This window comes from Pagrus major, chromosome 14 (genome assembly GCF_040436345.1).
Source record: "Pagrus major chromosome 14, Pma_NU_1.0".
In the NCBI taxonomy this organism is placed as follows: domain Eukaryota; kingdom Metazoa; phylum Chordata; class Actinopteri; order Spariformes; family Sparidae; genus Pagrus; species Pagrus major.
Genome location: NC_133228.1, coordinates 6,254,857 through 6,399,035, shown reverse-complemented (window position 1 = coordinate 6,399,035; position 144,179 = coordinate 6,254,857). Strand labels below are relative to the sequence as shown.

The window sequence follows — 144,179 nt, the reverse complement described above, 5'->3', positions numbered from 1 at the left end:
CACCAAAAAAGCACAAAAGAAATTAAAGAGCAAAGAGCTGGGCTGTTGTGAAAGTCAAAGATAAGAATTATGACTGAGAATTCAAAAATACTCAGAAACCAGTGCGAGCTGGATATCCGCCACACTTCTCTAGACTGCAGCCTGCCCTGCCCACACGCTGCATTTCATACACCTCTGAGCCTTTTAATTAACTGCAACACCGCCTCATCCAGAAATGCAAAGCAGCAGTGAGACGGTGTGTTTGACAGCGACTGCGCTGCAGACGCCGGACTCCATCCGTCTCCCCCGAGGGGCCTCGCTGCTGCGTTATCGTGCATCATCGATTGGGCACAGGGATGAAGCCGTCGGGGGACCACCCATTTGTTTCCCTGCTGCTGCTGTTTACGATCAGTGCAATCACACACACACACACACACACACACACACACACACACACACACACACACACACAAACACACACACACACACACACACACACACACACACACACACACACACACACACACACACACACACAGAGCTTCCAGTCCCCTTGAGGAGCCGAGAGAGAGAGCCTTGCTTCAGCACTAAGCTGTGGTTTGTGAGTGTGCATATGTGTGTGTGTTCTACTTACGTGTGAGCAGTAGGTGTGATTCTGTTGAAGCTGAGCTGAAATTAGAATTATTTTTTGCAGTAAAAAGTTTTAGTTCTGATTGACAATGTCAGTAGTGTAATTTGATTGGTTCATTATCTGTGTGGATGGTAGGGTGACCAGGAGGTCAAGTACATTATACAGTATTCATTGTAGTCTTGCATAGCCCAACCGACCAATTCTTATTATGGTATTATATTATGCTTAACATGCTCCGGCTTGTTTGTATTTCCTTAAACCAGTCACAATCGTCTTGCGTGGCGCTAAAACCCAGGATGCAGCGATGGTGCCCCTGCAAAAATAGTGTCGGGGGGGGGACTTGTTTTGCGCGTTGGGAGGCCAGCTCTGGGATTAAAATGGCTTAATCACTTCATAAGTAAAGGTAAGAACAGTTAGTTTGTTTAGGTCCATGCCATTAGCAACCAGGTTAGTGTTATAGAGTAACCAACCTTTTTTTTTTAAGCATGTAGGTCACTAGCTCGGGGGTTGTTGTTGTTGTTTCATGTAGCAACAGAGATCTGGAAAACAGTAACGTGCAGATAGGGGAGGAGTATTCAGCCTGAAATTGGCGGACAATGACAGGCTTGTACGAACAGGGTACATCCGGTGAGTCACATACATTCAGTGTCAACGAACAGTAAAACACATGAAAGTCAAAAATCAGTGCTACAATTAATTATTTTTGTTGATGAATTCAAGTGTTGTATGATAACATGTGTAAATGATTACATGCAATTAATTTGATTTTATTCTTTTCATCAGTCCAGTGCCGATCACATCCGTTTGCACGTATCAGATCGTTCCTCCTCCGTGGCTGCCTGCAGCTACACTAACCTTCTCCTTGCGACTGCAACTTCCACTATCTTCATCTACACCAGGACACAAAAAGAGGAAAAGAGCATGCACGCATGTTACTTTGTGGCTGTAGCCAATGGAAAGTCGGAATAGAACAGAACAAGAATGCTTCACAGCGATCAGTATTTCATGTCTCATTAGGCTATAATTCATCAAGACTCAGGTATAATCTGATTTTTGTTCAAACAGGGCAGGATTCAGGGCAACTGCTTATAATTTAGGACATCTGGCCGCCCTATGGGATGAGAACTGAAAATAGTTCATGATATTACTTCAATTTCAACAGACACACCAGCGGTTTAACCAGCTAGAGGTCCAACATTTTTACCCACTGCTTATCCCCATTTCTAAATTTTGAGTTTGCCTTTTGTCTATGAGCTTGTGTGTATGAGGCAATGTAGAGTATATGTGTGTATGTATAATTTATTCAACAGTATATAGATTTTGCTCATCTTTACATGAATACATGTGCATCAGTGTACATGTTTGAAAGTCTTGGGGCTGTTTCCACGTTTGTGTATGCATGCATGTTTTTTTTTTTTTTTCATATGGAGATGTTAAGGGTCTGGTACTGTATGCCTGTGTGTACATCCGTGACTGTTCATATAGATTCCGTGTACGCAGTGTGTGCGTGAGTTTGGAGAGTGTGTGTCTCAGCGGACTGACAGGAGAGCTAGGACTGAATTTAAATGCAGGTCATTGTGCAGCTTGTAGATTCAGGTTCTGTCTCTCTGCGCTGTTCTGTGCTCAGGATGGAAATCCCTCCAACATGGCATGCATACCGATAAAATCTAATAGCCCCCTCCCTCCCACTACGATCGAAGCCCGTCGGCTTCGGGGGGACCGATGGTGCATCCGGAGGACCTGGCAGGTGATCCTGCAAAGTGCCAGTTCCCATACTTTTGATGTGTTTCAGAGGGTTTGGACTGAGATTGTTTTGTCCATTCGCACAGGGACAAAACTGACAAGGGCACCGGGATAATTGGATTGATGTTGGAATGTGTGTGGCCATCAGCTTCTTATTTAATTCCTCTGACTCACTCATTAGACTTGGAAGCAGGTCTTTAATTATTTTCAGTGCCGGCTAATTAAGGATGGAAGTAGGGTGTGAATGAAAATAAATGAAAGGTGGGCATCAGCTTGTTGATGGCACCATCAATTTTCCATTTCAAAAGAAGAGCTGGGATGTGACTTCTTTAATTGCAAAGTAAAATGAAATATGGTAATATTTTTGCCGCGGCACATAATGCAGGTTGAGAACGACTTAAAGGGGCAGCACTGCAGCGATTTAGTACTGCTCTTCTGTAAAGTTGGCAGACACAGGAACAGATGTACCAAAAATGATCTAAATGGATGCAGCAGAGGGAGATCCAGCTCCATAAACAATGAATCCTACATTTCCCATAATGCAACCAGTAGCATCTTTTTGTTAAACCCTCCGTCCCACATACATCTTCATCATAAAAATTACCATAGGCTATAGGTCGACTGTGAAAGTAGCTTTTTGTGACCCGTGTTTATGCTTCTTGTTAGATGTGACCTCTAGTGGCTGTAGTAATTATTACAGTAGCAAAGGAGGAAGTCAGGTGACAGGGAATGAAGAGCAACAAAGGCTGCATATTGAGGAGGGTCAAACAAGCAGGTCACAGGAATTTAATTTCTCTGCCCTTAGTTCATTCATGCTGCTGTTTTGCATGTGCCCTCCACCTCCACCCAGTCTTTGTAGATTCATCAGTTTCATTGTTTCAGCCTATCTATCTCAGAAGACTCATCTGCCACCACCACCACCACCAGCAGTGTCTGGCCTCCATAGGGGGATTCTTTTTTGCTGCTGCTCAGAGAAGACGCCCTTAGAGTCTAGCACCAGACTGTCTGACAAGATTCATTATCACATAACATCTGCTGTAATAAACATTTTCTTTACTTCATTCACTAGTCTCTGACTGAAATGACATCGTCAGGGTTATTTCCTCAGACAGAAAGCAGCAATATTAGGACTGCAAATGTACCAACTCTACGGAAATGATCCGTAGTTAGCCAGCAATGTATGCACCAACATACACTTTGAGTGTGAGAGGGTGTCTGTGGTGTGTTTGTGTAACAGCTCAGACTGATCAACCAGGAATTTCAGCTCTTTTTATTTCCCCCCGGTCTCTCCTTTTCCTCTCATGTCTCTACGTTTATGAAGTCTCGTCATATAAACCCCTGGATGAGCTGGAACATTTCACTCAAGTTGAAATATTATCAGCTCGCTGTTGCACATCTTCAATTCAGTTCATGCCTAATGTCCACTCACTACTTTCACTGACTTTGCATGCAGTCGCGTCTAAAATTAATTTGGCATCTGTTGGTCTGAACTCACATCAAAGATTGTTGAAGCTTCTTCAGAGCCATAAAAGGCAAACGAGCCAAAGTGAAAACAGATCTAGGCTTCTGTTCCAGACGTACAAAAGTACCAATCAAAAACACATCAACATTTGAATGCAAATTACTAACAAGAGCTTAACTACAAAACCTCATTTGGTTTAGCCACGTTTAATTTGTTTTCCTCAACCATCGATGAGCAGAGTTTCAAATAAGCCGATGTGGGCTGAATGTCACCAGCTTGAGAGGATGAGGCAGTTTCTATTTCTGACATGTAATTTATAATAACAGCAGGACAGCTGTTGAAAAAATAGAAGACAGTGTTAGTAGATATCAAGAACATGGAGATAATTTTTTGAACTTTTTTTTTTTTTTAAATTCGAGAAGGTTTCATCTTTTAATAGCAATTGCTTTAGGAGATATGATAGAGTTAATATGGAGGGAACATTGATCAAACAAGCCGCGAATCAGAGATCACACTGAGCTTCAGAATCTGTAACAGCAGCTAGACAGGAAGTGGCTTTTGGCCTTTAGCTCTGTACAGATTTCACAGTGAATCTTTATATGTCAAATGTGGAATGATTGCCGATAATCAAATTGAAATAGCATTTTTTTTCAGTCATATAGAAGGGATGTTACTTTCTTTTGCTTACCCTAACCATTCAGTAGTGAGTGATGTATCCATTAGTAACTGTGCTGACATACCGTAGAATCTGTGACAGCGGTTACTAGTAGTGTTTTTGTTTTTCACGTTGATCAAATAAAGGACTTATTTTATAATTATTTTATATAATAATTTATAAGTCAACTTAGAACAATTTGTACAGCTGCAACAACCTCCTTCAAGCCTATCAACAATTTTTCTGTCGAAATTTTTTATGACTGAGAAGAGCCTTGTCACTTCCCGATGTGAGTAGCTGCCCAGGTAACAGCGCACTGCCACCCGAAATAATCCTAATCGTGTACCATAACTTAACAGGTTTCCTGTTTTATTGCAGTTCTGCATGGGGTTTGTCCAATGTGTGTAGCCATGCCTAGCTGTCCAAGATGGCACACGAGCCTGCACATGTGCTACTCATGGATCTAAAAATCTGAATATAGCGGCGTTCATATGAAAGCTGCTCAGTGGCACATGAAGCCTGGTGTAGAACAACGCAGATCTTCCGTGTCGTGGGGCCCGTGGACCGTGCACACTAGAGACTTCTGCTGGCCGAGCCGGCTAAGTTCCGGTTTAGCGACCAGCTAACTTGAATAGAGATTAAATGTTGTAATCATGCAGCTCTTCTAAACTTTCCAAATGTTAATGGATCAAATTATGATAGTGAAACTATTTATATAATTAATTACACGGTTTGGCCACCATATAAACTTCAAAATCCAGTGCTGTTCCTTGGGGCTTGCTAAGAATAGGCAGCTGCTCAGCTTGTGTAGTGACAGGCCTCTGCCTCAGTCCCCCCCCCTCCGGGATAAGGCTGTCAGTAGTAACAACAGTCTGAGTAGCTGAACACTTCTAAGGTGTGGGCGTTGTATTTGAGGTCTGTAACCCAGCTACATGTTCGGCTTTATTAAAAAAAGACCAGATAATTTATGACTAATTTTGCCTCTGCCATTATGTCATTGGTTACTTCCTCACTACAGCTAAATAAACAGCTATTACTTGATTGTATTTTCTGATGAAAAGAGTATCAGTATCAGAAATCAGGTTAGTATTCTATCTATCTGCATCCTTGCTCATGTTTCAGTGTGACATTGTGATCTCAGATTTGAAAAAGCTCCGCTGCTCCTTCTCTTACAAACACAAAGAAACACAGCGTCAGATGCCCTCCCTCTTCTCCTCCCACGGCGCATACATCCAGCCGCAAACTGACACTTCTCAAATCCCTTTTGATGTGGTATTCACATCTGCTAAGAGTAATCCTCTGAACAGTATCTGGGGAATCTCTTCTCCACAGCCATGCCTTTATCCAATCTGCTGTTTATAATAAAAACCCCTTCGCTTTGGGTCCCCAATTAGGCAGCTGAGCTGGCTCGTGGCGAACAAATTACTGTCCATGGTCTGAATGGATTTTAATTTCTGACTGTGCCGCGTGGAGGGGTTTCACTGGTGCCTCACAGATTGGGTTTTGCTTCATTACACTGATAAATAATTGAAGCTGTTTACCAACCAGTTTGTTTACTTTAACCCCCCAATCACCTCATTCACTCATTGTGCGTTTTGACCCAGCAGTCAACTTAGCCGCCTGATTGTACACTTTCTACAAACGACTCGCAAAGTGTAATTTATCTGAGGTCAGCGTGGCAACACGAGGGCGATCGCTGAGAAGTGCAAGGTCAAACCCGATGTGGCTCACCACAGGTGTGAATACACAGCCTATTATTTCTGAGGCTGGAACAGCAGTGACGGCATCCCATTTTTCTCTGAGGTGAGTGAATTACTACCTCTGTACAGACCTGTAATCATTTGAGCAGATGGCGGTTGTGCTTCTCGAACTGTATTCAGCAGCATGCTCTCATTTGAAGTGCAGCGCCCGAGTGCAGCTCACCATTTGCCCCATCTGTCAGTGCTGTTGATCAAGTAAGTTGCAAAGAAGAGTCTCATTGTCCTCTCAGCTCAGTGTTGTATCTCACAGGCTGGTCAGCACTGGGCTTTTATTGCCCTTATGTGAGGTATAATGCTTTTATCACACTTGGCAGGGCTAGGTTTTGTTAACGAATACTTGTTGGAGGTACACATAATCTCTTGGTTAAGGTCAACCTTGGAGTTTGGAGCCAGTGAGACAGGAGGGAAGGTGAAGCTATGAACTATATAACAGTCTGGCAAACAGAAAAAATGTGCAGTGTTTGTTGGGATTCCAAGACCAATTCCACCATAGTGCAAAATAGCCCCATACAACATGTATGTTATTTATCTGCATAATGCACTGATTTGACAGCAATTAATTAATTGAATTAATGTGTCATTCACAACAGGATCCTTGAGGCTGTTCAGACCTGGTATTGACATCCATCCTGCGTGATGTGATCACAGCTGGACAGCTCTAAGACCGTCACTTCAAACCTGGTATTAACATGTGAGTGCCCACTTGTGACTGGATCTGATTTCCTCGCTCTATATGCAGATAAACACTTACATCTTAGGACAGACACAATGTTCCTAAACCAAGAGAAAAAGAACTTGTATAGCATTTGCTGAATTTACAAGAAGGCCTGCATAGGTAAGAATTTGTTTGTAGACAGCATTACACAAACTTTATAAAGACTTACTAACTCAACAACTCACAGAATTGAGTGATTTTTAAAGGGAGTCTGGGGACTTTGTCCAAAGGGGACAAAGAAGTGGCCTCTATTCATATATTCTTTACTGTTTACTGTAAATTTGACATGTTTACCATTAATAAAATGTTGTCTTCTTTCATTAATTAAATGTAAATGTTGAAATCAGTCAAAGCAGTTTGTTCAAACAGCTGCTAAATGTTGGCAGGTGTGACACATTTCAGACACAGAAGCAGACGGGCTGGCACAGCGATGCTGTGACAAAAGGAAAGAAACAACTTAATGTTTTGCATTTAATGCTGAATTTAGAAGAAGGCACCAGTGAGAAGTTGTCACAGATAGCATTTCATAACGTTTTTTAACTTTCTCCTCCCTCATTAACTCTCAAAAATTGCACAATTTGTAAGGAAGTCTGGGGATATTGTGGTTACTAGTTCAATATTAAATCAGTTGAAACAGACAATCACACACAAACATCCTCTGCTCACATTGGCAGGTTAAGAGGGCCAAAACAGGTCATTTACATTACAGCGAACCACATGGAAATCAGACAGCGTTTAATCCATTATGATTGTTGTTGTGGCTTCTTCCTGTTGTTTCATGGAGGACGTTAGTTCAGTAGGCGGTCCCTCAATGTGACCCAGGACACATGTGCGTACACACCGCTAAGAACGTGGTTACACGCGATCCAAACCACCTCTGAATGTGGTCTGACTGATCGGATCTGAAATGCTTCTTCAGTGCATCTTGGGGTGTTTGCAGCTGTACTGAGAGCCCTCCACTTGAGATCGGATCACTCAGGTTGATACCAGATCCTTGTTGTGTCCTTGTGAGCTGACAGTCATTAGTGGAGCTGCAACTTCAGAGAACCATCAGTCATTTAAGATACAAACACAAGTAGTACAATAAGTGTGTGTGTGTGTGTGTGTGTGTGTGTGTGTGTGTGTGTGTGTGTGTGTGTGTTTTCACCCTGCTGCCATCAGCCCTTTCTCAGTTTATTTCTAGCTTTAGATTTCTCCTTGAGTCTGTTCTTGTTTTGGGACAACAATGCTACACTTAAATATCCACCACTCTACTTTAGCTCCTGCTGGCATTTTAACATCGCTTTATCCTGTCATTTTCCTGCATAAACAGTAAGTGTACATAATCAACAGTTGGATTTAAAAGGTGTGAAGGTGCCCCGTGGAGTTCTTGTTTTTATTTTATTTGTAGTGTTTTCTCACAATGACACATTATGTGTATCCTTGAGGTCTAACAAATGTACTAAATGCATTTCTCTACTGCATAAAACATTTGTAAAGCTAGTTTCTGGAGCAAACATTGATCAAATATGTGTTTTTCTACCCTGCAGCCTTCTTTTCTCCTGCCTTTTGTTGGAACATTGCAACATTTCTGCCATCATTTACTGCCATCAGTTGTCTAGAGCATTAAAAGGTCAGCAAGAATGTGTATCACTAATTACTTGAGGGCGCACTATGTAGTTTTGGAGAAGAAATTCAAACTCAGAATTTTAATATTAAAATATTAATGAGTCAAAGTAAAACAGTATGAAACTGTGTTGTCATTTAAGGTCAGTTAGTTTATTCAGTCATGAAAATGAAGAGAGCTTGTTTATTTGGTTTGTTTAGTTTGTTCAGTCAATGAAGATCTTTCTCTTCTGATTAAAATGTCTTTCTCAAAATTACTTAGTGCACCTTTAATAACATATTAACTCCATTATCAACTCTAAGTGCTGTATTGCAGGCAACTAGATGTGTTTCAGTTTCTTGAAGATGTTTCACCTCTCATCCAAGAGGCTTCTTCAGATCTAACTAACTGGAGGGGAGTTGCAGGCTTTTAAACTCTGTGTGGGAGTGTCCTTACAGAGTCGTTAATGGTTCGTTAGTCGTTAGGGCCACTTGTGGGTCGTTGACCCAACCGGCCTTCATGTGGGTTTCTAGGACTAGGTGAGCCCATGTGTGAATGGTTGTTAAGCTGTCTGGGGAGGGAACTCAGTACTGCATTGTAGGTGGGTAATAAGTAATGTCTTAGGCCACCTCTTCTGTTCAAAGACAGTTGTTCTAGTTTGGATTCTTTTACTCCTCTTTCAAACCATCTGTCTTCTCTGGCCAAGATGTTAACATTGTTGTCCTCAGAGGAATGATTTTTCTCCTTCAAATGTAGGTGGACAGCAGAATCTTGACCTGAGGAGTTGGCCCTACTGTGTCATTCCTCAGGTCAAGACTCTGCTGTCCACTTACATCTGGAGGAGGCGGCCTACGACATTAATTATCACCAAGACCCAGAGACTGTGCAACACTAGTTTTAGAATTACCAGCTGCGAGCGTGTGTGTGTTCTGACCAACAACACACCTGGTCACACAGTTTAGTGACGAATCAACGAGACCTAAAGACCAAACACAGCCTCTAAAGGCAAGTGACTGACTGAAACTCCTCCAGCCTGTATCACTGAAAAACACTCATCCAGATGTGTTACATAACAGGACCAGTAACACTGCTCTATATTTAACATGTGCATGAGTGATACTGTGATTTGTGTTTTATTTGTGTAGATAAGAGATCTGTACAAGGAGCTCAGATGATACAGAGTGAGCCCAATTCCTGTATATATATATATATATATATATATATATATATATGTACATATACATATGTACACAGTATATTGGGGTTGCAACATGAGCCCAGCTCCTTTAGATTGTATTGTTGTTGTGAAGGCTGTGCGAGGTGTATGCTTCAGTTTTACCTTCACCTTGAAGACAGATAACTGGAACATTTTATTTTGTTGAAATTTCCCAGGAAAGAGCCCCAGGTTATGCATGCCTGCCAGCATTTAGATTTCTAAATATGGGAGTTTTTTTGGGGCTGGGGAGAAGGTTGGGGTTAGAGCCACCATCAAACATGCACATTAGGTTAATTATAACGTTAGTATATTAGTAGTAGTATTTAGTTTACTGTAGTATAAGTAGAGAACCAGGATCACTACGTTGTACATTGTATGATTGAATGTGATTATTAAAAATTCTTCTTCTTTTTTAAATAAAACATGTAAAAAAAATCATTACAGGCTAGTTCAAATTAGTCAAATATCCGCCCAGACAACGATTTTAGTCTTACCAAAAATGTCAAGGTTTGAGTTATTTTTTGGTTTAGTTATTTTCCTGTTTTATTTTGTAGTTATATCCTCTTGTGTTTTTATGTAAATGTCTACTTCCTGCTCATCTGTGTTCCTATTGTTCTGTTTCCCTCCTCTGCTCCTCCCCAGTCAGATTGTACCTACACACCTGTCTCACATCATCTTTGTTAGCACTGCCCTGTTCCCAGTGTCTCTCCAGCTGCACCTCATCCCCTCGTAAGTTTAGTTTGTATTGAAGCCTGTGTTGTTCCCGTGTTCCTGGTGTTCCTTCCTGCGTTCCCAGAGTGTCTGGTTTGTTATTCTTTTGGTTTTTGTATTTCTCCTTGATTTTTTGTTAGTTTTGTTGTGTTTTGGATTTTTGGCCTATGAACTTTCATTGAAGCTCAACTGAAGTATTTATTGAAGAAACAATATTATAGTAGTGCCTATAATCATGTAAATGTCATGCCTGATTACACATGATTTATGTATGTTTGCACATTAATCCAGATAAATGTAGCTGTAGAGGAATAAACTGTTTGATACAATCAGTTTATATAATCAATTTATTGTTGTTGTCAATTGGTTGTGGGTTGCCAGGTTGTGTTGACAGATGGGTTCAAATTGCATGTAGTGTGTGAATTGTGTGTGTAGTTTATGTTTCATAGACTATCTGGCAACTCAGGCGATGTTAGACAAACTTTTACCAATCCGTATACGATGATAATTCATAGTAAAGTTTGAGGACTGTGCAAATTACGGGAGTTTCCCAGGAGAAACAACACAACAGGAGGGTGCTTGGAGATGGCCTTGAAATACAGGTGAAACCTGTGAAAACGGGAGGGTTGGCAGGTCTGAGGTTGTGTGAAGTCTTGGTTGACCAATTTCCCATCCCAGCATCCTGTGTCAGCAGCTTGACATGAGGGTATCACCGGTCATCAGGTGTAAAAGAGTCAAACAAGGCCAAGTTGGGAAGAAGTCACTTCCATTTGCATAAATTATACAATATAAATGAGTTTCTTCTTTGCCATTCAAATTTAATTAAGCAATCAGTTGGCAAATATTCACTCAGAAGAACTGCAGCAAGATTATTTCTCCATAGCAGCAGAATTTAGAGGAATACTTGTATCCACTCAGTGAGAGGTGAGACAAAGGCATGTTAACATTTGCCTGTAAAGCACTTCATCGGGTCATGCAGCACACACAGAGGTCACTCTGTCACCCCTGGGTGTTACAGCGACTCTGCCCCGTCCTTCAGTGATGTTTTCCAAGCCAGCAGAGGTTTTTTCTGCTGATGCCCCCTCCTGCACCGTGCAGTAGCTGTGGGCTTTGACGTCACACCGATCGTGTGCGACCCCCTGGGACAAACGCTTATGGAAACACTCTCCCTCAATGCGCTCTTGTTGTAAAATAGCCTGAAGGTAGACATGATACAGTAGCTTTATCGGGGGGCCTTTTTTTTCCATGCCGTGACACAAACACAAGCGCGCTTTCAAGTAAATTTGATTTAGTAGAGCTGTTAACGCCGATGTGAAATGGCATTGTGCCAAAGTGGGGAATAAATTTGATATAATTACAGTAATATGAGCATCAATCAATTACTGACTTGAGAACCAACAGCTTGCTCATCATCTTTATCTCTACTTCTTCTCTCTGTCTTCAAGATGTGTGAGAGTGTGTGTGTATTTTTCAGATAGGCAGCAGAAATTATCTTTGATACATTATGGATTATTTATTAGATTGTTCTGCCCCCGCTGGCTTGGCACAGTTTACCAGCCAATGAGGATTTGGCATTTGGACAGAAGAGTGGAAACAGAATGCTAAAAATAGATATTGTTAATAAAAATGCAGCGAGGAAGTGCTGTGTGATGGCTGTGTTTAATGTGTTAAAAGAGCCTCTTATCTGTGGAAATTATGAGGATGAAACCAGAAAGAGTTTCACTCCTGCTAAGAGCAAAATATTAAGCCATTCAGTCAGCCAAAGGGTTTGTATGCTTAAAACAAACTAGTTGGGGCAATGGATATATAGAAAAACATGTTTGGAACTGTTCCAAATGGCCGAAAAACAGTCATCCTGGGATTACTACATCAAACTTGCTCCTTGACCTCAGACAACTGAGTGTGTTTTGCAGGTTTTTTGTTGTCTTGACCTGATCAATCGCACAAAAGCAGATAACGATGCACGCCTCCAAATGTTATCTCTGTCAATTCAAGGGAGGCGTTTTCAGACGGAAGACTCTTGAAGGACCACAACGATCTGAAAGGCGAGGATCACATGTGAGCGACACAGAACTAGCATGTGTCAGATGACCATTATTGGCTGTTTGAGTTGTTATGATGTTAGAGACTACACTGGCTTTGCTATAAGGACCTTTTATTAAAGGCATATTATGCAGGATTTGTTGGTTGTTGTATGTAAACAAACCATTTAAAGGTGCAGTAAGCAATTCTGGAGGAAGATAGTTGATTGGTGAGTCTCTTTGGGCTGGCGATCCACCGACACAAAGTATCTGATGACCTCGGAATCAGACTGAACAATCAACTATCCTTCTTCAGAATTGTGAACTTCCATAAAAGTCCCTAACCCATCAAAGATACATGAAACTAAGAAAATACAGACAGATGGCAGGATCTCTGCCGATACACGGCCACACACTTCTACTGCGTCATAAGTGATGATTTAGAGGGATTTTTGAACCTATAAATTGTTGTAAATTTGTTTGTTTGTTTGTTTTTAGGAAAATCCATACATATGACTCAAGTCATTTGGTCCAAGTCTCAAGAAAGTCTTGTCAAATCACAGGTTGTTGCAAGCCAAGTTAAATGGAGTTAAGGTAAGTCACCACCCCCCCAACAAGATACTGGAGTTACCTGCAGGATCCGGTCTTTATAAAGAGAAAGGATAAGGTATCAGTACCTGTTTAATTATGATATTATTGGCCAATTTGTCTAACCTGTTCAAAAAGTATGACTATGAATTGAATTTGTATCATAATTATTGATATTCAATGAAATAAATGTAATCAAACAAAGAACAGATGTATTAAAAAAAGCTTACTGATTACTTAATGCCTTCTCAATCAATTAAATAATCCCTCCCCATTGCTTTTAAACAGTAAAATAAAGACAGCAAGGCTACAACATCAAGCTTCGTTAAATCTCAGGTCAAGTCTTTAACTTCCACATCCAAGTTGAATCTCAAGTCATTTATTTTCTGTCAAATCAAGTTTGCCAGTCATCGACTTGAATCGACGCCACTTGAATCGGATCATTGAAAATGAAGTTTCGAGGGGTTTTTAATATCATGGCCTTGAGCTGTGCCTCCTGATACTTCCATTTTTAGAGCCACATATTATGAACAAAGCTGAGTCTTTCTTTGGATGTGGAAGGGCGGACGGCTCGCTACAAGTTTGTATTCAGCTGGTTTCTCTCATAATAATTGATTTTATATCAAAATTGATTCAGTTCAAACCACTGTGATGAACTGTTTGTTGCAACTTAATATTGGTGAAAGAAAAAATAAATTCAGTAAGTCGATTAACAAGATTTATAGAATTTTTCAAGGACATTTATGTGCTTCTTTATTGATTAGTTTTCATGTAATCAAACTAGCAAGACTAAAGAAAACCAGCTGGATTTAAGCATTACTGATGCATTTGACTTTCTCCATCTGCCATGTGACCCTCGCCTCGCAGGTTGATATGCTGAATTTATGATGAACATTGTTGATTCCAGATAGTAAAACTAACTATGATACCATTATTACATTTGCAAATCAACAAATCAGCACTAACAGATATCTGTGTATACATCAGATTGATCTGATGGGTCACTGGTTTATAGAATACGTAGGAGCTCCATAAAGAGTTAATTTTGGTTGGAGTGCCACATTGCCTGCAAGAGCTTTTGTGCATTATATTTTAATTTGTTGCTGCTTATCAAAAGTCTCGCTACTGTAGCCATTCAGCTCGGCTCAATTATGGTACTGTGTTCCCTTCCAAAAGACTGACAGCCCTGACAGCTTGTTGGTTGATCCCTCCAAGACGTCTCTGCGGAAGGGCCTTAATTATAACCTCTTTTGATCCACAAACTCTGGCAGAGCCCGGCTCTCTGTGGAGGGAGCGTCATCCAGCTCCCCTGCTCACGGTCTGAAACTAATTTGCAATGCAGATTTTTTTTCTTCTGCTTTTATAGTATTTTAAATGTATAAACAGCATAAAAGAGGTTCTGGACATTGTTACTGTAGTAAGTTACTATGGATACTGGTTCATGGACAATAATGTAGACAACCCAGAAGAGGACGAACAATCACAATACAACCTCGGCTATAAATGTATGCTGTATTTGGTTAACACTGGCATGTGTCATCTGTGGAACAAGCCAAGCATTCAGCTTATTTGGTCATTTTCAACAGACTACAGGGAATCCAACAAACCTGCTAATTACTGAATAAATTACATTTATCTTAAAATGACACTGACTAACAGTGGTCAAATGTTTGAAATATAACCAACGAGTTTCTGACAGACGCACAAGAAACTGTACACATGGGGCTGACAAATGTTGGCAATACAGCCTGACATGAGCCAGCTTTGGAGCAGTGACTAGAAATCCTCCCCCATGCCTTTGTCTGTTCTCTGGGGTGGATCATTTCTTGAAATGTTCTTATTGTCATGGTTTTGTTTTATACTTTTCTTCTGTTATTTTTGTTTTTGACAGGGACGATACATGTAAGCATCATTACATCTAAACAAAATGCAAACAATGCGATGTGTATAGGACTTCTAGCCCTGGCTAATTTGCAGCAACTGTCCCTGGTTAGTCTTTTGAGGAATAAAATGCGTTATTCAACACTTTGATACAGACATAAAGACAATATAGCAGGCATTGACAAGCAGGTACTACAGACAGTGACTATAACAATAATGACCAAGAACAGACAATGACTAAAAATAACAATTACTGTAAGAACAGTTAAAATGCATGCTTTATATTTATAGACAGTGTTGAAGTTGTTACTCAAAAAAAGTAATGTAATACACATTACTCATTACTTTTTACTCATTACACAGACATTATGTGTACTGTATGTGTAAACTTTACACATACAGTACACATAATGTCTATGTAATGAGTAAATCTCTCAATTTCTGTTCTGGTGAACAGATATTGGGTAGCTGACTTTAATTAATTCATTCAAGAGTATAAAAAACTTTAAAATAGTTAATAAATAGTTCTCTTACTCTTGATCTGCAGCTCAACTCTGAGGCTTTTCTGTAAATACAGTCGTTTTCTAATAAATAACAAATATAACAACTTTTGATCAAACCGTATACATTTCAGGCTTAAATGAACCACTTCTGGTTAAGTACCACCCACTTCCAGTTTAAGCCACGCCCATTTGAAGTACAGGTACAGGTAATAAAGTTGAATAGATATCAGATTATGGTTTACTCGTTAATCACTACTCTTTTTTGCCTTATGATCATGTCCAATAGCAACATGGCCAAAAAATGAAAAAAATGGTGAGTTGCTTACTCTGATGATATTGTAACGTCATTTTCTTGTTGCGGTTATGATATTAAAAACGTTTTGTTTCGTTTGAACCTTTAGGAATATTTCTAAACATACAGAGACACGGGTTATTCTCACAAAAATGTGAGGCAGGCAGTTGGTGGCATCAGGCTGAGTAATGTACAGCACCGGCTGAGGGGAGAGGGCGGCCCGCTGCAGAGAATTCACTTTCCTCCATCTCAGTCACAGGGTTTGCTTTCAAAGTGCGAGGCCCTTACCTTTCGCCCATGCCCTGCCGTCTTCCAGAGACATGTTAGTGGCACCCATGCGTGAAATTGTGAAATCGCTAATGACATTTTCCTTGCATAATGGCGTCCCTTGAAATGGTGCTTACAGCTGCTGGTGCTTTGATTGAGGAGTGTAGCGTACGTGTGTGTGTGTGTGTGTGTTGGAGGGGCATGCCTGAGGACGCACGTCCCCCATTTTTCAATTTCTGCAACCCAGACTGCCAAATGTGCTTAATGTGGGTTATAAATTTAATTGGATGGATAACTGTGCCCTTTTTTAATGCCACCTTTGCCATGTCCTTGACTTCCCTTTCACTCAGACATTCCCATCTATCTTTCTATCCGTCTATCTCTCAGTCAGTGCTTATGCTACTTACAGTTAAACACTTACAAACACGATTTCATCATATTTATTGATGGACTAAAAGCTTTCTCTTGCAGCACTGGAGGATGTGGAAAGATGTGTTCTTTTTCTTGTAGACTGTCTAAAGTGACTGGAAGTTATCTAGCTAGCCAAGGTAAACTACATTGCAGGATTTGTTACTGCAGTCACTGGGTAATGTTACTGTGGCTCGCTAGCTAACAGCAGCTGACACAAAGAGTGACCTGTAATTCAGTGCAGAGAGAAATGAAGATTGCTGCTGATTCTAAATATGTTGTTGTATTTAGAGGGAGAAGTAAAGAAATGTCTAACATATACTGCTTACTGGAGGTCAGTCGACAACAACACACTCAGATTTCCACACATGCAAGAGGCCGACCTGCATCATGTGCGACTGCTGAGAGCTATGAAGGCACAAGTGCTTTTATTGTGCGTTTCATAGGGCCTGAGCACTGACCCAGGAAAGGACCCTCTTGAAATGCAAGGAATTTTGCACTAAATTCAGAAGTGGTGGAGGTTTAAGTATATTCTGTGTTTTAGCCATGGGTGGGGCTCACTAGCGCCACCCAGCCCCACATGTGTATTACCCTGAGACCTATAAAAATGTCTCTTGTGGCCATGACCTAAACCCAACAGGAAGTTGGCCATTTTGAATTTTGTGATCTTTTTTGGTGATATGCACGTTTTGTACTGTAACAAATTTGTCCTGCAGCTTTAACTGGATTGGCGTCAAATTTTGAAGTGAATGAAAAGCTTGACTTTTCGTTGAAGGGCGTGGTCGTGTTGGGGCGGCGAATATCAATGTTTCACCAGGAAGTTAAGTTAAATCGAATGTGCATGGTCGAATCTGCACCAAACTTCACATGTTTTATCAGAGTCCCAGCCTGAACACATTTACATGCCAATATTTTGTTACAGTCATAGCGCCCCCTACTGGCAGCAGGAAATGACTGGACAGTAATGTACTCCTCCTGGCCGTATCACCAAACTTACTTTGGTCATCTGGCAAGGATGGAAATTGCTTTAAGTCCACTGTACATGGTCATGGTACATGCTAAAGTTAAAACTGCAAGCAGTGACAAATGGGCCCTCATACCCATGGCATGTCAAGGCGCAAGGGCCAGTTCATCACTGCTTGCAGTTTTAATTATTGAAATTACATAGTTGTGTTCAAGTGGGATGGACAAATCATACTTTTCCCAGGATGGGGGGGTTGTTTCCCCCCTGCACCCCCTGGACTGTACACTAATGGTTGTCGCAGATATTGTGGTAAAGGACAGATGTGTCCTATGAGACTAATGTACATGACTAGATGTAAACAGGAAGAGGTTAAATAGTTGGATCTCAAAGTGCATGGATGTATGTTAAAATCTATCAAAACTGCAATGTTTCCCCTTTGATTACACACACATTAAACACTTTATGTCTGTGTGGACTTGAAAAACTTCCTTCTCTATCAATAAGACAATTATTGATTGAAGTATAAAGACAGCCTCCCTTGTGAGATATTGATTGGCTTCTCAGGATGAAGCTATCATTGACAGGAGGGAGACCACACATAGACAAAAATGCCCAATGTTTTGATTCAAGAATGAAATACATGTAAGGTGCTGTATGCCTGTTCTGAATGCATGGTCCCTGTGTGTGGTGTACAGTGTGTGAGTGCATGGATGTGAAACCCAAAGCACACACAAAGAACAATGGCAGCTGGAAGGCCAGGGGAAGAGAGTGAGAGGATCCTGCTGGTCTGATTTATAGACTCCTGAGCCGGGCCTGCTCAGGTGTACTCAGTGCTTCAAAAGAGTGGGAAAAAATAAGTGCAGGTACTCCCCTTGGTCCCAGTGGCCAGTTCGACTATGTTGGTGTGTGTGCGTCCCTGGATACTTTCAATTCCCTCTACTTTTAGTGTGTCACACAAACACTTCAAGCACCGACAGAGAGAAGCAGGCAGGCGAGAATGGGAGCAGGTGAGCGTCACATATTGCCCCCTGGAAATGCAGTTTATTCAGGGCCATTATAAATTGCCCAGAGAACCTGATGAGGACAGAAAAGAGTACCAGCAGCTTGTGAGAAGAGCCAGTGCACAAGAAAAAGTGTGTAGTAAATCTCTGACAAGGTCTCAGTTCCACCATCAAACTACCTTGAGACTCTACCTCATAACCCCACGGACTCAAAGGATCTGTGGACAACGCTATGGTGCCAGACACCACAGAACACCCCAGAGGTCTTGTGTTTTGTCTCGACGGGTCAGAGCCAAGTCGGTGCAGCCTCAATGGATTGGACTTTTCCTGACACAACCCAGGGATGCTCGATCAGACTGGGATCTGGAGAACTTGTTCGACTCTTTCGTGGGTAGTTTTTGCGTTGTGTCCTGCTGGGGCGGGGGGCACTGTCACTGGGGAGTGTCCTTGCCATGATGGTATGTACTTAGTCTTGGTCTAGCTCGATCTGCTCTGGTCTGCAGTTCACTTCCGTCTTGACTTAGACTTGACGTGTGTTCTCTGTGCTAATGAAATATTATCTGTGTTGCAGCCGGTGGAAACAAGAGCATTGTCTAGAACGGCTGTGATTTGCTCCAGCAACCGTATCGTGGCTGTAACGTGGCCGAGATGGGCCCGGTGGAATCTGGGGGTTAGATGTTTGGTACTTGCCAAAGAACATCCACATCAATGCCAGAACACAAGGTGTCCCAGCAGAACTCCACAGTGTTATGAGATGATCAATGTTGTTAATTTCACCTTTAAGTCATTTTCATGTTGTGCCAGATGGGTCTAACTTCTTGATTTTTTTTTTATGTTGTCCAACATTAAGCACATAATTCAAAGAAAGTTCGAAATGGCAATGTCTGGAAAAACACTGGAACCAGCAGGTCCCCTGACTTTGCAAAATTAAAACTGAGCAAGCTAGAAGACAACTGGCATGTAGAAATATGTCACAAACAGATTGAAGACATAAATTGTGTCAGAAGAAGGACACTTTTAGGAATATTGCCTATTATATATATAGAGTACAATTTCTGTAGTTTCAGATGGTATGGGTTGGGTATGGACATCAGCACATAATTACACACTGCACCGTGTGTATGCATCACAGCTCACACAGTGTGTTCATTGTACTGTAGGTTAAACTGTGTTTTGCGTAGTGTAAGTGAACAAAGGCACTAAAGAGCTGCGCAGTCAACACCATAAAAAGACAGTGGACTATAAAAGTTTCATTCACTGACATAATTAACTGCTGCTATTTCAGTCCCAGCATGTGACTGTGTGTTTGTGTGTGCGTTATGTGTACTTATGAGCGTGTGTGTGTGTGTGTTTGTCTGTATTTCTTCAGATTTGCCTCTCTGTGTATTTCTGTGTGTTTGTAGATTCAAGTACAAGCTGTCTGACGTTGATATTTTTCGAGTGAAGTCACCACCACTGATGGTCCAGTGTTTTAAATTAGTATTAATTGTCAGGCCGGAGACTATGCATGTGTATGTGTGTGTGTGTGTATATGAGTGTATCTCCAGCACTGAGAATAGCGCTGTTGTTTTGCAGTGTTTTCGGGGTCAGTCTTGGCCTCGCCTCAGGCCATGTCAGCCAACGCTATCAGACTCAAAGAGGAGCCTCTCTTCACACGAATAATAATTAGGATACTCGGTGCCAGCTCACAAAGAAATAGACCATCTGGGTTCGATCCTTCCAGCCTCACACTGTCCCTGCTGTCCAGTGTGTGTCCGTCTGATGTGCCGCAGACTTCGACCATGTGGCAGAATCAGGCTTTTTATAGACGGCCGAGCCCGTCTCCCGCATTACAATCTGCGAGGGGCCGAAGACGAGCTGCACTGTGAGGAGGGTTGTTTGTCTGTAAATGAGAAAAAGGTCACAGTGTGTGTGCACACACACAAAAGTTATTCAGTTCCACTTTTATGAGTTAGTTTTATTGCCATTATATTGTCATCACATTATCATATTAAAGGATTTCATTTTATATTAAAGCTCCCAGTCAAAAATGTGTTTTTCCTTTAGTTGGTTGAATGTTTGAGCTTCACTGTGTATCAGTATCCGTCTATTGAACCAACTTTCTTTCTGTCTTTTTTATTTTTATCATAGTTCAATGAGTATACACATACTTGATAAACCACACTTGACATTTTGAAGTCTGGGTCAAGTAGACCTTGGTATAGGCAGGTAAAATTTACATAACGTCATATGAGCAACTGACTTAGTGGCGGAAAATGGATGAATGTCATTCTGGGTCATGGTGGCAGAATCCTCCTCGCTGGCTACAGTACACGCTCCAGCACCTCATGAGGGATCTTGAGGTGTTTTCATACCAGATGGGATATGTAATCCCAGTGGCATATTTTGGGTCTCCTCCCAGTTAGATGTGCAAGAAAATCTCATCCAGGGGGCATCCTAATCAGATGCTCAGACATTTTGGAGGGATCAACCAACAAGCTGTCCTCACAAGAAGGAGTCGTGGTCCGAGCTCCTCACGCTGACCCTAAAGGCAGGAACATGTTTCTGTCGGCCTCAAGATCAAGACAAAGATAACAAATCAGTGAGGCTGACAATGACATTAAATAAATTAAATGCAGGCATTTTTTCCTCTGCGTCACCTGTGTCTAGGCCTCATTCGGACAGACTCATACGTTGCAGCGATAGGCCGCGGCGTTTGCAACTGACCCGTTCTACCTCTGATCTGCGGGTCACGCCTTCACTTTACTAGCAATTCTAATTTAGCATGCTGGTCATACAGTGATTACAAGCACTGACAGGTGAAAAAAACAGGTGTTTTAAACTAGCGCTAAAGTCTTAATTGAGTGAATACACACAAAACATTATGTTACTCTTAATTCATTGTGCTTTTGGTCATTCATGCTAGTAGTCTGGTCACCAGCTTGTCAAAGCCAACGTAAAGTTGTTTTTTTTTTGTTTTGGGCTTTTTTTTTATGTACCCCCTGCAGTCTGCATCAGGCACACTACCCGCACTCAAATATATGACTGTGGCGGACTCTGCCATTACTATTAAAAACTGCTATATAGAGAGACAGTTACTGAATTTAAATGATGACGTACTTTTGGAGAAGACACTCAATATTAATGAGGTAATAATACAAACTCAATTGCATAACTGAATAAGCTGTTCTCGGAGGAAAAAAAGGTATAATTGTGTGTTTTTCTCTCTTTCCGTGTCAAACTGTGACTAACAGAGCAACAGACCAGATAGCCTTTGAACGCAGAGACAAGAATGAAGTTGAATCTAAAGGAAGAAGGTGTTGAGTTACTTATTAGAAACTGTCAGATATTCACAAAGGAGCTGCAGCTCATCTTCTCCAGCTAAATAAATTCTCTCCGGGTTCTCTCACCTTGTCAAGCTGCCTGCTGGCACAAGGACCAATAAATTAACACAGTCTAAGCCTGTCCTCTGTATTCCTGCCATGTGTCTTCTCATTTAGCTCCGGTAAAGAGTATTCCCCACTGAAAATCTCGACCTACCCTCTGCAAGAGGTCTCGACTGCAGACGCTGGTTTGAAAATATTAAATTGCATCTCGGTTTCATTGATATTCATATACGGACGTTCATTTTCTCAACACGGACCAGTTATTCATCAGCTTTGGGCCTTCCATCTATACCTGCAATGTACTGTATTTTTAAGGAATTCTTCACAGCATATTTTATTTAATGCATTGACAGTCTTTGGTCATATACCTTTATCAGGCATACGAGCAAAACAGAATGCAGAAAAACCTCGTGTTTATACTTTATTTCATTATATAGGCCTCCTCTGTGCAGCTTGACATATTTGATGCCCTGATATCTGAGGGAAGAGGTGGAATATGAATATGAACAGGATAATGAAGATCTTTCTCGCCTTACAGAACTCACATGTTCACAAATGCTCAGTTTCAGGTGGCAGATGGTCCGAACCACATACACTTGAGTTGGGTATCTTCCATCTGTTACTGTACGTTTGGGGTGAGGCAGTATATTAGATCTGACAACTTTGCTCCACAGGAGTGGACCACTACACAGAGAGTGGTGGATCCGAGTGGTTAGAGAGACTGGGTGTGGTCACTAAATCTGGGCTGACATTGTAATAATTGATCCATTGCTGATCGCCCCAGACTCATTTTAGAATCAGGCTGAATTTTGGTTGGATCGGCCACCGGTGACATGCAGTTTGAGGGGGTCACAATGCCTGAATAATACCTGAATGATTAATGATCTGGCTACTATTCTTCTATTCTTCTGTCATTTTTGGCAGTTATCCAAGAACTTTATTACCAGCAGCCTCTGGACAGGGGGTGGCTGACCCTGATAAGCATCTAGCTGGGAAAACCAAGAAGGATCTTAATCAGATATTCACACATATTCAGTATGTGGCTGTAGTCAGTGGAAATGAAAGTGTTCTTGCATTCTGGACTGGACCTTAGGAACTTTTACCACAGGCTACTGTTGTTTTTTTTATTTTTTATGAGACATCTGTAAAACGGGCAAACAAGCGAGCAAGTCCAACTCTGTCTCGATCTGCTCTATGAGTGAACAGGGAGGTGGAGAGAGATAATGTTGATATAACTGAATAATGTCAGGCATTCATGTATGGTGCCATGTTTGTGTAGGCCTACATGGTGTAAATGAATATGAAGGGTAACAGGATGTTCCCCAGGGGTTACTTCACCTCGCAGTATTCACCACAGTCAAATCATCAATGTAAGAAACATGAGGAGGAACAAAAGTGACTGGTATCTGCTGCAGTGTAGACTGTTAGCTGATGGTATGTCACAGATGAAAATAGTGTTCACTGCTCAAGTCAATCTGAAAACTCCTGGGCAGGGGAAGTCAGTAAGCACCCAGTTCCAGCACCTGATCAACTCCTCATACCTAAACGACTGAAGGGGTCAATTGCCAGTGACTCCCAAAAACGACAAAGCTTATAATCACCGTTCCAAAAACCACATGACAGTTGCAGCGTGCCAGTGACGGGTGTACCAGACACTGACAGTTAAGGTTTAAACAAGTACTTATGTAACTTAATTGACATGAGTTATATATGTAACTTAAAGGGTAAACTCACTAATTGTGCACATTAAAGTGTGTTTACAGGTCTTGGGGAGTACTGCATATGTGAATAAAGTAGTATAAAGCCTTTTGTGGCTCCAGAGGAAGCTGCATGTAATCTGATAAATTACCTCCAGTGATATCACTCAGTGGCTATGTTGCATTGTGGGTAATGTATGCACCAGGTTTTGAAAAGCAGTTCATTGGTCTAGCATTACACTCCTATAACACTGTTGGACTCATTTGTGACAATAATCAAAATCGATACAACTGAACCAGAGACATCACCTTTTTTATTCCACACATCCTTCTTCCTTTCCAGAACCTGGTGCCTACATTACCCACAATGCAACTTGACCACTGAATGACATCACCGGAGGCCATTTATCAGATTACATGCAGCTTCCTCTGGAGCCACAAAAGACTTCACATTTTCTGGTGTCATTTCAATATATATGATCATAGAGACCACAGAATTCCATTTTAAAAGGCTTTGAACACAACAACACAATGCGGTCCCTCACTTTGTGTAACGTCACACAAAAATCATGTATAATGTATATTATTATAATCAAATAATGTTTTAGTGTGACATTATTACTGAAGTAGGCTTAACATTCTCTAATGTATGTTGAACTTCACACATTTATTACAATTCACTGTGACATTTATATTAATTTTGCTGTATCATTCCTTTTGCTCAAGCAGAGTGAGTGGGGCAAAATAGAAATCACCTTTTCTGTGCAAAGACCTTCACAGTAACATAATAATCAAGGAAGGAATGAAGGAAGGAAGGAAGGAAGGAGGAGAGGGAGATACAGGAGACAGATGATAGCCATAGTAGTAGTAGATGGAAGCTACTTTTCTGGACTGAAGGAAAAAAAAAAACCCTCCAAAAAAACAACCTTTACAACCCTCCAGGCACCTGCTGGACTTCTGTTAAAGATTTGCCCCGGCTCTGGCCCCGAGTGTGTGGAAGCTATTTTTTCCTTTTTTGCTGCTGCCCTTCCAGCACCTAGCAGAGCCTTTAATCCAGGTGAACAGCAGGCACTGTAATCCTGTAACAAAGCAGGAAACAAAGTGCTGTTTAAATAAAAGGTTATGAGCAGTAAATGGCAGAGCGGTTAGAAAAGCGGGTTGAATCCCTGCAGCAGGGAAAGCTGCACCAGCGGAGCTGTGGAGGAGTGTGGGAGCCGCTCGCAGCTATAGAAGCAAAGCTGGAAAAAGAGCATACATTATCAGTTAACCTTGAGTGGATAAATAAATAATAGAAAAAAGATAATTCTCCGTGAACATCTGCTGCCAAGAGCTGCAGTCTGTTAACTTGGCAAACGGAGATGAAAACATTTGACTGTGTCTTTTCCGGGGTGGTGATGACCCTTTTGAAGCCCCTCGCCTCTGATTGATAGAGGCTGCTGGTGCCCAGACCAGTCAGCCAGTGGATAAAACTGGATCAATGTGACACTGATGGTGTTTTATAGTGCCAATAAGATGCTCCCTCCGTCTCTCTCCCTGCCATAAACGTAGACACTCAGAGACTCGGTAATGGACTGGGCAGGCTCTTGTAAAGCCAGAACATGCACGCTCTTAAGAAATGGGATTGTAGTGTTCCTCTCTGGTTAGAGATGAGTGGGATTCAACTCTTTTGCTGCCTTTTTTTTGTGATTTTACATCGTGAGAATGGATTCCACATGCTGACCTAAAAATATAGCTCTTTTTCCTCCCTGCCACATCTCTCAGATATATTATAAATAATGGATTGCATTTATATCTTGCTTGACTATTTCCATCTCCCAAGGGCTTTGAGTGCGCACCAGTGTGTAGCATGCCTGTGTGTGTGTGTGTGTGGTGTGTGTGTGTGAAGTGCTTTCCGTGATGCAGTTAAAAAAGATATCCAGATTAACATTGTACTTTCAGTCTGTGATGTACGGGTACATTAGCGGCCTCTTGTGAAGCGGTCCACTGGAGCGCTGAGCCCTCTCTGTCTACATTTAGGTAAAGATGAATGGTCTTGTTTGCATGATTTCACCCATCCACAATGGAACAATAGCCTCTCCTTTTGAGATTCAAGAATACAAAGAAAGCATGCAAAAGCATACTTTATATAATCCAGTGTATGTGTTTTCATTTGGGTGAAAAATGGGAACACTCAGGAGCAGGTGTAAAAGGTAATATGTAAGAATTTTAGTTAAAAAAATCAAACATTCACCCTGTGCTCCAAGCCTCCAGTCAGAATCTGCTGGTTGCACTGATAACTGAGCTAACAAGCTAACAGCTACAGCTATAAGCAGGTAGCGGTGACTTTGTTGATATGCTGCTCCCTATTTGTTTGGAGTATGAATTTATCATTTGTCCAATTCTTACGTATCGCACCTTTAATCTGTGATCAGGCCACAGTATCATCAGATCATGTGGGAAGTTGGAGCAGGCAGGACTGGACACACACTGGTTTGTGTCCATATAGCTGTATCTTAGGTGTAGCTGGTGCATTAAAGGGACGGTGCAACCCAAAATCATAAGTACATATTTTTCCTCTTACCTGTAGTGCTATTTATCCATCTAGATTGTTTTGTTGTGAGTTACCAAGTTTTGGAGATATTGGCCACAGAGATGTCTGCCTTGTCTTGAATATAATATAATACGCTCAAAAGCACCAAACACAAAAACTCAACAGCAATGTCTCTATCCAGAAATCATGAAGCAGTTACTCTTGATAATCCACAGACCTTACTGAGAGCAGTTTTGTGCAGGAATTTATTTTCTTTTCATGTCAGCAAGAAGCAAGTGATATTGTTGACGGGTGTGGTTTGGTAGAAATAAATAAGTTCCTACAAGAAACTCCTCACAGCAAGATCTGTGGATTAACTTAAGTAACCACGTCGTGATATCTGGAAAGACACATTGCTGTTGAGTTTTTCAAATGTATTTTTTTGGCTCTTTGAGCACCACGAGCCGGGTGCCATGTAGTTCTATTATATTCAAGAGAAGGCAGACATTATCACCAAAGCTCTGCAGCTCACACCAGAACGATCTAGATGTCATTGGTCGAGCTTTAAGCTGCTGGTGTGACGGTCTTGCTGTCTGAAACTTCAATGCTGATTAGTACCGTATTGCAAGATTTAGAAAATCAAACACAGTTTTTGAAAAGGACATTGATAAAAGAAAATAGGAACTTGGTAGCTCCATTTATTAAAAAGTGAATAAAGCTCAAGGATCCCACAGTGCTTGAATGTCTCATATTACATACATAATCACAAGGCACCTTTTCATGCCAAATATAGTAAATGAGATGAAGTGAGCAAAAACACTCACATGATCCTTGAACATCATTCTTAGACAGTTTTAACATGAAGATCCACGTGTATATGCAGGTTTTTTTTTCTTCTTTTTCTGGTGTGTCACGTTCGTGTTTGATTTACCAACTGGCAAGTATTTCGTCAAAGTGCCTGCCCTTTGACGGACAGTTTCAGCAGCACCTTCCCAGATGGTCCCTTTTTAAATTCAAAGCAGACTGAACGATGTGTGAGTGCTGCTGTACGTGAAGAGGGTAGAAAAGTATGTACGCGCCAATATCCGCAACTTAAAGCGCAAAAAGAGGGGTGGAAATTAGCGTGTCCACCCAGGTGTCGTGCTTCCATCAGTGCCAGCTGGAGCAGATAAATACCTGTGAATGCTACAGAGTCATTCGACCTGGGGATGAATGCCGGTTATACCCTTTCCCACTGACATCAACAGCCATGTTAGTGTTTTTTTTATGTCCAGTGTGAAGGCAGTTTTAGATTATCGTTGTTAAGTATTAATGTGCTGTGGGACCGTGCAGCTTCCAAAGGTTTGCTTCTAAACAGCAGCGTATGTGGAAGAAGCTACCAAATTGATCCATATTTGCTTCCTGCTCTCTGTTTGCCCTTTAACACGGCTGAATTATGGGTAGAAAGAAGCACCGTTTACAGGTTATATCCACAGACTTTAACAGGTAGTATTACAATGCTGACCTGACAGTGTGAACGGTCTTCAAACTGGCGATAGCTCCATTTCCTGGTGATCCTCTCCTCTATAATATTTAAACAGGAAGCTTCCTATAAGCTCGAGTGAATCAGCCGAAACCGTTTCGATTGTGTTTGCTGTCTGAAGGAACATTTTCTCTTTCTGTTCAACCACTAATACACCAGGGCGGAAAAAAAGGAAACTCAAAACGGGACCATTGTGAGCAAGAGTATTTTGGTAGAAATGTCCTCATGTTTCTCCTCCTTGTACGAGAAAGCTCTTGTTACCCAGAGAGCAGCAGGACTATTCCCCCATTACCAACTGACAGTGTTTGGAAATCAAATATTCTCTTTGCATGAAAGAGAAAACTTCAGCGTGTAGAACTTTACACAGGGCTGTGGTACATTACAGCGCACCCAGCTGCTTTTTATGCAAGGGGTGTGATTAAAGATGAAGATAAATCAGCTGAGAACGCACACACACACACACACACACACACACACACAGTATCTCGATCATTGTATCGCTACTGTTCTCTCAGATGGACTCACTGCTCTTCACTTTTCATTGCTTGACATTGTACATTTCCCTCTCCCCTTCTGTCTTTCTTTCTTTCTTTCTCACACACACTCACACACACACACACACACACACACTCACACACACTCTCCATCCCTCTGAGGTTACGGGCCAGTCTATGAATTGGCAGAGCATGCCCAGTTCGTGTCAGGAGATATTGGTGGTGTCAAAAGACCTTCAATCACCCGGCTTGTGTTTGCTGCAGAGAAAACAGCGTGAGAGCCTCTGGGGAAATAACACACCATCTACAAATCCCACGTAATGTCAATAGTTCCACAACACTACACTCATTCATGTGCCAGCTCCGGAGCTCTCGACAACGCTGGGAAAGCAAGCACCTGTCAAAACATCCTGACAAGGTAATGGAAATAGCCAGTATGTTACCTTGCACAGCAATAATTAGAAGCTAAAGTGATGGACGCAATAAGCAGGCTGTCAGGTGATGTAACAGGCCTCTTGGCAGCCATATTGGATGTCCAGAGCTCGGGCGAACAGCTGGTTGTGTTTCTGAAAGAACAAACTAAGCGTATCAACAGCTACACTGGTTGAAATATAAAGATGACATAACTACAGGGCATCTGGCGTTTGTTAATCGCTTTGTGCTGCGTCCTTCATGCAATCTTCAAGCAGCTGTGGATGACAGATGTTGATGTCCCCCTTCAATTCTATACTCCGATTCACTTGCATTATCGTCCTGTTGTCATTCGTTGTCATAGTCTGGTTGAAGCTTCCTTTTTTCCTGGGAATGTTTATCAGCTGAAGAATGGAAGTTAAAGGAGAAACGAGCATAAATAATTTGCCGCTTCCCTTTAATTCTTTAATATCTGTCTCGAGGCCTCCAGCCCCAATTTAATAGAGATGAATGGAAGTTCATTTTTGGCACTTACAGCATTAGAAAAGGACATTACAAATCTCAGATTTTTTGAAAATATGCATACTCCTGCCATTAAAGATTTGCTGTTTCGTTTTATTATTATTATTATTGGTCCCATTCATTCCTCTGAAAGCTGCTCAGTGGTGCATGAAGCCTAAAAAGTTCAACATCCTGATAAAATGACAGATCTTCTGCATTGTTCCCACCTTGAAGGGCCCATAGAGTGTGCACACTAGAGACTTCCACTGGCTGAGTGGCTAACTTGTATGGGGACAAAATGATTCCATGATTCGGCTCTTTCTCAACTTTCCAAATGTTATCGGACCGAATGGATCAAATTCTGATAGTGAAACTAGTCATTTTGCCAGAGGTTATCCACCATTTCTTTCACAATGTAAGCTTATGGAAATAAGCCTTTTTGGGGCCCTGTGGATCATCATCATGTTGTAATTAAATGGTTTGGCCATTATGTCAAATTGGCTTCAAAACATGATGCTCTTCCCGGGAGGTTGGTTATTATGCTATGCTAAACTAATCGCCTCCCAGCTCTAGCTTCATATTCAGCGAGTGGTGAGTGATTCCAATCTTATTCAACGGCTGGCAAGATAATAAATACGAGTATTTCCCAAAATGTCGAACTGCAGTATTCTGCCGGAACATGCCTGTCTGGTCTTCACAAAGGTGAATCGATGTGGTTCCGTTTCAAACCTACCTCCAACCTTCATTTACCCCGAAAAGCAGAATCATGGTCCACACAGTGAGTAGGAACAAATGACAGTGCCTGGCCCACTCAGCACAAATGTGCATCCCCGGTGAACAAACTCAACATTCACTGTTTAATACAGGTGGAGTTAACAAATGTCAGTGCTCAAAGCGACAGATGTGTCATAAATATGCCATTGCGTGTAGAGATGTTCAGCTAGAGCTTCCTCGAATTGGTCAGCAGTGGTTGTTTGAATGGAAGTGAACCCAAACAGAAGTGGACAGATGCTCAGACTTTAGTGCGCGCTTGCGTTGCATTATGATTTTCAAGTGATACACTCTAGAACGCAACAACAAGTGAAATTAATCTTCGTGAATCATGAAGCATCTGCGTCACGCCTGCGTTCACCGACCTGCATGGACCATGTTTCTGCACGCTTCTCTTGATGGAGTCACAGAGATGCTTAAAGATTTGTTCACAACCTCTAATTCCCACCTGTCTGCAGACGTTTTCTTTAGTAGAAAGTAGTTCAACAGTTAACTGTGCACATTAATGGCCAGTTATTTTGGCTTCACTCCATCAACCTCTATGGAGTATAGACAAAATAACTGGCCGTTCATTTCTTTAAAGATGTGTTGATGGATGTTTAAAACCACTAATTCAATTCCGTTCACCTCCATTGTGTTGAGGTGGAAGCACAAATCTTATTTTTATTCGTAATCTCATATCTTAATAAAAATAAGTAAAGCATTTGCCATCGATAGTCTGACCTCTTCACTCCCCACAAAGAAACTATCCCCAAGCTGAGCCAGAGACGGGGCCTGACTGCCTAAACCAGTTTAATGCTTATGTGATCGTGGAGAAGTCTGTACGTGTGCCTTTAAAACAACATAACTAGCACAAAACATGGGGGAGAACTCACAGTGTGTTGTATTCCTGATTCGAGCAGACATCATGAGGTGAAAAGTGTGGTCATCCTTGAATCACGAATTGCAGTTTCATGCTGGATTTTGGCGACACAGCCTTTAATGTGCAGCCTCTGCTGTTTCAGTGTGCACCAAGGAACTATAAAGAAAAATGAGCAAGTAGAACGCTTCACATTTCTTACTGATCACTCAATGAAATATTACATAGGAAAAATGTGTCAAATACATTAGATTAAATTAATTAAATTAAATTAGGTATACCACAGGGGGTTTAGGTCTATCTCCTACCTGGTAAACAAGACTTCTGTAGCTAATTAATAGTGTTTCAAGGACTGTGCTGCTCCATGTGCTATATACATATATTTTGTCTGTATAAAATGGAATCAAACAGAAATATCAAAGCTTTCAGAACAGGCAGGGAGATGAAGTCAAAACAAGCAAACAGAACAAAATACAATGCAGTCAAATGGGAAAATGAAAAGCTTTAGGGGAGGAAGAGCAAAACAATTCACACCAACAACGGGAGATGTGAGCGGCAGATGAGGCCTCGTCAACAGGTGGTTTAAAAATTTCAAATGGTCACAGTGCTCTGCTTTACATGCAGTCAACAGAGCAAAAACAATAGGGACATATTGAACAGCGGTGCGTGTTTGATTGAATTTCCACTGCTGATTTCCACAAACAGATTCAGGCTCCAATGTGGCAGAAAGAGTAGTGGAAAAGATTGCCTCGATTTAGTAGCTGTAACAAACTCATTTTAAAAGCAGGATCTGATGAATTGGAGTCAAGCAAGAGTCAAGTCAAAGCAGCAGGCCTCTATAGTACAGTCCCATATAATAGGCTCTTATGTTTAAATAGGTCAAAGAATGAGACATAAACAATCATTTATTTTGATAAATGTGAAAGTCAAGGCTAGACAAAAGAAATGAAAGGGGACTGAGAGTTTGGCTAAACACAAAAAGGAGGGAAGCCATCCAGACTGACCCCACAATGGGCCATCAGACCCGGGCGCTCCTCCTAATCTATACTAGAATTAGAACCAAATAGAACCTAACAGAGAGAAAGATGGACCCATCACAGCAAATAAAGAAATAAGTGAAAAGTGTTTACCCATCGTGACCCATAGGCGTGTGGACCACCGTTTTTGGCATTATCTTATATTTTAGAGCTATGAGCTAGAGGTGACCATGTTTGAATGAGAGAGCAGTGCTGGAGAGCATAAGCATTGCCTTTATCCTGACCCTAAAGCATCGTCTATTTTACTCTAAATGGGACCATAATTTACCAACTGAACACCATGCTGTATTAAAGAAGACTCGAACGATTGAGTTCATCGACTCATTAGGAAACTGTTTACTGAGGTAATATATCAAGTGAGAAGTACAGCCATTTTCTCATAAGCTTACATACAATCAGACTTCTTTTTGCAACCGGTGAAGTTGCCTCCTGCTGGCTATTATAAAGAATGCAGGGTTAAGGCACTTCTGCATTGGCTTCACTTTTTAGACATGGATTCTCTGTCCATATTTTATACAGTCAATGGGCCAGGAGGAGTAAGAACCAGTGTCCCTGCCCAAATGATATAGGTTTTACCCCTATCAGGCCAGAACCAGTTACACATGAGAGGGAAACAACACATTACACATCAGTTATCAGAAAAAGATGCTTGTTATCTCTAGCAGGGGGAGCCTGTTAGACACAGTAAAAAATCTGAATCATAACAAGGGTTTGCAGTTGATTTAATCTAGACAACTGGCAGTGAGCTTATCGTACTGTTCTGTGGAAGGTGCAGTACAAAATATCTGGAGCTGAACCTGCTGCAAACATTGAGTGCCTGCAACAGCTTGAGCCCCAGCGGTTATGACTACTGTTCTGTCAGCATCACTGCGACTGTGACTGTTAGTCACTGAGTGTGGAGTTGTAAGTCAGTGGGTTTGTTTACTCCACATCTGTTTCATGTTTCAGACTCTCTGTCCAACACCAAGTTCCCTGAATAAAGAAGTGGTCGACCAGGCTCAAGCTCAGCTGTCTGGGCACACTATTGATAGATTTGTTTGAATGGGCAATGTTTTTGTGTGCAGCCAACAACATATGAGTGCTGCTGCTCTCGTACGTCTGTTGAAGCTAACTCAGTTAATCGAAACCAGTTAATACTATGCTAGCAGCATGGCTATAAAGCCGTTTCACTTTGGTCCAAACTTTTTTTTTGCTTTGTGGGTGCTTTGAGAATTGCACTGCTTCTTATTGTCTTATCAGTGCAAGTTTAATGGTCGCATAAACTGCACAGTCCTTTTGTGAATTCACCATTCAGATGTGACACAGAAACACTGACTTATTTATGTGACCAGTTAGTACAGTTGTGTTTACTGTGTAACATCCACTGCAACGGTTTATCCTTGATATTTATGTTTTCCTCTATGACTTTATTTGAATGTGAACTTTATGGTGAAGCTGCTTTTTTCTCCTTCACTTTACTAGTTTATCTGTTCAGGTCAATCCCTTTTACACAGCTAAAAATGGAAGAATATTTCCTTGGGCTGAATTCTCAGACTCCATATATTATTCAACCCCGGCTGGCCTCTGCTCAGACATGGCTGAAGTAGCATGCACTCTGCAGTTTGTAGTGAAACTCTTAACTTCCTGGTTATTACGGCTGGAAACTGCCAGCTATCGATGTTTGATACTCCTCTCTGTGGAGTACAAACCCAAAGACCAAACAGACTGAATATGTGGCTACACATCTCATCAAGGAAGTGAAATAAGACTCAGATATCCAATGCTGTTTGTTTATTCACTTTAACTAATGATACTGGGGCTCCGGGGCCTGCCCTGCTCCCGGAGAGGATTTGGCCACACTTCAGAGACTGCCTCATATTATCAAAGAAACTCCCAACCATGGCAGATTATTCATTATTATTTCCTCAAAGAGAATACAAAGTCAGTTTCTTGCTTCTTGCAAAGGCTAAAATCATCTGTGTTAGCTGAGACTCTCTGGGCTCAGTCTAATTCATGTGCGACAGGTTCTTTTCTGTCCGCTCTTAATTGTGTCCTTGGGCCCTGACTCTGGCCCGCCGGGTAATGAGCAGTAATACATGGGTTTGATCTTTTTATTTCATGATATGAGACGGCTTTATCATCCGCACTTATTTCTTTCATTGTTACTTAAAGGTTACATCAGGTCTTTTGTCAGAGTGTCAATTAGTATGACAAACAAAAATCTTTGCAACAATACACTGTAGAAGTACGACTGCTGTATACACCTGGCTGGAGATAACACGGAATTGAGCTTTTATGTTCCCCAAAGTTTCATCTTATTTTTAATTCTTTTTCATTACGCACAGTTTTGTAAGAGATTTATGTGATTTTTTTGGGTGTGAATTTGTTCTAGCTGCTATCTTTAGAGGTCACATTTTTCTATTTGCTTGCTCAGGTGTGTGTGAGCTGACCAATCAGAGGAGACTGGGTATTGGGGACGGGGGGGACCTTAAAGAGACAGGAGCTTTAACAGAGCGTCTCAGACAGAGGGGGAAAAACATGTGTTCACATAAAGTGAACAGAATATAAAGACAAAAAATGTGTTAATATATACATATATAAGATAAGGTTAACGAGTTAAGTATATATAGAGAGAGATTATGAGTACTTGGTCTATGTAATGTAGGTATATGTAGCCTATGTAAATATTTGTATTTGTTTATTAAGGCATAATTAAGGAGGTGATGGAGAATAAGTGTATACGTGTTACTGTTCCTTTTCTAGCTTGTACTCTGTGTTGTTTTTTCAAATTCATTTATTGAATTTGTTGTAAAGGTTTTCTGTTTTTTCCATTTTCATTTTGTTATTCTTATTCTTATTTTATTGATAGAAAAGCTTTTATTTTGCTGTTTTTTTTTTGTTTTTTTTACATGTTTGCAATAAAAAATAACAATCAATCAATCAATGCTGGATTACTGTAACAATTCAGCCTATAATAAGTACATACCAGGCTACTGTCTACTGTTAGAATAATATGTAACTGAATTCATGGTTGACTCTTGTGCAGACCAGACTGAACACATTAGACATAGAAAGATGAGGTTTTGCTTTTTTGTTTCTAAAAACCCAGGTTTTATTTCCTCTGTGCTCAAAGTGAATCCTGTGACTTCACTGACTGACAGCTTTAATCAGCCTGCAGAGGGCAGATCTTTGCCCCGGCACTCTTCCTCTCTGTGGATATAATCAATTTAGAAAAGCATTTCTATTCCCTAAATATTGATTCCCACCCTGCCACTCTGGGACTACATTCATGTCATGCTTACATACAGCATCTACTGATCCATAGTAATTGAATCTAGCTATGTAACAGATTCTCTTCACATGGGATCATTGTTTTTATCTAAGTATTTTGACTTGCAGATAAATATGCTAATGATGCTCGGTTAGTAATAAAATTACTCATGCATGAGACATTTGGTTTGGAAAAATGACTTTTGAGCCAAGATGGCCTCCAGGCCTCTTAACAGTCAACTCTGTATCCATCTTTGTCACAAAACAGTTAGATATAATGTAGAGTACAGTGGCTGACAAGGGCAAATGCGAAAAAAAACATGCAATTATCCAAAACACATGGAAATTTAGGAAAACATAATAAATTTGACAACACATAAACAGCATTTAGGAAACGTGCTGCAAATATACACAACACACCCAAATACAAGAACAATCTGCAACGTCCGAAAACAAGCAAATACAGAAACAAAGCAAAGTCACAAACATACAAACGATGCATATCGTGTCTACACAATGGACATGTGTGTACATCATCATTTACATTTGGTAAAGCTTGATTTTTGATCCAAGAGATAGACACCACAGCATGGACCAGACTGGAGACTAGGCTCATTATAGGTGCACCTTGCCTTGAAAGTGAATGAGAGCAGGCGGCAGAGACAAAAAGCTGCAGTCAAGTCTGACAGTTTCCCAGCAGCCTCCAGCCTGCACAGGAAGTCAAAGAGACACTTAGATCTGACTCTGATTTATTATATTGTTATCAGACACATTTTTCAGTGTGTATTCCATCTCCAGGTGTTGTAATAATGACAGGACAGCCTGTTAAAGTGCTGCACAGGCGATCTGTTATTTCTGTTCACGGATCAACCATCATTTGACATGAATTGTCGTGTAAATCAGCATGATATCAGCTCGCTGAGCAGACATCACCTCTCAAATTACATAAAAAAACAAACACAGATATTTAGTCAAATATACCACAGTGCCGTGAGCACAAATAGATGATATATTATATGCATGCAGTTTATAATATGAATGTATTTGGTCTCTCTCACTGGAAGTCGATCTCAGACACAACATGTACTTCAGAATTACACAAAATCAATATCGCTCCAATTTAGGACAATGCATGATGGGAAAAGTGAGCCATCTTTGACTCCTATTGTGAAAACCTTCATAAATACTGTACATAAGATGTCTTTTAATTAACAAACACATCTATGGAACTACATGATACTATAACTGTACTGTACTTTTTTAAAAAGTGTTGATTGTCATGAATTTTATCAAGTATATATAAGTAATATATAATATAATAATATATATATAAGTAAATAAACGGAATACAGTTTTCTTTTTCTGTACAAAAAAACGGACATTCTATCGTCATTCACAGTTACAGTTTAGTTACATTGGACATGTAAATTCACAATAGAATTTTGTAATTTTATGAATATTTTGTGTATTTCAAATATACAGTGACTATCTGTAAAATAAACAGAAAAATATCCATAAAATGCACTTTTTTTCCCCTGTCATGCCCTGGCTCTGGCAGTCGGTGGAGAGTGTTTGCCTCAGAGGCCTGGAGAACTTTGGTTGGAAGAAGAACCTTTATTCATTTATATTCCACAGGTTCTTTGGTAACAGGTGATAGTGTCATGACTGGGTATGGAAGAAGCATCCTCGAAAGGGTCGTTCACCAAAGGATGAGGCGAGGAGTTGTGTTTTTCACAACTTTTTTGGAATCCGGGTTGTAAATGCGTCTTTGTGTTATTGAACATAAGTTATTTCTAATGTTAAGGACTTTATATAGGCAATTTAAAGACCTCCAGTATCTTTGATTAAGCTTTAATGTTATAATTGCAGGATTATTCACAATAAAGAAATGCACTTACATATGGACTCAACGTGACATTATTCAAACCATGATGATCAGGATAAACCTTGAACATAAAGGCTGTTAAAAGACTGAATCCTAACTTTCAGGCCATTATGACATTGAATTCCCAGAATAAAGACAATATTAAATCGTTCTTCTCTTTTCTCCCATGTTGTTGTGTTCCTTTACAATTCATCTAATCTGCCTGTAAAATATGAAGCATGTTTTTTTTAGTTTTTTTTTTTACATGTGTGTCCTCCTCAGCTGTGCTTCACTGTGACCCTCTCTGAAATCTGGGCTGCATTCAGAAACCTTATGGCCATGGTGCATGTGGTTGCCATGGAAATCGCAACACTCAAAGGTTGCAGAGAAGCCTTTGTTTTATTAAATGGCTGCAAGGAATGACAAAACGCACGTGGGCGTCTGGCATGAAGGATGTTCGATCATGTTTTGATTTATTCACCGAGCGTCCCGTTGAAGGGGATTTTTTTTAAATGGAGACAAATTGCTCGGAACAAGGTTGTTGTGTATTCCTTCCCAAGAGTCTGTCTGACTTTCATTACCTCCGAATGCTGCAATATTAGATAAATTCATGAAAAAGCAGATGGCTGCCACGGGCTCTCTGCCTGCAGTGCTCAGTCTGTGCACAGTGTTTGGTTGAAAAACCTGGAGTAGTGTGTGAAACCCAGATCGTTTGTCTGTGCCTGTCAATAATTCTTTTGTCTTCCCCGTTGAATAAAAAGAGAGCAACTGCTTTTGTTCTGCAGCTCTGCATTTGTTTTCATGTTATCTTTACTGTGGCAGAGAAAGACGTTCTGAAGACTGTTCTGAAGAGAAAAATAGCAGCCTGTTACCGAGTCTTTGTTAATTGTCAATTGATGTTAAAAAAGTGTCTCCTCTGCTGTATAGCCTGTGATGAAGTATAGCAAATTCATTAAGTATCAGCTATAGAGGAGGAGGCTGCAGGCCATGAAGTGTATATACATAAATGATGTGGAGGTAACAGCAAATTAGCTGTTTTCTGTAAAGGAAATGACTCTTTACATAAATCAGTTCAGTTCTTATAGAAAGGGACCGGCAGGAAATGGGTCCGTTATGTAGTAAGAAGCTGAGCAACTGCTTTGATTTGAGATCAGGCATCAGAATTGCTCAAGAAATAATCAGAAACAGCTTCGAGTTTTGACTTATGGCAGCAAATGTATTTTGATTTCATACATAGGTATGTTGCTTAAAGGAACGTTTCACCCAAAAATGAAAATTCAGTCATTAGTCTCCTCACCCACATGCTGATGGAAAGTCAGGTGATGTTTCGTAGTCCACGAAACATTTCTGGAGCTTCACAGCAAAACAGTGTCGTAGCGTTCTCCCAAACAACTGGAGTATTTTAAAATGTAATAAAAAACATCTGAAAAAACCAAACATGGATGGATAAATATATTATTTACATTAACAGTCTTGGTAAGTTAAAGGTACCCTGCTGAGTTTTTGACCACTTTTTTGATGCTATAAAGCAATGTTTTGATGAGCAGGCGCTGTACTGTTCATATTTTCTCCTACCAGTACGTGAAATAATACTCCAGATGAAAATATTAAAGGAACAGCGCATGAAAAATTAGAAAAGTCATTGAAAAGTAATTATCTACTCACCTGCGTGCTGATGGAAAGTCATTTGAAGTTTCATAGACCACAAAACATTCTGGAGCTGTTGCAGAGTTCTCCCAAACAACTGAAGCAGATGGGGACTTGTTTTAAAACATTAAAAAGCATGCAAAAAAACATAAAAATAATGATATAAAATGGCTCCATACAGCTTGTCCATAATAATAATCCAAGTCTGCAGAAGCCCAAGGATCACAATTAATTTGAGAAGACATTAATTACACTCTTTTTTAAAGCCGGAATCTTCACTATAGCTGCTAAGCTAAAAGCGTTAGCACACACCCTGTCTGAAATGAGTGCATGAGATCGACCGTGCCTTGAAGGTGTAAATAACATCTTTTCAAATCAATTTGGGATCTCAGGGCTTCTGGAGACTTGGATGACACCTGACGAGCTGTATGGAACCATTTTATTTTTTATTTTTTGCATGCTTTTCAATGTTTTTAATCCCCATCTACTTCAGTTGTTGTGAAGCTCCAGAAAGGTTTTGTTGACTATGAAACTTCAGATGAGTAGATAATGACTTTGAATGAATGACTTTGAACATTTTTGATGAGCTATTCCTTTAATATTTTCATCTGCAGTATTATTTTATGTACTGGTAGGAGAAAATATAAACAGTACAGCGCCTGCTGATCAAAACATTGCTTTATAGCCTCAATAGTGGTAAGAAATTCCACAGGGTACCTTCAACCTACCAACACTGTCAAAATAAATAATATATTTATCCACCCATCCATTATCTACACCGGCACATCCTGTGCAGGCTTACAGGGGGGGGATTAGAGACTGGATGTATTTAGAGAACGAGGCTGTGTCCAAAATCACTCTCTATAGTTCCATGCATTTTTTAAAAATTTGTAACTAATTTTTGCTGTGTAATGTATTAATGTTTTATCTTCATGCATTTCTATGTCTCTGTATAAGCCCTTTGAATTGTATCTGAATGCTGCTACATAAATAAACCTGCCTTGCCTTCAAAGTGGGAGTCGGCGCTCGTCCCGGAGGTGTTTTTTTCCTATTCTGTTTTCCAGTTTCAGTTCTTTAATTAAACTGTATCCTCAATGTTACTGAAAATAGAACACACACAAGGCTTTCCCAGATAATTTAACGATCATATAGCTTTATGTTATGGCCAGAGCAGGTTCTGCTTTGTTTCTGAGAAATCGTGTTCGTCATTTTGGCGTGTTGGACAGGTCAAAATACTGCAATACCCATGAGCCTCGGCTTCCGTTGGCATGGAGAAGAAGATACTTGGAGGCAAGAAATGGTTGCGAATTCAAAAGGTTTTTGTTGCAGTCCAGAGCAAAATACTGCTTGAATTGACCCAGAATGTGTTTTTAGTTTCTCAACAACATAATCGTGATTTTAATGAGCTTCCTCCTGCCATTAGCACAACAAAATCACACATTTTTAAGCCTGGTAATTGGATGATGTTTTGTCCACATGATTTTAGCCTTTAGCTTATTTTCTAACACATTTGTTAATATGTTGTGTTTATGATTCAACCAAGCCGTAGAAGAGTTCCAGTTGGGTCTCATAATATCGTCGATGGGAAATATCAATAGGACTATTACATCTAGAAGCAGGGGCACCCTATATCTCACATTTGGCAACTCACTGAACATTGGGCACATAATCCAAGAGAGCTTTTCCTGCTGCCTCTGGCCTCTGCAGAACATGCTAACATCACACGCAGAGGGCCTGTGGATTCAAAGCCAGGAGCTTCCTGTTGTGAGGCAGACCACTGCACCACTTTGCCTTCCGAATATAATCATTAACATATTAATTAAAATATCATCACATGCTGGGAAAGCCAAACACATCCAACATGCAGTTTGGGGAACAGTAAGAACGTTTTTTTTTTTACTAGCTTTTAACAGGCAAAGAAGTTAAGGACAGCTGAAATTGATCTCATTAAAACAGAGCTGATAAAACTAATAAAGGTGCCATGACGGAGGTTAAAAGGGGCTCTCTGTTGCAATCTACATGTATTAAACACTCTTTATTGGCCACACGTGAGCGGATTGTAACGTGATGTGAAAAATGAGACACATCTGATTGCCCGGGCAGAGAGAGACAACTGAATACAGAAGGTTGGAAGCAGCACTTTGTGATCTCTCCCCCACCTCTCCAGATAATGTGTCTAACACTGAAGTACCATAATGACAGCAAAGAACAACCTCGAGGATAATAAGAGTTCCATACGATTAATAACCATAATCATTTTGTTCCACATGCATAGAAGGAATAAGAGTGAGACATAAAGGTCAGGAAGCATCTTCTAACAGAGAAAATGCCATAGGAACCAAAGAAACATGATGCTACGTATTTTTGCCCGGAGCAACGTGTTTTATAAAAAATGTATTCAACAACATTCTGTGTGTTCCAGATTATTTGTGAATATGTATATAAATGCATTTATGACATAATTGGAGTAAAATGGTATGAATAATAAGGCTCATTTACTCTTTTGTGCCATATGTGCGGTTAACTGTCTTTAGAATGCATATCGCCTCCATACCATGAAAGCAGTATGTGAGAGACGGTGTGAGCCCTCCCCTCGTTCACCTCCCATAGTGCAGCTTTGAATAAAACATGCAAAGCATGCTGGGGATTACGATTCAGAGAGGCAGCATGGGATATATAGAGGAACGGAAGAGCTCATTAACTTCCTGTATGTTTATACTATTAATCTTCATCACAATCAACAAGTCATCACATGTCCATTCATTTGCTGCAGGCAGTTGGTTTTGTCAGAAATAGGAGGAACACAAAGGACAGTAAAAATAACCTTCTATATAAGTAAACTACATAATGTTCAGGTTCTTGATAATGATGGAACATGTTACCTAGTGGAACAATATGGTTCACCATTGTGTTTATAATAGTTTTTTGCTATGATGGCGACAGATATTTAGGGATAGCACTGTCGGCGGGACCACAGCTTTGGTCCAGACTGAAACATCCCAACAGCTATTGGATTGATTACCATTTCCACTGATATTCATTGTTCCCAGAGGATGAATCCTCATGACTTTGGTGATTTCCTGACTTTTCATGTAGTGCCATCATTAAACTAGGTTTTGAGTAAAGTTTCTCACAAAATAATGCTTATCATATACAATTCAAAGGGGCTCTAATGACTTGGAAATTATAAAAACGATATTGCCACAACATAAAAGTACAATTTGTCCAAATATGTGGACAGTACACAATAACACAACATCAGAAAATATGCTATGCTACGACAGGACCCCAGGCACTGCCTGCCAAAATAATCAATAATCAAATAATCAGATAGCAAATTTCTGGTTTATTGCAGTTCTGCATGTGGTTTGTCCAAATGGTGTTACCATACTTCCAAGTCCAAGATGGACGTATACTCAGATCAGGCAGCTGCTCAGATCTGGTAGTGACCAAGGACGTTATATTTAATCTGGATATAGTGTTGGAGACGGAGCTCCTCAGTGGTGTTTTGAAGCCACAAACGCTCGACTTCCCGGGCATGAAAATACTCGGATCTTCCGTGTTGTGCGGCCAATAGAGCGTGCGCACTAGAGACTTCCACTGACCGAGCCGGCTAACTTCTGGTTTAACGGGGATAAAATAATTTAATTGTGCAGCTCTTCAAGACTTTCCACATTTTATTGGACAGAATGGATCCAGTTATGACAGCGAAACGAATCATTTTGCAGGGGTTGTGACACTAAAAAAAAGTATCCACCGTTTAAGAAACGCTGCTTTCACAATGTAAGCTTATGGGGAAAAATCTTTTTGGGCAGCAGTCCACCACTTAATGTTGTAATTACACGGTTTGGCCATCACGAAAACTGGCTTCAAAGCCTGGCGCTCTTCCTGGGGGCTTAGTAGTGACAGGCATGTTAGCATGCCGATATTAGCATTTAGCTCAATCACTTATTTCCTTTTAAATCGGCATGGTCCTGGTGGCTAAGAATCTTATAAGACTAAATCACTGCGATGAATTGCATAATAATTTTAGGCTACAACAAGGAACTTTTATTTATTTATTTTTTTAAATCCCTGTGGACAAAAGATGACACGGGGTGAAACAAAGTAAACTTTGTTGTAGTGCTGTACCACTAGATAACAGAGCAGCTTCATTCCTCAGGCAAAATTGTTTAAACTTTATGATTTATTCAATTAAATTGGATCAGTTGGAATCCGAGCTGGTGACAGGCATTAAGAATAACTACAATGACTATACAGAATCATCTCACTGATGGACTCGTTTCCTGATGTATTAAACTGAGGCTGTTTCATAACCAGTATAAGGTTCCTTGTGGTACAATTAACTGATCACTTTAATGTCAGTCATAGATTAAAAGACCTTTAGAACTGGGAACAAATGTAGTTAGCTTGCATCACACACTCATTAGGAGTGATCAGCTCACAGCCATGGCTGTCTTGGCTGCAGCTTGTTGTGAGTGATAATGTTTAGTCTTGCATGTAAAAATGACTGCTAGGGTCTGAAGAGAGGATATTCCTCGATCAATACGATGATCAATATCCCACTCATATTCCATGCTGAATGTGATTAATGTGCTCAGAGGATGATGCTCAGCTGAACAAGCAAACGTTCACCACGGTGCATCTTTAATGAGATTTTCTTCTTGTTCTTGAGTGTAATTGTGATTGGTTTCTGGGTCAAGGTAAACAGCTGTGTTCTAAACACACACACTCATACACTCTCTCTCTCTCTGGGGAAACAGCACTTGCAGTGGACAAAATAATTCTGCATTGCAAACATCCATGTGTGTCCACCGTATTTACACAGATGAGGGAGCCGGCAATTAATAGAGTCTCTGGGCATGGGCTGGAGGTGAAAATATCACCCGGCAAAGTAAATAGCCCCATGAAACTCCTCATGCGGTAGGCTTGTGGTGAAGGCCAGCGCCGAGGTGACGCATTGCTATGCAAACCCCTTGGTTTTTAATTAAGTGAAACTGCATTGGAACGCGGCGTGCATTCAAACCCAGGCCGAGCCGCATCCCCTCGCCTCCTCCCCTGTCATCGGGGCAAGAATGATGCAATTCGTGCAATTTTATGAACCACTGAATGCAATTACTGGACCTGTCAGTGTTTTGGGCGTCTTTTGTCTGTGATGTATGCAGTGTGCACACTCAGCCCCTGGTTAGACTGTTTACATACTCTGGCTCTCTGCCACGCTCACACATATGGGGATGCATACACTGTAGGTGATTAGGAGTATGGTAAATATTAGCTATGTATGAAAATATATATTGTGTTCCATACAAGATGGCGTTATTTATGTGTGAGTACGCACAGCTATTTTCACAATTCGTTACTGTGTTTTTTATTGTTAGTAGCGATGGTGCTGTTAGAAGTGAATGTGCTTTTTATTTATGAAAACATAAAGGTATAACAATCAGATTTTCAGGATTAGGTAATATGAAGCTCAGATTACACATCATGAGAAGCACTGCTAATATTTTCTGTGGCTCTAGAAGAGCTGTAAAAGGATTCAAAATATAACTCTGCTCATACATTTTATCTCTGCTCGGACTTGTGCACTTCTTCACTTCAAAGTAAAAGCCTGTTTTACAAATTGGGGATGTGGGGTTTGAAAGATGAGGGAATTTACTGTAGATGGCAAGCACGGTCGAATGAAATGATTTTAGTTGTATTATGGGAAATGTAGAATCTAGTGTTTTGGAACTTGAACCACATTAGGGTCCTTTCAGTTTATCATGTGCTTTAGTGGCACATATCATTCAAATAACATTGCATTTTACAAAAAAAGAATAGAAATGATGTTTTCCGTAATTATTTGTAATGGTTAACAAAAAGCTGAGGATTCAAATGCAAACATGAGATAGGCAGGTAGGACACAGAAAATTAGCTTTAATGATAGCTCCATAATGCAACAAATGGCTAGCAAAAAAACCCCCAAAAAACAGGAGAAATCCAAGAGCAAAAAAACGAAACAAAGTACAAAACAAAAGCTAATCTAAGTACCAATAAGGATAACACAAGGACACAGGCAACAGATGTTGGTAAAACACGATGGGAAGGCAGGACAAGGGAACAGATGAGAAACTCAGGACTGACTGTGAGAACGAAAACAGATCCACTGACAAAGAGAGAGGGAAAGACACAGACTTAAATATACGAGGGAGGGAAGAGTAATAAGAAACAAGTGAAACTAATAAAGCAATGAAAAAAAGGGAAGAAAAAACCCCTCCTCTAACTCTAATGTCATTTCAGAACCTGTGACTCCCTCCTGCTCTCCAGTAACCCCTCACCCACCTGCTTCCAGTTCCCTCTGATTGGATCAGCCCTCTACTGCCCCATCCCTTTCCCCAGTTGTTAGATTGTCTTTTTGCACTACATTAAGCTTCCCAGCATGCATTAACTGATTCCTGATCCTGCCTGTCTGACACTTTGCCTGATCCCTGTAATTCTCTCTCTAACTGATCTTTTTAACCCTTGCCTGATTACCAGAATAAACCTTTTTGGACTGATATTTGCTCTCAACAACAACAAATTTAAACTTAACACTTTTTCTTTGCCTCCACAAGTTGAAATAAAAGATTTAAGACTTGTATGATGCACATTAAAGAATGATCTCTCTCAGAATTGTTCTGGCAGTGAGCACTTGTCCTTTGCCAAGAATACCCATCCACCTGACAGATGTGGCATATCAACATGCTGATTAAACAGCATGATTAGTGCACAGGTTTGTTTTGGACCGGTCAAAAGAAAAAGCCACTCAGTTTTATCACACAGCACAATGACACAGATGTGTTCCACCAGAGCTGTTGGCCCTGAGTTGAACGTTCATTTCACATTTCCTCTCCCATGTCGTTTGCAAGAATTTGGCGTTACATCCAACCGGCTGCACAACTGCAGACCACATGTAACCACATCAGCCCAGGACCTCCACATCCCACCATCCGTCTTTACTTGCATGATTGCCTGACACCAGCAACCTGGACAGCTGATGCAGCAGCCGGTTCACAAAAGCAAAGAGTCTTTAACAAACTGTCAGGAAGTGTCTCAGGGAAGCTCATCTGCGTGCTCGTCGTCCTCACCAGGGTCTTGACCTGACTGCAGTTCATCATGATAACCGACTTCAGTGGGCAAATGCTCACCTTCGATTGTGTCTTGCACTTTTGACAAGTATTCTCTTCATGGATGAATCCTGCAGATGGTGTGTGGCATCGTGTGGACAATCAGTTTGCTAACATCAGCGTTGTGAGCAGAGTGGCGGCGGTGGGATTATGGTATGGGAAGGTAAAAGCTATGGACAACAAAAGCAGGTGCATTTTATTGATGGCAATGTGAATGCACAGAGATACCGTGACAAACTCCTGAGGCCCGTAGTCATGCCATTCATTCACCACCATCACCTCATTTTGCAGCAGGATAATGCACAGCCCAGTGTTGTAAGCATCTGTGTACAATTCCTGGAAGCTAAAAACACGTCTCTGTGACATCGCGTGTGCAAAGCGGTTTCATTCCATCCTCCTCTCATCATGCCTGCCTGATATTGTGCACTTGCTCAGGTTGTACCTATTTCTGTTTTTTCCCTTAATTTTTGTGCTTCTACCTAGGGCTTTCACAACTAATACATTTTTAAAGTGTTTTTCATAATAGCAGTCGACTAGTCGTTATGTAAGAAAGACGCAGAGAGAGGAGTTCTGGCAAACAATGAAAATTGTATTTTGCAATTCAGAAAGTTCAAGCACTCCACTGTGACATGTCACACTATGTAGGATCACATTTTATTGTTGTCGTCAGAGAGATGCGGCCGTTGTAATGATGATGGACGTACACGAAAGCCTTGCACCGCATAGTTTGGCACCTTGCATCTATGTTCGGCATGATATATTAAGTTACATTAAACACAGTTACAATGAACAACATCACTTTACATTACATTTTTAAGCTAATGCAACAAGAACAGAAACTTGACTCACCAAAAAGACAGCCAAACTCTCCATGTTTTTGGTGGCGTGGGAAGGTAGGAGGCCTGACCGCTGCCGGGTGACAGCTTGTCTGCTAACGTTCCTGCCAGGACTAGCTGTTGGCAGCCTGTGTTTCATCTTTAGACCGTTGTGCATAGCAGTCACGTTCCTTTTGTACTTCAGAAAGCTGTACACAAAAACTTAACTGTGTAATTGGTGTCATCTTCAGTGGAGTTCTATATGTACGAATGTCGAGCCTGTTCAGCTGGAGCCTTTGGCTGCATGTCGGCGCCTTCTGCTGTGATAGCCGCCATTTCGTCCATAACTAGTTGACTGCTGCCTACAGTGCCGACTAGTGGTTATAGTAGTCGACTAGCTGACTAGTTGGTGAAACCCCTACTTCTCCCATGGGTGAGTAGGCAATGTCGCTAAATGGATTCTCTTTTTGTTGTGGTTCCTGTTTTAAGTGCTGTGTCACTAACTAAGTGGAGCAGGTCTCAGCTGATGGTCAATCGCTTGAGATTGAAGTCATTATCTGGTGACCCTGCTCTTTTTAATTCAGTCTACATCATATCACTGTTTCTGCACCATGATTTGAATAAAAATGAATTATTACCCAGGCCTTATTCAAATCATGCCTTCAAAAGGTCACAGCTGAGAGCCATTTATCAATCTTTCATTTTTCTGTCACTCTTCCAACGGCGTGTCCCTCTCCCCCCCATGGGAGCCGCTCTGCTAACGCTCCATGACAGGCCTCAATCAAACCTCCACCCGTCTCATTAAAGTCACCCGGAGTCGGACAGTTTACTCCGAGGCCACGGGGGAAGAGCTCCTCTGAGCCTCAGCGTCCTCATACCTGCTAAACTCTTTTTGGACGTTGCTATAGAAACCCTTTGATAGGCGGGAGCACTGGAGGCTGCCCTTCTAACACACACACCAGCCCACACACACGTGCACACACACGGCACGCCACTCAGTCCCAGGAGGGGCGCGGTGGGAGCGCATGAGCAAGCAAACTTTCCGAGCTGAATCCAATATCTGCAGGCAGAGTGGGTGGAGAAGGAGGTGGAGGGTGGGAGGCTGCGGGTGTGATTTCTGTCTTTCCCCTCGTTTTCACACAATCTGAGGTGTGAACGCGTCTGGAAACAGAGCAGGCCGAGGCAACTGCCAACAGCTCCCACCATCTTATTTTTTACATGTCCCCCTCTCTCTCTCTTACTCTCTCACCATTTCTCTTTAGGAAAGTAGAAACAAGCCAAGGTGAGAGAGAACATAGGATAATGAGGAGGTGGGAGGTGTAAATAATCTGATACTGTCCATTTGGTAAACTGAGAGAGACAGATGAGAAAGAAGAAGAGACATACAGAGTGAGTCAGACCCATTTACGCCAACATTAACATTAGACATTAGGCATCTGGCCAGAGAAGACAGATGGTTTGAAAGAGGAGTAAAATAATCCATTTATGTCAAACTGGAATGACTGTCTTTGAACAGAGGAGGTGGCCTAAGACATTACTTATCACCCACCTACAATGCAGTACTGAGTTCCCTCCCCAGACAGCTTAACAACCATTCACACCTGGGCTCACCTAGCCCTAATAACCCACATGAAGGCCAGTTGGGTCAACGACCCACAAGTAGCCCTAACAACTCTGACACTCAGAGCTCACACGTGTCCTTAACGACTCTGTAAGTACACTCCCATACAGGGTTTAAAAGCCTGCAGCTCCCCTCCAGTTCGTTAGAACTGAAGAAGCCTCTTGGATGAGAGGTGAAACATCTTCAACAAACTGAAACAAGTCCAGTTGCCTACCATACAGCACCTAGAGTTACCATGACCTGGATGACTGAGAGCCTTCACCAGTCTGACAAGAGATTTGATGTTGCTGGATTATATTGACATTGATTTTATTTACAGTGCATAACATCTGTCTTTTGTCATGATGCTGTTTGCACTCTCGAACACTGACAGCATCTCCTCTTGTTTGCTCTCTGCTCACCAGAATCCTGACAATCCATCTCTGCCAAGTATGTCACTATCTGAGCTGTCTGTTTGATTTGTTTCCTGCTTCATTGTGTTTACAACTTGTTCTCCAAGCTACAATATGAGACAATGTGCCCTGATTGGAAAGCTGAAAAATGACTCTGCACCTGCTGATGCTGTCTATTTCTATAGACAGAGCTTTGCTGCCAGTCTGTTTCTCCTTTCAGCCTACCTCAAAAGAATACGCCACTGATTTCGCACAACAATCCAATAACATAACTCATGATGGACGGTTTTGATTGAAACAGATAAAAATTGATGTAGCAGGAATAGATTGCATGCATTCTTCTTCCTTGTCAAAACCTGGCGCCTACATTTCCCAGCAATGCCCCGCTGCTTTGCTGCTCAAAGCGAGGAGGAGAGAGTCGGATGCAGAGCCAGACCTCTAATCCAGAGCGGCTACTTTTTAACTTTTGGCATTAAAAAAATGTTTATGTAGGTAAAAATCTTTATTCCAATTTATCAACCTGATAGCAGCAGTGATCTGCAGAGGAGACTTCAATTGTTGGGTCTTTATGACTGTAATGCTGACTGCTGACTGCTACTGGAGGGGAAATGTACTTTACTTCATGAATAATACGTTTCCAGAGAGGAGGGGGGATAAAGAAGAGAGAGAACTGAAGCCTCTGGTTAGTGCTGAGTTCAGTTAGAGGATGAGGTTGTTCAAACAAACTGGTACACACACCTTAGATGCATTCCGTAGCTTACTGATGCTCAGTTAAGTAATCTGGCTGTTGGGGGTGAATAAACATTAATGATCTCACACGAATGCAAGGCTAAATTTCGCTGGTGGTGAACACACCATTAAACAGTCACTGATGCTGATGACTCAGGCATGAATATTCAGGGATACGGTAATGTTTTAAAGTTTTATTCATGTTTTAAAGTTTATTCATGTTGAGTCTCATTCGCTGACTTCCTTACTCTATCCTGGAAGTTATAGCGACAGACGAATAAAATGCCATAATGTGTAAATTTCTGTGGGTACAGCAAACAACAAAATACTAGTCTTTTTTAGACATTTATGCAGAAATCATACATATTATATCTTTGAAAATAACACATGTCTATGTTTTACTGGCAATCTAGTGGCTGTGTGAATAATGAATGTCGACTCTGGGAAGCAAAGTTGGAATTAGCATAACAACACTATAAAGGTGACTAAGGTGGTCGACAAACAACTGTTCACACAGGACAACATCCATCATGTCTGTGCTCATCTGACTGTCCAATATTGGCTCTCCTTTTAGCCCTGCTTTACTCTCTGCTAACACCTGAGAATAATATCTGGCTCATAAGCCGCTAAATGCTCCACCATGCTCACCAGCTAGTTGCTAATTTTGTCTGCTGCTGTTCCGGTAGTGTACCAAGGGTTCACCAGGGCTGTTGTGTTGAAATTAGCTGCCTGCTGTAGCTGGAAACACGGTTGATGTGAGCACTAAGACTGCAAACCAACAGTTAAGTTGTGTGCCATAAAATCAAAACAATGAACTGAAAGACACTAAAATTCTCCTGCAGCTCGCAGTTGATCGTTGATGTGAGTACAAGCAACCTTTTTTTTGCGTTACACAGTCATTTGATCAACAGACAAAGAGTAGGCCCAAACATCCTCACCAGGTGACGACTGCAGCTAAAAGGTTTAAACTTTCCTGTCATAACAGCTAGAAAATCAATTGGTTTACTGTCCTTTTTTTTAAAGGTGTTTTTGATAACATCCAGCCACTAAATGCTGCATTCAATCTCCCCCTTCCATTGTTAACTAACGTTGATAAGGCTAGCTAACGTTAACACTGCTAGTGCTAGTTAGCTAACATTTGGGCAGTGCAGTATGCTGGGCGCACACTGTAAAACTCAGTCATTCTTATGTTGTTTTTTTTCACAAACTAGCAACTACCAAGACTCTCTGAGGAAACACAGGCAGATTTTGAAATTATTAATTCACATTCATAATAATGTTTTTAAGGGAAAAGAGATACTTTTATTCTGCACCTTTCTACAAGCTCTGTAGAGGTAATATTTCTAAAAAATGACAAAAAATGTTATCAAATTTAATGGACACTTTTAGTGTGTAACCCCCCCAAACAAAAGGGTTTTATTGCTGTGTAGGTTCCCCTCTTAATGGTTTCCCACCAGTATAATGTCTCAGTTCCCAGCAACATGTGGGGGGGGCGGAGGTATTGAGTAACAAGGTAATGGAGTGGGTGGTGGGTTTAGAAACGCCAGTGACCTTACCTGAAATCATTATCCTCTGTTGTGTGTGTCTGTATGTCATGAGTGTTACAGTCTGTATATAGATCACACCTATCCGGAGCTCATTGTAGGTTTGGCCTCTGGCGTTATAATTAGGCCTCATGAGTAGATAAGGGTCATCTAACATCATATTTCCAATCAGCGCAGCAGCTATGTGCGGCTGTGAGGATCACTTCACAAAATGGCCTTTGGCTCTGTAGAATAGAAAGGGGAATAAATTACTGCTAACTCTAAGAAATTATTTTAATTTAAAAAATGCCTCATAGGTGCATTTTATAGACTTGGAAATGATATAAAAATTAAGGGAAAGCCAAAATGACTGTCATCAGTATTCTGTGTGGGTGTTCACTCATGTGAGAAGAGAACAGGGCTGAGTTACAGTAATGGATGCTGTCTGAATGGCTTTAAATTAAGGGGCGATCAGGTAGCAGGGGTGGAAGCGGGATGTAAAGATGGTGGCGTGCAGCTGCTGGCTTCCTGTTTCCCCTGAGGGACGCTCTTCTGTGAGTCAGGAGATGCAGGCAGGAGATATGGGACACAGAGAGGAGAGGCTATTGTTGACATGAAAGGTAACTGTTTGCAGGGGAAATTCAATACTTTCGCTGCTGTCGATTTCTGACCTCTATTGAACTTGACTGAGTTTGGGCTCTTTTACAGCAACTCACACTGATGTACTGACAGTATGCTCTCGTACCTTGGAGCTGCAGACGTCTACTATTTGCTACAGAGTCCCACCCTCCAATAATGACCACATGTAGGCGCTATATCACACTTCATCCTGAGGGGACCGTGAATGTCTGTGCAAAATTTTCAGTCAATCCATTCAGTAGTTATTATTTTGGCAAGCTCCAGTGAAACAGCTGTTTCAGTTAGTTTTAATTGTATATGTGTTCCATGTTTCTAGGTTTTTGTGGTGTCTTTGCTCTGTTTCCAGGGTTCTGTTTTCCCTCCACACCTGTCTTGCACCTCCTTTGTTAGCGCAGCCCTGTTCCCTGTGATTTCCCCACCAATCAGCTCCTTCCTCGTTCCTTGTGTTTTTCCACTTATTACCCTAACCTGTGATTCTCCACCTCTCTCCACCTGCACCTCATGCCCTTGTTAATTAGATGTGTTTAAGTCTTTACTTCAGTCTTCGTCGAGTCATCTGTTGGGTTTCCCCGATCCTGATGTTCCCTTGAGTTTGCCTGTTCCTGCTGTTTATGCCAAATAAAACTAAAATGCCGTCTCCTGCATTTGGTTCCACCATCTCTGCTCCAGCGCGACAATGCCAGAGCGTCTTCACACCAACCGAATGTCTTGCTTTTACTGCCTTCCATTGGTTTAACCTCAGTTTGTTGCTGATGTAGGAGTGTACTGTAGTGTGTGTGACTACACTGTGACACAAGTTTTGGGTGTGGTTACAATTGGGATGTGTCACACCCAAGGTAAAATTTGAAACTTCCATTCAGTGGGAAGTTCAACACTGCTTTTCAGCTTGATATTAAAGCTGCAGTAAGCGATACTGGATAAAGATAGTTCAGTCTCATTTCCACGTCATCAAAAACCCATGCTTTGGATTTCTGAGGACCTGGTAAACACAGGTCAACCCACCTATAAAGCAACGCTATGTAGGAATTGGTATTTGGTGTGATTGGGGCCCCCACCGTTGGGTGCAATGCCACCGTGGGTAATACAAATCCCAGGTTTCTGTAACAATATTATCAGAGCTAACGGCCGCTACAGTTAACAGCAGGGAGCAGTTATTTAGCAGAAGGCAAAGTCATCTGTGCATCAGGAAACTTAATGGCAATGAGTGCCGGGTGAGTTGAGGCAGAGCAGCTGGAAGAATCAGAGAGAAAACAAGATAACGTTTTCTCCATAAAATATCACCCAGTTCCACTGACATAGATGGTGGTGTGTGACTTAGTGCCATAAAGCGAGTCGGCCCCCATCTGTCAGTATTTGAGGAATTAGGAATGAAACTCAAAATCAACTAGCCTATCTTATCAACAGGAGCTTTAAGGATATAATATGTCACATTTCTGCATTAAAATAACTAAATCTTTGTTGTGTATTTTGCTGACCTGACTGTGACATCCCAACAATGCTCAAACTCAGAGAAATCCTAATTTTATCCATCTTAGCGGTACGTTTCGTTTGGTTGCCTGTCGCTAAAACTCCCGAGAAAACATCAGATGGTACGTCAGAGAGTGAGGAAGGAAGTCAGTGGAAGGGACTAAACATCACACGAATAAAATGTTGAAACATTATCTCCTCTGTGAACGTTTCTGCCTGAGTCACGTAGACAGATTTTCCCCGGCGATGGGGGTTGTTTAACAATGAAGACAACAACTCCCACGATCCAACGCCATACACTGTTTTGATTTGACTGAGGGACCCCAAGCAGCAGAGTGACACACTGAATAGAAGACAGATCAGTTTTCTAATGGTGCACTATAAAGGAAATTGCCTTAATGTTTATTTCTTCATTATAATTAACAATCAGTATCAAAGCAATTATTTTAAATCCCTTACTGATCTGTTAGAATGAACGAGGTAATGATTTATTGCTGATGAAATGAAATGTGTAACTGCTTCGAGGAATTATCTGAAACTTACTAGGAGGTGGAGGAAATCAAGATATTCTGCTGTGAGTGAGACGTTCAAACAAGGTTTAGAAACTGAAATAGATTCTGGGAGAGTGTTGAAAAGCTTTTCCCTCGTCAGCTCGCTGCTTTACAGCTCATGTTTCCTACAATCCTGAAGTTTAAAAACGCTATATATGATTCACTGTGTGACCTTGACAATAAAAGCAAAAACAAGCCTGGCCTATACTGGAAACACTATGCCTGCAAATCAGCCTGTGTCATGTGTGTGTGTGTGTGTGTGTGTGTGTGAGAGAGAGAGAGAGAGAGAGAGAGAGAGAGAGAGAGAGAGGGGAAGAGCTGGACTTGAATTACATGCTTAGCCAACAGCTATGGCCTGTCAGCTTTGTCATGTTTGTTCAGTGGCTCAGTGGAAGATTATGGAACGGAGGAGGGATGGTGACAGACTATCCTCCTTAAGATATGCGCGTCTGTCCGGCAGTATGGAGAGTGTGTGCGGTGTCATGTCGACAGGCCTTCAGGTCTGCTAGCTGTGGCCATCGCTCAACCAGCCAGAGAGTCTGAATAAACTCAGAGCCACCATGAGGAGACACACACACACACACACACACACACACACACTTTTGTATCCACAGAGTGGCCTGTCTGCATGATGCCCAGGGTAAAGGCACCACAACAAACAGTGTCAGACCATGAAGAGCAACGCAGGCGGGCTGTGGTGGTGCTGACACAGGAGACTGTAATGTGTTTTGATAGATGCTCAGAGCTAAACAGGGAAGAAAGGCGAGCAGTGGGTGGGAAACACTGCAGCCACACTGACTCTGTTGGCTGGTTTCAGGAGAAACAGCTGTCTGTTTGGCTCGCTGTCATCTGAGTGGGCTAACACGCACCCCAGCAGTCCCATTTCAGGGAGTAAACAGCTGAAAGGCACCGTGAGTAAGATATTTACTAACCTGCAACTCAGAATGAGCATAATATATCTGCAGGAGGGCGACAGGATTAATAATCAATTCTTGTGCCCCAGGAGGCAAATAATTCATGGTGCTGGCGGGAAACTTCACAATTCAGTGCTTAGGAGTCGGCTGCCCAACAGGGCATCGATGCTTGAATTTCAGCTTATCTCATTAATTCAGGGCTGTTTTGCAGCTGGATGTGACGTCTCAGATGTCTGAGCTTTCCACCAGCACACAAACACATCACAGAAGCAGACATTTTAATCATTACATTAACATTATATTCATTTAGCTGCAGCTTTTATCCAAACTGACTTACAATAAGTGCATCCAACATAGACGCAACTCAAAAAATGGCAAGAATCATGCAAGTACATCAACTTCATCATGCACAACTGCTTCAAGTGCAACATTTAGAAACAATAAGATGAGTAATTCCGGTTGAATGACGGAAGATTTGTAACGTTTCTGTTGTTGGGATGTCAATGGGGAGCTCGTTCCACCATTGTGAAGCCAGTACAGCAGAAAGCCAGACACTTTGTTGAGCTGGCTGCTACTCGTGATTGGCAGTAGCAGAGCGTAGCAGGATGGGCTGGGGTATCTGGTTTGACAAAAATGCTGGATGTCAGATTGGCCTGAGCCATTTGCAGCACAGTAAGAAAGTACCAATGGCTTGAATCTGTTTCGAGCAGCCACCGGTAGCCAGTGGAGGATGTGGAGGGGCAGTGTGGAGAACTTAAGGCTGGGTGGCACATGCAGGCACAAGGACCAGGAGCAAGCTGCAGTAGTCTGGGCTTGAGATGACAAGAGCCGAGACCAGAACCTGCATTGCCTACTGGGTGAAGAACGGACGTATCTTTGTGATATTGAGAGTGAATCTGCAGCAGTGGGTTTTCACAGACATTTTGGCAGCAAAGGAACGCTTGTCATCCAGCGTCACTCCCTGGTTCCTTGCGGTCCTAGCCTGCTCTGGAAAGGAGGGAGTGACTGTCTCACGTCACATAATATTGAAGGTTCCAATGACTCATCACGAATCAAGTTTTTAGATATCAATGAAAACCTTGTACTGCATCTCCAAATTTGATGATTTTCATTTTTCTGATCAAACTGAAGGATTGAGTGTGCCCTTGGCAATGAGAACTCACTTGACGAGAAATCAGAACAAGACTTTTCCTTGAATGAGACTTGTGGTTCTGGTTACAAAAAGAAGAAAACAAGCACCTTTAGTGGACGTCACCTTGGCAGTCGGAGTTGCCCCAAAGGTTTACGTTGCAGCCATTGCAGCTGAGGCAATCGACTGGACTGATCCCAAAACCTTTGGTAAGTAGGAATGATTAATGCACCAGAATATAAATATAAGTCCCAGGTTTGTCAGAATCCTTTTTTAAAATCTCCTGGGTAAAACCATTTTTATTAAACATAGCACGGATAAAAAGCACTGCAAACCTCAGCAGCAAGTACAATCAGTGTTTTGCTTCACAATAAAAGCCTCAATAGTACAAACGCTTTTGATCCGTTTGGCTTTAGGGGAGCAATTAGTGAATAATAAGTTACTACTGTATCAATTAGATGAAAGTGAGAACAGGAATGTTGAAGCTATGAAAGGACTGAAACGTGAACATTATGAGACTTTAAGAGAAGGTGCAATGCCCCCAGTCGCCTTCATGACATCATTTCAGCACAGGGCACAGTTTGGACGAGGAAGGACACTGTCTCAGGTTGGCCCTGCAACCAAGCAGGCTGTCTCAGACAGACTGCTGTCTGAAACACTTAAGCTCTCTCTCTCCTTCCTTCACTCCCTCACACACACACACGCAGTAATGACAGACTCTCCTCTGGTACCCGGCAGCGTCCCTCCTGCTGTGATGCAAGTAATTAGACGACCTACCCCAAGGTCAGGGCTGTTACAGTGGAACACGACAAACAACTGGCAGTGCTGAAACACCAGTCAGTAGGTCTTACAGCAGTACAGTTCAGTGATTAGACTGCGGTATGCGGCGGCTGCACCATGATGTCAAACAGTTATACAACTTCATTATGCTACAATCTTAGCATCAGAAAAAGTTAAGAGGCAAACACTCGCACACTGTACTTCTACTTCCGCCCCCCCACAGCTCGACTGACAACGTCTGTCTATCTGCGCTCTGCTTGTATGCACACATCAATCACTGCATTATGTGCTGGAACAGCACTGAGTGGGTGGGGAGGGGTGACTGTCAGTCATTTCAGACAACAAAACAATCTTGTAGCTAAGATGACTAGCTGCCTATTTTTGATTTTAATTAAAGCATTTTACTACAATAAGCTCAATATGCTTCAGGCCACTGCACACAGCAGTCACTATTGACCATTTACTAAAGCATACCGCAGACATTCAGGCTGATGTCCTGCCTTTCAGATATGCATTGGTGTTGTTTCATTTTATTATGGCATGAAAATCTTATACCACCCCATGCTTTGGTGAGGATATGGATGAACTAGCTGTGTAATAGATGATTGACAGTTCAGATTGGTCTTTGTCTTCAATTTTAAAATCCCCCAAAAATGGTTTGGAAGTGTTGTAATATGTCTCCTCTACTATCCATTTATCTACACCGAGGTGTCTTTCCACCGTTATATCCGTAGTTGTCTCTGGGGGACACTGGCTGAGTTGCGGTAATGTGCTCACTATGACCCTTCTATGCACTAATTAATGACCCCGGCTCCATCAATGGGATGGTAATTACCTAATTGAGCTTAATTAAGTGAAAGTGTACAGTAATTACACTTCAGAAAAGGAAATGTGTGCCAAGGTGCTCTGTGCTCTACTTTGCTTATGAACTGTATTTCAGTCAGTATATCTGAAAGTAAAATCATTTATTTTTCAAAGTCCATTGTTGGAATCGTGGCGACTATAACATGTGTCATAGCTTCACGTGTTCAAGACTTGATTTGCATTTAAGATGTGTGCAGTTTTTGAAAGAGTGCTACATTTCATCACTGGTTATTTTAAATCTTAATTAAGATTTACTGCAAATGTATATTGGTTCCAAATATCTGTTATTGGTCCCCTTGATTTACTAATTATCGATATTGGCCCTGAAAACAAAAAACACATTGGTCGATCCCTACTCCCGACCAAGGAACAACCTCTGGGGCTATAAAATGAAGCCAACATGGAAGTACCAGAAACTGCTGTTGAAAACCTGTCGTATGGCCACTTGAGACTGGCTCCAAAAGCAAATAAATCAATAAGACTCCATGTTAAAATGCCCAACTGTACAGCAGCCTACCTAAAAAAACGTTTTTGGTCTCTATAACTAATTCCCCGTTCATGACAACTGTACAAGAGTGAATTTTTCTCATTTTCTTTTATTTAAAAAATTGAATTATATTAAGGTGTAAAGTTATGCATGATTAGAGGCATGGTTGCTTTGAGTGACAGCTAACCACACTCTGTCTGCTGGGCTTCAGCTCTGCTAATTCCAACCACCAATTTCACCTCTCGGCAGTACCCGTGGTGTTGATGCCTTTTGGGGAATTTTTATTACAAATATTGGAGAAATCATACGGCTTTCTGTGGTTAATTGTACTAACAGACTGGAGCAGAGGGACAGAAGCCTGTGTTTTGGTTTAACGAGCGACCCTGTTAGTGATAACAGACAGCTGGTGGAGCTCGTGAAGAGACAGCCATGGGCAGATTCTGGAGGAATAAAGACTCAGAGTCAAGGATAGCACAGACTTTGTTTTCTGTCATTAAAAAGTGGATTTATCTTCACTCTCACTTCTCAGCCTGTTTTTAAAATCCACTGTAATGTATTGTAATCCTCTCTTGTTTGACTGCTGAATGGGGGATGTGCTTTATTTTATGAACATACAGAGCGGAGATGGAAGAAGGAAAAGTCCACTGGAGGACAAAAGAAAGAAACAGTATTCAGTGACTGCTACTTTGGTCAGAGACAAAACTGAATATAAAAACAGAAGCCCTAGGAGCTGGTGGTTGCTCGCTATCATGCAGCCAATGTACACAAGGTTGGGGGGAATAAACCCATGGTCAAACTCACTAATAACTTCAATACACGCAAATGGTCCTGCAATCAAACTCACTTGACTAACATGAGGCGAAATTCACTTTTCTTTATGTGTCAACACGGATAGCTTGCTGGCCTTCATTAACTTGGTAGCTTCTAGTTAGGTGGTATAATCTATTAAAAGTCTTCAAACAAGTGCATATCAGGCGTAATATCCTATTTCCTGTACATCTGTGCTGGGCCAACCATCTGTGCTGGGCGCGGTCTGGCTTTAGACTGTATGAAAGTGTGCAGAGGCAGGAGGAGACTCATTACTTTTATATTTAAGACATGTCTAAAGTAACAGAGGCTTCAACTTGCCATGAATTTGTGAAAACATAAGTGATACATGTTCCATCTATGATGAAACTAGGTAACCCATTTTCTGACTACAGTTCACTTGATGACTCACTCCTCTGCCCTGGGAGAACAGCCCAGAGTGTCCAGCAGGACGATAAGCTAATACCTGTTGACAGACTGAAGCATTTGCAGGTCATTTTCATCCAACCTGAAGGAGCAGGCTGCAGCTGTTAAGAGCATGTATTAAAATTCTGTGCTGCTCTGAGTGCTTACTGACACGATTATTCCACATAAAGAGGAAATGGCCTCATAAACTAACTTTATTTCAGGGTCCATAAAACCGCTGGCCGGTGGGACTGTGTCTGATGAGCAGAGCAGTTAACTTAAGGAGCAGCCAGGTGCACCTTGAACTGTCTCAGCCGTCAGCGGAGCAGCACCGGGCTCACGGACGGGGCCGATAAATTTATCCAACGCAGCTGAACCCGGCGGCTGCATCGATCCCTGTGTCCGTCACCTGGAGGCTGCAGCTGTTTCCTGTTAGCCCCTGTGCAGTAGTTTAATTAGCTGCTAATGACGGTTGTTGAAGCAGTGCTAACCTCCAGGCCGCATTAAAGACCAGGACCATGAACACTTTGTCCTTGTGCCGCTTACTTTCACTTACTGCAGCACAAAGTTCTTCACAGTCCTCTGTCCTGTTGTTCTGTATTTAGCCTTTTACCATTGGACAATGTCAATGTCAACACTTACTCACAAAGCAACAGGTAGCTAGTTAGCAGGTTTATGAGCATGAGTACACCCTAATGTTTTAATGTATGTTTTAGTTGATCATCACTGATGAAACTGTGTTGCCATGATGCAATTATTTTTTTGGCCACTGGTTCCAAAAAAAACCCTCCTAATAAATTGAAAATAAATATAAAGCCCAGTCTTGGGCTCACAAGACAACAGCCAGGATAGACAAATCACATTATACATTTCCACAAATTCATAAAAGAGTGTCATCTGTCTGAATTGTCTTGCTAAGATAAAAATCTCATCATTAGGGAGCCAACTCCACCTTTCACCTTCAGACAACCGAAACAAATCAGTGTTCTATAACTGAGATGGTGCAATAAAACACAATATTAAATTCATCCTCAGCAACACCAAGATCACAAAAAACACAAACGCTGCTCTTCTGGAATCACCTGTACATCTGCCTGCCTCAGTTGCCAGTGGTGGTGCTCTGGCACAAAGGGAACTCTGGCCTCTCTTCAAAGTAGATGTGAGCTTCTTTGAGGTATTCTTTGATTTCAACACAGTTTCTGAGCTTTCGCTTCAGAATCTCATCTTACCATTGTTCTTTTGGATCTTAGTAGTATTTTGTTTGTCAAGTCAGTAGGAGATTTCTTAATATTTAACCAACACTTACTCAGACATTCCCAAAACAACATGATGTTGCAGCACACCAGTGTCAGGCAGGTTTGGTTAGGTTTAGGCACTCAAAGTACTTAAAAAAACATGATTAGGCTTTGAAAAACATGGTTTGGCTTAAAATAAATACTTAACTTATACAACTTTAGTTATGTAATGTACGTGAAGAAACTTGTCACTGTTGACTTATGCTTTCACACTGGACACGAAAAGCCTCCTCTATGTGGACTTTGTCAGTCTTTATACTACTTCATCTGACTTCCTCCTGTGCTGCCGCGATAATTACCAGAGGTCGCCGCCTAACAACAAACGTAAATATGGGTCATAAAAAGCTGCTTTCAAGGTCGAGCTATACGGTCGTTTCTCTGATGAGGACAGGCTGTTTTTTTAATGCAGGGGGAGCTCCCTCTGTCAGCTAGAGAATATTACTGATCAGAAAAAAATCTGATCCGAAGAGGTCAAGTTAGAAAACATGATAATGCTGTGTGTTATGATTTAGTGCCATATAAGATAGTTTATGCTCTGTGCCCCATTTGGATTTGAGTGGGAATCTCAGAAGACGCCGTGTGCTTTGTCTCGTAGTGGCGCTTCATACTGCTGCTTTTAATAATCCCCACGGTCTCAGACATGAGACCTGCTGGTTTTGGGAAGAATGAACATGTAAGAGTCTGTCTATCCTTGATTAAAAGCTGTTTTCACCGTCTACTTTAAATTCTTTAGAGTGCGCCATGTAAAATTACTTTTCACTGATTGGTGTCCCTTGTCTCAGCTCTCCTTGTGTGCATATCTATCTCACTCACCGACTGACAGATCTGATTGGCTGAGTATCGTCACATGAGAGGATTTACAAAGCATGCAGTTGGTCTGTGGGTTTCCTGGGCCGCTAAAGCAGTGCTGTAATTTATCGTTTAATTAGTCCAGGTCTGGACCTGGACTGCATTACACCTGTTAATGACACTGATGATGGAAAGGGATGGCAGGTTAAAGAGGGAGATGCATTTTGGTCATTTTGCTAACAAGGGGGATGACGTCAAATCAAATCAGTTTTATTTATATAGCCCAGAATCACAATCACAATCATCTGTACAGTGAACAACATCCTCTGTCCTCCCTCAACTTCTTCCTGTTTAGTATTCACAGTAACGTAACAACAATGGTCCGATGGGGTCTGATGCAAATGTCCTCCACGATCTTTCTCTGGCTGTCCTCTGGGTCCTGGTAATGACCTTCAACCCCTGCCCAGTCGATGCTGTGAGCGGTTTTGGTTTGGATGTTGTCTGCTTCAGTGCTCATTCAGCCTCTTGTTCAGGTTCTTTGCTGTTCTAGCAGTGTAGTGTTCCCCATAGATATTGTATGTAATGTCAAAGGAGACTTACGTTCATCAGGTCCACAGAGCCACGACTCCAAATGAATAATAATGTTGCTCTGTGCCTGCTGGATGAGAACATGGTCAACTGTTTGCTGCCACTTTTACCAGATAAGGTGAACGTATTTCAATGTCATGTCAATTAATAAAGGTTCATTAAAAACTGAAAGGAGACAAACAATAGGTCAGTACCTTGGTGGTGGCTATTAGTCAAGGATCGATGAATTGCAAAAATGAAAAGCTCTGCCTAATACAAAATGTCTTCAGGGAGGTGATCTCCTCAGAGGTATACTGAAAGTCAGTTTACCCATGAGGGATTGATCCACTAAAATATTGCTTAGTATTGCTAAAAATTCTAGTCATAGTAAATAATGTACCATATTTATGTTTTTTTGTATTATTTAAATGGTCAGGATGACATATCTAATCTAACATATCTAGTTATTGACAACAACGCAGTCAACAACAGCAGGAGACAAGGAGGCAGAGACAGCGCTGGACGCAGGCAAGAGACATAGTTTAAACTAATTTCAACATTTACACCAACTTTTATGAGAGAAGACACAATTTATAGATGGTGAACATGTCAAATTTGATAAAAGCAGTAAGCAGTAACCCATATTGTTACGGTTTAAACAAAAAAAGGACCCAAATGCAAGATACAAAAAGGCCGGTAGGTTGAAGCAAAAGAAAGCTTTGCTAAATAAGCTGATAGCCCAAAAATGAGAAAATACAAAGGTCAAAATGCATGAACCAAAAGGCAGGTGGCAAGAAACACAAGAACAAATTAACTACAAATATACAAAAAAACAAAGAAGCCGGAAGGACCATGAAAGAAACAAAGGACACAATTACTGAAACACATGACAAAACAGAACAGATGAACTGACAAAGAGTAACTGAAAAAGACAGGACTAATTAACAAATGAAACACAGGTGAAGAGGGAAAAAGGCGTGAAAAGGACAAAGGGAGGAATGACAAGCAAAACATGACACAAGAGGACAGAACTACAAATTAAAAAAGGAAATAACTACACCACAAACTTAGACCATAACAAATAAAGGCAAATTATTTGTCACCCTGGAGAAATTCCCCAGACTCCCTTATAAATTCACTCAATTTTGTGAGTTGTTCACTCAAGGTGAACTTTATAAATGTTGTGAAATGCTGTCTTTGACAAATACTTCAATAATTGGACCTTCTTGTAAATTCGGCAAATGTTAAAGGCCTACAGTGAGTTATTTTACTTCTTTGTGTGAAAAAAGAAAAATGTCTCAGTTTGTGATACAATCACAAGTGGTCACTCAAGATGCATTTCAAGAGTAACATACAGTATGTAACGTTCATATTCGTCACTGTCAACAGAGACTCCAGCCTGCAGTGTCGTTCATACGCTTCACTGATAAACCACAGAACTGTAGAGGGGGACTGACATCAGGCTTCATGATCAAAGAAAGCTTTTATTTCATTCTGGACACCTCTGTTCATATTTCAGGCAATGTTTTTATAATACATCATTTTAGGGGATGCTGCAGAACCCCATGATTTAATAGTGTAATGGCTGAATGTCAAGCTAAAATGTTTCATTGATATTAGTCTCTGATACCCATTTATGTTTCAACATGAACAGTACACCATGAAACTGTGGGTTGGTCTTACAACCAGATACAAGACTGAGTCAGATACTATCAAGTCTTAATGATCATAATCTGGAGCTTTTCTATTTTTTAAACATTTCTTACTGCTCATATTGTTCCAACACATGTGTTCCATGTCAGTTCAAACAGGGTCAAAGCAGCTCTGAAGCTGTAATACACGCGGGAACCTTCTGATCCTCTCATCTGCGCCTTGTTGATGCTGTAGGTGTTTGGCTCGGTACAGTAAAAATGCCCTCTCAAGTATTATTGTTACAGTGAACTGAAGCAAACAGGAGCCCTGAACGCTCTGCCATCTCTTCCCACCCACCTACACACTCTTCCCTACATAAGCCTCCACTCAGAATTACAGCACTTTTTGTGATTTATGAGCAAATTGCACTGTAGTCTACCTTGTGAATTTACGCTGATGGCTCATGGGACCAATTCCATTCAGGTTGGGGAGGGGGAAAAAAGCCCTGGCTGCTGCTTTCCCATTACATGGTAAATCTCCAGAGAATGAGACAGAGGCGTGCGAGTCAGCAGAAACCCCAGATCTTTGGAAAGCAGCAATTTATATGCACATGGTCTCTGTATCACAGAGTAATAAAATAGCTGATTAAATGACTTTTTAACTTTTAATTGCCACTTGAATGGGCATACATGCCTAAGGGGCCTTCTGTGCATGTGTCAGTGTTTTTCAGACCATATGGATGGGCATGACTTTGATAATATGGATATATAGAGGATCTGGCTTTCCCTGTGGAGTAAGAGCATTCTGGGAAGACTGCAGCTAAGAGCAGAATAATAGTGTTGTAAGAAGTGAACCTGATGGAAATGATTGCGAAGTTGATGAAGGTCACAGTGCATAGAAAAACATCTAACTCCTAAAACCTGAAAGGAATTGTGTGGGATGATCCAGTTTTGTCAGTTCTTCCCCAGGCTTGGTATCTGGTCCACTAATTAGCAGCAGCACATCGATTCTGCCAGCGATTTTCAATGACAACGAAACGGTTCAGTCCCATGGTGTACCTGTGCTGTAATCCATAGGCTTAGTCACTCTGTCATCAGGCTGAATGTGAAGTATCACTAAAATGAACCAATGAGTTAGCTGAACGGAATACATCATCAATGCATGACTCACAAAAGAAAACCTTTTTCCATATTGTCTGCAACGTGCTGCACTAAATCCAACGTTCTGTGTTCTAAACCATCTCGGTGTTCTGCTGACGATGTGACACTGGTACAAAACAGCAGAGTAATTGCCACAGTTATCCATAATAAACCTTATGCTCTGATGAGTCAACGATCAATCCCTCACTCACCCAATAAAAAAAACAAAAAACAACACCTGTCAAGAGGAGTGCAGTCAGATGGAAACCTTCAGGATTCCGGAGAAAGATAGTCGATTATCCACTAACATCCACTAACATCTGTTTTTAATGTGACTAGGTAAAATCAGCATTCACTCCCACTCTTCAGTAGTCATGGGTGTTTATCGGCTCCAGCTCCGATCCCCTGGGATGAAAACACAATACCCGGGTTGATGCGTTAATTTTCGCCCCCCTTGTCAGGCGCCATGCTCTGACTCACGTTGGAAGTTGAGAATGCTGGCCTGTTAATACTTTCTCATCCGTCTCTTTAAGAAGCGCTTGAGCATGAGTTTGAAAGAGGGACTGAAATAAAAGATATTAAAAAAGTCACCACCGTTGCATTGTCACTACTTGTTGCTTCACTTCACTGTCACTACCCAATCTTGGTCAGCTGTCTGATCGGTGTGCAACTCACAACAGAGATTAGAAAGAAGCGAGATGTCTCACTCCTTAGCAACTTCCATCATCAGCTCCGGTAAGAACGATGTGTCCAATTCAGAATGTTGTTGATTAGGACTTTCTTAAACAAGTTTTAATGCCTTCTGGGTGTAGTCTGATGAGGTCTATGATCTGCTGTTTCCTGTTTTTTGTTTGCGATAACCACACACACACAAAAGAAAAAAAAAACAGAAAGACAAGCTCGTAAGAATTTGCTGACTTGACACGACGGATGATTTGTTACACAAAACGTGTTTTCCATCGAGAAAAGCCTTCAGTGCCTATATCAGTGCATGATGTAGCAGCTAAGCTAACCTCTTGAGGAGCAGCCATTGTTGTTTCCAGGCGAACAGTCTCTTCTCTCGTCACATCTAAACCACGCCCGTAGCTGCCAGTAGTTCCTCACAGTAAGCTGATTGGTTCAACCACAGTGGTAGCTAAAGGCCTGGATACAACCTGGTCTTTAGTGAAATTTAAAGATGTAGAAGGAATTTTTGTTAAATATTGGATAGCTGGTTCCCCCTTGCCTCCATTCTTTAATATGTTAAGCTAAGCTAACAACATCCTGAACCCGACTCCTGACTCTGTGAGATTGATATTGATCTTCTGAGAAAGCCTATAAATGTATTCCCCAAAATGCTGAACTTTTTCCTTCATGTCATTTGATCAGTTCAAAACACAGCATCACTGTATCACACAGGGAGAAGGTTGCACTTGTTCAGCTTTACTTGGCTTGTTGCCTTCTGTGAAATGTTTGCTGAGTCTGCAGTACCGCAGTCTGAAGGATTATACTGCACAGTAAAGATCAAGCAGCTCTGTTCAGAGCATAATAAATGGCATGTCTTTAAACAGGAGTTTGTCCTCAATGATATTCGCCTGCAGCACTAAATTGTAATATTAGAGAGAATCCCTCTTTGGGCACATTTAAAGCAAAACTGTAACTGAAGATGTAATGTGATATTTCTGCCACAGGCTTCTCTGCTCTGTTTTTAATCTTGGAAATAAACAACAGCAATCCTAATCTCATCTCTCCTCTCGTATCTGGCCTTGAGCCTTCACCATGTTGAGACAAATCTCAGCATATGTGCTTGTGTTGCTTTTCATTCATGTGGCCAAGAGCGAAGCCAGGGAAGAGAACAGGCAGAAAAAAACAAAATGTGCTTCATTATAAAAGCAGAAAATGCCTCGTTGTCTCTAGACTCTCATCTGTCGGCAGCCTCGTTCCAGTTTCTTTTTGAAAAACGAGGCTGCAAACAAATTTGTCACATTGCATTTTCAGGTTTTCTAGGTTTGGAGAACATCATGATTTCAAAATGTTTTGACATCTACGGTGTCAACTTCCATTTTTACATCAGCTATCAGATCAAAAAAATGAATATTTCGATGCAATACATCAATCAGCAATTGGGACAGCAGGGTTCTCATTTAGCTGAGCTCTGGTGAATATATATTCCACCAAACTGTGCAATGATACTGTAACAATATAATCTCACATCTAAGGCTGATAACAGGCTGATTTTTCAGAGGAAGAAAAATCGCTTCTTTTTATAAAAAAACAATTTTAGCCATTTTGTCTGAAATGCAGCCAACAGAAGTAGCTGTTATCTTCAGTTTAAGAAAACGTGGGGCAATACATTTTTTTCTAATTTTTAATAAATGGACTACGTACATGAAATCATTCAAATCAAAACTAGAACCTATGATGAACAGTTTTGAGCATGGTGCATGTTCTCTACCTACACCACTAGTTGTTGTGAAATGCATGCAGGGATACCTTGCCACCCCGACTCCACACAAGTTACGATACAAGAAAGCAGATTGGGAAAGACCTTTTTTCTGAGACGGGGCAGTAACCTGCTTGTTGCCTGGCAACTGCTCCTGGCCAAGGAATAGTGTAGCACATATAGGCCTATCCCACCTTAAAGTCATGACTTATCCTTACTTTGGTTCTCGTAAACAAGCAAGATAAAACATGTTCATTGCTGAGCCTTAGAGGTGTAAGTAGGTAGACTTTGTAACCTTTGGACAGATCTAGGCTAACTGTTTAATGCTAAGCTAACAAGATTGCTGCCCGTAGGTGCTGCACAAATCTACCTTACAGACATATGAGATTCTCTACTAGTTTAAAGCAATAGTTCACCCCAAACTCAGAAATACTTTCTTGTTTTTCCCCTTACCTGTTGTGCTATTTATCCATTTAGATTGTTTTGGTGTGAGTTGCTGAGTTTTGGAGGTATCGGCCATAAATGTAAATGTCTTTCCACAAATCATGACCTGGAGACTCTGTGGGAACTATTTTCTCTCTACCAAATTACACCGTATCACCACACAGAAGGATGTCGAGTCATGGACGAGACTCTCATCCTCTTGAGTAGATGCACGCTTCCTTCCACAAAATGATAGATTTGGACGCTGTAGTTCAGTAGAAAGAAAATAGTTCCTACACAAAACTGATTGATTTTGGGGTGAATTGTCCCTTTAAGTTGAATGAGGCCCACTTAAAGGGGCACTATGTAGTTTTGGAGAAGAAGTTCAAACTCATAATTGTAATATTTTCCATATTAATGAGGTAAAAATGCAAACTCAGAAATATTTATCTTTCCTTAACTGAATAAACAAGCTGTTCTCAGAGGAAAATAAAGTCCCAGAACACTGTTTGAAACTAGAAAGGTGGCAGAGTCCACCACATATAAACCATGTAAAGTGTGTTGCACTTTAACGTCAGTTTGTTTATTTGGTTTATTGAGTCAGGAAAACAAAGAGAGCTCTTCAAGATCTTTCTCTTCGGATTACAATTTCTTCCCCAAATCTTCATAGTGCACCTTTAAATAAGAAATATGTTGATGAACAATGTGCTGTTGACAACAGCAGTCCCCCCCCCCCCCCCCCCCCACTGTATGCTGGCTGGTCTGAGCAACATGCTGGGCAGAGAGCTGTCACCTGATTTTTAATTGCAGCCGCAGTGGCTATAATCAGATCTTATTGGAATGTGCCCATGCAAAGCCAGCAGCAGCCGTGATTTAAAGCCTGAGCATGATGGCCAGACATCGATTCCATAACCTCTCCTAAATTATCCATTCAACACAGAGGATTGTGTCTCTCTCTTCTGTCGCTCTCACTCCGTCTCCCTCTTATCAGTTGTCACTATAATGAGCAGCAGGATTTGGGGGGGAGAAAGGGACACCCTGCGAGAGTCCAGACGTGGGCTCGGAGCTGGGATGAACTGCAATTGATTAGCTGTGCGGCCATCTCAGACAGCTCAGCTGCAGCGAGGGCCACGCTTTGATACTGGATGACAGGAAAGTAAATGTCTGGCGAGATAATGAGGTGGCCTCGACACGCCCTACGTGTCAGTACTCTACCAATCAATGAGTGTGTGTAAACAGCCAATAAAATGGGCTTGTACGAGCATGCATGTGTGTATGTGGCATATTTTTAACTGGTGCCAAAAGAAACAGGACGATTCACAGTGGCCTTTGTGCCAGTGGGGAGAGAGGCCTGGAAAGAGACAGGCGAGGCTGGTGGGCGCCTGGAGGTTATAGAAACAGGCTTATGACTGGACACTTGCCAGTTTAGCTGCTAGATCAACTGGAAAAATCTGGATGGCTGAAAAGAAGAACTTCACAGCTACTGTTGAGTCATCCTTAAAGTAAATACTGCAACTGTTTCATTGAAATTACTGTCTGCTTTGCTCCCAGATGATATAAAACAACTCCAACCCTCCTTATGAAAGCTTTTATAAAAGCCTTCAGTGGGAAACATGTCCTGCACGGGAAATCCTGCAGTTTCTTTGTAATAAAAACAAAACAAAGATTCTACAGCCGTGCTTGCAGCTCTGTGAGGCTGTATTGAATTTCATGGCAAGCTATCCAACAATTATTGAGACATGCCACTAAAAAACACACATGTCAACTTAATGCTGGCGTAAGAGGCAAAGTCATGGAATCATAACATCAAGAGGATTCATCCTTTGGGGAGCATCGACATATGTACCAAATTTCACAGCAACCCATCAAATAGTTGTTGAGATATTTCAGTTTGAAGCAAAGTGGTGTACCCTCACTATCATCCATGGATGTTGCTCGCATTGCTTAAAACATACTATATGCTGATGATGTTATGACAAACTCTCAGAGGTGGGTAACGCACTACAACTTACGCACAAGTGAGAAAGTATTTTACGCATTCCTTTTTTAAAACTGCGCTTCTACTCTTAACTCAAGTCTTTTTTGTACTTTGCTATATTGACCATTCTTACCTTCATTACAACTAGTTTGTGGTGATTGAGGTTTGGGAGGGAGAGCACACAAGGAGCCCCTTTGCTGCAGATGCCACCTCAGCTGCTCCAAAGAAAAAGAAGCACCACTTGTCCTTTAACTACGATGCGATGACGGAGCAAAAACCCAGCACAAGAGGCAGCTTCCAGCGACGATCCTCGGCCACACTTACTGTACCAAAATAAACAAATAATAATAAAAAAGACAACAGTTACATGAGGAAGTTCTCCGGATCTCCGCTTTTAAAAACTCCTCTTCTAATCTCCGCAAGTACATTGAAGTAAGTAGCTGAAAATGTAGTTAGCTAGCAAACATTAGCTATGTTAACTTTTCATTTGTAACATTGATCTTTGATATTATGATAACGACAATAACTTTTCTTGTAGCTAGTGTCAGTTCGGCTTTTTCAATAGGTGTGCTTTACAAAGCAGTTCAGCTAACGTCACGTAACGTGAGTTTAAGAGCTGCAGCTAATTAAAAATCCCCAAATGATTAAAATTGAAAGAAACTAAGGTATTTTGTGTGCTTTTACTTGAGCAGATTTAGATCATTGCCACTCAAGTCGTTTTTTAAGGTAGTTATCATACTTTTACAGCAGTATAGGTTTTCCGTGCTCTGCCCACCCCTACAAACTGTTTATAAAAGCTTTTACATTTGCATCCAGCTTTTAAAAGTAAGAACCAGCTACCAAAATTCAAACTTCATCAGCAGAAAATCTGTGGAGAGCAGAGCAGCTGGATGACTCAGAGGGAGATATCTTAAAACTGAACACGACGGCCTCCAGGGCCACGTCTCCTTTTCATGATTATATATTTCCAGATGAGATGTGACTCAAGAGCAGTGCAGTGTAGCTGCTTTTCCTCTGCTTTGAAAGGTCTTGCTATCCTTTATCCTTGGGTATTCACTAAACGGACAACACGTATTTAGCTTGAGTACTCCAGAAGGGCCGGCTGTAACAGATAACAAATATTAATATTGCTCCTCCTTACTAAATAGAACTATTACCAGAGTTTCTTTATTCAATGCCATGGAGATAATTCAAAGGCTGAATGTACTGCATTAATTACAGCTGCAAAGATGCAAATATGCAAATAATATACAATTTTTATTATAAAAGACCAAAAACATTTGCACTAAAAAGACTTCTCCTTTCTCAGGGTTAATGCCTACAGGGGGGAAAAATTTGTATGCTACATCAGTTTACTTTGTTTCCCCTTCCTTCTTTGTATTGCTTGAAGGTAACAGTATGAATAGGCCTTTGAAGATGGTAGTGTTTTGTATCATTTAACCCTGGACCTTCAAATACAGTTTTAGTAAAAGGCCACTTTAAATAAATTATTTAACCAACCTCTATTTTGTGTCTCTGCTCAATAATTAACAGAGTGTATCTCTGCAACGACAACATCTATGTGAGTAATCAAGACATCATAATAGAGGGAACACTTGAAATATGTGTTCAGATGTGTTCAGAAGTTTAAGTATGTATGTCAGAGTCTGAGAAAATTAAGTTGGCGAACAGCATAAATGAAAGATTTTTTTTTTATTACAATTTTTGAACGAATATGTCTTAGGAATGATGCAGCTGCAGCTCCAAACCTCTAGCAAACCATAGCAAAACATGTGAACATTACCTCTGCCAACTTTTTGGCTAATAAAGTGAATCAGAACAAAATTAGAGAGGTTCGGGATCTCCAAATGTGCCATTTTGGCACATTTTGGCACCGTCTGTGCCATTTAAAGAAGGTACCAAACTATATATTTAACTTATATGTTACCATAGGTGTTCAAAAAGTAGCCAAACTAGGCTCTGCCCAGGCTTAACAGGTTAAATGATTTAAGCTGCCTGGAGGGAAGACTTGAGATCGTAGCCAACAGTATTATAGTACCAGAGACTCCAACTGACAAATCAATACATATATACAAAGATATTTCTTTTCTAAATGATAAGTGGTCTCTACCTGGAGGGAAACAAAGAATCAGAGAGGAGAAGCACTGATTGATTTTATTCATTCCTCCAAATATTTTTTGCATTTACTAGTATACATTTTGTTGCACTTTGTCGCAAAGCTCCAGTCCGGTTCTTTAAGATTTTTTCATATGTCAAAACACCGAAGTTACAAACAACCTAACCGATCCAGACAGCGGTAGATCAGCAGCGCCCATGTTCTAGAAGCGAGGTAAAATTTTTAGCAAAGTAGTCTGGGGGATTTGAAGAGAGTACAGATGGATTTACCAGCTTCAGCAGCAATCAGAACTCATTCCAAATCACCTTTGTCACACTGTCTTCCTAATTTTGTGTCCTCTGTCATATAGTACAGGGTGAATAAAAACAGTCAACAAATCCGCCATAAGTTATGACGTGATGTCCATTTTCACCTCCCGCTTTCACGTCCTGTTTGGTTGATGCCTTCATTCGCGGTGCAAAAGCATATTATTTGCTTTCTGTGTGAAAGTATTCTTGACAAAAACAACAGTTTGACATGCAAATGAACTGTGTAGTGTGTAAAGGCCTTAACAGTAAAGTTGTAGGCTAAGAAACATGAAGAATTAGCTGAAAGTGGCTCTGAGGGGAACAGCTGCTGGATGATAAATATAATAATCATTATATATATATATACATATATATATATATACACACATATATGTATATATATATATATGTATATATATATATATATATATATATATATATATATATATATATATATATATATATATATACACACATACATATATATAATATAAAATGTAGTCATTTTTTACATTGCAAGCGCAGCTTTAAGGATTCATTTTATTTGAGAAACAGAGATTCTGACCCAAGTACAATTAATAAGAAAACCAAAAGATAACATTATTAATGAAATCAAGGCTTTTCTTTTTCATACAATGTATACAGTAAGACTGGCTCCTGCTTTGATGAAAATGAATTTTACCACAACGTGCAGCTGATAACTGAAGTCTTTAGAAAGCATACATACATCACAGTTTATATAATAAGAAGCTAGGTTATTCCACACTGTTTGATTTTAATATTTCTTTTGACAGGTGCTGTTTGATACAGGAAACAGAGCCTTTCACAGTGAGTGACAGTAAGATTTTCACATTTTTTGGTTAATTTTAATCTCCATTTTATCGCTTGTGCCAATAGCTATAACTAAAGTCCCACCACATCTTAAATTCTTTGTGCTGCATTGTCTCATAGAAAGAATCTTCCGAGACTCTGACAGTGGGTGCACTCCAATGGTGTGTTCAGGTTGAGTGGGACAAAAGCTTTTGTCATGCTTTTTTTTTTGTACAAATTGTGATTCTGGAGCACTTTGTGTGCACTTATCCACCACAAACAGCTAGTAGCAAGTTAGCTGACAACACACACAGACTTTGTATTTGCTTATTTAACAGGTCTAATGAAGGTTTTGATCTAAAAACTTATCAGGAACTCCAACATAGAAACAACATTTTCTTTTAAAAGCTGAATATTTATTGAAATAATTGCTGCGTGGTAGCGATTTCCTAAAAGTTCATATTGATATGAATTGAATGTATAATTTGAGATAAACACAGCCACATTACAATGCGAGAATTTGCAACTGACTTTCCCAGAAGCGAGAACAGCATTTATTGATGACACTTCAATGCAAAGCAAACCCAACACCTCCCCGTCTGGCCTGCCTCCTCACTAGTAGATGCCCAGTTTGTCCCAGAAGTCACATATATGGCTCCTTGTTCCTACTTGCGCATGTGAACGCACTGTCAGGTTCATAACCAGCCAGCCGCTGTTGTCAGAGTAGCGCGGCCAAACGGGCAGCCGCTGCTCTCGGCAGAAAGTCGTCTGTTGGGCCCGTGAGGAGGGGTCGCCAGTGTGGGCAAAGGCACCCCAGTAGCACAGCATCCGATTGGACAGCAGCTTCTCTGAGAGCGTCATGGTGAAGTTGGCCACTGAGGACGAGTCAAAGAGAAAAGGCAGCTCGGCGCCGTGGCAGGCGTGCTGGTAGCAGAAAGTCAGACCTGACCACACCCGAGGGTCTGATGCCACGTGGTCGAACACGTACATCCACACCCCGCTGCCCGCTGCTGTGCCAGCACGCGCCGACCTCCTTGATGGACACAGGAAGATGTAGTCGGTGACGATCTGGGTAGAGGGAAGAAAGAGAGCAGCTGTTCAGAAAACATTCTGTTGATCAAGACTAGACCAGTCTCTAAAACCAGACACCTTTTGGAATGCCATGCCATTTTGTACAGGCATTCATGGTCCCCAGAGGTTGAATCCTACTGACTTTTCCTCTAGTGACACCTTCAGGTTGACCTTGGTGTTTGCAGTGAAATGTCACAACTATTGAACAGACTGCAATGACATTTGGTAGAGATATTCACTGTGCTCAAATTATGAATCTTTATAACTTTGGTAAGCCCCTGACTGTTCCTCTAGAACCACCGGTGGATCAAAGTTATTCAGTGAAATATCTCAGTGTGTGCTCGGTGAATGGGCACGGAATTTCTTACGGACATACATTAGCCTGGCTTTCTTGATTCACTTCTTGATCCAAGAATCTTGATTGATATTTGATCAGCACTGCACAGTTTGATAGTTTTAGAGTTTTATGAGCGTGGACAGACCTGCAGACTGGACACAACTGGATAGACATATAACCAATCAGAGCAGCGTACATGTTGGTGATAATCCTCTGTCAGTCATTGTATCAAACCCGCCCCATATTAGATAAACTGTTTGGTTTTTTTTGGGCCCAACACAAACCAAGCCGCAGGGAGATCTGTCTGAATGGGAGGGGGACCAGACACATCTGCCAGAGCAAATGAAACTGAGTTCTGGGGGAAATGTCTTTATAGCCATTGGATGGCTTGCAATTAAATTTGGAGCAGACATTCATGTTCCCCTCAGGATGACTTTTAATCACGACTTCTCATCTCGTGCCATCATCAGGTCCAATACTTTGGTTTAGATGAAATACCTGCACAACTAATGGCAATCCCATTAGCTCCAGCTGTACTTAGAATTTTGTGCTACTTGCTGCTGTGTGTTAGCATGCATGCTAAGCATATTAATATGCTGACTTTTGCATTTTGCTCAAAACACCACTTAGTAAGGGCCTAACAGAGCTGCTGGTGTGAGACAGAAGGCTAATTAAGGCCTCATATGCCTGCGTTGTCCTTAATCATTACTCTTCTTAGACAGATGTGACTCACAGCATACCGACAGCAATCATGGCTTTACACAGGATACTATTTTCCTTTCAGTGTTCCTTTTAATCATGACAAACAAAAACAGTGAGCCAATCTGAGTACAGTTTTGTGGACAAAAGACCGTCCTTGGCCTCAGGATCACTGGATCACATATTGGTGCTGATCCAGCTCGTAGATAACTAACCAGCACTGCATTCAGATAATTCTATGGACCATGAAACCCGGAAAATACAATTTAAAGCTGCTTTGCAAGTGTTCGTTATTGTTGAAGGTTTATTCTTCACAGAGTATCTTCCAGTTTCGCAAGTGTTTTTTGTAGAAAAGGAAATGAATTAAACTAATTAGCGTGACACCTACAAAAGAGACGGGATGGAGCAGAGCAGCGAAAACTATTGTTCCCTCTCGGCTTAATGGAAGCAAAAAGAAGAAAATGAAGGTGGACCATCTTCTTCTGCCTGTTACCTGGAAACCGGTGTGTCTTTTTCAGCAGCACACAACCTGCGCCCACACAGCCCCACATCTGACACCTGGAAACAAACAGGCTGACTGTAGGAAGCTGATGGACAGACACTCACACAGATTCACTTTTTCTTATCCTCTCACACAGATTTGTTTGTTTCAAACAGGCACAAGCACAAATGTATTCACAAGAAACAGGCACACACTGTACCAGAACATTGATAGTCATGGCTCAAACACACACAGACACACACACTAAAATGTGGGTAGAAATGATGTGTAATGTGTACCATGTATTCAATTATAGTGTTCTGGAAATAAACGTTTCCTCTGGTCACTTTGTGTCCTCCTATGTTCTCTCCTTCATCCCTACATCTTTTCAACCAGTTTGCCCCTTCACTGTATTTTCCTCCACACCTCTCTCTTTTTCATAACTAACTGTAGTAAAGTCTAGACTATGAAAGAAATAATCTGCTGAAACAACAGTTTAACAGCATACATATCACAAAGCATTTGATTTCTCAGGGGCAAATACAAACAAGGTTTAGTCATTGAGTTAGTTCTACCGCTGAAATGTGGTCATATCGTTTTAATATTGCAATAAATGAAAATTGTGTTTTCAGTCCTTAATTTCAATGTGTGGATAAGGCTTGTGTACCTTATCTGTTTCTGTTGTTGGGCACCTTAACCTCAATGTCAGACAGCCACCGTGCAATTGTACACCGTGCCACACATCAACTTCAACAAGCAGCTTTAACAGATGCAATTGACCTCCAGCCACATCTGACACCTGAATAAAGCTAGAAATGTAGTTGTCAAACAATGTATGGCCTTTGTGGTGGCACTTGTGATCCATTCATCACCGGTACCCACTTACACTACAAGGGTTGCAGGGAGCCAGAACTAATGCCAGCTAACACTGGCTGACGGGTGGGGTACACCCTGGATACATCTCCAGTCAATTACAGGGTTGATAAATAGAAACACGCTCATATTCATGCACAACATGGAGTCACCATTTAACCTAACCTGTATTTCTATGGACTGTGGCAGGAAGCAGGAGGACCCAGAAAATCCAAGCAGGCACAGGGAGAACATGTAAACTCAACACAGGAAGACCCCAGCCAGCCGGCAGTTTCAAACCCAGAACCTTTCTGCTAACCACTGCATCACTGCATTAGGTGAAGCCCTGTCGCTGATTTTTTTCGAGCAGTTGGGCACACTCTAAAATCTTGAGGCTACAATACAGCCCATATTTACATTCTCCTATATATTTTAGCTATTAGCTTTTTCTATTGTGGATCCAGCACATCCTCATTAGAAAAACGACCATATAGGTTGACTGTGAAAGCTGCTTATTACAACCCTTATTTATGATTCTTGTTCAGCAGCAATGGTCTCCAGTGGCCATTGTAATTTCACGGCAGCAGAGGAGAAAGTCAACTGAAGTAGTTTAAAGAGCAACACAATTCTGAACAGGGAGGAATGAGGATGAAACATTATTTTAAACAAGATCACAATGTCTTCCAAGACCGAAGTAGTTTTAGTGTCTAACCCTAACCAAGTAGTTTTAGTGCCTAAACCTAACCAAGTAGTTTTAGTGTCTAAACCTAACCAAGTAGCTTTAGTGTCTAAACCTAACCAAGTAGTTTTAGTGTCTAACCCTAACCAAGTAGTTTTAGTGTCTAAACCTAACCAAGTAGCTTTAGTGCCTAAACCTAACCAAGTAGTTTTAGTGCCTAAACCTAACCAAGTAGTTTTAGTGTCTAAACCTAACCAAGTAGTTTTAGTGTCTAAACCTAACCAAGTAGTTTTAGTGTCTAAACCTAACCAAGTAGCTTTAGTGTCTAAACCTAACCAAGTAGTTTTAGTGTCTAAACCTAACCAAGTAGTTTTAGTGTCTAAACCTAACCAAGTAGTTTTAGTGCGTAAACCTAACCAAGTAGTTTTAGTGCCTAAACCTAACCAAGTAGTTTTAGTGTCTAAACCTAACCAAGTAGTTTTAGTGTCTAAACCTAACCAAGTAGTTTTAGTGTCTAAACCTAACCAAGTAGTTTTAGTGTCTAAACCTAACCAAGTAGTTTTAGTGTCTAAACCTAACCAAGTAGTTTTAGTGCCTAAACCTAACCAAGTAGTTTTAGTGTCTAAACCTAACCAAGTAGTTTTAGTGTCTAAACCTAACCAAGTAGTTTTAGTGTCTAAACCTAACCAAGTAGTTTTAGTGCCTAAACCTAACCAAGTAGTTTTAGTGTCTAAACCTAACCAAGTAGTTTTAGTGCCTAAACCTAACCAAGTAGTCTTAGTGCCTAAACCTAACCAAGTAGTTTTAGTGCCTAAACCTAACCAAGTAGTCTTAGTGCCTAAACCTAACCAAGTAGTTTTAGTGTCTAAACCTAACCACATAATTTTAGTGTCTAAACAAACTAGAGCTGTACCCTTCAGCTGAATGATGGTAATTCATTTTGTTGCATATGGACACATTTCAGGTGTTATGTGGAATTGATTTGAAATGTTGCTGTAGAGAACAACTTCACTGCCCCACTGGTGAACAAGGTGGAACAATTTTTGTTTTTTGTAATTTTTTCAAAAACTGCACCACTTTGCATCACCTCTGTTAACAAAAAAAAGCTAATCAATTTGTTGTTCTCAGTAACAAGTAGTCTGGCAGACATGACTCCCTCTTCACTGGAATTACTCACTGAATCTCTTATTGCTGGCAGCACTTCACAAACTGTTGATGAGCTCGTCAGCGACTGAGTTCTCTTGGTAACAAAAGAAAGTTGTTGAGTGTCACTCTCATTGGCTCTTAGCTATTATCACAACAGAAGTGTTTTTCATTCTGTAAAAGACATTTCACCAAAGTACTCAGACAGCTGTGTCTGTCTGATCATGATAGAAGATGATCATTTTTGTTTTGTTTTGTATGTGATCAGAGATACTTGGTCTGTGTAATGCAGAGAAAATACACAAAAACCTGTAAATGCTACAAAATGCATAACACTGAGCTCTCCACATCAGCCTGCTGCATGACGGACTGTTTGACATTTGTGCTGGCCCCCTCAGTCCTCTGGAGAGGTGCCCTTTATGAAGAGATGCAGGAGGTGTGTGTGTGCATGTGGAGGGGCCGGCTATGGTTGTGACTCCACTGTCTCCCTACTGCACCATAAACTGTGACTGAATACTAAATATGTCCAGGAGTGTCACCTCCTGACCCCCTGTGGCTCCCTGAGGCTGCCACCTTGCACTTTGCATCAAAATTACTGAGAGAAAAGTGCTCGAGGCTTTCTTCCCTGACTGTGTCATCACGAGCCATTTTCACTGCTATAAACTCAAGGATGAAACCTTGAACGCACGACATACTGCACTGTAATAAAGCAAAATGTATGAATACAGTAAAAGATGAGCAGAATTTAGTTGGCAGTTATGTTGAAAAAGTGAGTAACCCATGATCAATAATGATGAATTCATGTGCTTGAATTAGATTAGCATAAGCCTGCCATCGGACAATTATTTCAGTCAGCATTCTCCTCTATTCGGCTATCTGCGCGTTACCGTTTTCAGAATCCCCTTCTCTACAGTAAATAACGGTATAACCTCCGAGCTAGCAGCCTACACACTGAAGATGGCAGGTTATCCTAACCTGGTCGCTAACGGTACGAATGTAAACACCCATTACCCCCATACAAGAATTAGAATTGGTGCAGCTAGACCTTTCTCCAGCGATGACACAGCACTCCAGAGAAAGGTCTGGCTATGTGACACTAAGCTGAAACTGATGTTACTGGTTGTTGTGGCTACTGCTGTCAGTTATGACTGATTCATAGGCGTGCATTAAGCCGTCACGGCTGCGTCGTAGGTTGTGGCAGCCATAGAGATACCTGATGAACTGTATTTGGTTTCAGATCCTGGTGAGGTTGTTGAGAGTGAAGACAACACGATGAAGACTTAGCTGCTTTTCTCCTAACATCTCAATTGCAAAGAAAACATTAAAAAAATTCAAATGAATGATGCAGCGAGGTCACAGAATAGTCTTATAGTCTTATAAACATATACTGTGGCTCTAGAGATTACTGTCAGTAATCTCTGTGACAGTAGGACTGATGAATTAACCTCATATAGTCACCTGAACTACCTCGACCTAGCTGCTATAAAAGGGAGAATACTCTTCCTCTCAAAATGTTCAATTTTGGAAGCCAAAGGCAGTGTACATTTGATTTATCCAATCTTTTTTTTTTTTTTTTTGAGGGGGGGGGGGGGGGGGGGTGTGCCTGAAAACAGCTTCCTGCTACAGTTGGAAACCAGGTTCATGAGAGCAGTTTGTCTAAACTGAAAAAGCAGTGGTTAGTAAAACCAAACCAATTAACTGAAAGATGCAAAAACACTGTGTAGACCTGAGAGGAACTGCAAAATCCAGACTGTCCCCAGCAGAAAAGTTGAGATCAACTGTGAAAGGAGCTTATTATAATCCATATTAAAATTTCCTGTTTGGCAGAGACCTCTACTGGCCATAGTAATTATTACAGCAGCAAAGGAGGAAGTAAGGTGAAATAGTATGAGGAGCAACCAAGTCCACATAAGGAGGAGGTCGGGGTGGACAAACAAGCTCAGGACTTTCACCAAGGAGACCGCAGCTCATGTCTAGAGTGAAACCAAAAGTTAACGGTGAGCTATTTTAACTTACAAACTTATTGAAGTCACATACAACGTAACAAAAATTCCACATGTAACATATACACGTTCGTAATTGAAGATGCGTAAGTAAAATAGTTATTTTAACCCAATCCACAATGTTTCCCTAAACCTAACCAAGTAGTTTTCATGCTTAAACGTAACTAAAATGCACCCATAGGACAACGTCACCGTACACCTGTCACTGGTGTTTTGGGAGTCACTGGCAATCGACCTATTCAGTTGTTCAGCTATGAGGATGTGTTGGCACAGTCAGTGGGTTACTATGACTTAACACCTTTCACAATATGAAAAGTCATAAGACCCATCGGTCTTACTAAAAAACTGCTTAAAATATATATTAAAATGTAAAATTGGTTTAATATTACACCTAGTTGCCAATCTAATACAACAGGCCATCAATGAATTCTACATTAATGGAATTAAAAATGTTCAGGCTGTAGTTTGTGGTGATTTTGTATTGTATATCATACATTATACTGAGAAGTGTCTCTAATATTTAGTGTACCCTCATTAATACAAATGGGCTGTCAGGTCGCCAAGTCAGTTTTTCCTCCTCAGCCAGCCCTCTCTGCCTTGTACTTCATCTGTGATTCCTCAGCTGATCCCTCCTGTCACTGTACATGTTAATGAGAGACGAGTTGCTTCTTAGTGGGAGCAGACAGGCTGCATCTCAAACAGACAAACTCCCTGACTCCAGTTGGTCCACATGCTTCACACATACAAATTGATGGAGGAGAAATGAAAATCTGGGCTCTGTCTTGGGGTCAGACTGAGAAAAACTGGAGTTGTAGCTCCCTCTGTGGGTAAATGATTGGAGCTGTGTTTGTGGAGCTAAGGAGCAACGCTGAAGCCTGTAAAGTCTGATGGGGATAATGGTTCTAAAGTCTTTCCTTAAATACCCTGTTCTCGAGAAAATGTGACTTTTTTTTAACCAACCAATCACAGCAGCAGAAGAGAACAATTGTTTTCAATTCCCCATCAGACTCGTTAGACGTGGAGAATCTGGAGGGAGCTGAGAAGACAGCTGGGTCCTCGTTACACATCAAGCTCCGGCTGGGTGGGACATCGATCCATGCATGGCTGCCCACCTGGCAAAGCCACCGAATGGGTGGTTATTGATGCATGTGCGTGTTTGAGTGTGTGTGTGAGGACTGTGTCTGAGCGTTCACGTTTCAGTCTGAGCTTGAGGAAAATATGGAAGAGAATAAAGCTCTGGAAATCCAGCTTACGGTGTTAATGCAGACTAATTTTTTGCTTTTTCTGCACAAGCTACAACACTTGTTAGTGTTCTACAATTAGATATTACTGTCAAAATGCAGGCTAGCTGGAAACCAGCTGACAGTCTGCTTAAGACTTTTGAGAATTACCCTTCAGTCTCAAAGTCTCAAGATTTTCAATCACTGCTATTTATTGTTCTTGCTCACGTCTGTCTGACAAATCAGCTGCACTTGATCACAAAATACAGTATGTTTGAGTGGAAGCTGGGAGTTCATACATAATTCATATTTATACAACAAGGGGGGAAAACACTTCCTCTGCACAAATGGAACAACAATGATTTTGACATAGCGAGTGCAACGACTATAAAGAAGGCTTCCTCTGTTTCCTAACAAGACAAAGTCTGGTCCTCTATAAAGAGCTGCAGGAGGTGTATGTGGAGGGGCAGCTATAGTTGTGACCGCACTGTCTCCCTACTGCACCGTAAACTGACTGAACACTAAATATATCCCAGAGTGTCACCTCCTGACCCCCTGTAGCTCCCTGAGGCTGCCACCTTGCAGGTGCAGCAAACAGCCTGAGAGGAAACCGCTGGAGGCTTTCTTCTCCTTCTGTGTCATTGTGAGCCATGTCTCTGTATTCTTACAGCTTTGTGAAAACTGGAAACATAAACACACTGTGATAAAACCGAATCATAAGCAAGACTATGTTACATCCCCTTTCCAATTTTTACCTCTAACCCTTGTTTTTCCATATGGCCCTTGCCCCTCAGAACAGAGTTGCAAGTAGTAGTGGTTTAGTGACAAGACATTGCCAATAGGCTATACTATTTTCAGCTGTGGTGATTTCTGCATGGATGCTCGTTCTTTCACGACTTCACACCACCAGTCAAGTCATTAGACAAAAAAGAACGCAGTTTCATTACCTGGCCACTAGCAGTGCTTTAAGGCTAACATTAGCAACCCATGCTGCTACCCTGCCAGTCTGCACTAATATTAGAGGAGCAATAAGGAGTTCAACAACTTCGTCGCTGGACATTATATGGCATCAAAGTATAAGGGATAATGGAAAATTGAAATATGTCAAAATGTTGGAATGTCATGCACAAATTAACAATGTAGCATTAGGACAAGGATAACAGGCTGATAATAAGAAGGTATGATGTTTACCATGTTCATTATCAAAGTTCAGCATGTTAGCATGCTAACAATAGCTAATTATCACTAAATAATCAGCTGAGGCTGATAGGAATGCCATTAGTTTTTGCAGATATTTGGTATAGTGCCAGAGAAAAAGGATCAACAAAATCATTATCATTCCTGGTCTGGGTGTCATAAACATCAACATAATTTTGTACAATCTATCGAATACACAATGAGATATCTCACATAATAAGTGGAAACTCTAACCTTGGAAACTTTTAAAGTGTAAATCTGGCACTAAATGAAAAGCTAGAGAATCACTTAAGTCTAAGCATTCATTTCTGGGACCATGAATGTCTGGACCGAAGTGGAAGACAGACTAACAAACAGACTGACATTGCTATGGCTAGAGCCAAACCGCTAAAATGGCAAAAGAAGAGCAAAACCACGAAAAGAGACTCAAAACAAGTTTGCAAAGTTTATAGAAGTATGAAATTACAAAAGCTTAGAACTTTTCTCTGAATAATCTTTTTTTCTGTCTTCACACAACAGCGTCTGTCACTTTTTATGTGTGCACCACCATTAGAGGACCAAACTGTCAGGTAGTGCGTGCTGTTCTTCACTCATCTTCATTTGCATTATTCATCACGTCGTGACTACAAAAGACACAGAGTTCTTGAGGAGAGTGTAATGGAGCCAGGAGGATATGACAGCTGGCTTTACACTTTGTTTTCTGCGTGACCATTAGGATCAGCTATTAACACTTTAAACGTGGTCGAACACAAATGAAACAAATGTTCAATTTGTTTGAAACATTTGTCTTTTGATTTTCCGATGCATAGCCTGTACATATGGTACAAATCAGTCCCCATCTTAATGTTCTAGTGATGGGAATACTCACAATAACAGTGTTAAAATGTTTAGCAGCTATGGTCTACCATGTTTATACCTCATTCGGTATGTTAGAGTGCTAATGTTTGCTGATTAGCACTAAACACAAAGTCGGCCTGTAATTGAGACTATTAGAAATGTCATTGGACTTACATCAAAGTATTGGAAAAGGTGAATTCTTCATATAATGGCGGTGCTTGAGGAGAAGTCAGGCTATCACCAAAGTTAATACAATACATCTTGTGAAATATGAATGACTGAACAACTGACTGTACATTCCATTTGCTAGCATGGCTAAAAATGATTTGATTTGTATTTATTCATTTATTAGACAGACAATTGAAATTACCTGCATGAATCAATACTTAAATGCTACCAAGAACCATTATCAGATATTTTTTGTGTCATTTGTGTGTGTGTATGTAGAAGCAGGACACACTTTTTCAATATATTAGGCTCAGTAGGCCACTCAGCTTTCAGTGGGATGAATTAGATTCCTCATTCATTGTTTTAAATGTCAGTGGTACTCAGTAGTCGATGAGTGTAATTTGTCCTCCACCGGTACGCAGCATTAGCTTGCCTTTTACACGAATAAATAATCCAAGATGTTCTGATGATGTCATGACTAGATTAAATGTTCTTTCTCTTTACCCCCCTGCGGTTTGATTTGACAAACAACTTGACAAACAAGATTATTCCTGGAAATAATAAAAGCTCTAACTGAACTGTGAGTTACAGCTTATGTGGCTATATATCAGCTGCAATGCTGAAAACTGAACAGACTGTGAAGTGAGCTCCTCTTACCTGAGCGAGCATGTCCCTGCGGTCGGCGTCCCTGTACAGGGGCAGGTACTTGTGCAGGATCCTCAGAGCATGTTGTTTAAAGATGGCTGTGATGTACACGGTGCTCTCCACTGCAGAGACGGGCTTGTTGAAGACGGCGTACACAAAGATCACTCCCTCTTCTGAGGTCGTACCTGCAGGACAGAAAACGGAGCCTCACTGCATACAAACAAGTAGACTTCCATGTTGCCTCTAGCTGTCTTGCTACTCACAACCTGTCTGTCTGCTGACTGTCTTCGAGTCTAAAAATCCTTCTTCAACATGTCATCAGGCTTCAGTTTTCACCTTGATTCACAGGGCTTCTTAATATCCTATAAAAAATGTATTAGTTTGTTTGTTTTGTACAGTAAACATTGCCTTCAGCGTTGCTATGATCTTGGGAATTCTCACATTAAATTGTGTTGTAACAAGAACCAAAGGGAGTCCAGGGGAAAGCAAACAGCTGAGAGATTGCCAGATTGGTCAGAGGTTACTCTGCAGGCACAGTAACGCCAAAATAAACTGATTGTAATGGTAATTTGTGTAAAAACAGACATGAGGATGAGATGATGTCATTTTACTTCTCTCTTTTCTTTGCAGGTGCTCGGGGCTGTGTGGTGGGTGTTTGAAGTATTTAATGCATGAATTTTAGCAGATAAATGTGTGTTTTTAGTGGATTCATAGAATTCGTGCAAATTGATACATTAGAGATCTTTAGGTCAAGATCTGGACAACATTTTGCAAATGTCCATTTGAGCACTGGCTGAAGAACTGTTAAGATATTCTGTTGAAGTAAAAGTAGACAAACCACATTGTTAAAGTACTCTATTACAAATATAAGTCCTGCATTGAAAATGTTAGTGAAAGTGGAAAACTTTTGTTTGTTTCGGGTGGTTTGATCTGTAGCAATGCGTGTGCCTCGTCACCTGGGCCCAATGCTCATCACAGCATTTGTATGTCTAATCTAAAATTTCCAAAATACAGCTGTGAGATAAAGTAATTGCATGAAAAGTATAATATTTTACTGTGAAATGTATAGGACTCAAAAGTATAAAGTGGTATAAGAATGTAAATATTTGACATAAATCCTTAAAAGTATATTTTGTAAGAAATGTCCAGAATTCAAAGGTAGCTCCAAAACCATGGGAGGCAGCATAACTGCTGATTGCTGCTCAGTACACTCTTTGCTGTGGCTATCTTTGGCTTTAGCGACTAGCTGCTGTGAGCAAGCAGCTCCGTTAGCCGTGGAGCAAAGCGGCCCTATTAGCTGAAGGGAGTCTGCTGGCATCAAAACATCCAATGACAGGGGCGAGTCACTGCGTTCAAAGGGGCTCAGCTCGACCTGCCTTTACATCACCCAGATGAAACTACTGGGCTATTGGACTACAGCCTCTTGTGGTACAAAGTGGTATTAGGAGACAGGACGGGCTGGGGCTAGCTGGTTGGCATGATTACTTCAGTAGACTTCTCTGGTACACAGTGTGTCGACATCTTTGACATAAAATCAACACTGTTGTTTCTTCACACTCTGTTGGTATTGTTCATTTTTTGAATGTTTTAAACAAAAATTCTGGCCATATCTCATCTTTTGACCCTTTCAGTACGGTACTGTGTTTGTGTGTTCATTACCCAGCAGCACTTTCTTCTCCTTCTGCCAGTGGCCCTTTAGAAAGGCAGTGACAGCTTGCTCCTTTATCAACTCTCCATCAATGTACGGACCCCACGTCTCAAAAACCTCCAGGAACCTGAACGGGTTCACAATCTTGGAACCTGAGAACAAAACACGCATCAGTTAGACGGAAGATACAGCCTGATTCTCAGAACAGAGAGGGGAAGCTTTGTAATTTGACCAAAGGTCAGGCTAAATGAACTAGATTGAGTTAGACATGCAAGACACTGAATGTCTTGTGACATGTGATTTTCGCTCCTGAAAGGGAGTTCAGACGGGCAGAACAACAGCTGATGACGTAATGACCGAGTCTGTGATACTGATCAATAATCCTGTCAACCCTTCAGATATATTACAGTCATTTTGCGCTGTGAGGCGGTGAGATCCCTGTAATTGCCCCCTCAGAGGCTCATGATTTTGTTTTCCAATACAGCACTCAGGATAAAGATAATGTTTTTCATCATCTTTCTGCAGATAAACATACTGTATCCTGCCTTCTTATGTAACTGTGTAGGCAGCCCTGAGCGTTGCTCTAAATTTGGCGAGCGTAGGCTGGTGTTTGTGGCGCCCTACTTGTTTTCATCTGGGCAGCCAGGACGGCCTGCGGAGTGAGAGACAGCAGGCAGACGATGTTGCTCACAGAGCAGTTGGTCTGTTTAGCAAAGTCTTTTCCCAGCTTCAGGGCATCGTGTCTGGGAAGGTGTCGGAGAAAAACAAAATTACAGTTCAGCTTGAAATCCGTGAGCCGGTTTGAATACAGCTGAAGAAATCACATACCCCCCCCCCCTCTCAGAAATATACTTCTGAGAGCTCTTTGATTCCATAATATTTTGTATCTTCAGTCAGGCACAAACGAGTCACACAGTGGTAACCAATATGTATCTGAGACTCACCTGGTCTTCAGAGGGATGGAGAAGGGCAGACTCTGCAGGACAGCCTGTTTAAACAGAGGCTTGCTGCTCTGGATCATCAGGTGAAGACTCACTGACTGAGCTCCTGCGCTCTCCCCAAATATTGTCACCTGACAGGAAACACAGCACGGAGGTTTGGTATGAAAAGCCACACCGGGCAGCTTTGCATGTTAGCAGCATGAGGCAACTCTTACTGCTGGAATGAAACTGTCACAATCCTTTAAGTTGAGGTCAGTTAACGGTACATACTGTTACATTTATATATATATTTCATTTCGAAGGGAAGCTAAAATAGCCGGAAAATGTATTCACCAGTTTGGCCTATTTTTCTTATGTCCCCATATTGGATAAATATGTCAATTATTCACTTTTATCTGACAAAACAAAAGACTGACAAAAAATGGCCATCTAAAAAGATAAATGAAAGTGTTTTCCTAGTTTAAAGCTGAAGTGGGTAATCAAATAAAATAGAACAAAAAGTCTTACTTCTGTTACTGAGATTTTATCGGATTTATGGATTTCTCTCCGCAGGTGCACCGAAAAGGGACCAGAGTGAAACAACTGGAACGCTATCAATCATTTTAATGATTTCTGAGGAGATCCTTTAAATTCCTTTAAATTTAGATTCATTTTCAATTTCAAAAATACTTGACAAACCTTTCCTTTCTTTTCCAGATTGAATGAACTAATGGAAGAACAAATCATACACAGACCAGGCATGTCACCCAACATCATATATGTACTTAAAACATATGGAATTGTTGTGATGCTGTTCAAGGTTACATCAGAAATACATATATCGAAGGACAGCAAGGAGAAAATACACAGCTCTTGTTGGATGAAGTGAGATGTTATATTTTTGATTTGGACCAATGAGGGTGTGGATGTTTGACAGAAGACTACAACCAATAATGTGTGATATTATTGATATTACAACTCCACAGTCTACAGCCATGCTAGCAGGTCTATGAGGCTGTCTTGCACTGCTTTGAGCTAAACGCTAACGTCGGCATGCTAATAGGTTCACAATCACAATGCTACCATGCTGATGTTTAGCAGGTGGTGTAATGCTTACCATGTTCCCATCTTAGTTTAGTATGTTAGCATGCTAGCATTTGCTAAATGGCACCACACACCACGACAGGAATCTCATTAGTTTTAAAGGCATTTTGACATAAAAAAGAATACTGGGCAGTTCATCCTGAGTGGAACATGAATGTCTGTACCAAATTTAATAGCAACCTAATCAACAGCTGCTGAGACAGTTTACTAAAACCGGCACGATGGGACTAGAGGAAAAGTCAGGGGATCACCAAATTCAGTAGGATTCATCCTCTGGGAACCATGAATGTCTCTAAAACATTTGCTTTCAATCCATTCAGTAGATGTTGAGTTATTTCTCTGGATAAGAGAGCTATTTAATACATCATCAGGGACCATTAATGCCTGCAATATTTTGTACCAGTGGTTCCCAAATTTTGGGTAAGAAAATTACAGTGCTCAAAATAGTACGCCAAATTACTTCTCTATGGATAATTAGCCTTGGTGAATGTGAGTGTGTATGTGTGTGATATTGCTTGCCTTGCCAGGATCACCTCCAAACACTGCAATGTTCCGCTGGACCCAAAGAAGAGCCGCCTGCTGGTCCAGGATCCCATAATTCCCTGTAGTTGAGGCATGAGGGTCTTTGCCCGACACAAGGAACCCAAAGGCACCTTAAACCACGCATCAGTTCACATGATCAGCGAGACATAATTGACTCCAGCAAGACATTAATTTCTCTACTGAGTTCCAAATTACCGTTCGCATATATCTGCTTCTGTTTTCAGTCTTGCAGGAAGGCAGAGTAATTACCAACAGGCACAGCCATTTAAAATAATGGCACGCAAACATTATCCAGCCTCATACTGTCTCACACACAGGCACACATGCGTGCACTCTACAATAAGCCCGCCATTATTTTAGCTAAGTGATTAATGGCTTCCACGAGATGCCTGCTAATTGCCTGTACCAAACCAACTGCAGTGCTTAAGTTCATCCTTCCCTCTCCCTACACGTACAGCATAATTTAGAAAAGTCTCTGAAGAGACACAATAATTGTAAGTAGGCTACAGAAATAAGGTAATTACACTAGTACAGGTCTATCAAAAGTGAAATACCACCAAACTTTCTCACCCAGTCGGTAATCCACGCTTACAACAACAGTGTGGGTGAAGTTACTGATGAAGCGTCCGTCGTACAGCGGCTTGGAGGCAGAGCCGGCGATGAAATCCCCACCATGGATCCACACCATGACAGGAAGTGGGCTCCACAGAGGGGAGCTGAAGTTCACATCCACAGGGACGAAGATGTTGAGGTAGAGACAGTCTTCACTGATCTTTTAGGGACACAAGAGGAAATATTCATTCAGTTTTTGGTCATTGAAAATTAATATCTCATTAAGCTCATTTCATTTGTAAGGATTACAAAACTTTATTTAACTTCTTAACTTCTATTTACAAATTGAAGTTTATTGACTCACTATTTTTTAAGACTCAGTAACGTTACGAAGAAGCTTGGTAAAATATGTAAGACATGATTATAATTTTCATTTGGTTCTAACTAGCTAGCTTTAGCTTATAACCAGCTAATTAGCTACTGTTAGCTACTGTGCCTGCTAACCCAACATAAATGGTGGTCGGTGGCACACTTTGTTAGTTATTAGGCAGATATTTTGACCAGAGTTCCTTCTTTGATTTGTTTTCCAGTTAGCTAGCTTACATGGAGCAGCAAGTTGGCCTTCTTGCCAGAAAACCTCTCATTATTCCAGCTTGGGACTGAATTCACATATTATTTCAAGATGGCTACCTCCACTGCCAGCCTTTTGGTCACACCAAATACATAGCTTACATTAGCAACTTTATATGTTGCAGTGTTGTACTGTGTTTAGCTCCATATCCTAAATCGATGGCATGAAACTGTTAGCCATGGTGGTTTTAAAGCCATTTTTCTCATGATTTGTTGACACTTTGTAGTAATTTTTACCAAGTGGGTGAAGTCTAAGCTGTCGGAAATTCCTGATATCTTCAACTGGAAATGAAAACTAAAGGTCTGATGCTTTTCCAACATGAACTGTGATTTTTTTCCCCCCAGTGGTCAACTATGGTACTGAACCCCCTTTTCCCTTAAGATTTTGATTTTTTTTTAGAAATCTTGGGCAACATTTTTACAAAAAAAAGTTATTGGCTGATTTAAGTATTTTTACACATATATTTTACACACCCATGCATATTTAAATTAGATTTATTTACACAACAAATAATAAATAAAAGATTCAGTATTTCCTTTACAATATAACTTTATACTTCAGTAGAAATACAATTTTAGAGGCTTTTTTGGTGTAATTGGGAAAGTTGGACTCATGGCTTCCTTATTTCTAAAATCCTGGTTTCAGCCAATTAATGTATTATAAACCTGGATCACTTCTTGCTTATACCACCGCCCAGTGGCCACTCGTGGTATTGCAGTGAATAATTCCACTGTAGCCCAAAAGGCATTTTCCCCAAAGTGCACCATTATAGAAGAGATTTGTGTAAAACTGTCAACAGGACACATGCATATTCAGTGGTCTGCATAACCAAGAAGTAAACCCAGGAGCTAGAAAACTTTTTTCGTGTACGCCAGGCAAGCAGTTTCATTGGATTGAATGGCCACCAGCGTTCACTAACTAGTTCAATATAAATCAGTGCTTTGGCACTTGAGTCAGCACTGTGCATGTGACATGAGCCACACAAAGTGGGAACAAACCAGATTTGTGGGGCTTTCACTGGAATGAATGGGCACCACCTTGAAGTCCAGAATCCAGTTCTTGAAATACCATCATATATCAGCTCACACTCTAAAATGTATTGGTGGCTTTTTAGCTCCATACACTGCCAACTATATTTATGGTGCCACTTGACTGTGAGAAAGGTTTATAACTAAAACTCTAATCTGCTTCAGAGGACTGGCACCCTTTTCTGACACCTTATTACAGCTGTCAGCTGTTAATGTTGATGATTTAGCATCTGAATCTCTGTGCCAGAATACCAAAAATGCCAAACGTGTTATTACATCTGAAAGTTAAACATCATGAAAACATGATAATAAGTGAGAAATGCATGTTCCTTACTTTTCGAGGACACTCCTCAGTGATGGGTCCGCTGCAGGCCTGCATGCATGCTGCCCTGGGGAAGGAGGCATCATAAACCCCCGGCCACTGACTCACAGGTCTGGGGGGCTTCCAGCGGTAAGCCCCAACAGGTGGGTCTGCATACGGTATCCCGTAGAATATATGGGCCTTATCAACTGTAACCCCCTTGATCTGGCCATCTTTGGTTATCACCACAGGTCCGGGGGCCTCATTTGTATCCTGTTTGAGCGGTTTGTCCTTGGTTTGTGCTGTGATTGAGAGGGCTTCAGGGCGTCCCGGCTCCTCCAGGGAGTTTATCTCAAAGTCTCTGTTGATGATGAACGGCTCGTCTCTCACCAGCAGCCCGGGGTAGATACTTCTCAGAAAGCTGACAAGGTCGATGTCATCATCATTTTTCGTGGCCTCTCCAGAGGGCAGCACTAAACTTAGTGAGCACAGCAGCAGCAAACAGTGCCAGGTCTCCATATTGCTTTAGAATACTCCTATACTTCCCCAGACCCTGAAGCTCAGATCATGATTTGACGTGAATTATGGTCCAGCAGAGGTAGAAAAGTTGCAGCCCCCACAAGCCTGCAGCCTGAAACTCTCAACAGACTGTGCATACTTGTGACTCCAATTTGGCTGCTTGCTTATTAAGATTTATCAGACAAAAGCTGCTCTGTCTGTATGCTGCGTGGCGTCCAGTAGACCCTGAACAGTTGGACACAGTGATGCAGGACCACTAATAGAGGACATGTCGTCTTTCCTTTGCTTAATGTAATCACAAGTCTCACAGAAGGTAAATGGGGGCATGTCATACAGCAGGCTTCATGAAGGAATATTTGTTTGTTACAGGTTTTTTTTTAAATACATTTCTTGGTATTCAGTCTTATAAGTCACAGATGTTTAATTGAAACTAATTTATCTGTGTACTTCTAAATAGAAGCTAGACTGCAAATTTCATTAAGGTGCACACCGCCACCTACAGGCCAACATGCAGTAATGCAGAATAACATGCAGTAGTGATTCCCACACAGAAAGAAAGATATGTCATGTTTTGTCAATATGCATGTAAAATAGCATGTAGCTGAAATATAGTATATAGTGTTAGTGACACAGTGCAGGATCAGCATCAATTTATAAGTCTTAAGTGTTTTTCTGCCTGTCCTCCATACTCACCCTTTTATCTGTTTATCTCAAATGTTCTCTAGAGCGGGGCTGCCCAAAGTGGAGGCAACTGGCCAACGTCATAAGGTTTGATTTGAGCAACCAGGTTTAAAAAAAATGCTGTTTTATTTTTTGTGAGGCAAAAATGTTCCTTAAATACCTCAATTAAGTAATCCAATGCTTATCCAGCATAGTATAAGGCTGCGCCTGGCTAATGTCCGGTCGCAGGAAAAGGAAATGTGCAAATGGGACTGAGGCTGGCCAAACAACAGGAAATCAGAGACTGACGTGCCCACATCTTTACAGAGACCTGTCTCCACCACAGCACCCCGGATCAAGTTGTTGCACTGGGCAGACCGTGTTCCAGGCTGACAGAGCGCAGGACTACAGCAGAAGAGGAGAGGTGGACTCTGTGTTTACATCATTGATGTTTGGTGCCCACACACAGTCAAAGTGGATGGACAGTGTTTCCTTGATGTTGAACTTTTAATGTGAAGATGCCGACCATATTACACAAATTCAAAAGATGCACTACATGTTTATGTATATCTGTGTATAATAACTGTATCTCTGTTTGTGTAGCATGAGGGAGTTAATGAACTTCCATTTTGTTATGCTACCCTGTGTCGCTGCCTTTGAGGCTGATTAAATGTGACTTTTTAGGTTACATTGTCAAAATTGAAATATGATGTTGTGGGTTTTCTATGGCCATAACTAAAAGTGGGCTTATTATTAGTAACATTATCATTTTTATAAAAATATGTATATTTTAACTGTAAAGGAATAGAGCAAGCTATATTTTTTGTCATTTGAAAGAGATGTCTTCTTCACATAGGTGTCAACTACACTACCACTTTTTGATATTTTGCCTATGTAACTTTTTTAAAAGCATATTTTATTAAAGAATGCTCTGCTTGCACCAAGAAATATTAATTAATCAGAATGTTCATCTCCATCTGTAGGTGGCTTGTGCTGATTGTGGTGTGAAATTATGACAAGTGTGCAGGAAAACTGTTCTGTTCAGTAGATGATAGATGTGAGCAACATATTGAAATCACAATGTAATGGACTAATTAGCTTGCTTGCTAGTAAGAATTTTAGAGACCTTCATGTATCACATGGCCAATCAACAGGACACAAAGGATTTGCAGGACGTCAGTGAGTCTGAGCAGGTGAGTGAAGGCAGCACACACCTGTGACTCATTAGGAGTGTGTTTTTTCCAGCCAAGCCTCAACTTTAACCAACACAACATGCTTTGTTTTGCTGGAATTAGAAAGAAAATGTAAGAAAATAATTATCCACAGTCATTTTTTTATCACCCATCTCACTTGAATCCAGCGGATTAATCTTCCTTTATATATTTTCAGGAACTCTTTCGAGTTTTCGGTCATCTTTTTCATACTGGTGTCTCATACCATATCATACGGTGAGTAGCAAACTGCACCTGACACATTTCTGAGTTAAGATAGACCAGAATTAATTACACTTGGAGATTTTCTAATTAATTTTCCTCCAGGACTTTGTGAAGATATTTCCTTCTCAATATGCTGGATGAGCAAGGACGACTCTCTCGGAAGGTAAACACAAAGACACAGCACAGTGTTTCACACAGTGCTTAATGATGCCTAATCAAGGGTGCTTTCTGCTCTGTGAAGAGAGACTCACACCAAACTCCATTACGAAAAACAGTGTATTGTTTCTCTGCAAAAATGTTCAAAACTGGGCCAAGAAATCCCATAATTGGAACTGAGGTAACCATGGAAAACAACCACAGACCAAAAGTACACAAAAGTGAATGGGATGTCCACATACTTCTGGCCAGAGAGTGATTCTTGCAGACTCATCTCTTCCGAGATGTGTTTAATGGTGTGTAACTTAGCTTTTATTATTTTCCATCCATTTAGGCAAAATGGAAACATATGGCTCAATGACACAGCACTCAGATCCATCAGGAAGGAAGGTAAACTTACCTCCCTGTCGGTGTCCCCGGGTGTAGAAAACAAGCTAACGCTTCAGTATGGAGGCTCTGTGCTGGTATGGACTTTTAAAATCACACCAGGTAGGTATCTTTTTAAAACTGTTTTCACCCACTGAGAACCAATAGTCCTGAAATGTTAAATGGATTGTGTTTATCTAAGGGATACAGTTCACTCAAGTCAGAGGCAGGCAGAAACCCAAACCACAACCAACGAGTCACACTAAGGTAGACTAACATCAGACTGATGCAGATGGATGCTCATGTTGGATTTTTATAAATAATTAACTCACTTTTGCTGACTCTGATGATCTGTCCTTTCCTCAGGCCTTCCTGGAGCTGTTGAGCCCCGCTGAGGTGTTTGCATGTGAAAATGGCACATTCTACTTCCACCAGGAGGAAAACTTTTTCCTCGCATTTGGTGAGATGATCTGTTTCCTGTGTGTATTCTTTTACACATATTTGGCGACTCATCAGATTCTGTGACTGGCAGTACTGCAAGAAGTACTCAGATGCTTTACTTAAAGCAACGTTATGTAACTTTTTCACTAAGTAAATTTAGCTGGTAAATACTTTACTTTATTGGATTTTAAATGCAGGATTTTACTTGTAATACAATATTTTTACATCATGGTACTGATAGTTTTACTTCAATAAAGGATCTGAGTACTTCTTCCAACACTGCAGGTCGGCCAAATACACTGCAACACCAGCAGCAGCCTCTTAGACTGATAAAGAGGGCGGCAGCTAGTCTAGCTCTTTGCAAACATAACAATCTGCCTAAATGTACCAGCACATTATATCATGAGAACTCTGTATGACTGAAATTCTTATTGGTCTCATCCTAGGCCACACTATGCGTCCCCCCGTCAAGCTCGAGTCCAGGACCCCCTCCGTCTTGCAGGTCTCCTGGGTGAACAACCCTCTAGCTGTCAGCAACAGCCACAATACCAGCCTGTACCACACTGAACTGGACTCCTATAATACTCTCAGCATGGACACTACCACCAACAACCAGTACCGCTTCAGAGCTCTGGACTCCTGCAGTCGTTACGTGGCCTGTGTGGAGATTGCTGGCACTCTCTCCTTCACCTGCCTCTCTACTATTACTGGTATGGACTGGTGGTGGGATGGATTAGCAAACATCCACAAATGATGGGCAACAGAACAGGGCCAGTTCACAATGTAGATACTTTTGGTTTTAGTTGTCCAAGGTTTGAGATGCCTTTCTGACATTTCCCTTTACACCCAATGGAGGTGAATGGAATTTTGACTGTGTGCACCATACACAAAATTCCATTCACCTTCATCAGCTTTCAAAAAGTCAGCAAGCTGTCTCACTGTAGGGCAGCTGATTATTGTCAATATTAAGTAAAAAATGTCTGAGACACAGCTAAAAAAAACGTCTTTTTAGGGATGCATGATGTTTGATTTTTGACTGTCTGATATTTTCCAACTCATTTTGATACCAATGTATGCACATATTTTTCCACTAACTACAGAGAACATCAAGTCTCTCCGGTTGGTTGGTTGGTTGGTAGGTTGGTTGGCTGACTGATTGATTAGGGCTTGGGGATATATAAATATTATGTCATAGAGTCATAGATTTTGGATATTGGTACCAATAGTCATCCCTATAATATTGTCACAATATTGATATGGAGGTATTTAGTCAAAACTGTTGTGATGTTTGATTTTGTTTGTAACCGAGTTAAAAAGATAATTAAAACTGGACTTTCACTCATAAAGTGGCCAGAGACACAGCTCCAAATGAACGCTAATGTTGCTCTGCGTTTTCCAGATGCATAAATAAGCAACTGTTTAATTAACTGTACTTTAAAGGTGACAGCGTACAAGTTCTGTTTGCAGCTTGTTTCTACCCTCAAGTGGCCAAAACAATCTGTTAATGGGAGGCTGTAAAAAGCTTTGCCTATTGTTTGTCCTTTTTCCACCAGACCCAGACATCCCCAAGGACTTTGAGATGACGTCATGGAACAGCAGCAGCGTATCTTTGGCCTGGGACGGTCCTGAGAACCGCAAGTTCTCCCTCTTCCTCCTCACCGCCTTCTACCTCAATGGAACAGACCACATCACAGAGGAGGTGCCCTTGTGGCACAAGGGGGGCGACTTTGTGTTCATCTTGTCTGACCTGCAGCCCTGCACCAGGGTTAAGTTTGGCCTGCAGACAGTTTGCCAGGCAGGGATGGAGTCCCGCTACAGCAAGATGGTCCTGAACGATGGAAACTCCCGTAAGTCCTGCAGGAGATAAAGCACTGACTCACTGAACATCTCCATTTGAACCCCTTATAGACCAATGAGTGGATACTGAACTTAAAGGGACAGGTAACCCCCAAATTAAAAAAAAAAACATATTTTTCCTCTTACCTGTAGAGCTATTTATCCATCTATTTATCCATCTAGACTTTTTCGGTGTGAGCTGTTGAGTTTTGGAGATATCAGGCAAAGAGATGACTGCCGACTCTCCAATATAATAGAACTAGATGGAAGATTAAAGTGCCAAAAAATACATTTGAAAAACTCAACAGTAATGTTTCTTTCCAGAAAGCATGACCCGGTTACTCAGAATAATCCACTAACCTTGTTATGAGCAGTTTCACGTAGGAACTATTTTCTTTCTGCCAAACTACACCTTATCACCACACAGAAGGAAAAGTGTATCTACTCATGGAGGAGAGGCTCGTGCCAGGGCAGGATGTAAACATTAACGGTGTCCTCTTCACCTGAGCTGTGACGTTAGCTAGCCTCTCATCCATGAGTAGATGCATGCTTCCTTCTGCGCGGTGATACAGAAAGAAAATAGTTCCTACACAGAACTGCTCTGTGGAATATCTTAAGTAACTGGGTCATAATGTCTTACATACTGTTAATGCTAGTTTTAGTGTTAGTGTAACCTTTTGTAAAGTTGAGCTTCATATTGCTGTGTTACTCACATTACCGGGCGTCTTCACTGACTTGATGATCTGCTAATCTTGTGTTACCGTGACACCATGTTTCAGGATTTTCCAGTACCCTGTAATCGCCAGTTTTGTCCACAGCGGTTGCTCAACGAAAGTACATGGTCTCACTTTAACGAGCTGCCAGTTAAGTGACCACAAGCTGCACATATTTGCAACACTTAATGCTTCTTAACACCAGAAAATGACTCTCACATTTGAAAGAGCAGTAATTTTATGGGAAAATACAGTGATGACTGCAGCAGAGAATATAACGTGCATAAAAGTAGCATATTTGAGAATGTAACAAGCAACTCTGATAAAAAGCATAATCCAACCTTTAATTGTTTGACTTGAGATTGTTGATCTTTGAATGAAAAGATTTCCATGTTTGTAAGGAGTCCATTAGATAAGACTGGAGTGCTTCACACACTCCCCTCTCTGCCCCTCAGTTCACTCCAGCATCGAGGCCTTGTGTCAGACATCATTTGGCCCCGATAACTACACCCTGAGCTGGCAGGTGAGGAACATCTCGTCCATCTCCACGTTCAGAGTGTACCAAGATGGGGCGCTGCAGGGCGCCACCCTCGTCACCAACTACACTGTGCGGGGACTTCAGCAATGCCAACAGTACCAGGCCAAGGTGGAGGCGCTGTGTGGAGACGGTGTGCTCATGAGTGTCAAGACGGTCCCGGTACATACAGGTAATGTAGAAAGTGATGAGTCCCACATGGATGTATGAATCTCGGTTTATACAAGGCCTGATCTATGTGCATGCACACTGTGTGTCTCCAGGAACCAGTCGTGTGTCTGGGCTCATGTACCGCTCTAACGACTCCACCGCCCAGTGGCAGCCCAGCGCCACGCACCACCCGGCCGTGGCCTTTTTATATGAGCTGTCTCTGGAGAACGGCACCACCCTACAGAGCAGCCGTGTGACTGACACAGAGCTGCATCTCCCAGGGCTGGAGGAGGGGAAGACCTACATCCTCGACGTGTGGGAGCAGTGTGACGGACAGTGGGAGTCGGAACATTCTCACATGTGTTTTCAGGGGGCGAATACATCCGTAGGGCTCCTTCTGAGGGCTGTTGGATCTGCTCTGAACCAAGGTCAGTCTGACACTTGTAGTCATGTGGTGTTTTTGGTTTGAGCATCACTGGTTGCATTTGACAATCCACTGAACATTTGATTTTATTCCCACACATTCCCAGTGTAGTGAGTGAAATGACTATTCAAGAAAGCTGGAATAAAAAGAAGTCATGATAAAGTCATTTTCTCTTGTCCAGGCTGAAATCCTCTACTTGATTTGTTTAACTGTCTTTCATGATAATCCCAGTTTACCATATTCCCAATGTGTGGCTTCTTTAGAGTTGGAGTTGGAGTTGGATATTTCCAGCATGGGTCTCATAGTGGTCGTACCCTGGTCACTGCCTGAGGATCTACAGGACGGCATGTCAGAACCAAGAGCCAGGATTGGGAAGATTTTTAAAGATAAGGTGGACAAACATTCACGGTTTACATCAGTGATGATGGACTGCACATCCAGTTTTCATCCTAATTGTAAACAGTGCTGTGAAAAAGCACGACCGTTGCAATTTTTGTCTAAGATAAAACAAATTGATGGAACATTGAAAGTCAACTGAGAAGATGAAAAACATTTTTGAATGTAAATACCACACAAAACTCTTAAGGCAATTAAAAACTAATGCCAAATCTCAATGAAATCTTTAGTCATGCTAGCTCTGCAGGTCAGTCCACCACTTTTCCTCAGCATCTCATTATTGGATGGATTGCCATTCTGTACAGACATTTAACCTCCACAGAGGATAAATTGTAATTACTGTGATGATCCGTCATCTAGCATCATCATCATCATCGTCATCATCATCATCAGGTCAAACCTTTTGTCCAGTACTTTGGTTTACGATCAAGCACCCTCAAAACTAATGACATTTCCCATCAGCCTCAGCTGCTTTAAGATAAGATAATCCTGTATAAGCTCCACAATCGGGGACATTTGCATTATTACAGCAGCAAAGGGGAAAACTAAGTAAAGATAAGCATCAGTAGAAAGATAAAATGGACAACACATAAGTAAAAAAGCAAGATATGAACAACTTCTGACCTCGAGCGTTGCGGAGAGCCAAAAGTTAATAAAACACCTGTCTGACTGTAACAAAATGATGTCTCTTTGGCGAGCGTACACACGACTGAACCCTTAGCAGTGCAGTCGACTTGCATATAAAATCCGACTTTTTCCAGGAGGAGGTCGGAAAGTCTTGAGTTCCGAGTTGTCTGGCCTCACAGAGCTGCTAGAATGGCTAGTGCTAATGTTGTGAGGCCTGTTGGAGACATTCAAATGAAAAAAACACGAGGTGGCAGTATGTGAGGTTCATTCATGGATGTCTCCCTTTTATAACCACCATATGGTACAATGTGGGGTACGTTTATTGAATTGACTCTAGTAAAAAAGCTCACCAATTTATTGTTGATTCTTCATACACTCAATTATTTTCTGAACTTAACGTTTTTCTTTAGTAAGCAGACTGTTTATTCTTTGACTAATCCATTTTCAGCCAAGCCTGTTGTTTTCTGAATAAGTTTAACATTCTGAGAGCATCACATCTTGTGCGTCCTTTAGCTGCAGGAGCTGTTGAAAGGCTTCGATCAGCCGGCCCGCATTGAGCTGGTCACCTTTGAACCTGCGGACGAGCTGAACAAAACAGAGATTCTGTTCATGTCTTTTGATGCAACCAACACTGAGGAAGATGTGCCCCTGCCTGTTGAAGATCAGCTGGACTACATCCGCTCCCTGAATACAACTAACTTCACGGTTAAAGATGGGGCCCTTTACTGGGACGGTAGGTGGTGGTGAATAACCAGCTCAACTAGTTCAAGTTTAAAGTCTTTCACTGAGGTCAGACTAAAAGATTTATCTTACTTGTTTTGTTTTTCAGGTCCAGATCTGTGTGCTTTCTCCACACAAAGTTTGTGTCCCCATAACTCTCTGTGCATCAACACCCCGGGCTCCTACACCTGTGTGTGCCAACAAGGCTACTACGATGTGAGTCCCTTCATCAAGCCTGCGGCTTCGCAACCGGTCTGCAATGGTAAACTTACACATCTTATCCAGTGAAACACACCTTTTTACATGTGGAAGCCAGGTCTTAACAGTCTTATTTGAAGTGGTCTGTGTTGTCAAACTAAGAATATGTCCATTATATGCGGTGTCTAAACCTTTAAATACTGAGGCTGAACACCGCAGAAAACAAGCCAGACTTACAGGGTGAAGAAGCTTTGGCTTTGTGGGCTGCTGCTTACTGTATGTTACTGTAACCCAAAAAATCAGGCTGCATGTGATTGGTTCGGACTACTGTCAGTTAAGCAAATATATAAATCTTCTTGCTGTGTTGAAATTTGTCTCCCCCTTCTGGCCCAAAAGCGTCATTACACAAAAACTGTCAACGTGAAAATGATTCTAGGCTTTTTTCAACCCCTGAATCATTCACCCTCTTTAGACTTGTATCTCCTTTTGCCCGGCTATCGAGAAACAGAACAGAGGTGTAGTTGTTGGCATGCCTAGGTCTCTAAAAATATATTTGACAGGGAAGTTGGGGACTTTCCTACCAACGACTCCATGTTTTTTTTAAAAGCATCAGCCATTGCAACTGAATGGTTAAAGCCACACATTCCTTCTGTTTATCAGATGCTGCAAAAGGTGTAATTCTGGTGTTTCACTGCTTTGATACCGACTCTTGTTTTTTTTAAACAGAAAAAGGCCTTTTCAGCCAGTGTCTGGATAAAATGGTGACTGGTGGAATAGCAAAAGCCTACCTGACTTCTCACATGGGGGGAGAGGTCGATGTGAGGCTGAACGATGGGCGGTGCGCCGTGGAGGAGAGGGACTCGTTCTACTACTTCCGTGCCTCAAGAAAATCCTCTGAATGTGGAACTGAGAGGCGGGTGAGTGACTGATGGAGCTGATGACAAAAAAAAGTGTTTTTGTTAAGCTCAATCTATTCTACCCCTTGAAGTGTGATGTTTGAGTTTTTAGCATAACCAGGCTGTGTGTTCGTGATTCTTCAGCTGAACAAAACTCACATCGAGTTCCAAAACACACTGACTGTGAACCTGAGCAGAGAGCACACCATCAGCCGGCGGGATCTAAAGGTCGTCTGGAAGTGTGTGTATCCACGACATTATGTTCGCAACACTCAAGTCAGCGTGGATATGGAGTGGTGAGCCGAGCGTCTTCATCTTTCTTCATCTCTTTGCCTGAACCGAAAAAAAGAAAGTACTCATTAAATGAAGGACGGGAACATATAAACACGTGATTGTTTCGTTGTAGGCTCTCCACCTTCTCCGTGGTGGAGTTCAACTCCTCAGTTCAGCTGGGGCTGACCATGAGCCTGTACACTGATGAGTCCTACGCCCACAGCTACAGCTACGCCATAATCCTGGAGCGCGAGGACACGCTGTTCTTCCAGGTGGCCCTGCAAACCAACAACTCTTTTGCTTCAGATGTGCTCCTGCAGGTGGAGTCATGCTGGGCCACTGAGAGCACCGACCCACAGGACAGCGTCCAGGGTCTTCTGCTCCAGGACGGGTAGGTGAAGATGTCCCCTGATGGATATAAAGTCATGAAAGGAACCTGCTAACATTCATGATGTAGCTTTGAGCCTTCCATCCCAAACTTCTGTGTTAATATCTTAAATAAAGGTTAAATGAAGTAAGCTATAAAGTGGTAACCCAAAACTCAAGGAAAAATCTTCAGTAATAAATGTTACCCTGTCCTGTCCCTAGCTGTCCTGTTGACAACACGTTCCACTGGCTCTCTGTTAACGGCCGGGCACAGAAGAGCAGATTTTCCGTTCAGATGTTCACCATGCCCCAGAGGCTGCCCCTCTACATTCACTGCCTGGCCAACGTATGTGGACATGATGAAGACTGTGTCAAGGTAAACCGATGGCTCTTTTTAAAGGTCGAGACTTTAAATAAAAGCAGTGTGAAAATACTCAATAACAAGGAACTGCACTGAAAATGTCGCTAAACAAAAGGTACATGGGTATGATTAGCAAAATTAACTGAAAGAGTAAAGTAAAAGTACTTATAACACAGAAAAAAAAGGCCCCTGGGAGTGTTGTACTATTATGTATTATATTATTGAATTATTATTATTATTACTAATGGATTAATGTAAAGTGTAATGTAAAGTTTTAGCGCTAAGGTGTAAATATTTTGAACTATTTGGTGCAAGTCACTGTTGGATAACAATGACAGTATGCATCTTATTCTAAAGTTCTCCATTTTATGTGAGATCTTAATCTATAAGTAAAACTTTAAATTATGTAAAAGTCTGTAAATATATATGAAAAAATCACTAACTGACCCTAACTGTGTGATAGAACTGCACCAGCCAGCAGCGCACCAAGAGGTCAATGAGCCAGACGGACAGAAATGGGAAACGAGCCGCTGTCGTGTCTGCTGGACCTCTGGTGGTCAATGAGAGAGTGAAGTCAGGAGTCCCAGTGTCTTACTGTGAGTTGACGCTCAGTCCAGAATATACACACAGACTGTTACATGATCAGTGCACATGATGTTGTCAGGGGTTGGGTTAAAATGGTACTTTAAAGAGAAAAAGAGCCCTGACTGCGTCTGATTGTTTTCATGTATGTTACAATCTGTATGCTTCAAATAATGTAATTAGTTTTCATTTCAAGTGAAGGGCATCATTTCTTAAGATTGTTTTCCCAAGTTAGATTCCTTCATTCATTAGGTCAAATTATCAAACTGCTGTATACTGATAACAAGTAAAATGACTTGTGTCCATATCTTTACAGGGGCAGAACACATGATCTCCATTGTGGCTGGAACAATAGGCTTTTTAGTTCTAACTATAATCTCAGTGAGTTCAACCAAAGCGATCATGACTTACTATGAAAGACTGCGGCTCAAATAAAGTGTTTATGACACCATCTGTGTGTGTGTGTGTTTGGACACAGTTCACTGCAAATGACTGAACAATATTCAAAAAACAAGAATTGAAACTCACTCTTACTAAACTTTACACGTCACACCATTTTGCATATAAAATCACTTTGAACATGGATGCATCAGGAGGACTGCCCATGAAACAGTAAAAGTGAAACTTGTGCCACCTTCAGAATGAAAAATGTCAAACCAGTGGTACGATGAGAACAATCTGAAATATACAGAACTGAAATGTACACATACAAACATAATGAATAATGTTTTTGAAGCATTATTTTATTGTTGAGCATTCCTTTTTACATAATTAATATAATCCTCAGTAATCCAAGTGGTAATGATGTGATACTGTATGTATAAGCAGTGCACAAGGAAGATTTCTTAGACTTAGCAGGACCGTGAAGCATGCTGAATTGCTGTAAAGGACTGAAATGCATACTGTCATTGAATTTACTTTTGTGCTTAAATGTCCTCTTAAAGCTGGTTTGTGACCTGTAAACTACATCCTGAGCTCTGTAGCTGGCTTCACAGCAGGACAGAGGCCATGCAGGGACGTGTATTTTATCCAGGAATTTTAGGAATCTAGGGGGAGTTTGTTCTACGATTTAAAAACTTTATAGGATGATTACCTGTATTTTGTAGCATCAATATATTAAAAAAAATGGTTCACTTTGGGATTAAGAGAAAATAAAAATCCTTAATTATCTATCTGGCAGTGTGCAGAAGGCTTTGGGATCATATTCAGACCTTCTTAATAGTAGAAATAAGTTGACAGATAATATAATCGATGGTTTATTGAATGATAATAAATGACAAATCTTTAGCATCTCTTTAGTTGTAGTTGTAATCAATCATTTACTTGTAGAATGTAACCTGAAGTACATGAAGCCCTGAGGCTACACACTCCGGTACAGTAGGTGGCGGTGTGCACCTTTACGCGTTGGTTTGCGATCCGCCATTAAATTAGAAAAGAAGAAGAGGAAGCGCCTCTGCGTCACTTCCGCTTCTGCTCAACAACAATGGCGTCCTCCACGACGGGAGACGGCGTGAGTGAAGCACAAACTGGGAAAAAATCGAAAAAGACGAAAAACCAAGGTAAGTCAGGGAGGCTACCGAGTTTAATACTGTTAATTGACAGCCCGTTAACATTTCTATGTGAAGTAGAGGTTAATTTTGGCGGGGGAATAGACGTGTTTACATGAGAGTTGGAAGCCACGCATGTATTTTCTAGAAGCTAGCATGTGAGCTGTGGTGGGAGGAAACGTTTGTGGAGTGTTACATTCAAAACGTTGGCTTTGTTTCGAGTTTACATTAAGAAATAAAATCAGGAAAGTAAAAATGTAGATTGTGTTGTTTGTGTTAATGTTATTTTACCACTGTTGTGAACTCGTCGTTGAAGCGACGTTATCCAGATGCTCTGTGTCTACACGGTGAAACTGTCAGATACTCGTCGCTTTGCTGTGTTCAGACATTGCAAACATACAGGTGGTCGCTTATTATCTGCTTGTCCTGCCTCCTTCCTCATTCTGGAGCTGGTAAAGAAGTTCAGTTGTAGATCAGTGTACCCAAAAGTAGCCTCTCGGGTAATAGTGCCACATTAACAAAAACTAGTGTCCTGATGTTAAGACAGGTTCACTCCTAAATGAAAACCAAACCATAATACAACAGGGTGCTGGATTTCCAGGACCTGCACAATGGTGTTTTGGACACATGGACATGTTTGTGTCCCTGTCATTGTTTCAGAGGAGTTGTATGGGACGTAAACTTCTAATGTCTGTTTAATACAGTGGATGAATCTGAACTCCTGACTGTTCCTGATGGATGGAAAGAGCCAACGTTCAGCAAAGACGACAACCCCCGCGGTCTGCTGGAGGAGAGCAGCTTCGCCACCCTCTTCCCCAAATACAGAGAAGCCTATCTGAAAGAGTGCTGGCCGCTTGTGGAGAAGGCCTTGGGAGAGGCAGTAAGTCCACCAATTTACCAGCAGAAGCTTTTTCCTGATGCTCAAAACAGACGTAACATTTCTGAATTCAAATTAGTTTTATTGGCAACAAGGTTTAGCATATTCATGGGTCTGCTGCATAGATCCACATGCAGGAGAAAGAAAAAATGTAGGAAGACTATAATATATGAAATCAGACTCTTATATACTTATATACAATTTTTATTTGCCATTTTATTGGATTGTTAAGCATGCTCTTCTCAAAAGTTCTAAATTTAAATGTTTGGATGCAAGAGAGGTCTGTTAGAGTTGTGACTGTGTGACCGGTAACAAACTGTTAATGAGTTAGTACATAATGGCACATATTTGACTTTTGGTCTCTCGCTGCAATAGTTAAGCTTTGAAGAGTAGGACTATGTGGCTCAAGCTGTTTGAAATATTTTTTTGCCCATTTGGATCATAGAATTTATAAAGACATAAAGAAAACAAAAAACATATTAGGCTTTTTAGTGTTTACCGCAGCCTGGGTGAAGTCATCAAATATATGATTATGTTTATCAACAGAGAACCCAAGATTTTAATTTTGGCAACATAATTTTACATAAATGTTATTAGTTTGAGTCGTGTGATCATTTATTTTCAGGACAAAGACATAACGTCAATGTAAAGACATTATAGTCTACTTTTCATCACCGTAAAATTGTGTGCGTATGTAAGCATTCTTAGGCTACAGGTGTCACTGTATTATAATTAACATAGTTAAAGGTGTGATTTTTGTTGTTGCTGCTTGTCTAACTTTCACTTTTGACCTGTCACAAGTAAACAATGTGATGAAATTCTACAGATGCATGCAGGTTATTGGGTGAAACCTAGTTAATTTGTTCATTCTTATGTCTTTCACGGTATTTTTCTGTTTCATTGAGTATCATTGAAAGTCTCATATTGAAACTAACTATGAAAACTTTAAACTAATATATATTTAAAAGCCTGTTTTTGACCCAAACCCTCAGTATGCACATTAAACTTGGCTCGATTGTGTCGCCACCTTCAGGCTGAATGACAGACCTGTGCTGTGCAGGTTATTTTAGATTACACGCCTGTTTGAGTTCCCGTCTTGTGTAACCTGGTCTTTTGCTTCCTCAGCACATCAAAACCTCTCTGGACCTGATCGAGGGAAGCATCACGGTTTGCACCACGAAGAAAACATTTGACCCTTACGCCATTGTGAGAGCCAGAGATCTCATCAAGCTGCTGGCCAGGAGTGTCCCATTCGAACAGGTAATGATCCCTGTGCTCACATTCAGGACACTGCTGTCATGTGTGAAGTACCAAACACAAGAGTGATACTGTTGTTTTACTTTGCTGTTCATACTGTTTTTTGCTTCCAGGCTGTGCGGATATTACAGGATGACATGGCGTGTGACATTATCAAAATCGGCACCCTGGTGAGGAACAGAGAGCGGTTTGTGAAAAGAAGACAGCGGCTGATTGGCCCAAAGGGCTCCACCCTAAAAGTGAGTCACGCACCAACATCCAGCTTTCATCCAACACATCTCAGACCAGCCTGGAAGCAGCAGTTGTCTCAGAAACTGTTTTATGTTCATTGTTATCTACTGATAAAATGTTTGACTGTTATCTCTGGCTAATTACTTCCAATACAAGGCTGACAAGATAGCAGTGACCACACATTGTAATGCAGTTGTAAGGGCAGTGTCTGAATTGAATTACATTGTGCTACAGTGTGTACAAAGCGTCACGAGCGTGTTCACTGGGCTGTCTGTGGTTGCTATGGTGCAATTTGGGATAAATGTCACTAGGTGGCAGCATTGTGCCTCTAATCTGCCACAGTATCTGAGTGTTTGTATCATTGGAAACAGTAGAGCATCACTGTTTTTAAGTCATGAATTAAATGCTTTAATTGTTTGTCCTGTCCCTTCTTCCAGGCGTTGGAGTTGCTGACCAACTGCTATGTGATGGTGCAGGGCAACACGGTGTCGGCCGTGGGACCCTTCAGCGGCCTGAAGGAGGTAAGAAGGTCACAGAGCTGCCGTATGTTCATACGTGCATAGTAGGACATGTAAAGGGTGGAGGAGCTGACCTCCAGCAGGTGATCATGAGGCAGAAACCACCAGTGTAAACACAATTCATGGTGTGACAAAAAAAACGTCATGAAAACCCTCCACAACAACTCAACATGAAGAACGGGCTCTGATGAGCTCTGATGAAACTCTAATGATCCTTGTTGGGAAATCTGTGAGGTTGCAGCTGCAAATAGCAGGAACCAGCAAAGAAGGATAGAATTAAGAGTAGACCAGTGGGTCTGGAGCTCCAACATGCTCAATATTAAATAAATAAACAACATTTGTTGGACTTCATATTTATTTCATGATAGGTTTGTTTCTAAATGACCCTTTTTCAATAGACTTTTTACTTTCATGTTATAATAAGTGAGTTTTATTCCACGTCAGATTTGTAGCCTGATGTCTTGTTACCGTCCTCGCACCTCTCAGCCATCCCCATGCCTCCTGCCTCTTAAAGTAAACTCAACAACTGCTACCAGATTTAGCTAGTAAGCTCCTGTTAGCTAATGCAATAACAATGTCAAATTGAACTGTCTAAGTAGCTGATACTGTATTTTTTTAACCCTCTTTTTCAAATATCTAAATAAGCTTGATTACTCAAATGAAAATACACTTACAAAAAGAAACTGAGAAAGTATTTTTTCTTCTCATGTCTCTTTCTCTGTTGTTCAGGTACGCAAAGTGGTGATGGACACGATGAAGAACATTCACCCCATCTACAACATCAAGGTACGTTTGAACTGCTGACAGAAATACGGCTGGTCAAATCTACAGAACTGGATAGGTTGAGATGTTTGGTCAAGTTCTGTTCATGCCCAATGAAGATATTTTCCATCCTTGTTCTTGATCTCCTGATTGAGTTAAATCTCTCTGGGTTTGTAAGCCAAGGCTGGCTCGACCTGGAGCTGAGGGCATGAAAGAGTCCCAGATACTCCACAGTGTTTAAAGGAGGGCTGTAACTACTGTCAATCTGGTCAACCATGAATAGTCAACTGTAAAAAAAATCATTCATTGTGTCAGTTTACAAGGCAGGGATTCAGTTTAAAGGTTTAAAATGTCCCAGCTAATAATAAAACATCAATGTGATTGAGTATTGATAGCCGGTGGTAATAAAACTATATTTTAGCGCATGCAGGTTATGTGGCAGGACTACAAAGAGTCACATTTTTGTTAATTACACTCCTCCACCCCCCCATCCCATATTCTGACTGCTGGCACCATCAGACACTGATGATCAAACGGGAGCTGTCCAAAGACCCTGACCTGCGGATGCAGAGCTGGGAACGCTTCCTGCCCAAGTTCCGACACAAGAACCTGGCCAAGCGCCGCGAGCCCAAGAAGAAGACCGTGAAGAGAGAGTACACACCGTTCCCTCCAGCACAGCCGGAGAGCAAGGTCAGTCTGCTGGAGAACAAAGTCTGTGTTAAATAACTTCCTTTATCATGTCTGTGGAGAACACAGTGACTGAGTGATCAGTCTGACCTGAATTTAAATAACAACAACAAAAAAGTCAAGAAATGTTTTCCAAATGTTTGAACCTTTTATTGAGACACATGTCAGATTGCAGCTTTTTATTTTAACATTGATTTCTTTTTATATGTAGCCGCCAGACACATACACAACCGCATATCAGATATTTGTAAGCCATTTTCAATGCCAGTTCTGTACCAGGGGGAAATGTCTTTACCATTGACCGCGGAGAATCTCTGAGATATTTCACACTAATAATTCTGTACATAATGACGGAGCCAAAAAAACGTGTTAATGAGCTTTTTGCACCTTTATATCCAGCACATAGTAGGGAAATTCGGTTTCATTTGGTCTTCTGGTGGTGCAGACTGTGTGATTTTCTATTAATCTATTGGATTCTAGTCAAGCCTTCATTTAAAATGCCGCCAGAGTTCTCAGCACTTAGAAGCATTTTAACATTGAAGTGGATCATCGTTTCAGGTTGACGTGGAGCTGGCTACTGGAGAATTCTTCCTGCGTGAAAGTGTGAAAAAGAGGAAGAAGATGGAGGAGATCAAGGTGAGCACAGAGTGGATCCACCTCCTGCTGGGCTCAGGTGTCTGTTCATGAGTGATCGTACAGTAATGAAGTCCAGGTGCCTTCAGGCCAGCAGGAGACTTTTTTCCTTCTTTTCTTCTATTGCTTGTTTACAGTTTCATTCAAAAATGACTAGATTAGCACAATTTAATTCCAGTAGCAATATAAACGTCTTCCTATATCCGCAAAGTTTCTGTAAAAATACTGCAGTGATGCACCCAGTTGGAACAGCTGTGTTATATTCTAAAAAACTGTGACCGTCATTGTTCCTCTTTCTCAGGTGAAACAAGCAGAAGCGCTGACGAAGAAGCAGGAAGAGCGGAACAGAGCTTTCATTCCTCCTAAAGAGAAGCCTTTAATGAAGAAATCCACTAAAGGTAGAGAAAAAGGAACAGGCCTCAACCTGAGAGCGAAACAGATCAATCTGAAACTGTGCACTGTAACACTGCAGCTAACCTCTGTCCCATCTTTATTGACCCTGTTTCTGACACAGCTCCCACAGAAGGCAAGCTGGACATCGAGGCCATTAAGGAGAAAGTGAAAAAAGCCAAAACCAAGAAACTGGGGGCTCCACCAGTAAACCCAGCTCCTCCCGCCAGCACCACAGACAAGAAGAAAAAGAACAAAGCAAAAAGCAAAGGCTAAGCACACAGTTACATCAGCACTGTTGTAATGTGCACCATGTAATGTGGTGTTTGTTGAGCTGTCCCACTGGACAGAGTAAGGACTCTGTAAGGACACAGGACATCAGACATACAGTGTGCGTGTGTGTGTGTGTTCGGATCATAGACTGTCATGGACCTTTTTATTGAAACACTTGTTGTGAGGATTTCCTCTTCATGTCACCATATATACTCTCCGTCTTTCTGGACAGCAGCTCTCAGTGAAAGATGAACAGACCACCACTGAGTGATCATCTCGTCTGCCTCATTTGTCTTCCTCTAACTATTGTCCAGATTTTGTCCGGTCAGTATTTATACGTTCCAAAATATATGATCTCCTTCTTTAAGACTGATGTGTGTACAGGAGGAGGCAGACTCAATCAGTTGGACATGTCTAGAGATTAAAGTAAGATTTTTAACAACCTGGATCTTATTTTTGTATGTTTGTCTTACTGACTCCTGATGGTCATGAAAACATTTTCCCAGCAGCTTTATTATGAAGGTACAGTTTCGACACAGGTTTACAGCACACCAAGTTATGTTTCCCTTATGGATTTCCAATCCACTTTTGTTAAAGTGCTGACATATTATCACCAATCCAAGTTAATATGGTAAACATGTTAAACAATTGCTATTGACAGCAAATAATTGATTTGGCTTAAGTTGGGTTCTTGTCTGTACATAACATTCTGATTTTTTTTTTTTTGTTTGCACCCCAACAACTCAAAGTATCTGCCTCTTTAGCTGCCAGACTACTGTACATTCACAAGCTAGTTGCTAACCAAAACAGTGAGCTGAAAAACGCTAAAATGCTCTGTAAAGTGAGAGGAACATTTGAGATTGTCTGTAGGATCTTCGCTATTTGCAAATACTTTCACTTTTCACAGTCATTTGGCAAATTATTTCTGTAAAAAATAGTGCTGAGTGCAGCTTTAACCTAATTTAGTCAGTGGTTGCACACCACTGTCCTCCAAACCTGTTTTCTGTCTGATGGTTTCAACCTGTTACTTGTGTATCTACAAAGAAGCTTGTGGACAGAATCTGTGTACTATTTGAGAATAAGACCTAAGCTGTGTACAGACAAGAAATAAAACGTTTGATTAAACTGGAATCTTCATGTTCGGCTGAGTAAGTCCATGTCCTTCAGGTAATCACTGTGGTCTATTCGTAGCAGAAGACATCGGGGTAAAAGTGGCGGACTGCATACGCAGCGATGAAGGTGGCGATGAGGGCGATGGGCCGGACGACCAGAACAGCCACGTAGCTGGAGCCTTCGGCCGCATTGTCACTGTTAACCTTGGCAGGATCCCAGTCTGGGGTCCAGTTGTAGCCTGTAAACATGAATAAAGTCAGACTGAGTTGCCTATTAGTAGTTTCACATGACGAGAAGTCACGTGCAGTACATCACTGCCACTTCAAACTGTATTTTCCAGGTCCACCATCACTTACTTTTCTGTGAATCTCGTTTTGGGTTACCTGCAAAGACATTGAGACACATTAGAGTACTCACATCCTTTACTTCAGTCAAAATATTGACACCTTGCATTAAATTTTACTGAAAGTACAAAATGTAAATTAAGGAGAATGTCCCATTTCAGATAATATGTGATCTATATGTTATTGGATTACAATTATTGATGCGTTAATTGTAACATTAAAGCCACCACGAGGAGCTTTTATTTTTTGTTGAACCTGGCAAATCATTGGACGAACAATGACGATGATGAGACAAAGTGCCGTACCACCAGATTTACAGAACAGCTCATCTCCTCAGGCTGTGAGACTCCTCAGCTCATCCTCAACTGATCTTCAACTCGACCTCGACTCATCCTCAGCTCATCCTCGACTCATCCTCGACTCATCCTCAGCTCATCTTCAACTCATCCTCAACTCATCTTCAACTCATCCTCAACTCATCCTCAACTCATCCTCAGCTCATCCTCAACTCATCCTCAACTCATCCTCAACTCATCCTCAGCTCATCTTCAACTCATCCTCAACTCAGCCTCAGCTCATCTTCAACTCATCCTCAACTCATCTTCAACTCATCCTCAACTCATCCTCAACTCATCCTCAGCTCATCCTCAACTCATCCTCAACTCATCCTCGGCTCATCTTCAACTCATCCTCAACTCATCTTCAACTCATCCTCAACTCATCCTCAGCTCATCTTCAACTCATCCTCAACTCAGCCTCAGCTCATCTTCAACTCATCCTCAACTCATCTTCAACTCATCCTCAACTCATCCTCAGCTCATCCTCAACTCATCCTCAACTCATCCTCGGCTCATCTTCAACTCATCCTCAACTCATCTTCAACTCATCCTCAACTCATCCTCAGCTCATCTTCAACTCATCCTCAACTCATCCTCAGCTCATCTTCAACTCATCCTTGACTCATCCTCAACTCATCCTCAGCTCATCCTCAGCTCATCCTCAGCACCCCTCCATAAAGAAATAATTAAAATTCTGTGATTCATGCCGTCTGGATAAGTGTGAATGTGACCCGATGACAGGCATTAAGAATAACTATAATAATTATATAGAAATAGCCAATGGTCTCAGTGGGGGTCTTGTTAGCTTATGTACCTCATAAAGACACATCAGCATTAAACTGAGGCTGTTTCATAACCAGTTAAAAATTATCTTGGTACGTTTTATGTTGCAGCTGCTGAGTTTCCCTGAGAGATCAATAATATTTGATCTTAATCTATAATAAAACATCAAATATAAGTTATAGTTTGTATTATTAATATAATTCTCAAAAAGTGTACTTAAGTACAATACATTCATGTAAATCTATTTAGTTACTTTCCACCACAGCGCATAAGAACTGCTGACATTAACACATGATGAAGTAGTCTAAGTGTATTTTTATTTATTTCTCATGTTTTTGTAATCCGCCTTGTTAAAATTTGTGTCACAAACAATGACCACACGTGGCCACGTTCTCAGTTTTTTTTCTTTAAATCTGTGGTTTGCATTCAGTCATGAAGCATTGACATTCTCAGATGCCACAAAAAGCCGAGCAATACAATGTAGTTTGTGTGAAGTCTGAGACTAAATCTTAATTCAAAATCAGGAGCTGGAGGATTATTGCATCTTTAAAAATGAGACTCAGTACTCACGGCAGAGATTCCCCTCACAGATGCCGTCACATTTAGAGCATGGTCCATATAGATATGGTTTCCTTCCGATCACATTACCCCTGCATGACAACAAGGAAATTAAATCAGTTTATCATATTATAGGTAGCAAAGGTTATTTTACTTTGTATCAGATATTCTGTCAATGCAATTTGTAAACTGTGATTTTGTTCTTCTGTTCTGTAGATGTGACATCTATTGCATGTCTGTCTGTCCTGGGAGAGGGATCCCTCCTCTGTGCCCCCCCCCCCCTTTTAAAAGGGTTAGGGTTATGGCAAGTTCTTCCTCACTTGACAGAGGATGTTGTTCACTGTACAGATTGTAAAGCCCACTGAGGCAATTTGATTGTGATTTTGGGCTATATGAATAAAATTCATTTGATTTGATTTGAAAGGTTTGCTCGTTCTGTGGTCATCTTTTCTCAGAACCTGCCTCCTAATCCCCTTATTTTTTCCCCCATTAATTTGCAAATGTAGAAATTGCTTGCAGCCTCTATCTGGCACATTGTTTCCTTCAGGGATAAGGCTGCCATTATTCTATGTTTCTTACTGCCAACAAAGACCCAAACCAACAATGTGGTAGTCCGCCTCATGAAACTGTCTTTGTTACTCTGTCTCTGGCACTACCAAACCCTACCGGAGATATAAATCTTGAAAAACAACTTATAAATATGTATTTCGTCCATAAGAAATCCTTGTTAATTTGCTGTAACAGCAGGTCCGGTAGTTTTAATCAAATGTAAGGAACAGGAGGTGCTATGTTGGGGATTATATTCTACTGGTGAACGTGGCATTGAGTCAAAACCACAGTGTGTGTGTTCACGGTAATGACGGAACATGTCACCCAGTTCAACATTGTGGCTCATTGATGTGTTCTAATTAGTTTTTGAGCACAATGGAGTTCTATGCACAGAAGAGTATCAGGCTTTATACATACACACAGTACTTGTTATTGGGTTTGATCATTGGCTATCTATTATTATGTAGAAACACATAGAACACTGGCAGCCTTGTTCTTCATTGAACTGAACCTTGTTCAGAAGTTGCGGTGAACACGCAGGTGGCAGCTTTGTAGGCCACTTCACACGGAAACAGGGCTGAAACCTGCCCAACTTTAAACCCACATCAGAGGTTGCAGGTGCAGGCTGAAAAGACACTACTGAGGGACCAAAGTTTAGGGTTAAACAACATTTAACAACCTGTTAGCTACTAGCAGACAACAGCTAGCATTAGCATTCAATCACTTCCTAGCTTATGTTACTTTTTGATAGTGCAACACAATATGATGTGTACAGCTTGGTAATGAAACATGCTGGTTGTAATCAAACGGAAATGTTAGCTAGGAAGTGGTTGAATGCAAACGTTAGCTAATGTTGTCAAATGTTGTTTAACTTTAAAATATGGCCCGACATCTCCCGGATCAGTCGGTAAGCGGTGACATAATTATAATTTTTCAGATTCCCAGTGTTTATACGACTTGCAACGTGAACCACAGCTGCTTAACAGTATCGAAGCGTTCAAGCCTCCCACTGTGAGCGGGAAGTCAGAGGAAAATGGAAAAACTGACGGTCCGTTTGCTGATCTACAGTATTCATTCTTCATGCCTGTTTGGATATAATGTTTTGTGCACAAAGGCATTTGTTTAACCAATAAATAAATAATAATAATTGTGTAATACCACACGGCATGAAACCGTGACATATCTTGAGATGATTGTACCATTAAAATCTCATACTGTTAAATGAAATATAAACTTGCAATGTATTTGTAGATGCAGTCGACTTACGCTAGAGCATAGTTGCAAACAAAAATGACGCCCTCCTCTGTGTCAAAATTAGTGCTTTTGACACCGTTGGGGCACAGCTGGGCGGCACAGCCAACCTTGTAGCTGCCTGCCCACACGACCTAGAAACAGAGAATCAAATAAGCGACACAGACTGGATATAAAAAACTGTGAGTTGTTCCTCTTTATTATTTGCCTTATAGTATAAACAGAAGCGTGTTTCCAAAGAAAAGTGCACACACCTGTGTGTAGTGGCCGCAGACTTTTGTGCACCGATTGCTGTTGTAGTCATATTCTTGTTTTTCATCCACCCATTTTTTTACAGCACTCGCCACATTGAAAAAAGAAGGTGGGTAGCCTGCCCATATGTTTTCTCCCACAGAGGAGAAGGTAGGGTGCACGCGGCGGGCATCATCGAGGTAGGTGTTGTGTTCAAACAAACAGTGTCTTGCCCAAGCTCTTGCAGTAATGGCCAAGCCTGCATCCCAGGTCTGATCGAGCAGAGATAAAGACAAAAAGAGTTATAATAAAGAATATAAAGCTTTATAATGACCCCTCCTTGGGTTGGATCATCTTGTTCTTGTGATATTTGTCCAGGTATTAAAAATTCACTTATACAATGGAGGTGAATGGATTTAGTTTGGGATGCTTACAACAGTAAAACATATAAGAACGCTGGACAGCAGTGTGCACATGGGGTTTTTCAAAACTGTCCTAGTCGCTGTCAGAGCTTTTGCATATTTTCTCCATACAGTGCCATTTATTCCCACTGAGATTTTGTTCTCATGATAGGACAACATTTCATTCAAAACAGAGTTTGTGAACAAGAGGTACAAAGCTCGTTTGTTCACTGTTAGTTCAGCCACAGGGGGCTTGAGCAGCATATACTCAACAAATGAAATTTAAAATGGTGCAATGCAGCTAGTAAGCTATGATAGCTATCTTTTAGCATTTTCAAGATGTTTACTAGTTGAACCTAACACAAAACATTTGCGTGGATTTACTTTTTCCCTGCGAGCGAAATCCACTGATGATGACTCTGTATTGCTGCCATGTCAGAAAAAGCAAAATGTATCGGGGTCATGTTCTGACATGAACGTTTATTGTTATAACAAGATGCTTTTCACGTTGTAACGAGATATTATCACATGATCGCATCATACAAATGAGAATCATGTTATAACAGAGTACTATTTATCTTGTTGTAACGTGAAACTCTTCATGTTAAAACAAGATAAATAGCATTAAAATACTATATAATTATAATATAAAAAATATTTTGTGAGAATATTTTGTCATAATGTGAAATATCTTGTTAAAACAAGTGTTTTCTGATAGAAGAAGATATTATTATTATTACATCATACTAAACAAGAAACTTCTCTTGTTTAAACAATAAACGTACAGCATTCATCTTGTTATTACATGAAAAGTTTAACAGGAAGAATATGGCATTAAAATATTGTGTGAAAAAATGAAATGTTTGTTTATCACAAGATAAATATTATATTGTAATTACAAGAAATGGTTCTTTGGTATAACAATACAAGTTAGTACTTTATAATGTGAATAATTTTATCACCTAACACACAATGTTTCACATTATAACAACATCAATGTTTTATTGTTACAACAAAAAACGTTTTTTTGTGAATTTTTAATGTGGAAAGTTTGTATTTCGTGATAAAGTGAAAACATCTTGTGACAATATATTTTTTCACATTATGACGTGAGACTGATCCATGTATCTACTCTGGTGTGGCAGCATCAGGCTTCCGTAACTGACAATATCGATTCTGTTCACCGTGATAATTAGCCATTTCAATTGCTGAGTGGAAATCTCAGAGACAGTATCTCAAAATGAGAACAAATACACTTCACAAATACAACCAAAACTATCTGACTGGCCAGACTCCATAAAAGATATGTGAGAATTTGTTTTGTAATGTGTTGGGACCCTTCAAATATCTACTTTTATCAGCAGGAAAGCTATTGGTGAGCAAAATATTCACTGATGTATGTAAGTATGTATTGATTGGACATTTGAGAGCTGACAAAATCATCATTAGAAAGGATTTTTTTACATGCTGATAATTACATAACAATGCCATGGTGTTACTTCAGTGCTGTACGCCTGTACCGATGAGACGTTCACATTATTTTCACCACAGAATGGCGTTGGCAAGGTTATTTTTACCACTGCACCTATTATTTGTCTATGAAAGTGAGCAAGACAGTGAAAAATGGATGTGCCATGCCTACCATGTACAGCATATCACTTGCAGCCGGGCTGACAGATGACCGCGCCCTGTTGTGTTCACTAACACACTCGTCAATGAACTTCCCATCAGTGATTTCTGGCAGGGAGACTGAACACACCCCTGAGTCCAGGATAATCCAGGCCCACAGTGACATCCATACCGCGCTCCCCATGCTCTCTAAGCCGCAAACGAATCCACAGAAGCTGTGGTGTGCGAAATAATCTTACACTGGGTCAAACTGACAGGAAACTACACCCTGAAGAGGAACAGGATGTAAGTGCTGTTTTTGAGAAGTTAGACATTCAGAGTGAATAATAAGGCGTCGCTTCTCAAAACAGAAAGCAGAGTGAACGTTTGACACAAGGGCATCTCCACACCATGAGCACTGTGAAGATGCTAAAGTGAGCAGAGTGTAAAAAAAGGGTTAAAGATTTGTGAGAATGTGCAATAATTGTGAACATTATTCTTTCAGGTTGTTTGACTTGATTGCTTGTGATTTTTTTTTGCAGTCTAACATGTCAGACAAAGGAATTCCAACCTTTTTCGAGGCCTTAGTTTTATTATTTTTATTTAGTGTCTTCTGGTTTTCTCATCATTTTCTTTCCAGCTCCCAGTGTTTGTTTTTAGCCATTCTAGCAGCATCGCATGGCAACGTCAGTCTGACATCTATATCAACAACTACCAGCTGGATTTCCATGAAATTTTGGTAAAATTATGCATGAAGCCCAGACAATTTATCCCAATGACTTTCTTGATTGCATGACTTTTCCTCTAGAGGTCGACATTTGTGCATTTGGGTAAGATTTCACAACTATTTGATGGACTGCAATCCTCTGACTATTTTCCTCGCACCATCATCAGGTCAAGGTTTTAATTAGTCCTGTAGTTTGGCCTGTACCCTTAAACCTAATGACATTCTCTATTTTGTGTTGTGCTAATTAGCAAATGGTGATACACTGATCTAGTTTACCACTGGTGAACATGCTTAACATGTTGAAATCATAATAGTTTGTCCTACAGGTTGTCACAAAAGACTGTTTGATTCCAGGCTCCTGTAATTAAACATGGTTACATCACACGATGGCTAAGACGTCCATGTTCCACCCATCGTCACGATGGGTGGAACATGGACGTGTTAGCCATCATGTGATGAGTTACACGCACCTGTGCTTTTCTTGCAATGAAAAGTCAAAATGTCTGCTGTGAAAGAAAAGCATGTTTTAAACTCTGATGAGATATAAACTAAATCTAATTTCTGCTCTGAACTTTGATGATTTTTGAGCTTCCACTGCTGATGAGCACGTGTGACGAGCTAATGACACTTGGTTTTATATCAGTGAGAGGTTCAAAGACCAGTGGAGTTGTTTTATGGCGTTTCTATGTCCATTTATAAATGGGAGTTGAAATTTGGCATTTGCACGTTAATGCGCATGCCAAATAACTTATAATTAAAATTGATTTTATTTGAACAGGCACTCACTAGACACTACTATGGTCCTCAAGCACAAAACACTCATTATGGACGTACAGATTAGTGCCGCTAAGTCATCAATTAACTTGCTCCTTATTCACCTACCTGCCACACTGCTTTGGACCCAACCATCAGTCGAGAACCCACCACCCTGGACCTCTGCCCCGTCTTCTCTCAATTTTCCTGCAATGAACGACCTTAAACTGATTTTCTGGCGCCCTGGTGTTATCTGCATTTGTGTTCACTTGTTAATTGCCCCTTAACAGATTTCACACAAAACAATCTATAACTGCAACTTTCTTGACTTGCAAAATTATCTTTTGAATCTACAAACGTTTAATTCATGGCACAATTCAAATGGGCTCTAAAATCTATTCGTCTCCGCCCCTATTGAATACTGTACACATTTTTTCCAAAACAGACACCGGAACAGTGATGGACTTCACATCTTTCTGAAACAACAACAATTTCAGGAGAAATTAACATAATTTAGCTCACAGGTCTAAATCTGAAGCAAGTTTATTGTCTTATTGTTTATTGTCACCTGTAATATCTATTGCTGCTGTCTGGTGTGTTTGGAAGCATATGGATGATGAGAGGTCCCAGAGGCCATCTAGAGGTGTTTGGGAAGACAGACACACCAGTAGGGTTAGAGCCACCTGGCCCTTATAATATGGGACAATCCCATTTTTGAGAATAAAATGGCAGTCAACATAAAATGGGACGTGCGTTGTTAACATGAAGAAAATTCAATTCTCACCATAAATAAATACATCATTAAATAATTGAGACATTAAATGTAAAAGTGTTACATTTTTTTATTCATTCATTTATAAGTGTCAGTAGTTTTCAACAAAGTCCTCAACAGCTCATGCAAATATAAAACACAGAACAAGAAAAGATTCAGATTTTCCCTCGACAATATTTAGCTTAAATTTGGAATGCGTTTAGCGCCCTCCCTGACAAGCTAGCATGGCGTGGTTGGTATCGATAGATGCCTAGGATCGTCAAGTTTCATATGATGCTGGTATATTCACTCCAGCTTAAAAAAAGGTGCTAGAATGTGCCATAAGGTGTCAGTTCTCTTAAACATGACTCTAAATAAGTGCTAATGTTGCTCTCTGTCTGATGGATTGTATATAAGAAACTGTTAGCTAACTTGTTCACCCAGTCAACGTACAACCTGGCCCCCAAGTGGCCAAAAAACAAACAAAAAACCTCAAACAATTGATGCAGCTTTAAAGAAACGTGTGTTACTGAGTAAATTCACACATCAAAGCATTACAATACATTTAATTACATTACATTACATTCATTTAAAAAAATAAACACTAGACCAACACAAAAATTCCAGTCTGCGTTCAAACACTCACCATATTTCACCCAGCTGTTAACATCTGCACAAGGAACAGTTTTATCACTTGACGGTGTATCCATTGATTGTTAATGACAATTGAGAAATAAATTAGTAAAGATTAACACACAATTGATACAGTATTGAACAATCATATACTGTGATCCTTCACTACTGTCGCCCTCATACTTTATGAGGGGTGACTGTATTAAGTGCACTTCTTAGATGACATCAAATACATATAGAAATGTTTTGATTTTTCATAATTTTCTACATGCAGCATAAAGTAAAGCTCCTTCACCTGATTCCCGAGGGCTTTGCACCAGGAATTCCAACATGCATTACAGTATTGTCCCAGAGAAGTGTTTCAGTTTAGTTTAGTATCATTTCCAGGGAACATTTATGAGGTCACCCCAGTGTCCTCCTCTACTGCTGTACACTCAGGGTATGCTCAGATAAAAGTCTCCTCATACAGTACACTTGAAATATGGACATGTAGGCATACTGATACAAAATCCAAATACAGCAGGGCCACAAACAGGGTTACAAATTAAAAATAAGACAGACACATTCTTTTAATGTTGCCCGCAACTGCCAGCTGGTATAGGTACACCTAGCTAAATCTAATGTAGTATAATACAACAATCTTTCAATAAATCCCACCAAAGAATATCTATTTATTTTGGAGGATGTAGTTTTGTGATACTGTTGAATTGTATTACATTATACTGACAGTTGTTTCTATACTGCACCTTGAATACAGAATTTCTTGTAGGAGTGATACATTTGACTGGACTAGTTTGAGCTCTTCTTACCTGATAAACTGGCAACGGAGTGTACAAGGTGAACATTGGACTTATTTAGGATAACTGAAAAGTACATAACAGTACATGGAGAAGTTTTGAGGTTCTTCTGTTCACTGTTACACTTAAAGGTGCAACATGTTAGAATTGGCCACCTCCTGAATTCATACTCAAAACAAATAGGGGGCAGCAAATCACCAGAGTAACTGCTACCTGTGTCCAACTGTAGCTGCCATTAGCTCAGTTAGCCGTACAGCTAGCAGTCCGGACATGCTGAGCATGCTTTTCAACACAATACATATAAGTCATAACGTCAAAGCTTCTTTCACATTCTGTTTGAAAGAACCATTCTAGTGTTCTTTCAAGTTTCAGCTGATTTACTGCAAATAATGCAGACTGAACTGCTCCAAGCTGTCATTGGTTCTCACCTCTTACTTATTGACTTTTACAATTAATTAGAACATAAAGCAAGCTTATGCAATTGTTCTATGTGACTTCTATAACTTTTCTTACTGAAAGCAGCAGGTACAGTGTAAACTTTTTCCAGTTTACATTATGTAGTGAAAACTTTGAAGAATTAAATAAAAGTGTAATAAACAGAAGTTATCACTATATGGACATGTAGGATCACAGTGAATCTGTCCAGTCTTCATTGGAGCACAGAGGACTGATGGAGAGCTTCATCACATGGTGCAACAACAATCACCTGAAGATCAGTTTCATCAAAACCAATGAGCATCTGGTGGTCTACAGCTGTGTGTCTATTAGTGTGTAAGTTCATTAAGAGAAACAATCAACAGAGAATTCCTTGTATCAAAGTATAAGATTGATTTGAAATAATGTGAATGACATTTTTTCTGTGATGGACCAGTACCTAATTAAAAAAGTTCCACGTATGGCAAAGAAAGCTACCTTAATCCATCACCAACACCACTCCCAGCAAATAAGACGGAAAAGAAAGTTGCAGCTTCTACAGGTGAAAAATTGAAAATAGACTGGCTTGGTGTTGACCAGGTGAATAAGACGACGCTCCTCTTCTATAAAGCATGCAGGGCTTACCCACCCGAACTTAGCCTTGGACTGCAAAAAGCTAATAAGGGCTTTGTTAGAGGACGCAAACAGGTATTTAGCTCACCGTCACCAAACAAGTATCATTCATTTGCTTATCATAAGAAACATTAATGCTAACAGAGCAGACTCTTAAATGTCTTGGCGCATAAGGGAACAGTGTTAGCAAGTTGGCAATACATTTTAGCTACCTAACCTTAATTTTGCAGCCTACATCATTTAATTGAAGTAACAACACATTAGATTGCTACAGTGATAACTATTTAAAGGTGACATATTATGTTCATTTCTGCTTGTTGACATGGTTCCTTGATGTCTAAATGGAATGACAGTAACATGCTTTGGTCGAAAAAACCGAAGGATTGAGCACAGCAGGGGTGTTTACACACCAGTTTCACAGCCCTGTTTTAAGCGGCTGGTTTGAGTGCCTTTCCCTTTTATGCTAATGAGCTACTGCGTGCGCCGCCCACCTCTTCCTGCCGGGCGGAAGACGTGAGGACGGCATCGCGTGCCCATGTCAACGAGCTATACACATTTTCGAAGCAACTTTTCTGTGTCCATGCCTGCATATAACTGATAGTAGCACAGCAGACATGTAGCAGCTAACCCCTGTCTCCGGCTCCAAAACAAAGTAGTGATTGCTTTACTGCAGGTAACGTGCAGGTCACTGTCCTTTAGCACAACATGCTAATGAATTAACGTAGCTCACCATCCGCGAACAACTGAGACATTTCACCCCGTCTCCTCTGCGTGTTCACGGAGGAACAGCAGCTCACCGTCCGCTAACAACCGAGACATTTCACCCCGTCTCCTCACCATGTTCACGGCCGAGCAGTGGTTCACCGGCCGGTTAGAAGCTATAAAATCTCAATATCCTAATTCATTTTCTCAATTCACTGTCATGTTTTAAAAGACTGCTGATATGACAAATTAACGTTTGGTAACATTAACATTATCGTGAATACTACGGCCAGTAAGCCCAACGTTGATAACTTCACGTTAGTTCAGCCTCATATTTACATCGACGGTTAGCGTTAGCGTTAGCTCATGTGCTAAACGGCCAAAGTAACACAAACTACACTGTTTTTTAAATACTTACAGCTCCATCATTGACAGTGGGTATGGATCCATCTTTTAAGGGACAATCTTGTTGCCAGTCCAGCGTCCAGTCCTGACCTGGTTGCTGAAGCAGTCCGGCGTGAAGTGACTGGCACAGACCATAACGCTTTTGCTCACTGAAGCTGGGACGTTTCCCTGATAAATAAAATGTAGCCGCTTCGCTCTGATATCCTCTTTGATAGGGAGGCGATGTAGCGAAACAGGAGGATCCGTGCATCCGACGACAGAGCAGCAGTGCTCGGCTTTCGGGTTGTACATGGTAGCGGTCAGGCTGTCGCGTACAAGTTAAGCGAGAACGAGAAAATGGCGGATCCTCGTCCAGGTAGCTGGCGACATGTGGGAGGAGATAGCCAGCACCAGGACTGGAGTATGCAAAAACCGGATTGTGACGTCAGAATCCGGTTGAAATCCAAACGGCTCGTTTAGAGACCCAATCCCTGACTCCAGTAATTTACGAAATATTGACTTAGTTGTCGAAAAATCATGCTTAAGGGGTGGGGAGGCACTCCGGATACGCAAATATACATACTAAAGCAAGGAAAAAGTGAGTTTTGCATAATATGTCCCCTTTAAATTATTCAATGAGTCTGTCACAGCAACCAGCCATAAATCATGGTCTACTTGAGTGGAGCTCATAAATGGGTTTAACGGTCAGTCATACTCTGTGCCGTCTGTTGCTGTTGGTGCAGCTTATTTAAAGCCATTTGCTCTTGTCCCATACTGTTTTGTTGTTGGGTGCCTTTGTCTTTGTCCACTTTTGAACCAGTTCTTTACTGCAACCTCTGCTATTCCAACACCATCTTGTTTTTGTGGTGCACATGAGCTTTTCATGCATACCATGCACAACAGATGTGTCTGTTTTGAGGTTATTTCTCCTGTCTGTCTACACATGCTCCTCCGCAGTGTTTGAGCAGCCTCAGAGTATTTTCCTCTGAGCCTCAATGACCGTTATCACCTGTCTGAATGGTTCCTAATTTCTGTCCATCATGCTCTGACATGTCTTTCAAAAATGCTCGCTTTCATAGCTGTTAGGAGGAAGATACCATCCTTCTGGAAGGTAAGTGTGAGCTGTGGCAGCTAGGTCTTACATCATTGTTGAGGCCTATGTAAAAAAGGTTACTTCTGAGACTAAACTTCATTAATCCAGCCTCTCACTTTTGCAGCATTGCAGGTTTTTACATCCTGGTCACTTCTAATTCATTCAACGTACAGCTGGTAAATTGGCCTCCGATGAGTTTAGTTCTATTCTGTTATGATCAATCATCAAACCCTATCCACTGCTGTAGGTGTTGTCTCACTCTGTAGCTTCACATCGATCCCCTGCCAGCAATCTAAGTCGACACTGGCTTGATCTGCACCACATTCAACAAGATGTCCTCTCTATTCAGGCATACTCATCTAAGTCCAAGCTGACTGGACACGCTCTTCTTGGATGCCTTCAGTTGTGGTGCTCCCTACTCCTGACAATTTCATGACAGGCACATTTTGCTTTCCCCCTCCAGAGTTGTGCGGTCAGTCCTTCCATCCACAAGAATAATGATGTATCTGGATGCTCGGGTTTGCTTGGTAATCTCATTCCTTATTTCATTTGCAAGGTGAGTAAAGACTTGTATCTGTTTGGGGTTCTTATATGCATCTTTACTTTCAACACCATGTCTCTTAACCCTTCTCTCTTCCTGTGACAGACACGCTGGTTAGACCAATCATGTGTAAATAGAAAATGTTGACCTGGGATTCACCTCTTCAACACCAAGCCCGTCCATTTTCCATTTCTCAACTGTAGAAGCTGCAACATTTTCTGCCATCTCACAGTATTTGCTAGGGGTGGTGGTGGGTTCCTTTCTTCAATAAACAGTCAGAGCTTTTTGAATGAGGTACCGGTCTATCGCAGCAGCCAACTTGCATTGCCTATACTGCCATAAATCAGCAGTAACTTAACATAACATAGTTACATAAACTTATGTAGTGTGAACAGCACTGTTTGTGTGAGTGTGTTAGAGACAGAATTGGAAATGGCAGAAATGGCGTCCTGACATTTCTTGTGCTATTTGCTGCCCCTGTAAATTCAACGCTGTATTTATGTTGTGAAAAAGACTTATAAATGTTTTTTTCTGTGACATGAGCAGTCACAAAGGCTGCAAACTGATTTGCAGTTACACACACATATCTTGCTAAATTTGGTACCCACCATGAACTATTGGTCATACCAGACCAAATAAGACTGGAATGAAAGTTATAAATTAAACATTCACAAACAGTTACTTGATCTTCACACAGGAATCATCCATATTCATAACATTACACAGTACATCCATAGGCCTGGCTCCTCTTCTGGTGTGCCAGGCTCCTGGATGGGACCCTCCTGCTGCAGGAACTGTTCCCAGTCTGGGCTGCGAACAGGGAGCTCTATCTGGAAGTGGTTCCAGAACCTGGACACCAACAGGACAGATTATTGTACATTTACAATAAGTGGGTATCACCATGAATCAAAGCAACAGTAAACACTGTGTTCAATCTCTCAGTATTGTGTTGTCACTATGGTTACCACCCTATTTTTATATATATATGAGACTTTGATATATGATATAAAGTGTGCGTACTTGTGGTGGTAGATATCTGGGTCTCTGCTTATGCGGTTCTGGAAGCCGATGTACAGGTCATCCCAGAGTAGGCCGTTCAGCACCACGTATCTCATCACCCCAATCCTGTTTTTTATCTTTAGGAAACAAACCAAGAAACATGCTCAGTCAAGGCTTAGATTCTTTGCATAACTTCCTCAAGGCATGGTGCTACTTTGGAAAGCTTTTAGAATTGAGTGGCACTTCATTTTTGATGCAAGCTGGCACACAACCTGTAGAGAGATTTTTTAAAGAACTAGCCTGTCCAGCAGTGGTTATTAGTGTTCTCTGTTTAGTTCTAAGTGCTAGCCTCCAGGCGCTGTCGATGTGTTCCCTCACTTTTTTCTCCCCTAACCCACTGGAACAGCACCCTGTCTGTGTTCCGGGACTTTCTGATTTACAACTTAAGCGCTGCATAAAATGACTTGGAAACAACAGTAGAACATGTGTAAAAGTTTTTACTCATACCAGAAAACTAATTATGAGACACAAACTTTTTGGATTTGTGGCGTCCCCTAGCAGCGTAATATCCCAGGACTGCACAGCGAAGCTCACACCTAGCATCCAAACATGTGCACCAAGTTTGGTTACCATTGCATTTATTTATTTATTTTTGTCCAGATATGTTTTGTGCTGATTTTGATGCCGTTTGAAGGAGGGGTGTCGAAAAAAAACTGATTTGGACAAAATTCAAAATGGCTTGAAATCTATGTTGGTGCACATTACTGTGGCTTATATGGACAGACTTATTTGGACCCACAGAATCTAAAAAAATTAAATAATTCTGTTTTTGAGACTTACGGTCCAATAGTTACAGAACCCAGTGTAAAGGTCATTGTTATACCACTACCATCTGGCCACCATATGACACGTGTACAGTGAAACCGTTTGTTTTGTGGAAAAAACAACTGAGTAGTAGTTGCATTCGAGTATTTCCAACAGCCCTGTTATACATCTGTGTGTTGTTGTTGCTGACAATGTCTCACCTCTATGTAGGAGTGCTCTCTGTCAGGCCTCTTGGTGGGGAACGACAGATCTAGAAAGTCCACCAAGTAGTCGTAGCCATCAGGATGTGTTTCAAAGTTGTCATCTGTCTCAATGACCTTGAGTACACACGTTATGACATTTATACTTCATTAAACATCCGCTTGGAAGTTACCACCAGAAAGAAAGGAAGAGTGCAGAAAGTTTTCACATCATAATAAGTTGAATACCCAGGAGGACAGAGAGCAGCCGGGGAAGATCACTCAAAGCTGGAAGCAAAGCAAAGAGGTGCTGAGGAAACAAAGCAGAGCACAAATCTGAATGTAGATTTATTGTCAAAATGAGCTATCTTAAATTGTTTTGTTTATAGAGATATGATAGAGATCGCAATTTTGTTCGGCCCACATACCATGTGGAATTATGGCACTTGGGTGGGTCCGTCCCTGGCCATGCCATTCTAGTATCATAATAGAACGAGCTGTGGCACAGAATTGGGCCAGTTCTGGTTCATTTGGTTTGGTCTTGGCTTACATCTGGCCATGCTATGGCCTGCTTATAGCAGGTGAATCTCGCTATCTGGGTCAGAACTGTGGTGACCTGCAGACTTTTCCTGTAGCCCCACAATAAGGTCAACATTTCAATTGGTCCAAAACTTTTGTGACCAAATAACTGCAGAAGTAATGACATTCCTACCAGTCTCAGCTGTTCTTTATGCTTAGTGTTAACTAGTGACTGTTATCATGCTAATACACTAAGCTAAGCTAAGCTACTTTGCATGGACGATGAGCTTAAAAAGGCTGCTGTCTCGGCTCCAGCTATCAGCACTAGAGCAAGGACGATGTGGGTGCATGACACAATCCTTGGGAGGTAAAAATGGTGGTTAATATCATCATCACCTCTTTTGAGAAAAAGAAAAAGTGTGACAGTGACATCACCAACGCCTTCCTAAAAAGTTGAGAAGTCGAAGCGCTTGAACACCCAACCCAAGAACTTAAAAGCTAAGTGACAAGTACAAGTACAATATGACAGCCTTTCTTTCAATCTTTACAGCCTTTAAAGTAGATGGATGTAGAGGGAAGACGAGAGATGAGAGTGCCAGGTCACCGACTGGAAACGGACTTGGAAAGGTAATTTATATGCTACAGCAGAAAGTTGAAGCAAAGGAGGAGCCAAAAGGGTCTGCCACAGAAGAAGAGAGGCTCATGCTTGTCAAGTATATTTACCCGCACAACAAGGTTGTAGTTTTGAAAGCCTGCCCAGGTGTAATAAAACTGGATCCAGTTTTGGTGTTTAAATATCTCACAGCTGATGGCGCTGTTCTGTTCCTCCACATAGAAGGCGAAATCCCAACTGTCCTTGTAGATTTTTGCACTGGCTGGAGGATTTGTGATGGCCTCACTATGTTTGGTAGTGTAATAAAAGAAATATTCACACAAATAACATTACATTTAGATCTTACAAGATCTATATAGATCTTATAGTTTGCACTCACCAAGTTAAGGGACCTTTGACTAAGCCCAGCATGCTTTACTTACTGTTGCTGTCAAGCTTTTGCATTCTCACATAGCATTTTTTTTTACAGTTTACAGTGATACAATGGCCATTCATAATTTAAATACTGTATTTTTGAAAAGTAATTTTTGAAACAATGCATTGAGCTTAGACAGAGCAAGACAAAAGCAGTTTCACATTTTGAGCCAGCAAATGTTGATTTTCTTGTTTGAAGTGAAAACTGTTTCATGCAAGTTTGACCAGCTGTTGCTAGTTGTTTTGAAAAAGCTGTCCCAGACTAAACTAATTCTGTAGCACCTGTCATATCTATGCAGTTAAAGCTAGGGTTGGTAGGTTATTTTTAAAATATTTTTTTGTTATATTTGTAGAAAATTTCTGAACATCCCAACAGCAATCAATAATGCCGGGACAGAAGAAAAAAATCTAGTGTCAGTGGCCGTCACAGGCCTCTAATGATCCCATCCAATTGTCTCATTCAGGACAAGACTGGACAGACTACCTGTCTGTCTACCTCTACCTGTCTGCTGTGCATGACTGGAGTCTTCCACAGGGTGAGGCAGATATATTGCTAAAGCTATTAGTGAGCTAGTGGCACAAGAATGGAGGAGACAGTGCAGCGTTTTTCATTTGGATATTTTCAAATGTAGCCCGCTACAATCATACCACCCCCAGCTTTAATGGCTACTACATGAAGTGGTTTAGATAATTTGGATACATTGTTGGCTTTTTCACAATCTGTCTGATCCTCTGACTACTTGTGTTTCTTCATCGTGGTGATGATACAATGTTATTATAACCGATAGAAATGATGTGCCAAGCCCAACATCCTGTTTGAACACTACCCTGTGTAAACACGGATGTTTAAATTCTTGTGGTTTCCTTTGCCATAGTCAGACATGGGACAAAACACACACACACACACACACATTGTTTGAGGTGTTTTTTTAACCTGTTAGAGGGGTCTCTCAGTGCGAGGCCGAGGTCCAGCACACTGCCTGGTTTGGGCGTCCATGTCATGATATCTGGTGCAAGCTTAGTGATTTGTGCATTGAGGTCCTGTGGACTGTTTTTAATATTTGTATCCTTAATGTATCTGTACACATACACAGTAGAGAGACAGACAAACTTTTAGAAGGACCCAAGAGTAGCACTCAGCCAGGTTTTTTATACATTTTTATGGTAGATAATTTTCCAAGATAAAATGTATATCTGTATAAACTGTGTATACAAACTCTACCTGTCTGATGGATGAGCCTCCACAAAATAGCCAGCGAACGGACAGAAGATCCTGGGCTGCAGGGACTTCACGTGCTGAGCTTTGTAATTCAGCAGCTTCTTCCTTTCAGTCTTGATAAAGTCTGCCTTCCAGGAATCTGGGTTCAGACAGATGACATCACCTTCATGTGAGCAGTGTGGTACACATCAAATATACCTGACCACAGGTGAACCCACATTTGGCACATTTGGTAGGAAAATTTGCTGTGCATTTCATTTTAGGTCAGACTAAAGCTGGATTGCCTGCAGCAACATTTAAATACACAGTATGTAATTTCTGCCAACAGGGGTCCTTCAATCACAACAAAAGACGTAAGTGGCGTGGGATCATGGGAGTTGTTGTCTTAACTGTTAAACAACCACCAAAATCTATCTACGTGACTCAGACACAAATGATCCTGGTCGAGGTTATGTTTTAATTTTATTCACGTTATATTTAGTCACGGTCGCCGACTTCCTTCCTCAGTCTGACTCCCTCCTGGAAGTTATAGCTGCATGCAACCAAATGAAGTACACTGTTACCTTGACTAAAATTACTCTCATTATTCTCTGGGTTGAAGAGAGATGAAATCCCTGACCGCTGAAGTGAGCCTCACCAGTGTATTTCCCTCCACAGAAGGTCATGGGGAATCCTGATGCCCCCCCAGCAAAGTCACTCATCATCAAGTCCACATTCTGTGGTAGTCTGCCCCCGTTTGGCCTGGTGCAGTCCACAGTGTTCAGGATCATGTGACCTGGAAATATGTATGTTGTTACTCTGCAGCTCCAGTGATGGTATTTAAAATTTGAAAGTCACTGAAAAGCATGCACCTTTATATTCAACAATGATGCAGGTGTCCATTTCGGGATGTACACCATCCATCAGGATCATGAATCTCAGGTGTTCATCAATCTGATAGAGACAAAGGGACAGCGTAGTGACTAGTTACAGTGTTGTTATTCTCACTTTAGCAGGATTTTCTCATTTTGATTTATTTATAGCAGTTTATATTTCAAAATATCCTTTTCAAAGTATTCTCATTTCACAATGGCATAATTCCTAATACTTTATAATGTCAAATTTAAGGCTTGCCCAGATGTGAGCAGCAGTGACTTACATCTTGCCAGACACCAAAAGGAACAATGTTGATGTTGGTCAGCTTGACTTGGCTTTGCTCCAAATACCTTTTGCATCAAGACAGAGAGATTTGCATTTGAATGATAGATTAACAGTAACTTAAAACACAATAAAAATGAATGTTTTCAACAATAAATGTAATGTTAAACTGAGCTCCATCACTCTACTAACCAAAAGACCGGCCTCGATGTGTCGCCAACATAGATGGGCATGTCTGGCCTCCTCTCTGACAAGACCTTCAGTGTGGGGTAACTAGAAAAAATACATGACAGGTGAGGCATTCCTCCTCGGTCCGTGCTCGACATAGACTTCTGCAGGTCAAAATAGTGCACAGAATACACTTTTTATAGAAAAGCTTTGCAGAATGTATCCAAATATCAATCCAGCATGCGACCAATGTGGACAGTTACCAATTTTACTTGCCAATATGTTCTGGCACTGCCTTAAGGATGGTCGCTATCAGACATCCTGGACAAACCTGTTGATCCTAATCCACTGATGGCAGTCTTTGGAGTCAAAAGGGTCTGATCTCATGTTCACCAGATATCAATATAACCTGATAACATTTGTAACCCTTCTAGCACATAGACGGATATTAATAAACTGAAAGCAAACACAGTCTCCAACTTATTCTGCCCTTATGAAAGATGTCATGCAGCATTTGCATTTGGGAAAAATGAAATTCTCATAGAAAGAGTGTGAAGACAAATACAACCCTTGACATCCACTTAAACTTTTCCCTAATTTTTTCCCCTTTTCTTGTTTTTATGTTTAAAATAATTAAAGAAATAAATAAATAGTACTTAAGTGAAAGTGTATGATATTAACTGTACTTAAGTATTAAAGGTCAATTTCTGGCAATAAATGTACTTATGTATCAAGACTACAAGATTTATAAATTTATACATCATACATGTATGTTTATGTTGTATATTATCTCATCGAATGATTATCAGATCCGATAGCAGCATGTATTGGATGATCGTAATAAGTGTAATTACTCAGTCAGATTGCAAATAAATTGATTTAAAAATGGCTACTTCGGTTCTGATTGAGCATGCAATCGCAAATTTAGTAAAGTTATCAAATGAACGTAGTGGACCAAAAAGCCTATATTTGCCTCCAAAATGTAGTGGAAGTATTGAGTAGCAGATATTGGAAATACTCAAGTAAAGTACAAGAACCTCAATATTGTACATAGGTACAGTGCTTGAGTAAATCTACTTTGTTTTCATCATTATGTTTAACTCTGACAACCCTGATAAAACAGTTCCAAAAATAAAAATGTTATCAGTATGTACAGCTGAGCTGTTGGCCTTTCAGTATTTGTGCCTTCACAGCTGATAAGCTGGTCTTCCTTCATGAATCCTTTCTATTTGCATTTAATTTGCATCTGTTGCACCAGCTTGATTCACCACATAGCCCTGACATGATGTACGCACATACAAATAAGTACATCAGCATACCCATACCATGTTTTAACTGACACAAAAGAAAAACAAAACTCGGGAATATGTATTTGTTTATCTTCATTCTGACATTATTTAATTTATTAGAATTACAATGAATATTTTAGTAGGGAATCATTCTTTGCTCTCCTCTGTGTGACAGGTGAACACAATACTGAACCACCATCTGTTCATACTGTCATCAAACATACATTTCATGTATTATTCACTGCAGTTTTTGCACACCTGTTCTTATGATGTATATTTTGTACACGTTTGAACTCCATAGCCATTGTCTTATTATGTTTGAATTTCAAGATGCATGCAAGGGGCAGTTACATAATTGAGGATGCTTATGTGAAACCATGTGTGAGAATAATGCAAAGGGCCTAAAGGTGCCAGAATGCGCACTCCCCCCACACTGTTCTCAAGTCGGGTTGGGGGTCTGTGTCCCACCATTTCTGTAACTTTCAAAAAAACTAAAGAGCTGACACTTGCATCCACTTCATACTGGGATTGGTCAACTGTGTGGAGGTGAGAAAGGATTCAGGGTGTTGGAGTATCATCCACCTTTACTCCCAACTATAAACACTTCTGCCCATCCACATGTAGTACGAACTTAGTTCTTTTGGAGCGTAACCCACATAGCCCATAATGCGATCAGCAGCTCGGTCCTGAGGCTTAAAACTTTGGAAACATGGAATCTGTAAAATTGCCTCAGAATGAGCTTCGTACAGTATGTGAACACATATAATGAGTGAGTGATACATTTAGTGAGAAATAATGTGAACATTACATGCATTAAATCTCTTTCTGTGCATGTGTTGTATAAAATGGGGACATTGACAGAGTTTACCTGAGGTGGTCAGAGTGCATATGGCTGATGTAAATGAGATCTGCAGCACACAGTCTGTCCAGGGAGTCTTCTGGAGGCTCGTGGAAAAGCCACCAGCCTCTGGCAAACGCAGGACCCTTCAACCACGGGTCGAACATAAACCGCCTCTGTCCCAGCTGCAGCTCCATGCAGGCGTGGGTCAAGTATGTCACCTGGGAGGGAAGTTCATAATTTGTGGTAGCTCTCACATTATTACCATGATGATTCAGTGTTGTCACTCTGCATTACAGATGAATAAACCTTTATTTAACAAAATAAGGCAATCATGTACAATATCATTAAATGTACAAGTGAGTTTTATGCTGCAGTCTCCACACAACTAAACTAAAAAGTGTCAAAATATAAACTTTAACTTGTACTAAACTCTAAAAACTCTGGAATTATTGCGTGTTATGGTGTAAAAAGTATGTGAACAGCAGGATACAAACCTTGACTTCTCCATCCTGGAGCTCCAGAGGCTCTCGCGGGTCAGCCAACCAGGGGTCGATGGGGTTCAACTCGACCAACTGAAGCCCCCCATCATCTGAAATCTCTACCTCTGTGTGACACATAACATCCATTCTCATCAGGATTTGACTAAGTCAGTTACATTGTTCTGAATAGAGAAAATAAGATGGTAAAATTATTTTGACTCACTGCTCCACTCACATTGAGCTGAACAGACTTCTCAGCATAAATCAAACATAGCATGAGTTAGTCCAGGTTTTTATCCCAGCTCTCTCACAAACAAAAATTAAACATCATGACAGGGATTTCATTTTAAAATATTACATTTAAAGCTGTGAGCTCTTTGACAAACATTAAGTAATGTCTTATCTCCTTCTTATTATCTCCGCATGGTATCTACATAGCAGCAGCAATTACTGTCTGCAGTTGACAGGTGAAACACCAAAACAGGTTTGGCCGTGTTAGCCATACAGGCTTTCATCCAAAAGGAAAATGTTTCATGAATTTTTTATTCTGTATTTTTTCTGTCATGATTAATTTTTCTGTCTATTTAATCATCTATTTCTGCATTTACATGTTTACATTTTTATTAAAATGCTGCTGCAGTAAGCATGTGCAGCAATGGCATCGGTAGTCAAACATTAGAAAGAGGATTTCAGCTTTCAGCCTGCTTCTTCAGCTTTCATTGACTGCCTGTTTTTGTTATCGGGAAGCTTGCCTTTTCTACCTGCCTGGAGTCTTGCATTTCGGTCCTTTTGCCAAACCTTAACAGTCTTTTTATTGTGGTTGTTGTCCTGTTATTGAGCAGGTAGTGTGTAAAGGGTTATCATAAAAAACTACAGTTACGTTTCTGGGCTGTAAAACAATAAGCTGAATACAACTTATTTTATCTCAGGTCACTGTCACTGGAATCTTATCAAACCTACCCATTCAGTCCTGACGAAGCAGATAAGCTGAGTTTCGGAGTGTTAAACTCTGAACAGATATCTCTTAAGGATGATTTTTTTTTTCAGAACTTTACATTTGATTGTTGCTTATTATGTTGTTATATTATTATGTTGTAATACATAGATATTATATATAGAAGTTTTCAGGGGCTTTAAGTCACTGTGTTTGATTGCTATCACTATCTTTAGTTATTATTTCTAATGATCCAGATCTTGAAACAAGGCAACGAACATGCGTTATTTTAGCCACAAAGTGGGTGGCCACTCTATAACCATGAACCTTTTGTAGCTTAAAGTGAAGATGAAAGGAGCGAGCAAGCAGCAGAGAGTGACAGATGGGAAAGAAAAAGAGAGGAGACTGCATATTTACAGTATAATTCGATTGTAGAGATCATTTTGTCAGCCATTTCTAATCTGTACAATTTGGCCTGTTTAGTGTTCATTATCATAAGCTGGAAATCTGATTTGCCTTTGATCCTTGTCGTGCTTGTTTGCCTCCGTATCCACAGGCAGCCTCTGGCCATCATCAGTGCACAGAACAACAACAGCAGAATGAAATAATTGAGTGCTGGCTAATGGCTCAGACCAAGCCCACTAAGAAGTGATTGTGTGCATGCTCTACGTAGGCCGATCAGTCATGATGATAAGAGCATCAGTCATCTCCCTGTGAGCTGAATGGACGTCCATATACAGTACATGCTATATATAGAAGCAACACTCAATATGTTTATAATTGCATTAGGAAGGTTTTTTATTTATAAACTTTATGCAAAATATTTTCATTCCTAATTGAGTGTTATAGCTTATTATTGTTATTAATGAACTATTTCACATATAACTACAGAGCCTGCAACAACCTGAAAGTAGGATGATCATCATTTTGTCTTTATGGCAAAAGAGCGTCTGCTTACGATAATTATAAAAACGCCTTTTTTTACAACAGGTGAATAGCCCCCAATCCATGTTTTATAGTGGATTAACTTAACACGGTATGACTTTGGTTAAACAGTGACACGGAGAATTCAGTGTGCAGATGTATTTTTTAAAATTTCTTTAAGGTGCATATACTAAGTGGGTGGATGCAGTAGAGTACTAAAGTCACAGACCACCAGTCAAAATACTGCACTGTTTTTTGTTTTTTTAATTAAAATGATAACATCATAGGATTTTAAAATTGAATCTTTGAAAGATTTTTTAGAATATCCTGGTATTTAGTTTGAACCTCTTTTGTGTTAATGACCACATGCACTCGAGCTGACATGGACTCCACAAGTTTGTGTAAAACCTGATGACTTATGTTATCCCAGCATGATTTGACAGTGTTCCTCAAAACTCATTGTGATGCCACAGAAAGATGGCTTTGCTTGGGACACAGCAGTCATTGGTGCAGCACTGCAGCCAGCAGGAGAGACCAAAAAAAAAAGTGGTGCTGTGGTGAGTATTTGTTTAGGTGTTGCCTGTGTGAACTGTATATTTCTGATGTAATACACCTGCCAGCTGCTGCAATCCCAGAGGACAGTTGACCTTGTTTACAAGATTGACTCCAGAGTGTGGTCATGCAAATCCAGACCTGAGCTCTGCCCCAGGCCACAAAAATACATAAAAACGACTCCACTCCAGTTGTTATAAATCATCAACCAAAATATAAATAGTGACAGAACTTACCGAGCTCATCCTGCAAGAAGCTGTCTGGTGGATTCACATAATTCATTGTTGATACATTTAACTTCCAGTTGTGTTTGGTGCATTTAACTGTCCTGTGAGAACAGAGAGCCGATCAGCTGTAATGAAAAGTTTGTTTGACACAGTGTAATGACTTGTGTGCTTCTGTCAGATTGATCTCACCTGCCATCCAGGTCTTCGATGTCTGCGATGAATAACCCTCCTTGGTGTTTGCATTGGTTCTTGCATGCTTTAAAGCCTTCGCTGCTCTTGTATATTATGTAACATTTACCTTCCCCAAGATTTTTCTTGAAATTGATTCCATCTTTGAGTAAGCCGACTGCTTCAGCATCCAGTGACAGCACCACCTGTGCTGTTTGAGAGGTCATCTTACCTAAAATTAGACACCAGATGAAATTAAAAAAATTAAACAGAGCTAGAATGTTAGCACAGAGAAGTTGTAACCACCCTGGCTGGGAACCACTGCTTTAGAGATATAATAAAATGTTACTGTCGGTTATATTTCTGCACATCTCTGAACACCCCAATTCCAACATAGTCTTGAAATTTGATAAACGTTTCTCTTTCTTTAGTCAACGAAAACGCATTTGTTAAGGTCAGGGCTCAGCACGTCAGCCCAGTGTGTCATTTTCATTACAACAGGGCTCCTGGTTGAGGGTGTGTATTTAAAACCAGTTTTAGCCATGTTAGAGACGGTAGCTGTTGTTTACAATATGGTGTGTCAGTGGTTGGTAAGGTGCGTCCAACTTCCAGAGTCAGAAATCTGACTCCAGGGGTTGTTCCAGTTGAAAGTGCTGATGGGGAACCTGAGTAGTGGTCAAAGGAGTGGCTTTAAACACTCTTTCTCCCACAGTTTTATCGAAGAATTGCTGCTAAAAAATGCATTCAATAAATTCTTTGTGGTAAAAGTCACCCGTTACTTAAAAGCTTTTTTATAAAGCAGCAAAATCAGGAAATGTTGGGTTTTCACCAGCAGTAACTTTTTCACCAGCTGAAAGTGAAAATGATGAAACAAGAAAATACAGCAAATGTCAGAAAGTACTAACAGGTGGAGAGAAACTAAACTTCAAACCACAGAGATTCAGTAAGAAGCTACAAACCTTCTGAGAACTGAACACAAACTTTCTCTCTGGTTTCCTGCACAGACGTGAGATGAGTATCACAACGCAGGCTCGTTTAGGGGCGCGAAAAGAGGTCATCATGGGTTGGCTGTGGTTGCGGGACATCACCGCAGCCTGTTTGGAGGCGGGACAGGCGTACTTTGGCCCCACTCCGGAGAGGGTCCATCTCAGACGCAACTCAGCTCAACTCGGCATAAATTAGCACAGCGGTTTGACCCAGCCTGACCAAAAGTACCAGTACAAAAGCCCCAATGGTCTTAACATTAAGGAGGTAAGAGGTCCTTTCTCATACTTGAATGTGTTTTTCAGTATTTAACCAGTTTTATCCCTTTTCAGAAGTGATATGAGTGCCTGTCATATTATAAGTGTTGTTGTATAGTCTTGATGTTAGATTGTGACATCAACATAATGTAATCAATTTTATGATATTATTTTACCTTGTGCTTTGTCATTTTGGCTATTTGCCTGATGAAAACCTGTTAGAGACACAATAATCTCCAGTTTTTCTTCACTGAATCTGACATAATACATCTGGCCTAAATATAGTGCACACTCCTTTCTGCACAGAATGTAAATGTCCCATAAAACATGAAGAAAATCCAAATTTGGTTTTGCTGTTATTACTTAATTACTATTGTGTCGTTATCACCATACTCACAAGAAAACGCTATTCTCATACAGAAAAATCAAAACAGACTTCTAAGGCCAACAACTCATGATCAATGATGATCCACTGAATGAAAATGAAACATCCTGCTGCTGCACAGGGGCCTCCAGTGGGCTCCCATCACTACTCTATGGCTGTGAAAAGCACTTTTTGAGCAGCCATACAATAAAACTTAAAATTACTCTGTTCTGGAATAATCGTTAACTCAGGGTTAGAGTTATCATAACAGTTTACAGTAAGATGCACTAAAATGAGATAAGAGGATAGACAAAAATTGGACTCTTGGACTTGTCTGTAAGGCCAGGAGAAGATGAGCCACCTAAAAAGGAGATTGAGTTGCCTGTCCTATAAATTTATCTAATCTTATCTAATCTAATTTTATAGCTTGTAGTGGCACTCTGCTTCCAGGATGTACTAGTGGTTTCCTCCCACTGTCTTAACTGGCATCTCCAATTTCTATCCACAGTCAAGTGTAACATGACTCTAAAATGCCCGTAGGTGTGATGTGGGTGTGAATGGTTGTCTGCTGGGATTGGCTCCAGTCTCCTGTGACTCTCTAAAGGACCAGACACACCAAACTGATATTAAAGACCTAGTGGCAATAAAGGCTGGCGTTTCACGTTGCATTGCGCCATGCCACGTTGTGCCGTGTCACGTCAATGTCGTGTCACATCACGTCGTGTCACATCACGACAAAATTTCAAATAAAGCAACGTTTTTCATTCCACTCTTGATAATATAGCCACTTCTAATCGAAAACGTGTCTGATACAAAGTTGCAAATGGAGATGATGAAGAGGCATGAGCAAAAAATAAGAAGAAACCACACTTAACAGGTTAAATCATGGATACTCAGACTAACATATGATTTTTCACAGAGTGCAGGGGAAAAGAGTACGTTTCGTCGAATATGTCAGTCCAGTCTGCCTGACACATCCATCCTTTATCTAACTGAGATGTGTCCAAGTAAGATGCTATGACCCTGACCATGACTCTGAAATATCAGTAACCTAGCTGTGTATTGATAAATCCATGCCGCTGTCCGTGGTGCTGAAGACAGATTTGTAATTGCACCTTTTTCTATCAAGCCCGCCCTGCTGTACTAAAATGATTTAATTCTATATTATATTGTCGCCTATATACTCTATAGAGTAGTGTCACATCATGATCAAAGTACCAAGCAGCCAGAGGATGAGACACTCTGCTGCCTGTAGTATTACTGTAATATTTCTATGATCAGTCATATTTGTGATGACTTGACAACAGTTATATCTTTACTGTAAATGTTTGGTGTGAGGCGTTGTGTCCTTTGGGAGGTGTGCATTGGTGTGTGTGTAAAAATTAACACATTTGGACTGGCTACAATACCAGGGGTGTAGTTAATATTTAGCCACTGAATAAAGTTTCATCCTGTTTCAGTTGTTTTTTCTGCTCTCCAGTTCCTCTAATATATAACTCAGTCATGGATAGTTTGGATAGTTTTGTACTGACTTACATATATTCTGAGGTTTTAGGGAATTATATTTTCTTTCAGGTTTGCTTGTAGTAACTCTGTTAAGAAAGAGTTGAGAAAGGAGGTATACAGGCAATGAAGTTTCTTGGTTATACTAATGGTTTCCTTTAGGTTGACTTGTTCTTGTTCTTAAAGCTCTGCATTTTCTAGACACAATAAATTCTCACAAAATAAGGAAACTGAACACACTTCTTTTTTAATATGACACAAAAAATGTAGTGGCTTGTCCTAAGATTTGTTTGAAGACATTTTTCATTTGAATAGAAAAAAAAAATCGATTCATGGTTGAATCAAAACAAGAGCACAGCGCCCGTCTTATTAGCTGTCTTTTGTGTTACTCTTAACAAAAACTATCGGGGCAGGTGATCTGAACAACAGCAGTGTTGTGACGTGAATGCAATGGAAGGGGCAGATGGAATGCCATGTTAAGTGACTGAATGTTCAATCAAGAACACCTTTAACTTTATTCCACTGTTAACAAACAAAGATTGAAATTGTTTCATGTAAAGTTGCAACTGATGTTTATAATACTTTGTAGACAGTTAAATAAATACTGGCCATTCTTAACTCCCAACTGTTGTTTATAAACCTTTACAAATGCTTAATAAATGGTTTATAAAGCCCTTTTGTCTGTTTGTTAACAATCAAATAGCTATTGACTTAAGTTTAATTAACCAACAAATTAAAGCTACTTTCTACTTTCAACAAGTGAAGTTAGCTAAGCTTTGGCTTCAAGGAGGGGTTTAACTACTTCAAATCAATCATAACAGTACACCAACTGCTGTAATATTCATTCAGTAACTTAAAGTGAGTGGTAGACAAGAAACTGCCAACACAGTATACTCACACTTAAATATTTCAACAGGACCCAACTTCAAAAGCCAGAGAAGTGGATGCGATCCAACTGACACCATTATAAATAGCTCTTTACCATACATTTATTTTTATTACATACTCTTACACAATGTCTATGTGATAGCAACATTATCCATCTTCAGTTTCATTTGTGGTAAATGATTCCCCTCTCACACACCTGTCTGTACTTCACATACAACAACATATTAGACCTGACTCACCTCCAAATGGATCAATTCCAAGAGGAAATAAGAAGCCGATATAACTAAGCATTGAAGCAACAAAACTGGTTATTGTGTAACAGTTGGCCAAACATGACATTGGACAAAATATGAGGAAGTCCACTACATGTGGGATTCTTGATATAAATCACCAAGCACCACAAATCTGTTCACATTATTCATACAATACAGGCCTGACAGGGCATCAGCTACAACACTTTCCTAAAATTTCTTAAAAAACCTTGGCTATCATTAAAAGGGATAGTGGAAACAAGTGAAACTGCAACAACATAACCCACTTCATTTGAGGGGCTTTGTCCCTCCAGCATAGGACTTCAACCAAGGGTGTAGCCTCCACTTGGGGATCTCCTCCAGACAAGTGAGGAATTTTTCATTGCATTTCCTGCAGTTCTACACAACATACTATGGCTATACAGTACAATAGAAGGTGGGTAATTATCCGTACAATCACAGCATTTTAACTAATAAACAGTTAAATTCAAAATCCCCCTACAGCACACCTTGCAACATCATTTGGTTTGCTAGCTAATGCTGTTTATAAGCTGTTTGGCACAAGCTCATAGACACGCAAATAGAAGCTTTAACACTGTCATAGTCAGTGCTGTTATCCAAAGTTTGTGACAAGTACAACTCTTAAGATTTACCAGCTTGACTTTATCACTAAATTTACATTTAATCTCCCATCTAATTTGGAATCAGCATCCCCCCAACTTCCTGCCTGATCCTTTAACTACCTGCTTGAGTTCTCTCTTGTGTACAAGTCACATTTTTTCACGTTCCTGCTAATGCTGTTCATCTCTTTCTTTTGCCTCAATCTGTAGTTGCAATCTCCTCAACTGCAGCTACAGCTCATGAAGCTCATAGATTACAGTGTGGCTAAACACAGCAGGACTGAGAGTCTCTGTTTAGAGGAACCTGAAGCATTTACAAGTTAGCTGTAGTTTAACATGATCCAAATTAATACAATCATTTATTTCCTCAACATTTTAATTTTGTTTTCATTATTATGCCACTATTAACTAACAACTATAGAAGAAGATAAAGTAAAGACACAACATTTGGATCGCTGATCAGCATCTGCCAAAAAATTCCTATTCAGAGCAACCTCACTGAGCCAAAAGCAAATTACAGCTAACAAGCATTCACTGTCACCCACGCTTGAGTACTCTCAGTACAAAATACTGCAGGATCAAGCAATGGCTTCTAAATGACTAGCCTCATTCAAAAAGGTACAAGGGTTAAACAAGCTTTACTTTAGCTCACCACCAAACCCCCCATATCTTAATGACAAATCACACACACAAAGCAAACCTCACACAGGTCAAGAGCAGCCACACCTCTCACTCTAGACCCTTTAATCTTCAGTGATGCAGCCGGGCACGGCATAGACAACCCAGGGTCATCACATAAAAAATTAAGTAGTATAGGCCTCTCCAGCAAGCACCAGCTTACTCGGCTGGGCCAGTTCAACCAATAACCTGATGTGGCTAAACAAAGATGACCTCCTAACTAACCAGAAACTAATGAACTATGTTAGGATCCCAGACGATCTCCCATTGATGTGTTGTACTGGCTCAAACAGCGAACATAACACACAATATTAGGGGGATACGTTTTCTGGATGTAAGTTTCTTGGATTAAATGAATGGGTGAGTGAAAACACAAGGGTGGGTGCAGCAGGATGTGAGTCAGGGAGCTGCACAAAAGGGCCTGCTTGGACAGGAAACACCAAAATAAAACAATAGCTGGAGAAAAAGGTCTATGCTACTGTACAAAATGATCAGAAGCCACTATATCCGTTCATGCTTCCTCTCGCTGTTCACCAGGGGAAAACTGAGCCTGTTCAGACGTTTGCAGGTCCCAATTTGCAATTCAAAGTGGGACCTGCAGGCCAGGGTTGACCCACCATAAGGTTGACATTAATTTTTTAAATATTGTAAGATGAACGTCTCTTTCAAAATCTAGGATTCCTAATTAATAAATATCTTGGAAAAATCCCCTGATGACAAATAGTGGGATGGATGGGAAGACTTCTATTCTATTCTATTACTGTACATTATGGTCCAGTGCATAAAATATGTTTTTTATTCAGACAAAAAGTGTCATGGGTAATGCACTTTTACAAACTAGATGGGTGATAATGCTTTCAAGAAAACTGTGCAGTGCAGCTGATTACCTCATTTAACAGGAAAAGCCTGTATAAGATTACTAATCAGTCCTAAATGTAAGCCATCATGACTGAAGCAGGGTTCATTATGTGTTTCTCGTATTTTATGGTTGGAGATGAGTTCTCTGCGGACTGTGAAGTCAGGCCTCGGATTAAGTAATGTCAGGAAGCTGGTTCATTTCTTCTTCTTCATTGATAACTACGACTATGAATTCAATAATTTTAAAATTGATTTGATTATTTTCTTTTCAATTTATATCTATATAAAATAATATGATCATGTTTTCCAAAAGGAAATTAAATCTATTTTGAATTGGTTTCCTACTATCTAAAACCCGAAACACTCAAGGAAGTGATGTTAGTTTATTTATTTTTTTGTATTATTATCATTATTATTATTATCATCATCATTATTATTATTCTTATTATTATTATTATTATTATGATATTATTATTATTATTATTATAAAAACATCTCTGCCAAAAAATGCATTCACATCATAGCTTTATTATACATCATTTATCTGGTGATCTATGAATCGAATGGTGTTAACAGATCATAATCTGGGTCATTTCGATCGACTTTGACTTGACAGAGTGAATTTAAGACTCCATTTTTGTGAATAACAATAAACCCAAGTGCTCTGTCAAAAGACACAACAATAACACCGAAGAGTTCACCTTCAGAGTACAGATGAGATCACAACTGAGAGATTAATTAAGGAAAAAAACAGCAGATTTCAGGCCAATCATATCAAAGACACGCTGCTGTTACCGAGCCTACTGATGACTCTAACTTTCCACAAACCTCAGATCGTTTCTCATCATCACTGATGGACTCTACAAATAAGATTCCCGGAACAGTAGGCCCATCACATACTGTGTGATGAGGTTAGTTTCCGCTCAAGCTGTGGGTGCCCGCCGCGGGGCAGACCGCTCTCTCTGCGGGCTCGTTACCTCACCTGTCACCTCACCGGACCGCTCTGTGCTCCATGATGTAAAGCTACTAGAGCTCCACACTCCCTCAAACACTGCCACTTTAATAAAGAGCCATTAACGAGACTGTCGTTTAAACGTGATGAAGGGTCGACAGAGAGCGGAGGAATGAACACTACAAATGAAGAATGATTAACTATTTGATTTAATTAAACAGTGAAGTTAGCTTCTGAACAGGTCCATTTACTTTGTGTGTGACAGCAGAAAATCGGCTAATAATAAGCGTCTTCATTAGTAGCAGTTTAAAAGAAATTGCTCCAGTTTTAAGCTGTTTTACCAGTCAGTGTAGCTAACTTTTGAGTAAAGAAAATTAGCTAGCCTAGTTTTGCTTTAGCTCAGCTGCTTCTAATGAAGCTTAATTAGCCGCAGTATTAACACTGATAACGTAGGCTATACCGACTGCTGTAATATTAATAATGTAACTTACACAGCAACACAACATATTCACACTTCATCTTTTCTTTTTTTCAGAGGACCCAACTTGAAATGCAGTTTTCAGAAACCGACTTTCTGTCTAAAACAATGAGCTGGAGAGAGCTGCAGGTTAGAGAATCCACCTGATATACACCGTGTGTAGCCTATCCTGTCCAGTGCCGATATAACAGCAACAGTAGGCTATCCATTTTCAAACATTTTCTCAGTTGGAAATATTAATAATAGCCTATAATTCCCCTCTCACGTCTGCCCGCGTACTTTAAGAGCACCTCAACAGGATGACTCACCTCCAAAAGATGCTGTGTTATCCCGAGAGAGATGTCAGGAGCCGGTGTCACTGAGCAGAGCTGTCAGATGCAGTGAGGTTTTCTTTATAAAGCCACAGAAGTGATAGCCTGCAGGCTGCCTGCGACAAAACGTCCCGCACCTCAGCCCAGTGTGAGCAGTCGCGCTGTGTGCAGGTCTGCCTGATGAAGACGAGCACACGCCCTGCGCCTGAACATAACACCCGACCCAGAACACTTAGCCTGGGGCGAACACACCTCTGCTAGACCGCCCGTCACTAAAACATCTGAGGCAAGAAGGGACTCATCTCCACAAACAAGTGTCCACCTGTCAGCTGAAACAAAACAATTAATAATTTAGCACGCATTCCAGCTAGACCTCTTTATCTCTCACTCACTGTTTGCTTCATAAAACTTTAACTGTACAAAGATGGTGATGGTAGTTTCTTTGCGTCGTGTTATAGATAGAGGACTGGATCTGCCAAAATCAAATAAATGGCTCAATAAGTTAAAGGTGCACTATGTAGGTTAGTTTTGGAAAAAAGAAATGCAGAAAGCTAATATTTAAAATATTGACAAGGTTATAAAACAAAGAGAAGCATTTATTATTTCCACAGCTGAATAAATAAGCCTTCTTCAGAGGAAAATAAGGTCCCCAAACAGAACACTGTGTAAGGCTAGAGAGGTGGCAGGGTCCGCCACATATAAACACAGTAAAACAGTATGAAATTGTGTTGTGCTTTGGTTTGTTTATTGTATATTCAGACATGAGAACAAAGACAGTTTGATTATTTAAGCATGAAAATCAATCAGTGAGGATTTTTATATTCTGATTAAAATTTATTCCCCAAAAAACTAAATAATGCACCTTTAAAAGCACTAAAAATATTGAAAATAAATGTAGGCATTAATTCATTTATAAAAAAAAAAGTGACATAAATTGATATATCTGTTTTAATTTGTTTCCATATTTATTTGTCTTTGTATTAATTCCCCCATTACATTTTCTATTTTGATTTCCTTTTAT

General features: G+C 40.8%; 5 protein-coding genes across 5 annotated transcripts; 2 read left to right on the top strand and 3 right to left on the bottom strand.

The window, feature by feature from the left end:
- Positions 1–72,649: 72,649 nt before the first annotated feature.
- LOC141008685 (cAMP-regulated D2 protein) lies at positions 72,650–90,612 on the bottom strand. Its single transcript, XM_073481134.1, has 8 exons — positions 90,127–90,612; positions 88,152–88,353; positions 87,558–87,691; positions 85,959–86,086; positions 85,639–85,757; positions 85,026–85,166; positions 83,379–83,551; positions 72,650–73,102 (listed from the first exon to the last, which is right to left on the bottom strand). The coding sequence occupies exons 1-8, from the start codon at positions 90,610–90,612 to the stop codon at positions 72,650–72,652; spliced, it is 1,836 nt and encodes a 611-aa protein (XP_073337235.1).
- Positions 90,613–92,482: 1,870 nt separating this feature from the next.
- On the top strand, positions 92,483–102,199 carry LOC141008466 (uncharacterized). Its single transcript, XM_073480843.1, has 19 exons — positions 92,483–92,576; positions 92,662–92,720; positions 92,811–92,871; positions 93,199–93,353; positions 93,433–93,497; positions 93,597–93,690; positions 94,118–94,381; positions 95,225–95,518; positions 96,676–96,927; positions 97,019–97,333; positions 97,593–97,720; positions 98,866–99,085; positions 99,182–99,334; positions 99,997–100,187; positions 100,311–100,462; positions 100,573–100,830; positions 101,028–101,181; positions 101,630–101,762; positions 102,065–102,199. Exons 1-19 carry the CDS (start codon positions 92,545–92,547, stop codon positions 102,181–102,183), a joined length of 3,099 nt encoding a protein of 1,032 aa, XP_073336944.1. The 5' UTR covers positions 92,483–92,544; the 3' UTR covers positions 102,184–102,199.
- A 1,021-nt stretch (positions 102,200–103,220) lies between these two features.
- On the top strand, positions 103,221–109,371 carry krr1 (KRR1 small subunit processome component homolog). Its single transcript, XM_073480921.1, has 10 exons — positions 103,221–103,307; positions 104,000–104,175; positions 105,298–105,432; positions 105,543–105,668; positions 106,098–106,181; positions 106,908–106,964; positions 107,460–107,630; positions 108,186–108,263; positions 108,562–108,658; positions 108,775–109,371. Exons 1-10 carry the CDS (start codon positions 103,232–103,234, stop codon positions 108,924–108,926), a joined length of 1,152 nt encoding a protein of 383 aa, XP_073337022.1. The 5' UTR covers positions 103,221–103,231; the 3' UTR covers positions 108,927–109,371.
- Positions 109,372–109,420: 49 nt separating this feature from the next.
- Positions 109,421–116,400, bottom strand: glipr1a (GLI pathogenesis-related 1a). Its single transcript, XM_073480922.1, has 6 exons — positions 116,134–116,400; positions 114,114–114,362; positions 113,875–113,993; positions 112,072–112,151; positions 110,393–110,419; positions 109,421–110,274 (listed from the first exon to the last, which is right to left on the bottom strand). The coding sequence occupies exons 1-6, from the start codon at positions 116,302–116,304 to the stop codon at positions 110,105–110,107; spliced, it is 816 nt and encodes a 271-aa protein (XP_073337023.1). The 5' UTR covers positions 116,305–116,400; the 3' UTR covers positions 109,421–110,104.
- A 2,001-nt stretch (positions 116,401–118,401) lies between these two features.
- cmah (cytidine monophospho-N-acetylneuraminic acid hydroxylase) lies at positions 118,402–143,356 on the bottom strand. The gene is made up of 15 exons (XM_073480467.1): positions 143,156–143,356; positions 135,036–135,246; positions 134,856–134,947; positions 132,225–132,334; positions 131,758–131,948; positions 129,625–129,705; positions 129,434–129,500; positions 129,147–129,228; positions 128,933–129,070; positions 128,299–128,434; positions 128,011–128,154; positions 126,773–126,947; positions 125,552–125,668; positions 124,548–124,663; positions 118,402–124,376 (listed from the first exon to the last, which is right to left on the bottom strand). Exons 2-15 carry the CDS (start codon positions 135,239–135,241, stop codon positions 124,238–124,240), a joined length of 1,794 nt encoding a protein of 597 aa, XP_073336568.1. The 5' UTR covers positions 135,242–135,246; positions 143,156–143,356; the 3' UTR covers positions 118,402–124,237.
- Positions 143,357–144,179: the final 823 nt, after the last annotated feature.

Bases quoted from the DNA above. Each gene is read 5' to 3' on its own strand.
- cmah (XM_073480467.1), bottom strand. From the start codon at position 135,241: ATGACCTCTCAAACAGCACAGGTGGTGCTGTCACTGGATGCTGAAGCA. The intron at 129,706-131,757 runs GTAAACTCTGTC...TATTTTTTCTAG, and splicing joins ATGCACTCTGACCACCTCAG to TTACCCCACACTGAAGGTCT. The intron at 126,948-128,010 runs GTTAAAAAAACA...TACCAAACATAG, and splicing joins CTGAGAGACCCCTCTAACAG to TGAGGCCATCACAAATCCTC.
- LOC141008685 (XM_073481134.1), bottom strand. From the start codon at position 90,612: ATGGAGACCTGGCACTGTTTGCTGCTGCTGTGCTCACTAAGTTTAGTG. The intron at 88,354-90,126 runs GTAAGGAACATG...TGTCCCTAAAAG, and splicing joins CTGAGGAGTGTCCTCGAAAA to ATCAGTGAAGACTGTCTCTA. The intron at 85,167-85,638 runs GTAGGGCGCCAC...TTTTGTTCTCAG, and splicing joins GGCTGCCCAGATGAAAACAA to GTTCCAAGATTGTGAACCCG.
- krr1 (XM_073480921.1), top strand. From the start codon at position 103,232: ATGGCGTCCTCCACGACGGGAGACGGCGTGAGTGAAGCACAAACTGGG. The intron at 105,433-105,542 runs GTAATGATCCCT...TTTTGCTTCCAG, and splicing joins GGAGTGTCCCATTCGAACAG to GCTGTGCGGATATTACAGGA. The intron at 105,669-106,097 runs GTGAGTCACGCA...CCCTTCTTCCAG, and splicing joins CAAAGGGCTCCACCCTAAAA to GCGTTGGAGTTGCTGACCAA.
- LOC141008466 (XM_073480843.1), top strand. From the start codon at position 92,545: ATGCTTTGTTTTGCTGGAATTAGAAAGAAAAT. The intron at 93,498-93,596 runs GTAGACTAACAT...TCCTTTCCTCAG, and splicing joins AACCAACGAGTCACACTAAG to GCCTTCCTGGAGCTGTTGAG. The intron at 101,182-101,629 runs GTAAACCGATGG...ACTGTGTGATAG, and splicing joins ATGATGAAGACTGTGTCAAG to AACTGCACCAGCCAGCAGCG.
- glipr1a (XM_073480922.1), bottom strand. From the start codon at position 116,304: ATGGGGAGCGCGGTATGGATGTCACTGTGGGCCTGGATTATCCTGGAC. The intron at 113,994-114,113 runs GTGTGTGCACTT...CTCTGTTTCTAG, and splicing joins TCTGCGGCCACTACACACAG to GTCGTGTGGGCAGGCAGCTA. The intron at 110,275-110,392 runs GTAAGTGATGGT...TCATGTTTACAG, and splicing joins AAAACGAGATTCACAGAAAA to GCTACAACTGGACCCCAGAC.